The sequence below is a fragment of the Hemicordylus capensis genome, chromosome 3, assembly GCF_027244095.1.
Source record: "Hemicordylus capensis ecotype Gifberg chromosome 3, rHemCap1.1.pri, whole genome shotgun sequence".
Classification (NCBI taxonomy): Eukaryota; Metazoa; Chordata; class Lepidosauria; order Squamata; family Cordylidae; genus Hemicordylus; species Hemicordylus capensis.
In genome coordinates this window covers 355,347,866-355,474,640 of record NC_069659.1, presented here as the reverse complement: position 1 = coordinate 355,474,640, position 126,775 = coordinate 355,347,866, and the positions used below count along the sequence as shown (strand labels likewise).

Sequence of the window (126,775 nt, the reverse complement as noted above, 5' to 3'; positions counted from 1 at the left end):
GGAAAAGTCAAATTCTCCAGTGATTTTTAAAACGTATGTAATGGTGATGCTACAATGCATAGTAGAGAATTAGACAGGCACTTCTGTTTAGTTTTCCAAGTACATCTCCACATAGTATTTGGGTATTTCATGAGCCCCAGCATACTGAAATTTGTAGTTTTCCAGCATTTTTTGGTCTGGCTACGTCCACTGCTAAATAGTTTTTGAAATTTTAAAAGATTAATGAGCTTGACTTATATTTTACAGCTGATATTATGGTAAAGTTATCTGAAAGATGGGTGTCAGATGTTTGGACAGGGGGCGCAATTTCAGCGCTTGCCCTAGGCGCTATTTTCCCTAGATACGCCTCTGTGCAGCAGCTTCTGCTTGCATGGATCTGTGTGCCTCTGAATTCTCTGCACTGTTTCGGATTTTGGCCCATAACTGTGTCTACCCACATCTGAGATAAGAACTTGCTAGCAGCAACATAAAGTGACCAGTAATTTCACTGAAGGCAAACCACATTATAACAAAAGGGTTCCCAGATTGGTGTCCTCAGATATTGCTGACCTGCAACCTCCAAAATCAAATTTGAGAACCCATTTAAGAACAGCAATGCCATACATTAACTCCCATTATAACACAGGTGACCATGAGATTCAAGATGGGCGGGTTCTTCTGATCACAACAAGCCTGGAGGAAGGGAAGTTGGGATCTTCCCATGGCACGGGTACTCCCAATTTCCAGCCGTAAGAACCTGGAAATTTCCATCAACGTTGGGCTGGTACCGCACCAACCTGACATCTTATGGAGATTCTCCACCGTAGATCAAATCTCAGATCACCAGTCTCTGTTAAATGTCAGGTAAGCACAGTGCTAGCCTGATACTGGTGAAAATTTCAGGGTTATTATGACTGGAAATTGGGAGCAATTCTCTCCTGAATCCACACTGTCGGATAATAGGTTACATCAGAAGCTGCTCTATACTGAGTCAGACCACTGGTCCATCAAGCTCAGCACTGTCTACTCTGCCTGGCAACAGCTCTCCAAGGTTTCAGGCAGGAGTCTTCCCCAGAACCAGAGGCGCTCTTACCCCTGGACTTTCGGGCTGAAGTCCAGTGCCTCCACACTCCCTGGGGCCCCCCAAATCCTCCTTGCACACATGAAACTGCCATTGACCCATCCAGCTTAGTACTGTCTACACTGACTGGTGGTATCTCTTCTGGTTTCAAGACGGATTCTGTCCCAGGCCCTACCTGGAGCGTTTCCACACAGGGTTGTTACTGCGAATCTCCTCCAGAAGAGAGTGTGTGCGTTCACACACCAGCCAAACTTACCCCGAAGTCCATTCGAGATCCTTGGACCCACTCCACGCACATATCCTATATTACAGGAGTTGCACTGGCTGCCAATAAGTTTCCGGGGAAAATACAAAGTGCTGGTTATAACCTATAAAGCCCTAAACAGCTTCGGCCCACGGTCCTTAAGAGAGCGTCTTCTTCTGCATGGTCCCCATCGTCCACTGCGTACATCAGGGGAGGCTCGTCTGTGGCAACCTTCATGTCGTCTGGTGGCCATCCAGGGACGGGCCTTCTCTGTTGTAGCCCCGAGACTTTGGAACAAACTTGCTGTGGGAATAAGAGTCTCCCCATCTCCAGCAGCTTTTAACAAGTGTCTAAAGACTTATCTTTTTACCCAGGCCTTTTAGCTTTTTAACTTTGTAACTTTTTAAAATTTTGGATTATTAATTGATTTGTTTTAAATTGTTTTTAGTATTTAATTGATTTTAATTTTAATTTTTGTTTGTTGTGAACCATTCTGAGACCTTGGGTTGGGGCGGTATAAAAATGCACTAAATAAATAATATTGGGCTTTGTCTTCCGAATTCTAGCTTATCTCAATATATTTCCAGGTTTTTAAAATCATTAGAATCCTTAACATGATAAGAGGGAAACACTCTTTAGGAATGCAGATATAGCTCTTTAGAAATGCAAATCAAGCTGGCTTGCCTAGCTGCAGGAAGCAAACTCTTTAAGTGCTAGTTACAGAAGTAAAGCCTCTGTGTTTGCTCAAGCTGACTTTTTTGAACATTATTAGTCTGCTTGCTTAAGCTTTTCACTGGCGAAAACACCACGGAAAAAAGGGAAGAAATCTGTTAGTGTATACAATGCTCCCAGTCTAGGACACGAGGTTTTGAAGGCAACGTTGTGTTCCTTCCCAAGGAGTGTGTGCTCTCCCCCCGCTCCACATTGGCTAGAAGAAAAACATGGAGGCATGCAATGTGAACCTGCACCCAAATGAAACCTGAGAGCAGGCGGAGGGGGGGCTGCTTCTCTCATGCCGTGAGTGTAATTCAAAGTGTTGCTTCACTCAAGATTGACCCTGGAGCTTTACCTGCTGTGCATAAAAGCCCCTGGAGAAGTCAGAATGAATATGAATCTCTCTCCCTCTCTCCGATATTAGCCTTAAAGAAAATGAATGAAATGTGTCCTAGAAGGTTCATGCACGGCACCTGTTTGGGATTGTGTGATTGTAAGGTCATACTCACAACGTGAGATGGGTGGGGAGGGTGGATGGAGCAGGGAGGCAGCAATGCACCTAGCTTCCCCCAGACAACCACCTGTCTTTCCCCCTACACCTACAGGGGGTTTATTTTCATTTGGTCACAAGTTTACTCAACATAAAATTGCCAACTTTGTTCTGCAGTGAGTTGAAAATTGATTTGGAGGAAGGTGGGTCAGAAAAAGAGAGGAGTTTCCTTTGATTGTGCCAGCTAGAGCTAAACTTGTTGCTCACTTATTATTTAACCCCTGCTAACTTGGCAAAGAGGCACCTTTTAACATGGTGATTCTCTTTATTATTGAGCAGGGGGAGAGTAACTGGCCCTATCCTGCCCTGGCACAGTACCTCCAGTGACTGTTGCTGGTATCTTACCTTACGTTTCTTTTTAGATTGTGAGCCCTTTGGGGACAGGGAGCCATCTTATTTATTTGTTATTTCTCTGTGTAAACCTCCCTGAGCCATTTTTGCAAGGGTGGTATAGAAATCAAATCTAAATAAATAAATACAGTGGTCCCTCGACTTACGTATTTAATCCATTCCGAACGCACGTTCGGAGGTCGAAATTTTCGTAAGTCGAAGAGCGCACCACAGAAGTCTGGAAACATTCGTAAGTCGAGGAAACCGCATCTAAAAATGCGTAGGTCGAGTAAGCTGAATCTAAACCGGCAACTACTTCCGGTCTTTTTTGTCGCTCGTAACTCGAAAACATCGGATGTCGAGTAGTTCGTAGGTCGAGGGATTACTGTAAATAAATAAATAAATAAATAAATAACACTGGAGTACTTAGCATTGTGATAATGCACGATGCTCCATATCTGTGTGCATGCTGAGTAACAGTTAAGAGCCATATGTGGCAGAGAGCTGGGCTGGACCGACTGACTTGCGGATCTGTAACTGGCCCTATCCTGCCCTGGCACAGTACCTCCAGTGACTGACAGATAAAGCCCTTCTTTTGGTCCCTGGTCTCGGAGAGGTCCATAGCATTAGGGCCTGCACCGTGGAAGGGCTTTCTCTGTTGCTGCCCCTTCACTTTGGAATTCTCCTCACCCCCGCCAGATTTGGTCTGCCTCCTCCCTTTCAGCCTTTAAAACCTTATTGAAGACATTTCTTTTACGCCAGGCGTTTGCCCTTTAAATTTTGTTTTTTGTTTTGTTTGTTTTTAAATTCTTGGGTGCTGTTCTTGTTGGTACACCACCCTGAGTCTGTGGATTGGGCGGTATATTAAGTCAATCAATCAATCAATCAATAAAGCAAGCAAGCAAGCTCCACTTGTTTTCTGGGACTAGAATTTTGCTACTGGAAAGTCCAGTTGTCTTTGAAATCCTGGTTATTCCCTTTACCACGTAAGAACATGAGTCCTGCTGGATCAGGCCCAAGGAGGCCCATCTAGTCCAGCATCCTGTTTCGCGCAGTGACCCACCAGATGCCGCTGGAAGCCACAGGCAGGAGTTGAGGGCATGCCCTCTCTCTCCTACTGTTACTTCCCTGCAGCTGGTACTCGGAGGCATCCTGTCTGAGCCTGGAGGTAGCCTCTAGCCATCAGGACTAGTAGTCATTGATAGACCTGTCTCCATCCATGTGTCTAAATGCCACATAAAGCCCTCCAAGGTAGTGGCCATCACCACATTTCATGACAACATCAGAGGCGTAACTAGGGAAAATGGCGCCCGGGGCAAGCACTGAAATGGCGCCCCCCCGTGCCCCCCCGCCCCCCCCAACATACTACATTATACTTAGGTTTTTCCTCACAAGCACCCGCCGCCGCCGCCAAGCCAGGCCACTGACTGGCCACCAGGCGCCAGCAAAGCAATGGGGGGGGGGCGCAGGCAGCACGGAAGGGTCCGCTCATGGGGGAGGGGGCACCGACACGCTCCCTTGACTGCTGCAGTGCTGCTGCACTGAGCAGGAAACATTTGTATTAACAAAAAATTAAAAAAAAAATTTAAAAAAAAAATTGTCATGGCGGCGCCCCCCACGTGACCAGAAAAGATGGCGCCTGGGGCACGTGCCCCCCCTGCCCCCCCCTATAGTTACGCCTCTGGACAACATAGATTTATTATGGACTGTGTAAAAAAGTACTTCCTCTTGAATGTCCTAAATTTCCTGCCAATCAGTTTCATGGGAAGACTCCTTATTCTAGTGCTGTGAGAGAAGGAGAAATTAGGGTTTCCTTCAGGTTGCCAGCTCCTCCTCAACACTGGAATGGCAACGAGAGGTGCTTGGAGTGGAACAGATGCTAACTATGTTAGCATAATTAATCAATGTGCAGTCAATGTGGAATCAGTAGGTCTTAAAAGTGACCTCTGGTGACTAATCAACCCTAATGAGTAATAATTATTTCACAAAAATCACCTATAATAATAATTGTTGCCATTTTCCTTTGACACATTTGTGAAAGCTGAAAATAAATGTCAAAGCTTGTGAAAATTTCAGAATTGGACTCCAAGTTGAACATTTTCAAACTGGCCGTAAAGGATATTCTAAGTCAAATAAGAAAGCCCTTCCTTCCTTCCTTCTTATTTTATTGTTAGTCTCCTGCAGCTGGTGATTTTATTTTAACCTTGTTTAAATGGAGTGGCCTTGGATATGGTGGTTTTCTTTTTCTTGTTTTTAAGTGATGGGTTGCTATTCTTTTCTCTTCCTTTTTATCCATGTCATGTGAATGATGTTTATGAATCTGATTGCATTGCATTCCTTCTGGATGTGGCTCTGGGGGCTTCTACTGCAGAGGAGGCAACCCTTCGCTTTTGGAACGCAGTCCCTGGTCGTCTTCGCCAGCCATCCACATTCCCACCCGTCAGCATCCTCCGTCTCTGCACTGCTCCTTGTGCCCAGTTAAGCCCTCTCTGTCCCCAGCTCTCTTATCTAGCCTTGCTTTGAGTAAACGCAGTCTAGAGAACCCAGATGCCATGACAGCTCACCCTGTCTAAAGGTTTCTGCTCAGAATAAACAGGGAACTCGGCTGTGGCCCGTGTGAGTGGAAAAGTACCAGCTCTCCCCAAGCTCCTTGCTCGGCTCTGAGGGAAGCAAGAAGGCGCCCGCTCTTGCTGCTGCCTGCCAGGTGTGCGGAGGGAGGGTGTGCTGCACGAAATCAAAGTCCTGCAGCAGGCCCGTCAGGTTTGTCAGCTTTGCTCCGTTTGCCTGAGAGGACAGGGCCCAGGTGGATTACCAAAACACACGGGTCTAACAAATAGGAAAGACTAAGGAGCAGATATTGCTGCCACCACCCCTTTCCTCCCCCTCTTCCTCCTTCCCCCTCTTAGTCTGCAGACAATCAGATTTCTCTTCCTCTACACTCAGGTCCCCTGTTTTCTGATGGCCGAGGGATTGACGCTCAGACTCCCAGGCAGAGCAACAGGGAATCTGTGTTTTGCTTCCCGGGAATGTGTCAGCGTTGCAGCAAGACCTTGGCTGGTGGCGCTGAAAACAGGGCCTGGCATCCAGCACCAACAGAATGCCGTCTGCAGCTCTCTGCTGCGTAGCGGTAGATTCCTGCCCACCCCATTCTCTCCCCTCATATCCCTTATTAAACTAAATAATGCAGAGGCTGGCATTTCAAAGAATCAAATAAAATTCACGTGGACCAGCTGCTGGGTTCTCCTGGGGGAACTTCTGTGAGCAGCTGCGAAGATCTCTAAACTCCACCCCACCAAATATTAAAATAAAATCGCAATCTAAAAATCAGTCGGTAGGATTCTTCCCTGAAAGAACTCCCTTGACTGTGTTTTTGATTCACATCGAGGGTGTGGGCACAAGGCCACGCTCTTTAGTTCAGATTGCTTAATCTGAAACAACTATTTCCTGCCCTGATTTCAGTTTCCAGTGGCACGAGGATTTCAATCATTCCATCCCATTATTCTAATCTGTGTACATCATTCTGAACACAGAGACGGTGGGGGGGGGGGCGCAGGGGGCGTTCTGGAAAGCTGCTTTGAACATGATAGGGCTGTCAACCTATGGAAGATTTTTGAATCGATAAATTATCTTCTTTGGAACTGATTAATCAATAGTCTGTTAAAATAAGAAAAATGTGCGTTCGCAAACTTCAGCACAGGGGCTCCTTTCAGATAACGAAGGAAGCGTTTGATGGACAAAGCCTGCTCCTTGTGGTTAGAAGAAAAGGCTGACTCATTTTCTTTTTCATTTCCTACTGCAGTAATGCACGAGCTTGCCCGAAATTTCCAGTCATTTTCATATATGGAAATTCTGCTTTCTACAGTTAGGTGGGTAATGACCAGAGAGGGGGTTTTCTCAGCAGTGGTACCTCATCTCTTGAATGGTCTTGAGAGCTGGCCTTATGGCAGCAAGCATGAATTGTCCCCTTTGCTAAGCAGGGCCCACCCTGGTTTGCATTTGAATGGGAGATTACATGTGAGCACCTTAAGATATCCCCCTTAGGGAATAGGGCCACTCTGGGAAGAGCACCTGCATGCTTGCATGCAGAAGGTCCCAAGTTCCCTCCCTGGCATCTCCAGATAGGGGTGAGAGAGACTCCTGCCTGCAACCTCGGAGAAGCCGCTGCCAGTCTGTGTAGACAATACTGAGCTAGATGAACCAATGGTCTGACTCCGTATAAGGCAGCTTCCTATGTTCCTACCTTATTTGCCCAGACCTGCCAGCATGTTAGCTAATTCAGGGATTCTCAAACATGAGTCAGTGGATGTTGTTGATGTGGTGTAGTGGTTAAGATGTTGGTCTAGGTCTGGGGAGATCTGAGTTCAAATCCTCATTCAGCCGAGGCGTAACTTTTGGCCAGTCACTTATCTCTCAGCCTAACTCACTTCACAGAGTTGTTGTGGGGATAAACATAACCATGTACACTGCACTGGGCTCCTTGGAGGAAGAGCGGGATAGAAATGTAAATAATAAATAAATAAAGTAGTAGTGTGACAGCATCCAGGACCCAAGTCTCAGAACCCCTGAGGTAACTGGTTTTTAATCTAATAAAATTCTTCTTAATTGTATAGGCCTTTCTGGGTTTTATTCTATTGCTTCATTAGCCCTGTTTTAAATTGCATAGGGAAACATTTAATTGTATTGCATTTTATCATTTTTGTTTGCCCCCTGGAAAATTTTTAACTGAAGGGCCACTTATAGGCTTTTTAAAATATAAATAAATAAATAAATAAATAAATGATACAACCAAGATAAACTTTTTTAAAAGCCCTTAAAATTAAATTAAATTAAAATAACATTAAAATGAATGGAATGGGATTAAATTAATATTAATATTAATTTAAGGGAACAGTTCAAATCTGAACTCAGTGGGCAGCTAGTCCCATTTGACACTGAAGGACTTACTTCTGAGTAAACATGCTTGGGGTCATGTTGCAAACTAACTGGTATTTGGCATTGACTGAGTTCATTTGGTTGAGTGGATGGCTATTCTTTGATTAACTTCAAATGACCTCTTTAATACAGAAAAGAAAAAGATACTAGGATAACTTACAGGTTTTTTTCCACAAAACAAAACGTTTCGGTGCAATACACAATCCTCTGGGCTCCATTTAGCATGTCAGCTGAAGGCACTTAAATACAGAAGCTGAATAATCCTTGATTATTCAGTTGGTTTTATTTTGTATTGCTGCTGGTATTTATAGTTTTGCTTTTAACTTTGTGAGCCACTTTATAGAGGTATAATATCTCACTATTTGAAAAAGCAACCTAAAAAATGCCTCATATAAAGTCATGACTGAACTCTCAGCCCTACCAATAATCATCGGGCCCTGCCTGCTAATTAACTGAACAGTTAGTTGGCTCGTCAAATAGTTTGCAGGCTTACCTAAACTTTGTCTACCACACTATTTTTATTGCATTGACTCCCCTTTTGCCTTTGGGAAAGAAATTGCTAAATGAAAAAGCAATGCCTCCTTGTAAAAAAAACTGGCTGGTAACCACGGCAAAAATGTTCATAGCAAAAAATATATAAAATGGACATTGCTCCATATGCTGCATATTAACTCCTGATTACTTAAAATAGGGCCAGTAATATCTTTCCTTTCTAGAAGTTTTCATGATATTTAGGATCAATTTCTGAATGTTAAGCATCTCCTTATAATTACTGTTATGCTTCCAGTTCGTGTGTTGTCCATGCTGTAATCAATGTTCTTATGATTGGTTTACTATTTGAAATGAATAAAGTGCAATGGAAAAATAAATGGGGGGGGGGATTCCAGACGTAACCATGCATAAATATATATCAGCATATATTAAAAGCTAAATCTCAGAGTTTAAGGGCAGAACAAGAAAGACATCTGTCTGTCTATCTATCTATCCTAAATATAAATCCTCTATTGAGAAAAATGATATTACAAAACAACATCATTTTAATTAGATTTCAAAACCAGTAAGGTATATTGGCAACCAAGTTAGAGGGGTTTTTAAAAAAATAACTATATTAACAGAGTCATCCTAAGTATATTTACTCAGAAGTAAGCTCCACTGGGTTTGATAGGATTTACTCTGCAGTAAGTGTGTTTTGGACTGAAGCCTTACATTATTAAAACAGGGCTGAAGAAGATTTACTGGCATGGTCCAGATGTCACGATGGTTGCAACTGTGAAGATGAATGTACCGCTTTCCAAGGCAGCTCTTTCTGTTTAAGAAAGTTCCCATTTCAGTTTCAGCATGTTGAAACACTCCTGAATTTTATACGGGAAGCAAAACACCCTCTGGTTGCCTGACTGCTTTGCAGAAACTTAAAAAAAGGAAACTAAAGCAAATCCCAATTTACTTCTGTATTATTATATCATGGTATACAGTACAATGCTAAGCATGTTTACTCAGAGGTAAGTTCTACTGCATCCAGTTTGGTTTACTCACAAGTAAATGTGCAGATGCCCTGTGATGTGTGAATGGCTTGAATCGGGTAAGAAATTCCCATAGGGACTATGTGGAACCAGAGAGGTATCATATCCCACTATCCCACTCACCATGGTCTTATTCCTTTATTTATTTTTATAATTTGATTTATATCCCACATCTTCAGCCCTGGAGCAGCTCACAAAAGTATGTATGTATAAAACCAATGAGTCACATAAAACGATAAACCATAAAACAATAAAACTAATCCAGCAGTACACATGCCTGATGGAAATCTTAAAGCAGCAAAGCCATTAGAATAACAGTCAAGACGTAGGAACCATCCAAGGGAATGGCACTTAAAGAAGGCTGTTTTATTTTACTGCCCAAGTGTTCAGAGTCAGGGGGGACTCCCAGGCCCTCAGGATAGTGAATTCCACCGCCTAGGCCAAGGGTTCCCAGCCTTGGATCCTCAGATACCTTTGGCCATTGTGGCTGAGGATGATGGGAATTGTAGTCCAACAACATATCAGGAGCCATGCTCTAGGCACCACTACAGAGAAGGCCCAATTCTGCACTTCAGTAAGGCAACAAAGCCCACAGCAGGGTCCTGCCTGACCGCCATGGTGTGTAAGCAGATTCATGCAGATGGGACTAATTCTCGGAATGATTTAGGCGCATATACAATAGCAGTTATTATGATGCTGTTTCTAAATCCATTTATACATTCAACTTTAGAGGTGTCGGATATGTATTTTTTAAATTTAAAAAATCATCAGTAAAGCACAAAGTATTTTTTTAAAAAAATCAGTACTGAACATGTGCAACTGCAACAGTCCCTTGAAAAAGATCTTTTACACTGGTTGTCAAAATATACCAAGAAAGCTCCCCAGCTTTGAAGGCAAATTCATATTGTTGTAAACCGCCCCGAGACTTGAGTTTTGAGTGGTATAAAAATAGGTTTGAATGACAGTGAAGAAGGTGCACTTCAAATGGTCAATAATGATAAAATATTAGACACCAATGAAACAAAGCAGAATCGAGCAGAAAAATGGAAAAATAAGCCACTGCATGATCAATATTTGCACAATATAAGTGGAAAATCAGACATTACCAAGACCTGGAAATAGGTAAAGAATGGCAACTTGAAGAAAGAAACAGAGGGTTTAATACTGGCTGCACAAGAACAGGAACTAAGAACAAATGCAATAAGAGCAAAAGTCGAAAAATCCACCACAAACAGCAAGTGCCGCCCTTGTAAGGAAGCAGATGAAACAGTGGACCAGCTAATCAGCTGTTGTAAAAAGATCGCACAGACTGACTACAAACAAAGGCATGACAAGGTAGCAGGGATGATACACTGGAACATCTGCAAAAAATACAAGCTACCTGTAGCCAAAAATTGGTGGGACCATCAAATTGAAAAAGTTGTAGAAAATGAAGATGCAAAAATATTATGGGACTTCCGACTACAAGCAGACAAACATCTGCCACACAATACACCAGATATAACTGTAGTCGAGAAGAAAGAAAAACAAGTCAAAATAATCGACATAGCAATACCAGGGGATAGCAGAATAGAAGAAAAAGAAATAGAAAAAATCACCAAATACAAAGATCTACAAATTGAAATTGAAAGGCTGTGGAAGAAGAAGACCAAAATAATCCCAGTGGTAATTGGCGCCCTAAGTGCAGTTCCAAAAGACCTCGAAGAGCACCTCAACACCAGAGGGGCCACTGGAATCACCATCAGCCAGTTACAAAAAGTAGCTTTACTGGGAACAGCCTATATTCTGCGATGATATCTATAACAGCAACAACATTGACAATAAAATTCAGCCATCCCAGGTCCTTGGGAAGGACTCGATGTCTGGATAAAACAAACCAGTCAATAACACCTGTCTGACTGTGTAAACAACAACAACAACGCTATAATAGGCAGGCCATCTTGGTCCACTTTTGTCTGCTTTGACTGGCAACAATTCTCCAGGGCCCCAGAAATCTTTCTCAGTCCAGCTCCCTGAAATCCTTTTGACTAGAGACGCTGCAGATGAACCAGGAATCTTCTGCACGTGCTCCAGTGCTAGGCAGTTCTGTTCCCAATTATTTTCTGTTGTTATGAGGCAACATTTATAGCTAGCATCTGAGATTGTAATCCTTTGCACATTTATCTAGGAGTAGGCCCCATTGAACACAGTGGGATTTACTTCTGAGGAAACTCATAGGATCCGGCAGCACACTTCTCTTTGGTTAAACATTTGATTGATTGATTGATTGATTGATTGATTAAGTGCTGTCAAGTCGGTGTTGACTCTTAGCGACCACATAGATAGATTCTGTCTTCAACTTTACCTGCTTATTATCTCTGGGAATTGTTAAAAAGAAAAGTTATTATACCACATAGAAGAACTAGTTGGTTTCACAACTGCCACAGTAGAAATGTGTGCTGGATATTAAATATTGGTATGTGAGATTCAAAGATGTATTTCAAATGATCATTGCATAAGTTATCAAACAATTAAGTGATGACTCAGGGTGAGGTCCCCAATGTTTCAGTACTTTGAACAGAGATTACCTAATAATGGAATAGGAAATGCGCCTACATATCTCTTTAACTGAATTTTACAAGGTGGTTAACAACAGGCAAGAATTCAAAGGTGTCTTATCGAATATTTCTATCTCTATATCATCTGGAAATTATTTTAAGCAAAATAGGCTCTTATTTTGAGGAGGACTATTAAACAATCAGAACATCATGGGATCATTACAAAAAGAATTCAATCTGTAATCATTCTATGATAGTTTACAATGGTATCCCACAAACTGAGTAAAATATATGGAAGCACTACTACTAAAAGGTGCTGAAGATGTCTGCAGATTTCTTAAAAAGAGAATGGATTTCTGCTGAAGCACTGAATGTAGAAATTAAAGGAAATAAAGCAAAGAGGATGGCAAGATTTGTTATCAGATCCTTTGGTTGTGTTCTGACATTTGTTAGCTGGAGCAGGAAGGACTGAGCTGCCTTTTACAGAAGTCTCTTGACAGCAAGCAAGATAATTAATAATGGCAAAGAACTGGCATCCTGCAATTCCATCCATCAAAGTGTGGCATGTCACACAAACGTCAAAATGCACTGAAAGGGTCAAACTCAAGAAGGAATAAAAAAAGACGGACTATTTTGCCCATCTACTGGTTGAAATCAGGGAAATCTATCCATAATAGTGATATAAATATTAACAAGTCATTCTCTTAAAAACACAAAACACTTTTGTGAACTGCGTGTGAACAGCATGCACTTCTGTACTGAATGTGTAAGCCCAGTGCACCCAGAAAGGGTGGCTGACCTCGACAACAGAGTGGTTTTATTTAGATGACTTTGCCTCCATGGGCTGCTGAACTGCAGTCCTCAGCACAGGGTTTCATTATTGACTGATTGATTGATTGATCCAGATTTCCCCAAAGCTGAGGTTCATTTGGGAACAGGCCCGAAGGTATCCTCTCCTTCATTTTTACTTCATTAGCTCCCAACTGAAGTTCAGTTTGATAAAGTTTGGATCAAAGGAAGCCCTGCACGGCATCTCATGGAGAAAAACAGTGGTGGATTAACAGAGAGGCAGTGTAGGCATTCGCCTACGGTGGCAAAATTTGAGGAGCAGCAAATTTTGCCCCTCCTCAAATTTTGCTGCCCCTCTCTGTGAGCAGCGGCGGCTGCAGCAGCAAGGGTGGAATGGGCGAGGAGAAAGTCCCCCCTTTTACCTTATTTTTAAAAAGGGCAAACCTTTTTAAAGGGTGGCAAAAGCCTATTTGCCTATGGGCAGCAAAAAGCTTAATCCGCCCCTGGAGAAAAATCCATATGAATAAACCCGGGTGGACCAGGAAAAATGTCCATTGAATCTAGAATCTGGTTTTTAGCAATGTTTTTTCTGGGAAGCTCACAAGGACAGAAAAGGCAAAGCACCCCTCTCTGGTGTTGGTCACCAGCCCTGAGGCAAGAGACGGCCTCTGAACAGGAAGGGTCTTCTCCAACCATGGCTAAGGGCCACGGATACATCTTCTCGGCTGAGCAGCCACAATTCACCTCCATGAACGTGAAATAAAGAAGGATTTTCAAGCCTAGCTTCCAGAAAGACTCCAGCTCTGGAATCTTTCATTTTAGAAATAAGCTCGTGACTCTTAATGTGCATTTACTTAGGAGTAAGCTGTCAACAACAATGACATTTACCCACAGGAAAGGGGTGCAGCTTGGTGAGTGACTAGATAGGTAAACATTGCATGCTTAAGATCCCAAATGCAATGTTCAGTGGCTGACATCTGGACTAAATTACTCAATATTACTACTCAGGAGTTACTGTAAAGGACTCCTACATTTCAATAGGACTGCCTCTAGTAAATTTAGTCAAGATGTCAGTATTGAAGATGCAGGAAAAAGATTTCCCCAAGAGCTTTCAATATGGAGGTTTGGAGACTACTGGGTTTTATGAAGTGAACCATACCAGACCAGAGGAGAGCTGGTCTTGTGATAGCAAGCATGATTTGTCCCCTTAGCTAACCAGGGTCCACCCTGGTTGCATATGAATGAGGGACTTGATGTGTGAGCACTGGAAGAGATTCCCCTCAGGGGATGGAGCCACCGCTCTGGGAAGAGCAGAAGGTTTTCAAGTTCCCTCCCTGGCAGCATCTCCAAGATAGTGCTGAGAGAGACTCCTGCCTGCAACCTTGAAAAAGCCACTGCCAGTCTCTGAAGACAATACTAAGCTAGATAGACTATTGGTCTGACTCAGAATAGGGCAGCTTCCTATGTTCCTATGTTCATACCGTATTTATCTGAATCGAAGGCTAGGAGTCCAAGTTCTTTATGTTATGAACTTGGTGGTGGGGGGGCATCTTAAATTCAGAGTCTTCTTCCTTTGGGGTAAATCTAGGTATAGCCTCTATTTTTAAGGGGGGTCATCTTCAATTTAGAGTTGTCTCCTATTTGGATAAATACAGTATATCCAGGACAGCCCAGTTTACTGGTTTAGAGAACCAAAATTCTTCATTGGTGTGCAGATCCTAGGAAGAGACAAATCATGTTATTTTGTAGAAGGGCTGCTTTAAAACACTGGACGACATTTAGATTAAGTCCAATTGAAATTAATGGGTGTTAAGATAGTCCTGACTAACTTCACATATGAATTTCAGTGGTGCTTAGTCATGACTAACTAGTCTGGATGTTGCTTAATCAAGACAATTCTATCCTCCCTAATATTGTACCAAACTCTTTTTAAAATCAAGCATAGCTCCTGAATGAGTGTCTAACTGCTGCCACAGAACAGGCAAGAAGCTAAAGGCAGGTTTTATTGATGAGTTTATAAAACACACATTTTTTTAAAAAAATCACAGAGCCATGTGATGTTTATGTACACTAAACAAACAGACAGTTAAAAACTGAATGCCAGGTAGATAAGATCTTGGACACCTCCTCCCACAGTCTGCAGCAGATTATATTTGCACTGGAAACAAATAAATGAAAAGAAAGGTGTTACAGGAGATAGATAGTTATATGTGTATATGTGTGTGTGTGTGTGTGTGTGTGTATATATATATATATATATATATATATATATATATATATATATATATATATATATAAAACCAGAGTAGATGTCAGATGTGCTTTCTGGAATACACTTCCTGTATATCAGTGCAATCTTGCCCATTTATATAAAACTAAAAAAGAAAAGAAAAGATGCAACCCATCCACACTGAGGGTCTGCCATGCAGACAGTGGGTGTATTACCAGCACACTCAAGCCACTCAATCCCTCTTATACATCAAGAAATAAAGGGGTTAAAGAAAGCCGGAGGCCTGCGTCCCTTCATTTGCATTCTGTAAGTGAGAAAACAGATGAGATCATTAAAAAAATTATAAGAAAGTGCTTAATATTCTCCATGCATAGGGTGACTGTGGGGCTTTGTTATGAATTTTTATTCTGTTAAGGAATATGCACACACTGGCTGGCATCAGTAGTACTACTCGGGAGTTACCATTTAATTTCAAGAGGACTTCCTCTAGCAAATTTTGTCAGGAGGTCAGCCGGTATCAAACTCATTGCTTAATGCAGGTTAATTAATCAAGAATAATTATCTCTCACACTTGTGCGCACACATTCTAGAGTTAATATTTTTAGGAATTCTCATCATCATCATCATCATCATCATCACTAACATGGATCAGACTCTCCACTCCAGAGATAAACAGTCACGTAAATATCTAAGCATGCACTGAAAGAGAGGAGGGTTAAAAAAAAAAAAATTAAAAATCCACTCTGCTGCTCTGCATTACATATCCCAGTGTAGGGGCCTATAGGAAGCGGGCCCTGGCATGTACTGCTAATCAGCATAAAATGACCCAAGCAACTTGTGAGTTTGGGTACCCAGAATGGGTTAATATTTTCTCCCGTCAAATTGTTGTAATTGAGTTATTAAAATGTGTATTCTTAAAAGCAAGGAACGTAGGAGGAGGTTAGCTTGAAAAGAAAATAAGAAATTTAGGAAAAAACACAAGTTGAATTATGATATGCTTAAATATCATAGTCGTTGGGTTGCATGAGGAGGCTGACTGTTTAACTAGGAGGTCTTGCTGGTAGGTGGGTGGAAGCACCCCCTTGACACTGTGTGTCTAAGAAGATCTTGCACTTCTAAAGCAACTTTCCATTACCCAGAGAGGTGTGAAAACCAGCTGCCTGCTCGTGGGCTATCAGGAACAGCCACAATAGGGCAAATATGATTCTCAGCATGGAAATGCACCTAGCTAAATTCCCCTTGCAGTTGTTTGGTGGGTGGTTTTCTGGTGGAATCTGATTGATTATCATATCTGAGGTCAGGAAGAAAATTTCCCCCAACGCCACACTGGCAGAGATTATTGGGCAAGGTTTTGGTGGGTGGGGGGGGCTCTTCCTGCAATATTTGGCTAATTAGCTTATATTCCCCTTCTTCAAGATTGGCCAAAGTGGTTTGTGAAGGAAAAACCAACCTAAAAATAACAAACAAAATTGTGCATAAAATAAATCTACATCAACACAACAGGAGATCAAAAGTCCAGGAAAACAAAAACCAAAAGGAAGTGCCACATAGGTTGGGGTTTTTTTGAAAGTCACTTTGATAAAACACAGTACTGTATACCATAACTAGAATACTGAATTAAAGGCTATACAGAAGGGTGGAGGGAGGGCATTCCACAGACAAGTATCCGATACAAAGAGGGCAATTTCTCCCTTCACTGCCTGCCTGACCATTGTGGGTGGGGACCCCCTGAGGAGGGTCTCGCCAGATGATTGTAAAGCACAAGCAGTTCCATACCAGTGGCCTGGAGTTTACAGAGTTTACATGAATTTTAATTTCCAAGAATATTCTCTTGAAATTCACCCCCTGCAAATTTTGATGTCAATACTTCATTCGGTTATTCTCTGAACTCTCAAATATCCACCATATCTGCATCTCAACTCTCCCCTTGCAGTATTTTCATTTCGGAAGTTGACATGCAACAATAATGGAGTACCTGCCTGCATTTGCTAAGCGACACGCTACAGCATTCAGTATTCGCGACAGCCAACGGTTTGTGAAATTTCATATTTCATTTCTGCTGAAATGTGCCTGCTGGTCTGCATTTCAGATGTTGAAGGCACAGTTCCTCATTCAGATTTTTAAGGCCCCAAATTCTCATTCAGAGTTTGAATGATGAAACTGGAAATTTCAGAGCACTCTGAATGTTTGCAAATATAACTCCTTTCAGTTCTGGATGGCTGCATGGTTCCTCTTCAGCTATCCGAAGCGTGTTTTCGTCAGTGCTTCTGTTCGCAAGTTTTGATACACTCTGGTATGGATTGCACAGGCTGGTAGTGGTGGGTTTTGCAATTAATCTAACGGAACTTCTGCTCTCTCTTGACACTATAGTGCTATAAAACATCGGGGGGGGGGGGGCCCAAAAAAAACCAACCCCACCCTAGCACTAAAATAGCCATTCTGAAAAGTGTAATTATTCAGTTTGATTAATACATCACAGCTTTAAAACATGGATTTTAATCCATGCTATCTCCTCTGAAAAAGGCTCCCATGATCGTCCAAATTTTTGCAAACTATCAGTGCATTTCTGGCAACTTGGGCCATATATATATATATATATATTATTTTTTCAATGCCTCAGATCCACAGTCAAGTTTAACTAAGGGACAATGGCTTATTTAAACTGATGGAACAGGAACCTGAATCTGCTTCAGACAGCCACCCTGTCAGGCATTTCCAAGGCCCACTGAAATCAATGCGATTACTTTGGAGTAAACATGCTCAAGACCAGCCTGCATCTCGGAGTTCTTGCACTTAATTTACTTGTGAATTAGGCTTCCAGTTCTGGATCCGAGGAAAGCTTTGCTAAAGAGTGACATTTAGAGCCTGTTTTATCAGGATTCTATAATATGCATTTTGACTGCTAATCGAACAGTCGCTGAAAAGCGAGACAATTCTCAATGGCTGAAAAGAATCTTCCTCTGCATTGCACAGAGTCTCGGCAAAGAGCTTTTCCAAGCAGGGAAATCAGCAGGCAAAGTTCTCCAAACTGGAGGCCAGGGAGTGGGCAGGCTGGAACCAGCCACGGTTCAGTGTGCCCGCTTTTTAGGTCCATTAAATCAGAAATAGTAGCTACTGTCCAAATAGGAAGCAGATGCATGCCCTGTGCTATAAAAAGGCTGGTCCAACCTAATAGACAGTGAAGGCAGCTGCTTAGGGTTCTAACATCCTGGGGGCTCCCCCAGGAAAATGGGAAAAATCCTACCTGAGAAATCCTATCTATCTATCCCTGCCCCTTGGGGATAAAAGGGCCCCTGATGGCTGGCCTCTTATCCCTCATCCCATACAAACAAAAGGAGCAAGACTCCCTTCACTTGTCTAGAACAGGGAAAGGGCACCGCAGCCAGGAAAACCTTCCAAGAGGAAACACAACTGCCGCCCCAGCAAAGTACAAGATTGGGGGTGGGGGGCAATTTTAATTTTTGCCTATGGCAGGAAAATAACTTTAACCCTCCACTCTGCCATTCCCCAGAGTGGAGGGTCCTCCTTTCCTTGGCGGAAAACATTGGAAGCCTGTAAGGATGTGAATACAGGTTAAGAAGAGGCAGGTGTGTGGGGGGTGGGGGGAGGGGGTGTTACAGCTTTTTGAAACCGCTTTCTGGAGGAAAATGTATGGGTTGGCCACGTGGAGGCAGCACAGGGGTAGAAAATAAGGGACCTATCTGAGCACGGCTCAGGAGGCCTGGTAGGTTCAGGTGGGGTACAAAGGAAATGCCATCATGGCCTCCCATCCAAGCTGATCTGCACGGTCTCTGTTTCCTATCTCTTTGCTGCCTCTCTCGGGTACATCTGTTTCCCTCCCATGTAGACTATTTAACATTAATAACCTGCCTTCTCACTACTCTGTCAACATACATTTGTTGTATGAGAGCAACAGCTCTCATAGAATCCTAGAATGTCAGAGTCAGACGGCACCCTAGAGGTCTTCTAGTCCACCCCCCGCCACGCTGAGTGCTGGCCTGAGGCAGCATCCATAACAGACAGCCGTTCAGCCTCTGTTTAAAAACCTCTGTAAGATAGGCCAGTGTTGTTACCCCCATATTATAGGAGAGGGGCTGGGCCTGGAGGTGCCTTGCCTCAGGCCACTAGCATCCGTCTGTTCACACGCTTTGCCACTACACTCCAAGGCACTGTGCAAGCATCAGTCAGCTGAGCACTGAGGATGAAAACCCTCCTGGAGTGTGCAGAGGGCATAGAGAGAGCTTCACAGGGCTGTTCTCTTGCAGGGCCGTCTGGGAATAACAGGACTTCAAAAGTGTGCGATGGAAAAGGATAAAACAAGAGGCTCCTGGAAGGGACATTTATTTCCTCCTTTCCTCAGGCCTCTCTCTTAAGGCTTTAAACAAGGAAGTAGGCACAACCAACTGCATGGCTAAATTTTGCATTTGGAAAGGGAGAGGCGGAGGTAGAGGAGAAGGCCTCCCCGGCTCTCTCTGCAGAAGAGTTTTTGAGAAGCCTCTCGGAATGGGACAGGGCTGGCTGCCTTCCTCTTGCTCGGCCGTGCTCCCACTGGCCGCTTTAGGAATTGCACCCCTGGGCTCCGAAGGGGATTGTACTGGAGAATGTGCATACCTTCTCCACAGAACAGCCTCCGAGGAGGAAATGCCAAAGGGCGGGGGGGGGTGGATGGGAAAGACAGGTGCAAAAATAAGGAACTTTGCAACATGTGGAGTGGGGGCTGCAGGAATGGGGGGGGGGGGGTTGAGAGGAGAGAAAGTGAATCAGAGAAAATAAGAGCATCCCAGGATATATGATCCACTGCATATGTTTGTATCTGATTGTCCTTGTTTTTCCTACCTGAGCTGACACACAGAACCTCCTGTAATCCAGAGAGCGGCAGCGTGAATTGCAATACTGTAAAGACCAGGTTTTCCGTGCAACAAATGCAACTCCTCAGTCATGTGCCACGAAACACAAAAGGTAATTTTGCAAACAGAAAGCTCCAGGCCGTGGGCCCTTGTCCTGCAAGCAGCCCAACTCTCAACAACAAACTCCTCCGAGCAAATGTCAGAAAACAGGCCTTTTTATTTCCACAATTTTAGTGACATCTCATATTTGGGTTGGAGTTGGAGAACTGCCCCCCCCCCGCCGCAGACACATACACACACTCCATGGACTGCTCGAGTCCTTCTCGCCAAGAGATCTCCCGAGCACCTCTGAGCACGAGCTAAAGTCACACAGCCTGGCTGGGAGCAGCAGCAGGACTACAGGCCCTGGGAAGTGGCAGCCCAGCCTTGCCAACTAGTAGCCACAGGCCAGCTTCAAGCCGCCCCTCTGCTCTTTGGGCAGCCAGACGGACGACGGAGCTGACATTCCCAAGGGGCCTGGCTGGCTGGCTGGCGACTGTTGGGAACAAGCCCCAGTAGCCCTTTGCGGATCACCGGCGCTCCGCTCCGCTCCGGCTCCAGCCCTCCCCCCTCCCGCAGCCCTCAGGCGGGGAGGGGGAGACCCCACCGACCGAGCTATTTTTAGACCCTCCCATAATCCCACGACGATTAGGGAGTTTAGGAGCGCAGCGCTGCATCAACAAACAAGGAGCGGGAAGGGATCAGCTGGCCGAGGGATGCGCTTCGCTAGGCCCCGCCGCCTGCCCCGCGCGCTCCTCCGCCGGATGCCCCCCTCCCACCACAAAGCCGAAGCGCGGCGGCTTGGGTCCGACTCCTGTGAGGCGGGCGGCGTCTCTGCCTCTTCTCACCCCCCCCCTCCTCCGCCCCCCGGGAGCCACGGGCCTGTTTCGAAGAGCGCCGCTCGGGCCTGGGAAGGAGGCCTCCTTGCCGGAGACTTTGGCCAGGCACCAACGGGCTCGCCAGCCCCATGTAGCCACAGCAGCCGCTCGCCCGGAGCCGCTGCCCACGCTCGGGGGCACGCAGGCAGCCTGCTCGCCTCTCATGATCGGAGCTCGCTCGCTCGCTCGCCAGCCAGCCAGCCAGGGGATCCCCCCCGCGCCCCGCCGAGGGCGCCTGCCCTATTCTGGGCGCCTCCCCCGCAGCGGCAACTCAGCCCCGTCCGCTGCATCCTTCCCGCGCTGCAGCGAGGGGAGGGGGATCAGGGCCGCCACGTCCCCTGCCCTGGCCAGCCCCGGGCTGCCCTATCCAGTGGTGCGGGCTTTAGGAGGCCCCCGCTCCGTGCCCGGTTGCCAGGCCCCCAGCCAGGCTGAGCGGCGCCCCCCGCCCGCCCCTTCAGCAGAGGGCCAGCCAGCTAAGCTGCCTTCTCTGGGGAGACCCGGCTGCAGGCTAGACAGGCTGCTTTGCAGAGTGCGGCGGGGGGGAGGGAGGGGAGGGGAGGGGGGGAAGCTACAGAGAATTGACCCACCACCACGTCCGGATCCTTCAAAAGAAAGCAGAGTCCTCAGTATTTATTTTGATCAAGGATATTCTTCGTTTAAAAATCAAACAACAACAACAACAACAAAAACCCCACGGAGGAGGGAAATAACTTGGGGGTGGGGGGGAAGCACGATCTTGTTTCATCAACAGCAAATCCGTTTATGAAATCACAGCCGCCCAGAAGACGCATTTGGAAAGGGAATAAAAACAAAAACAAAACCAAATCGCAGATGTCGCTTAGGAAAGGAGCGTTCCAGCCCGGCACCGCGCAGGGGGAGAAAAAAGTCGAGAGATTTGCAAAAGAAAAAGAACCTAAGCAAACAAAAACCAGAGCGTCTTTTTAGGAGCCGGATTCTTCTTGCTTTCTCCCAGCCCGAGAATAACAGCTCCTTCCCCTTCTTCTTCTTCCTCCTCCTCCTCCTCCTTTCTTTTTTCTTTTTAAACGGGAACCTGCTCCAGATTTTCTTCCCTTTCCTGCCTCGTAACGAGGAGGCCTCTCCCCCCTCCCCTTCTTGTTTTCCTTCTGATCTTTCGCTTAAAAACCAAAACCAAAATAAAAATCATACCCGCCCCCGCCCGCCCGCGCGCGCGCTACAAAATCTGCCTAGAGCCGCTGGGGATTTGGAGTGTGTGCCTGCGCTGCAAGGGCCCGTGGGGGCTTATGCAGGAGCGCGGGGTGCCCAGGAAAGCGAAATGGAATTCGCACCGGATCCCCGGATTTCTCTTATGTCACCGACTAGCAAATTAGTTCTCAGAATTCCAGAGGGCCAGAACTCTGCAACATTGTATTGAGGCCGAGCCTGACGTCACAGGAGGCGAGGGCCCACGTGACTCCAGGAGAGCGGAACCTACCACTGGCGGCGGGGGTGCGCTCGCCCCGCGCCTCTGGCTTTCCCCTCTCCCTCGGACTTTGGGGGGTCCCCACCCCGGGCCCCCTCTTGGGGACCTCCGGAGAATCAAGCTGCCATGCCAGGCGGGGTTTTGCGGGGGCTGCGGCGCTCTTGGGAGAATCAGCATGCCGGGGATCCTCCCCGGGCTCCCAGCAGTGGTAGAGCCGGCAGCTCAAATTCCGAGAATTGAGCTGTGTTGATTCTTAGAACTGGGGTTCTTAGAAGTGGTGATGCAAGGAGTTTCTAGGAAAGCGCGGAGACCAGGTGATTCGCTCTCGCTCCCTTCTTTGCAATGCGACTCTTGCTGCCGCTCAGGCTGAAGCTCCTGATAGCGCTGCTGCTGCTGCTGCTTCTATGACGATGTTGGTTGTGACGGGGCTTCTTCGGGACTGTGTGGCTTTTGCTATTTTAGAGCGGCGTGTGTGTGCTTTCTCTCTCCCCCCCCCCTTCCGCGCCATTCTTTCCCTTTTATCTTTTTCAAAGAATGTATCTTGCGTGTGTTTCCTTTTGGCTCCGCGGCGTTTGCTGCCCGCCCGTGTTTACCTCGCCTCCCGGGAGGGCAGGTGGAGGAAGGACAACCTCCCCCCCCCCCCCAGCCAGGCTGCCCCAGAGAGATGGTCTTCGCCGGCCAGTTTCGCTTCCCAATCCGAGTAGCGGGGCTTTGGGGGGTTCAGGGTGGTGCTTTCCGTGCCGGTTTTTGGAGCCGGGGCTGGCAGCCTGGCGCGCTCGGTGTCTGTCTCGGGGAAGGGAAGGGAGGCAGGCAGAGGACGAGAGCGGGCGAGAGGAGCCTCTGCGGCGGCGGATCCCTGCGTGGGGCTGGAGATCGGGGCGGGGGAGGGCGAGAAAAGGGGTCCGTGTCTGCCCCTGGTCCGGAGGGCTTCTTCTCTGGTTGGGGTGCGCGGAAGCTGCCTCCACCCGGCGCGCTCTGGGCGCCTCTGCTCGCCTGTCCCGTTGCGAGTGTGAAACGACATCCCCCCTCCAGTTTGGCGGCGGGGAGGCGGTCTTGTCAAGGACGACCCCTCTTACTGTCCTCCGCTTTTCCAAAAACGCGTGGCAATGCAGGGTGTCCTCCCCGCCCTTTGCCTCCTTTTGGAGGCTTCCCCACGACCGGCCTTCTACGGGCGAAATTCACGACTCCTGCGCTCCCCCCCCCCCCCACGCTTCTCTCTGAACTGCGATGAAAGAAGCAGCCCCGGCGCCGCGATGCACGTTGACTCGCGAGAAGGCCTGCTTGAGTCCCGTCGGGCTTCCTCTCCCGTCAACATGCGTGGGGTTGCCCAGGCCCGCCCGGAAAGAGCCCTCCTGTCCTGCTCGAGCCGTGGTGGAGTCTTGGGAATGCGGGGGGGGGGAGCCCGGCGGAGTTCAGGAGGGCTTCCTCGTAGGGAGGCGCGCAGCCGGAGTCGCCCGCTCCCCAGAGGTCCCTCTTGCCCCCCTGGGGGCTTTCTTCTCGCAGCGTGGCCGTAAACGAGGGGCCTTGCCGCGCTGCCCTGAGGCTTTTGCGCGCGGGGGGAGATTGGGCACGCACGGCGCCTCGGATGTCCGCCGCGGCCCGAGGTTGCTCGGCACCTGTCGAGGCGGGGCTGCCTGAATCGGGGCCGCCGGAGAGCGCCTGCCCGATTCTCCCGGGTGCGCGCGTCCTCCTGCTGCTGCGTGACTGGAGGCTGGCTCCGAATGGCTGGGCTGGGCTCCGTCCTCGCTCGCGTGGAGAGGACGCCGGGCTGTCAGCGGGCTGCTGCGGGAGAGACCGACCCGATGCACGCAAAAGCAGCCGCGCTGCGGGGCGGTGGATGCGGGAGAGCGCATCCTTTTCGGCTCGCGGCGCCGGAAGACCTGGGCTCTCTCAGCTCCCGTGTGAACGGGGGACCCCAGCAGCCCGCCCGGCGCCGCTTGCAGACGCGGGCCAAACGCATGACGGTGCAGAAAGGCGCCTGGCCCTCTCAGCCGCCGCGCGGGGAGCCGCAAGCCTTGGCGGGGGCGGCCAGGGTCCCCGGATTGCGTTGGAGAGGACGCGGGTCGTGTGAAGTGCTGCGCGTCAGGATTTGGGCAGTGGAGGGAGAGCTGGGCGGATTTGCAAAGCTAAAGGGGGCAATAACTGGCGAGCGCCCGTTCCGCGGCTATTGCCCAGCCCATCTCCCCAGCCAGCCATCTTCTAAATATGGTTTTTGTTTTTTGTTTTTGCGCGCGCGGGGGGGGTCGTAATAGCGAAATGGGGGTCCGCAACTAATTGCTCCCCTTGGCGAGGGTCCTGAGGGAGGGGGGCTGGGGACTGACTCGTAATGGTTAGGAGAGGCCAGATACTGGATCGCGGGCAGACGGGTGCACCTTGTACCTCCTGTGCCTCTGGGGTTTTGGAGGGGGGCGTGTTGGGAGACGGTTCGGCAAAATCGCGAGGTTTGGAGAACTCATTCGGCTGTTCCCCGTTGTACTTGGCGCCCTAGAGAGCCTTCATTGGCAAAACCAGACAGGGCTCTGCTCCCGAGGAGCCTGCAATGTCACCTTGCGGGTGGGGGGAGGACCGAGGCCTGGGAGAGCTGAATGGGGCTGCTTGGGTTGTGAGAAGGCAATGTTCCCCGAGTCCCCGGAGTTGCGCCCTTGCGAAGCAGAGCCGCCAAGCGGCCCAGAGAAACGGTTGCCGACACGCAGTCCGAAGGCTGGGGTGGGGGGTGGCGAGGTTGGGCTCTACCTGACGAATGGCCGGCCTACAGGCAGCGTGGCTCTCGGGCGGGGCGGCAGAAGGGAGCTGCCGGGAATCGCGGGCTGCTGATTTGGCGTCCCTCCCGGCTCTTTAGGACAAGCCACTACTGCAAAGGACCCCTATATTTTGCGCGCCCCCCACCCAAGCTGACATAGTGTTTTTGGAACCCATAAATAAGGTGGAGCCTTTTAAAGTCCGGTTTCCCAAAACAAGGTGCCTCTAAATGTATGGCTGGTTTTTACCTTGCGCGTGCGTAAAGGGTGCGTGTGTGTGCGCACACGTGTGTTTCTGTCTGGGGGAAACGGACTTTTTAAAAAGACGGGGGTTTAGGACACCAGGTCAGAAGCTGCTGCGGGATCCTTCCCCGCATGCTTCCTGGGCCAGGCGGCGGCGGCGGCGGCGGCCCCTCGAGCCACCGTCAGGGGGGCTTAGCCCTGGAGGGATGGCCAGCGCCCCGCGGGCTGGGGAGTCGCTGCCGCCGCCGCCGCCGCCTCTCCAAGCAGCCGGCGGGCTCGTGAGCGGCGCGTCTACTCCGCCCGCGCTGGGGCTGCTGCAGCCTCACCCCGGGCCGTTGGCTCCCTCGCCCCTCCCTGCAAGGGGGCATCGAGGGGCGGGCTGGCGAGGCAAGGAGGGGTCCGCCGTGCTTGGGAGCCCGGCCGCCCCCCCCCCCGCCCTTCTCTGCCGAGGCCCGCAAGGGCACGGCCCTGCCCGGGGGTTGAGGCGGGCTGGGTGGGGGTCCTCGCCCCAGGAGTGAAAGGGCCCCGCGAGGAGTTGCTTGCTGGGGGGAGGGCGAGGCCGGGGGAAGCCGCCGCGAGGCAACTGCAGGAGGGCGCTCTCCCCGCCTCCCGGCACACACTCCCCTGTTAATTCCTTTCAGAGCTGCTTTCAAGTCAAGCAACAAGACAAACCACCCCCCCGCCCCGCCCGCCCGCCCCGCCCCCCATGGATGGAAACAACTCTTTGGGGACAGAGGCGCCCGGGTGGTAGGGGCAGGTTTTGTCAGACGGGTTGCTTCAGAGACAACCACCCTTGTTTTCCAGAGGCAGTGAATGCGTGTGGATGACAGAGGGAGTTGTTTGGATGCTCGCTCTTGCCCGCACCCCTCCTCCGAACTGGGAGCGGGGGGGGGGGAGGGAAAAGCAAAACAAACTTTTTGAGTGAAAACTTTCTAGTGGCTGAAAGCAGTGTTGTCTGTAGGTCATTAGTGACCTCTGCTGGTTAAATGTGGAATAGGAATAGCAACGGGGAGTCTCTCACTCTGGGGTTTCCCCGTCTTTGGCAACGCCGCCGTGATGTTTGTTTTTTAAAAAATATATTTTGCAATCTTATAAAATAAACTTCACATGCTGGGAAAGGGGTGTGTGCTGTGGAGGACAAGCCAAAACCTTAAGTCCTGTAGTTCTTTTCAGAAAGCAACACAATTCTAGCTTTTGAGAACATAGCAGCTTGTGGGGTTAGTTGTGTTTGCCCTTACGGCAATATTTATTCCCCTACACAGCACATTTTAATATGCAAAGCATGTTTAACTCTGCTGTTCACCAGGTAATGCGACGGCCCATTTTACAGATGAGCAAAACTGAGGCTTGGGACACTGACTTGGTATCCAGGTGCCTTGCATAATCAAGGCATTCTGCAAAACTGCATGCAAATTAGGTTATGGAAGGGAGCCCTGTAGGCTTAAATAATAAATTCAGAATTCTCCAGGGTTTAGTTGGAGGAAGAGCAAACTCTCTTCCATTCAGAATAAGACTTGTGCTTTTCAAAGGATGTTGAAAGAATGCTTTAATTTTTTCATCCAATAAAATGCAGTGTGAATCTCTCTCTTTTTTTAAAAGGCTCTGATTATCATTCAAGCGATTTGTACTGAAGGCTTAAAAAGAGGAGTGCAAGATTCCTTCCAGGATGCCTTAGGGCCTCATTTTCATTTTTCAGCTGAGAAATTACTTCAAAGTAATTGCAGGCAATTTGTTGGGGAAAAGAGAGAAATTGATTGCTGAGGATTTTTCATTTTGAAAGCCCACTACCCTATTCTGTGGGGCTAACGTAATTGCCATCATGGATCAAAAAATACTTAAGATACCTGAAAGTCTTCCAGAAGAGTGGCTGGGTAATTGCTCCTAGTTAGTAGCCCTTTTCTGTTTTTTTCATGAGAGAGAAGTTCAAACTTTGTCCAGAGAAAAGAGTACTTTCTTCTGATACCCGTAGGCTGAGAACACCCAACACAGAAGTGAGGGATATTGCCTCTCACATGCCAGATATTTTATGGGACGTTCCATTCTAGAAGTGAAGATCCTCCAAGCAGTTGACAGATACATTTTTTGCAGTTTAGGAGTATCAGTCGGAGACTCGCAGGTTCAAGGAAAAGCTGTTTTGAGTGGTGGAAAATCTTGTAAACATGTTTTTCTTTTTTAAAAAAAAAAATCAGAATGGCAGAAATGAAAATTGGGAAGGAAAGAATGCTGGCACATGATCCATGGGGAAGTTCTCTTGCACAAATCCCATTGAACGAATCGGAGCTGTGCAGTAGTGCAACCCCCATCTATTTCTTGCGCACTAGAACTGCCCCATGCTCTCTCAGTTGATATAATACAGTTTCTGAGAGAGTTTGTTTGAAGCTCCGAGTCTTGAAAGCTTCAGGAGGGAAGATTAATTGTATATGCTTGTTGCTGGGTTTGTTTGTTTGTTTAAATTGGGATGTAATCCAGAAATTATTCACTGGGACCCGAGAATCTGAGCAACTGATCTAATGGGCTCCATCCAGCAGACATAAAATTAACTGAAGTTGCATTAATTTCAGTAGAAATCTTGGAGTGCCTGCTTCTCTCCTGTTGAGATAAATGGGACTTCCAAGTGCTTAATTATGTTGGGTTATGCATAATGAACTGCAGCAGTGGCTCATCCTAATGAGCTCTGGGGGGGGGCACCAAACAAGGCACAGCTGCCTCTGGTTCCCAGCAGCCCGACTGCACCAATTTCTCCCATTTCCACTCCGTGAAGGAAACCTGTGCGGTCAGCAGGCTGGCTACTTATCAGGTAGAGCACACAGCTCTACCTGATGAATACCCAGTCTGCAGGCAGCACAGCTGTCATTATTGCAGGGGTGGGATGGGAGAAATCGGTGCAGTGGGGCTGGCAGGACCCAGAGGCAGCTGCCCCTCATTTGACATGCCTCCGGCTCTTTAGCAGGAGCTGCTGCTGCTGAACTGGTAGGAAATTCCTGGGAAATGGGTGTAGAAGCTTACCGAGGGCTCTCGTCAGTATTGAGCCAGATCTGCATGGAGCCGAGGGCAGTTGGCTCATGGTTAGAAGAAACGTGAATAGAATGCAGCTACGGTGTTTGCATGGTGGTCAGCATGTAGGCTGGCTTGCATTTCTCTCCCACCAACTTTCACTTTGTTTTTCTGGGCCAGTATCACTTGCTCTGTGGGTGCCAGGAGTCGAAATCGACTTGACGGCACTCTTTACCTTACTTGATCACTTGTGGTTGCCGAGTGTGGGGGAAATGGCCTTGGGGAAGTGGTGACGGCCACGGATTCCTGTTTTTACTTCTGAATTTCTTTTTCAAGTGGCAGGTTTTGTTTTATTTATTTATTTTAAGAAACACTCTCTGAGTATGACTCCAGCGTTCTAAGTTCACTCCTCAGATGCAGCTTATTGCAATCCGCACCCCTTCCGCCGACTGTCTCGTTCAATATGTGGGTTTGTGAACTTGAATCTCTCCAGTATCGTGTGTGTTGTAATCGGCACAGTAAGGGGTCCTTGGATTCTAGGCGAAGCTCCCCACCCCATGAGAGTGCGTCCTTTTAGATTTCGGATTCACCTTCAAGTTGCTTCGTCTTTGCCTGAACGGCAGGCCCAGAGACCAGGGGCACACACAGCCCTGGTTAAAGGTGTCCCCACCCACCTCGAAACTCTCACAACTGCTGCCCTCCTGCAGAGCCCCAGAAGACTCCCAGGGAAGCCTGATCCTGCACTTCTCCTCCTCGGTGTTCCAAATCTCTCCCCACCCCCACCCCACCGGTTTGCCAAGCAGGACATGCGCAGTGGGGCATTCTTTTGACATTGGCTCCCTGATTTGGCAGAGACTCTTCTGCATGTGTATTTTTCCATTTGTGCTCCCCCCCCGCCCCAAACTCCTGCCTTTATTTGTTTGTTTGCCACTTATTTATCAGTGCACAAGAGCACATACCTGCATTGATTTAAACCACAGAGCAAAATGGAATTGTAATGTCATTGGTACGGAGTCTGGTGTGTTTTCGAGCATGCTCGTTATATTCTAATGTGCTTTGGGCTAGGGTGCCTAAGTCACCTGTAAGCGGGGTGTGTGTGTGTGTGTATGTGTGTATGGCAAGTTGCATGGATCCGTTCAAAAATTAATTTTAAAAGTTTGATCAGTGATGCTGGAAGGCCGGCTGTGGGGTGGAACTAACCCGTGAAATGAGAGCGGGATGGAACTGGGAACATCCACTGGGTCTGTCTGGCAGGATCCCCTAAAATGTGGTGGCCCTGCCGCCCGTGTTCTCCCTCCCTCCTCTTCCTTGGAGTGTGGGCCAGGCCTGTTTTGATGGTGGCCTAACTGATCTCTAAGGAATTGCTGGGCCCCATTTCATTCCTCCTTACCACTCCTGCTCCCAGCATTCCCATTTTTCAGACGGGGACTAAGGTGGGATAATGGATTCTTGCCCCAAGGCCAACTGGGAACTCTGTGACTGAGTTGGCATTCGAACCCAGATCCCAAGTTGACCCCGTTCATCCAAATATCCATGCCTTATTTGATTTGATTTATTTTCACATTTATATCCCGCTCTTCCTCCATGGAGTCCGGAGCAGTGTACATGGTTATTTTTATCCACACAACAACCCTGTGAGGTAGGTTAGGCTGAGAATTAAGTGCCTTAGAATTTGTGTGCACACACACACAACATTTGTTTGGGGTTCCGTGCCTAGTTGAGAGCTCATGATGCCAGCGGCTGAAATAAGGATTGCTGGAGATCCTCAAATGATCCTTTAGGACTGTGGTGGCCCGCATGCCGCAGGTAGGCCCCCTCTGCCTTGGAAGGTTGAGTTTGGAACTGCCGGCCGGTCTGCATGCTGATGTGCTTGTGCACTAAGATTTTCCGCAGCGTGGATGCTCCGGAGAGAGCTGCAGTCTGTCCCCGGCGCCTTGGGTGCATTTGCCTGCCTGGTGCATGCTGCATTCCTTGTCACTTTGAAGTAGCCCGCTCTCTTTCTCGCCAGCCCTGCCACCTGGCCGATGGCATTCCCGCGTTCAAGCAGTTGGTGGCCCCATTCTGCTGTGGAGCTTGACTGCTGCAGGCCAGAGTAAACAAAGCTGTGTCCCTTGCTTTTAGCTGTTCGTGGTGGGCCTTCCTCCCCAGTAATGGCTTGCATGGGTGGAAGTTTGCGCCGACTGTCCTGGCTGAGGCATATCTTGGAGCAGGGGCTCTCAGCCTTGGGTCCCCAGCTGTGGTTGGACTACAACTCCCATCACCTCCAGCCGTGATGGTTAAAGCCCAGTGCTTTGGATTTTCATTTTGGAGAAGTTTGTGTTCCAGCCCTCCCTGTCTGCTGACTGCCAGGGCTGCAGCAGATGCTCCGATCCCAGCTGCCGGGTACTGGAGTATAGCTGTAGGTTGCCAATGGGACTCTAGCAGGAGTGTGAGATGGCCAGGGGTCATCAGGTGCAGAGGTGGGCTGACCCTCTCCTGTTCCACAACAGGAATAGAAAACCTGGTGAACACGAGACACACACCTGTCTGCCAGAGGTCTCTAGGCTGTTTTTTCCAGAGCCAGAAAGAGGCAAAACACTCTGTTCCACCGACTGGGTTTTTCATACGGATGACTGCAGTTCACCGGCAGAGCCCTGCTTTGCGGGCAGAAGCTTCCCAGTTCAATACCTGGCAGCATCTCCAGGCAGGGCTGAAGGACTCCCGTTTAAAACTCTGAGAGTCCTGTTAGCAACCGGTGCAGGCCAAGGGTAACAAACCATTACGACATGAGCAGAAGAGATGCTGCCCAGTTCCAGGGGTAGTGCCACTGTTCCTTCTCAATGTCCTTCGGCCCTTGTGGCTGGGGGAGTGGAGGTCCAACAACCTCTGGTGACCCAAGCTGGAGATCCCCTGGCGTAGACCACCCCAGAGTAATGAACCAATGATCTGACCCGGAAGAAGGCAGCCTCCTGCATTCGCTGGCACCTCTGCCCCTTCCTTTTAAAGTTTTAGTCTTGGGTTCCCAACTTGATAGTGCCTATGGGTTTGCCGTTGTGGTGTAATGCTCGTGGGCCACAGGCCTCTGGAGAATGCATGCCACAGCTCTCTTTTTGCCACACTGCGTTGGCATCGGTGGCCGCCTTGCAGATACGATGAGCCAACAGAACTTGGTATCCGATTCTGGAAGATGCTCACTTGATTGGAGGGTGCTTGCAGCATTGCTTGTGCTGTCATTGTTGGTTCCCTTTGTGTGCCGCTCTTTGTCTCAAGGCCTCCAAGCCCCCAACAAGGAACATCCATTCATTATGGGGAAGTGCTGATACCCCCACCCCACACAGAGAGAGTTATGGCTCTTTTGGCTTCCTTTGAACAAGTGAAGGGAAAGAGTCCCCACTACAACTCCTAGTGGCCTTGGATGGTTATGGCTGGGGATGATGGGAGTTGTAGTCCAACACCTGAGGACCTAAATCTGCGAACCCCTCCATTACAGAGAGCAGTTTCACCAGGTTTAAGGTACATGCATACCAGTTCAGCAGCTGCAGGAATGCTTCTTGGGTACCATGCAAAAAAACCAAAAACACCTCCACATAGAAGCATTAAAGATGTGTGTGTCAGTAGTAGTAACAGTAGTAGAAGTGTATTTCTGTGAAGGTGCCATAATCGGTGGCCACTGTCCGTTTGGCCTCAAACTGTCTGCAAGGCCCTGGCAGCAGCTTTTGAGGGTCTTGGCAGAGAGAAATCTTTCTGCTGCTACCTGGAGATGCCAGAGATTGACCTTGAGACCTTCTGCATGCCAGGTGTGAAGGTGATAACGGCTGGGATTTCTCTCCCTCCCCCCCTTGCTCTTATCTATGTGTGAATGAGAGAGGGAGAAAACGTCTTCCTGTTGTAAGCTGGCTTGCAGATCTGCCAGGCAGTAATGCAGGTTATATATGCTTGATTAATAAAATGTGTTTTACCTCCGAAGGTGGGGTGTGACATGTTAGAACGCAGGGGGAAGGGAAATCCCACAAGGTGGCAATCTTCTTTCTGGATTCTCTGCAAGACATTCCTCTCCACCCAACTGGCTCCTTTGAGGTGTTTTCCTTGTCAGTCGCAGAGACTGACTGTAACAAACTCGCCCCTGTCTTCTGTTGTATTTCTGGAAGCATTTGCCAGGAAATCGGATCACGCTGGAACGTGGAACAGAATGTGCACGGTGGACTTTGTGGTAACCTATTAGCCACAAGCTAATGTGTGCAGAGTGGTTGGTGTCCAGTGGGGAGGGGAGGGAGAGAGACAAAGCTGGCAGGATCCAAGTCTCTGACCTGTGCTGACAAAGTAGTTCCTTCCTTTGAGAGCCTTCGCCCACCTTCCTCCTCGCCGTCTTTCCTGACTTTGTAAATAGGATCAGAACCCACGATTTGACCTCGCTGACAGCAGAGAAAACAAAATTGCAGACAAAGTCTTTCTGCGAGGGGGGAAGCTTGGTGCCGATCACAGATACTCTGCCGTTCTTTAGAAGATCTGTGGTGCAGAGGAGTGCCTTCCATGCTCGCGGCTTTCAGAGAACTCTCTCCCCAGCTCTTGGCTGAGCGCTGGGGTCCTGTGGCAGGCAGAGGAATCTGTCACCTATCTGTGGCTCACGCTCTGTTCCCAGGAGGTGCTGACCAGGCCTTTGGGGCTCCACCAAAACTGTGCGTGGCTCGAGAGCATGACCTAGAGTGCACCAGCACTTCTGTGGCTGGAGCGCTTGCAGGAGAAGGTCAGTGGCGGCAAGCAAGGCCCTTTCAGGGAAGCCACTTCTCCATCGTTGGCCTTCTAACAGAGGAATCCATAAGAGGAACAGCCGGGTCTGGAAGCCGGCCAGGAATCTTCAGAGCAGAGTTTGAAAACCAGCGGTAGGGACCATGCTTGGCCTGGAGCCAGGGGCAGAGGGGAAAGCGGGCCGTGTTTGCCCCTCTCGGTGAAGGAGATCATCAAGAAAATGAGGAGGGGTGAGGCTGGGGGCCCCGGGTTCTTAGAACCCATCCGCTCAATTATAGCTACACCCCGGCCTGAAGCATAAGAAGTCAGCATTGGGCGCAGGGGGATGCGAGCTTCAGGCAGTGGAAGAAGAACGTATTTCGTAGAAATGGCCTTGTGACTCCGAGTTCACAAGCTAGCTGTGCAGAACTGCCCACCCTGCCGTGGTTGGAGGCTGCAGGTCCCAAGAGTGATTGTCCAAAGACGACCCAGAAGGGCCGTCCTCAGAACTATTTATAGGGTCGGATTATTTATCAGGGAGAATTGCTCTGGGGCTGTGCTCACTCCCGATACGGATAGTGTGTTAGAGTCAAGTGTGATCGGTGGTGGGGAGCTTGCTTGGCTGTCATGCCCCAGCTAGGTAGGAGGGTTTCTGAAGCTGGGGACAGGATCTGGGCCAGTTGTGGCTGCCCTACGCAGCTGGGACGAGCAGGCTCCCTGCCACTGACTGTGCTTTTATCTGACCCGCAATCAAATATCAGGAGCGTGCAGAGCTAACAGGCTGCTGCTACCCCCAATTCTGATTGTGAGGACAGCCCGATTGTCTTCACTGAACTTCTATCGGCTTTGGGAGTGCATCGGATGATCAGAGAGATTTTTATGGGGGTGCGTTTTGGCAACATGGTGGTACTGTGGCAAGCGTGTTCAGTGGAGATGAATGGAGGTCACGATGTAAAGCTCTGCAGCCCTGGCGTGAGCAACTGCCTCTGGACCTAATCTTTAGAGCAGGGGTTACCCGCCTTGGGTCTCCAGGTGGTGTTGGACTACAACTCCCATCATCCCCTCTGGTCATTGTGGGATGATGGGAGTTGCCGTCTGGGGACCTGAGGTTGGGAACGCCGGCTTTAGAGGGTGAGAATAAATGAGATTGACCCTGAAAAGCAGCTGGTGGCCTGAAGAGTGGTGTTGGGGTTGAAACTGATTTGTGGCCCTGTGAAATAGAGGAAGGGCGCCATTATTCCCATTTTACAGAGCATAGGACCAAGGCGGGAGGCTTTGTTGATCAAAGGATGTTAACCAGGATGATAAAAGGAAATGTCCATGTTCAAATACATGATCCCTCTGAATGCCAGTTACTGAGGGATGAATGGCAGGAGAGAAACCTTGTCAGCCTGCTGGCAGCATCTGGCTGTCCCCTGTTGGAAACAGGATACTGGATCTTTATCTGATCCAGCTCCGTACGGCTGGGGGCCATTTGCCGGGGAGTATAAACCCAGCCCCAACTTTAAAAGTATTCAGATATCCCAAGCCCAAGACTTCTCCACAGGACCTTCCTGTCCTCACTCCTGATGAGAAATTAAATGGACATTTTTTGGCCTCCTGACCCAGCGTATTAGGAGATTCCTAGGATATCTTCCCTGGATCAGCTTCTGTTGGTGTAAGAATATATGGGCTAGTTGGGGTTGTTGGGTAGAACAGAAAGGCAGCCAGTTTGGTGGCCACCTGGTAGCTTTCCACTCGGTCTGAAGTCTCGGACTGGAAAGTGCCGGCTTGCAGTGCTGGTGGGATCATGCAACCAGTCATGATCCCAGGATTGGGGTGGGGGGGTGGGGGCATAGACTCCTGCAATAAAAGAACCAGGGCTGAGACGTGGGCATTCCTGACACAGGAGCGCACTCTAGTGGACAGAACCATAATAGCAAACCCGACATGAAGATGCTTTGGAATCGTTTGGGGGCTCTTGGTATGAAGCTAATGTGATGGCAGCTTTTGCACAGTTGGTTGATTCCAGGAGCGGAGGATAAAGTGTCATTGAGGTGGTGGTGAGCACAAGGCGCCTCTTCAGTAGCTGGTGATATGGGGAAGCCGTCCTGGGCCAAGCCTGACCTCATCCCTGATTCGAGAGAGAGAGAGAGCGAGAGCTGATGGAGAAACCTCTCTCTCCTGGCATGGGGAGCATGGCTAGGAGGAAGGGGTGTCCAGGCGAAGAGACCCCCTCAGAGTAGTTCATGACTAAAGTGGAGCTCGGAGGGGCACAGGGAGAAGGGAGGCCGGAATGTGTCGTCTTCGGCTGTTTTTAATGAAAGATTAAATATTTGAAAGAGAATACAGCTTGTTTGCTTGTTTCATTTTTAAATATTTGTATGATGCTTTTCAACTTCAGAGTCTCCCAAGCACCCACAAAAGAAAACCCTAAAAACAATTTATTAGAATCAGCCGCCAGTCCTAAGCCAAAGGGTTCCCTGGGCAAGAAGCGTCTTTGGCACTCATTCCACTCGTTCAGCTTCCAGATACCTTAATTTTATTTTATTTTATTTTTTTGTGGGGCAGGGGGAATTGCCTTTGTAGTCCTTTGTGCATCCAAGTGATGAAACTCTGTGGGCAGGATCATCCCTGTCACACAGGATGGCAGATCTCCATACCTGGATCTGCACAGATCTTTTTGCATGACATTTGGAGCCGACAAAACCGAATTTGTTCCTCTAATCTGTCATGGCTTTTAAAATTTAGGAGTGACTCAAATGCCTGGTGTCCTGGAAGTCTGGGGCCTCAGAGGGTTTCCTGCCCCTAATTCTGGCCCTGAATATCATCGTAAAAATACAAAAAGAGCACCAAGGCACCCAAAACGGAACCAATAAAATGGCTTAAAACCAGAAATTTATAACCATTTCTTACTGAACCATTGTTCAGTAAGTAGCCAAGATAAGAGCTTGATAGATAGAATAGTGCAGGGGTTCTCAGTCCTGGGTCCTCAGATGTGTTGTAACCATCATCCCCTGCTACAATGGCCGAAGTGAGTAGGGATGATGGGAGTAGAAGTCTACCAACATCAGGGGACCCAAGCTTAAGAGCCCTTGGAAGAATGTTTAACCTGCTTCCTGAAGATACCAGTGTAGGTGCCTCCCTTGCTTGTCTGAGGAGGGAGTTCCATCAAGGCACCAGCACCAAGAAGGCCCCGCATTTTAGTCGCTATTATCCTTGCTTCCTGAAGTCTAGGGCACACAGAGGAGTAGGATCACACAGCTGGGGGCCCACAACCCCTTCAGTCTTTTCATTAGGAACGGGCTCCAGAGTTTTGTGCAGCTGATCTGCAGGAGTGATCCTGTAAAAGAATCTCCCTTTTGACCAGCCTAATGAACAAAAGGCAATGAATGGGGAAAGGGAATGATGTGAAGCCATCCACCACTTCCGAAATAGACGCATGTCATCTTGAGGGTGGGTCGAGAATGGGGTTGACGAAGCTGAGGACAAAATAGGGGTGTGCTGATCTCTCTTGCTCAGACACTAAGCATCCCGAAAGTGATTGCATTGCCTTTCCCACCACCCCCTGCTTGGTAGCACTGGGCAGGCCTTGCTCTCCTGGCCTCTGTTTTCCCACCTGTGAAATGGGAAAGGAATAACCTGCCTCCACAGTTCGGTCATTGAGGAGGCTCAGGACTGTATTTTGTGCAAAATTAGATGTGTGGAAGTTACCACACACTAGGGATGTGCACGGAACCGCGGCGGGGCCGTTCGAAGGCGTCCCAGCTTTAAGGGCAGGGGAGGGTGCACTTACCCCTCCCGCTGCTTTTCCCCTGCTGGCGCTTGTTGCCGTTGAAAGCCTTTGGGGCGGCAGCGTTCCTCCCTGCGATGGGTGTGCATGCACCCATCGCGTACTTCCGGCCACTTCCAGCCAAGGAGGGGGAAGGGGCGGCAGGGAGGTTTGCTGCCACCCTGAGGGCTTTTGATGGCAATGAGCGCCGGCGGGGGGGGGAGTGGCGAGAGGGGTAAGTGCACCCTCCCCCGCCCTTAAAGAGGCACCCTCCCCTGGCTTCAAACTTCAATCCTCCCCCCCCCCCCCGGTGTTCGAACCTGTTCAGAGGCCTGTAAAAGGGTCCCTATGGCACACACAGAGACAGACTGGAGATTATTTAACATCATGGGTGGGGGGCAGTTCCCTTTAGAAACAGGAATGAAAAGAGGCTTGTGCATGTGCTCACATTAGTGTGGCAAGAAAACACTTTGGCTAGCTAGACAGAAGTTGATAATCCTCCACCTACAGAGTGGGAGGTCGTTTCCTCTAAAGGTCTGACCTGGCAAAACTTGGCTCAGTTGAACAGATAATGCTGCCTTACTTGGAGTCCCAGACCTCACCTGTCCAGCTGAGTTCTGTCTCTGTTAGCAAAGGTGTTGAGCACCAGCCCAGCCCAGCCCCCCCCCACCGAGTCCCTTTCGCCCAGAACTGGCCCCAGAAACTTCTGCATGCAAAGCAGGTGCTCTGCCACTGAGCTACTTCACTCTCCCTTTCCCTGTTGCTGAACTGAACAGGTGCACAGCTGTACCTGACAAATGACCAGCCTGCTGGCAGTGCGGCTCTCGTTAACACTGGGCTGGGAGGGGAGAGGCCAGGAAACAGAGGCATCTGCACCTCCTTAGATGCACCCCGTCTCGTTCGGATGAGCCGCTGCTGCCTGGAATTTGGGAGGGGGGGCGGACCTCAGCAGCTCTCAGACTTGCACGCTGTCTTTTATGTCTGGAATGGAATGTCAGTGAAAGGCACGTTGGCTGCTGCATCACTGTTCAGCTCCCCTCTCTTTCTCCTGGGGGTGTGGGACTAGTTTTATGGGCTGAATCCCAAGAGTTTACACAACAGAGAGCACTTTTATGGAGTGATGTTTTATTAGACTTTAAAAGTCTACGCTGGGAAGAGAGGGGATTTGTCCTGAGGAATGTCTTTAAAAAAAACACCTTTGAGCTGGCGTTGGCTTTTTAAAAATAAAAGCAAGCGTGTGCGCACACACACACACACACGCACACACATATGAAGTGATGCCCTTAACTCTTCATCCAGCTCACTCCCGCAACCTTCAACAAAGCTCGAACAAGTTCTCGGGCAAACTGAGCCTATGTGTACCCTGCCTCTGTCTTCCTGTGTGACCTCAGTTGTGTTTCCTGCGCACGGTGTGCTGAAGTCCTGGGCTTATGGAATGTTGCGTATTTTTCAAAACCATTGAATTCTGAGATTGGAATGCCCAGATTTTGTGCTGCATATGGATTTGTCTGAAATTCTGTGGGCTTGGTTCACTTCCGTTGGGGACTGTATCATTTAAAGGCATTTGGAGGTGTGGGTGGGGGCCGGGAAAGAGTACAGAACTAGGGGGGGTTGGATTGCCTTGCCACAAAGCCTCTCCTTGATTCTCTGACTCGAGGGGTTCCCAAGCCTGGTCCCCATATGTGGGCGGATGACATAGTGCCCTGTGGCCGTTGTGGGTGGGGAAGTTGGGAGTTGTCTTCCAAGAACGTCTGGGGGCCCAAGTTTGCGAACTCCTACTCTGATCCAGATGGCTTCGTGACACATTAGGGTGGAGAGTGTGAAATCCAACTCTGAGATTGCATAGATGATACTGGGAAGCAAGCACTGCCTGCCTTGGCTGTGATCCCCGGATGACACGGTGGCTCTGTCTTCCAGTGTCTCCTTCCAGCTTCCAAATCTCCTTCTGGGATGTTGCTCAGCTTCTGTCTTGTGCCGCCTCTCATTTTCTTTCCTTTTTGCCTCTGTAGGTCTGAAAGAAACTTTTGGACTGTGAACTGCAGCACGAGGTACGTCGATGTAATTTCACGCCTGGCTTCTTGGGAAAGTGTGCCAAATGGAGTATTTCATTAGGCACAACTGGAAGCCGTATTCAAGAGGGCTGCTGTTTGACAAAAACCATCACATATTTAGCTCTTGCTGGTGGGAATTGGGTGGGTGGGAGTAACAGATGTTGTCACTGAGGAATTTGGTGTCTGAGGCTTGTTCTCAGGCTGCAGGAGCCTCTTCCTTGGAGGCATCCACTTGGCAGGGTCTTCTCCCTCTCTCCTCTTGATCTCTGTAGTTATATTAATTTATAGGCCACTTTTGGACTCATGTGGTTCTCTGTTCAGCTCGGCTGTTGTGAGGCAGCTCACAACATTATTAATTTTTTTTAAAAAAAACACCTAACAACCCTGCTAAAATGTTTAAAACTCCTACAGTCACAGCAGGCTTTGAGGGCTGGAGATGGGTCCAGAGTTCCACATTCATCAGAGGGATCGCCTGCCTGGCCCTTGAAGCTCCGGGGTCCAGTCATAGCTAGTAATCGGGACACTGCCTTCCTGGCGCAGATCAGAGGTCCGGCTAGCCATTCATTCTAGCACCTTACAAGCAAGGCATTCCCCTCTTGTCACTTTCATTAGCATCTGGTACTTGGAGGCATAGTGCCTCTGATCCTGGAGGCTCTCTTGCGTATTTATTTAAAATATTTATATCTTTCTCCTTCGCTTGAGTATATAAGATTTACCCGGTATACAACAGTACTGTATATAAGTCTGGGAAGCAGCTCTTGAGAAGACAAGGTTCAGTCCAGGGGGAGCAACAAATCTTTGTTCTCCTTTCTCAAGCAAGCAAGCAAATAAATAAACTAGGAAATGGGGTGGCGGGGCAGAGAACAAGGCAAGTTTGTTAGGGCTAGTTTTTTCTGGGGTTTGATTTCCGGCTGGCTAGGGGTTTGTTTTTGTCAGGGCAGTTTCAGATTCAGTTGTGCCTAAGGAGACGGTGGGTAGGAATTAGTTGCAGGTGAGTCACACAGTTTGTGGGAGGGCCCACATTCCTGAGCTGGCTCAGTTTAGAATCCGCTCTTGAAGAGACAAGGCTCAGAATGGGGAGTTTTGCTGCCCGGAGCTTTATGAACAGGAGTTTGCTAACAGATATCAAAGGCGTTTTCTGTGGAGTTTAGTGGGGAAGTATGTGGAGAGGCATACAAGCAACCCCCCTTTGTTACAAAGGAGACACCCAGCATGAGGAGAAGGTGAGTCCTGTCCCACTCGTGTGACTTTTGTGGGCAGAGCTTAAAATCTTCAATTAGCTGACAACTGCACCTGTGACCTAGCTTTCAAGAAAACCAGTATTATTCTTAACAGCCAGTACAACCAGTTATGAAGGTAGAATGCCAGCTGGGGAGGGGGTGCTTCCCAGTTTTTTGCACGGAGTGTTGAGTACGACTGTCTTCCTGAACAAGTCATGGGTGTGGACTCGGGGCAAACAGCTCCTGGTTCTCGGGGAACAAGTCCGTTCCTTTGAAGCCAAGGTGGCTGACATGGAGAAGCTCGGGGAGGCTGTGAGGGAATGACCCCTTCCCACGTGGTTTTATGCTTTGCAGTTTTGTTTTGTACTTGCCTTGTTCTGTGTCCACTCCAAGCTCCGTAAGGGTTAAAAATGTTGCTACCTCCGACAAGTAGCTCTGAGGTAAAAGTTGTCAGCTGCAGAGTTTTGGAGGGAAAATGATAAACTGTTGCTATTGGTTGTCTCTGGGCAGAGAGAGAAGGTTCTAGCTGCCTGAGGTAACAATTTCTCTCATTGGCCAAGGTATCCCTTGAGAACGGAATAAAAGGGGGACTGTGTCTCAGCCCAGGGGAGAGCAGAGCTGTAAAAGAAAAGAGCTCTGCTAGACATTTTGCTGCAGCGTGTTGTGTGAGCCAGAAGGCTACAACACTAGCAGGATAAGATCGGGCTGAAACTGCTAGGGGAGTTAGCAGTGAGGAAGCTGGTCCTACTGAAGCCTGCTAGGCCCTGTGACAGAATGCTAACAAGTTTGCTTGGCTGTGTTGTGTAACTTTTGTATTCTCACCAATGCCAACCTATCTTTCATCTACTATTCCTGTACTGTGGGGTGTTTGGGTTTTTGTTTTTTGTTTCTGCATATTTGAAACCTCTTTCTCACAAGTAAACCTGTTTTTGTTGTTGTTAGTATATCTTGTGGTCTCTCTCTGTCAGTTATTTTAGTTCCGCCTCACACCTACCTGCCCTTTTTACCACACTAATAAGTTTTGGTCTTGTGTTTTTAATGACAGAGGGTTTGGACTAGGGCTGCTTAACTTCGGCCCTCCTGTAGATGTTGGCCTACAACTCCCATAAGCCCTGGCTATTGGCCACTGTGGCTGGGGATTGTGAGAGTTGTAGTGGAAAAAACAGTCGGGAGGGTGCTAAGTTGATCAGGCCTTGTTTAGACGAACCCGTTCGAAGCGGTTCACATTCGAACCGCTCAAACTAGCCTGGTTTGCAGCTGTCCGATTTGTGAGTTAACTGGTTCTGCACGTCCCTATTAGGAAAGGGATTGAAAATAAAAATGCTAATATTACAGTGCTCTTATACAAATATATGGTGCAGCCACATTTTGAGTACTGTGTTCAATTCTGGTCGTATCTTAAGGAGGACATTGTAGAACCGGAGACGGTGCAGAATAAGACGGCAACCACGATGATCAGGGGCCTGGAGCACCTTCCGTATGAGGCAAGGCTACAGCATCTGGGGTTCTTTAGCTTGGAAAAGAGGCGACTAAGGGGAGACATGATTGAGGTGTATAAAATTGTGCATAGAGTAGAGAGAGAGGGCAGAACCAAAAATTTCTTCCTCTCTCACAGCACATTCCATCCCATGAAACTGATGGCCAGGAAATTTAGGACCAACAAAAGGAAGTACTTTTTCCACAAAGCGCATGATCTATGGGATTCTCTGCCACGGGATGTAGTGATGGCCACTAACTGAGATGGCTTCAAAAGGGGTTTAGACAAATTCATGGAGGACAGGTCTATCGATGGCTACTAGTCTGGTGGCTGTGGGCCATCTCCAGCCTCAAAGGCAGGATGCCTCTGAGTACCAGTTGCAGGGGAGCAACAGCAAGAGAGAGGGCATGCCCTCAACTCCTGCCTGTGGGCTTCTCAGAGGCATCTGGTGGGCCACTGTGTGAAACAGGATGCTGGACTAGATAGGCCTTGGGCCTGATCCAGCAAGGCTATTCTTATGATATTTAGCTGGCTTACAACAGAACTATAAACAATTCAAATAAGGCTTCACTTTAAACACAATACAGAAATAGGGAGATGCTTTATACCGAGTCAAGCAATGGGTCCATCTAGCACAGGACTGGCAGCATTCCTCTGGGGTTCCAGGCAGCAGTCTTTCCCTGCCTTATCTGGATATACTGCCAGGGATTGAACCTGGGACTCTCTACATGCAAAATAAAAACAGAGCCTAAAACGAAGGATAATGGGGTCATAGGCCCTACACTCCATACCATGCTGCACAATCATAGAGTTCTTGAGTTGGAAGGGACCTAGGAGGTCTTCTCGTCCAATCCCCTGCTCAGCACCCCTAATGGAAGGCCATCCAGCCTCTGTCGAAAAATCTCCAGTGGAGGATTGCCTGAGCTCACCAGTGCCCAGGGCAGACTGTTCCACTGTCAGACAGCTCTTACACTTAGGAAGTTCCTTCTAGTATCTAGCTGAATCCAGATGGTTTTCTCGCCATCTCAACCTCTTGGTTCCAGTCCTGCCCTTGGGATTCTTCTAAGCTTCCAGTGACTGCAAGGGTATCAGGTGGGATGCTCGGAGCAGATGGAGGCCAGTGCCAACGGCAGGCAATAAAGCCTCTGTACTCCTGCAGACTGAGAGCGATTCATTCTGCAGACCAAACAAATGCCCTCCTGAACAAACTTTCCACAGTTACACTGGCTCATGGTGCCCTCCTCCCCTCTGCTCACCTGCAGGACAAACACAAGATGGCTTCTCCGGCAGACAGTTGCATCCAGTTCACCCGACACGCCAGCGATGTCCTCCTCAATCTCAACCGCCTTAGGAACAGGGATATCCTGACTGACGTCGTCATCATCGTCAACCGGGAACAGTTCAGAGCCCACAAAACAGTCCTGATGGCCTGTAGGTGAGCATTGACAGAGCATCGATGCTGCCCCAGCTAAGTCAATCAAACCCAAGTTTGCTGGCTGATTGGCTAGGGCGTCTTATTGGCCGGTGGCCTCTCAGGGCCAGTGTTGACGTAGGCATGACCTAATGACCAGGGTTGCGAGCCTGAGCCTGAGCACTTGCCTACCTGGTGGACCCACTTGCAGTGGCCCACAGACGTCTACCACTGCTTCCTTTGCTGCCTATTGGCCTGTGGGGAGAGCAGGAAGAGGAGCGAAAGCACAAGACTTTCACAGTAGCTCCTCCTTCCCAGCAGCCAATGGGCTTGCTCTCAAACACCCCTGCAACCATGCAGAGAAAGCAGATTGGCTGATGGGAGGAGAAGGAGTTGCTACCAAGGGACTCCACGATAGCTCCTCCTCTTCCCTGCTAAGTTCTTGGGAAGAGGAGGAGAAGCTGCTGCTGCTGCCCACTAGAGTGGGGGGTTGAATGGGGCCCAGTGCAGACCCAGGACCTAGAGAAGCCTGGCATCAGCTCTGCATGGCCCAGTGACAGATTGACTGGAATGTGTGTGAGAAGAACTGTCCTTTTAGATATTTGAGCATGCTTTCTTGAGGAGGAAAGGAAGGCCCATCTTCTGCACCTTAAGCACATGGGTATTATACAAGTGTCAATAATACCTGAGATGTAGGTAAGCTACTTCAAATAAGTCCACAGAAGATCTTAAATCTGACAGGAGTGGCCAACCTCAGGGGTTCTCAAGTTTTATTGTGGCTCGGGATGATGAGAGTTGTAGTCCAACAATAGCTGGGGACCCTCAGATTGGCCATCCCTGTCTTAAAGGCATCAGTTCATCAGGGATCTCTCTATCTATATGGAAAGTTGTGGGACTTGATTTGCTATATTTTCCGATACTTGTGTTCCTGAAGCAGGGAAGAATAGATTTGGGTTCCCCTGTCATATTGGCCCAGAGAAGGGGGCGGGTAGATTTTGAGCACTTTGGCTGGGAAGGAGCAACTTCATCTTTCTGTTCCACTGGTACAGTAAGTCACATGGCAGGTGAGCCATCTTGGATCCTGCCTCTTCAGTTTCTTTTTCTCTACCTCTCAGTATTTCTGGTCTCCTTCCTTTCCTTCCAGTGGCCTTTTCTACAGTATTTTCACTGATCAGCTGAAGTGCAATTTGAACATCATCAACTTGGATCCTGAGATCAACCCGGAAGGATTTGGCATTCTCCTGGAGTTTATGTACACTTCCCGCCTCAACTTGAGGGAGAGCAACATCATGGCCGTCATGAGCACCGCCCTCTACCTGCAGATGGAACACGTCGTGGACACGTGTCGGAGGCTTCTCAACACCAGGTGAGCCATGCTGTACTAAGTGGCCTTGAGTGTAATGGGTAGCTTGAGCCAAGTGATCTGCCTTCCTAGTCACAATGGCTTTTCCAGTGCAGTGATTCCTCAGGTTGACTGCCCAATGCAACATATTCTCAGCCAAGTACTGCTGCCTGTCCTTTCCCCCCCACTTGGGGTCTTTGAAGGGTGCCATGTTGTCCTTCTGCCTTTTGATATTTGTATGCCAAGTCCCGACAGTAAGGGTATACAGAAAGGTCTTCTTTGGAGGGTACCTGGCTGTTTTGGAATTCCCTGCCTGGGGACATTTGCTAGGTGGCTGCTGCTGCTGTTACTATGAATATTTACCACTCTTCAACCAAAGTTCTCAAAGTGGTTTACATAGAAAAAGAAAAAAACCAAGACACCATGACTGATTCTGAAGCAGCTGGGGAAGTGATGCAGGACCTTCTTTGGAGCTGGTTTCCAGATCAGGGCTGAGCGCCTCCTTCTGTGGAGTTCTCAGTTTGGATGAGAACATGCATGATATACTCTTGTATAGTATGCCCTTATGCTTCGGGTTTAAGATACAGAACCTTAGGGGAAGCATGATATTAAATTGCAGAATGGCTGTATAAAGTGGCAGCCCCTAAATACTCGAAAGTGATGCAAGCCTTGCCTCACCTGTTACCTGTGAGGAGTGTCGTCCTCATCGGAGGTCCAGGAACCTTTAGGAATGACACTCGGGAGGCCGAATAGACTTTACACTTTAGGGTTTGCGTTCAGGTTCCTTGCTTGTCTGGAGCAATAGACAGCCTGCGTCTGGTCCAGTCTTGTGCTGCTTCCGGGCATTCTGAAACACTGGCCTGGAACAACTAATTCAGGAGTTCTCAGCCTTGAGTCCCCAGATGGTGTTGGGCTGCAACTCTCTTCATCCCCAGACACAATGACCGTTGGCCTCTTGTTTTGCTTCTTTTATCCCCAGGCTCAAGATGAGCTGAGTCCGTTTCCGCCATAGCCGATGGCCAGGTCAGCTTGCCTGTTCCCACTGAGTCTTCCCCCAAGCAAGCAGATAAAAGCATAGGTTGTAGTCAACGGCAGGATCATTATCTAAACTTCTATTTTGTCATCTCCCTTTCCCCCCGCTCCAGTGAAACGGAGATGGTATCTGCTGTAAAGGCTCCTCGGGAAGAATTCCTGTCCAGCCGGATGCTGAGCCATCCAGAGATGATGGCTTACCGAACCAGAGAGCTAGCCGAGAACAGCATGCCTCTTCGGAACGGGCCCATGTGTGACGGGCGGGCCTATGCCCCCGGCCTGTACAGCAGCCTCTCTGGGTCACCCATCTCCTACACTGGATACAACCCCATGCCCATCAACGGGTACCTCTTCTCAGACGAAGAGCTGCGAGAGGCTAGGATGCCGCTGTCGGACACTGCAAGAGCCAACCCTTTCCCGAGGGAACGTGGGCTGCCCTGCAGTGGTGCCCGGACAAGCACCACAGAGTACACCAGGACCGTCACAGATGTCTCACCCAGCATGTGCCACCCTACCATCTATTCTCCAAAAGACGCTGCTGCAGAAGAGGTCAAAAGTGATGTGCACTACAGTGCTGCTCCTCTGGCCCGTAACAATGCCTACTTTACCTGCGACAAAGTGAGCAAGGAAGAAGAGAGATCCTTGAAGGAAAATGAGATCGGTCAACGGTTTGAGCCAACCAACACACCAATGAACCGCAAGGTTCTCATTAGCCCCCAGAGCCCCCAGAAATCAGACTGCCAACCCAATTCGCCGACCGAGTCAAGCAGCAGCAAGAATGCCCGCATCGGTCAGAGCTCTGGGTCCCTCTCTGCCAAGAGTCCGACTGACCTGAAGGCTTGCAACTGGAAGAAGTACAAGTTCATTGTCCTCAACTCGCTCAACCAGAGTGCCAAGCAAGACAGTCCTGAGCAGAACGAGACGGGGACCCTCTCTCCGCAGTCCTACATGCCCCCTCTGACTTGCCAACAGCCAATGGAGCCTGAGAATTTAGACATGCAATCTCCCACGAAGATGAGCATCAGTGGGGAAGACTCTACAATCCCCCAGGCAAGCAGGCTGAACAACATTGTTAACAGGTAACAGAGCTGCTCTTGGTTTGGGGGTTTTGAGCTAGCGAAAGGTCCATCAATGTTGACAGGATCTGTTAGGAAATGCGTTTACTGCATGCATCACCAGCGGGAGCCCCTAATGGTCTCCAGTTGCTTGTGTAATGGCTGTCATCTTGGCTATCTGGTAATGTCAAACTTGATGTCTCTCAGGTTTGTCTCAAAGTCAAGCTTTGTAAATGGGCTTCCTCTTCTTTAGCCTGAATTTGTGCAATGCAAATGAATATGCAACAAAGACATCCCATGGATTGTTTTAAAGAACCGTCTCCCATCTGAATTCGGACATTTAGGAGAGCTCCGTCTTTGCAGTCTCACTGATTCCAGAGAGGAGGGGGAACTGGCTGCCAGGGCTACCTCCTTTAATGAAGGACAGCCCCGGCAGCCAATGGCAGCCGGAGCAAGGGAGGAGCTTCCTCCCTCAACTCCAGTAGCAAAGCAACCAGACTGCAGTGCCAGTGTTTGGATGTAACGCGGGCACCATGGAATCGGAGGTCCAGGTGGTGGACCTCACTACAACCAGAAGGTACAAATCACTGTCCAGGGAGGGAATCTGCAGGTCCATTTTCTGTTTAAACTGTGGTTGCCGTATTCGGATGCATGGTTTTTTAAACCGGAGTTCCATTCACCTCCAGTTTTGTGTTATGTGCAAATGCGGCCTTAGTCTCACTGTGCATAAATGTTAAATGTAGCCCAGATTTTGACATTTAATGAGTTCTTTCAAACTTGTTCTCTGCCAAGACCTCACACTTGATTTCTAGATTTGATTCGGTTATTGAAATTTCAATACTGTCTCCCAGTATCCTGTTACCAAGACCTGAAATTAGTTCCTATTTATTTATTTATTAGTGCATTTGTATACCGCCCAATACAAAAGGTCGTGGGGCAGTTCACCATATAAAAACCATTAACATAATTAAAACAATTTAAAATACATTAGAAACTCCAAAAGTGGAAACTTTAAAACTATAAACTACAAGCTTGACTAAACAGGTATGTTTTTAGTTCCTTCTTAAAAACATTCAGAGAAGGGGAAACTCTGATTTCATTAGGAAGCGAGTTCCATAGTCCCGGGGTAACTCTAGAATTGGCCCATTTTCGAGTCACCACCAACTAAGCTGGTGGCAACCTCAACCAGACCTCCCCAGATGCTCTTGAGAGGCGGCGGGGTTGACGAAGAAGAAGGCATCCTCTTAAATAACTCTGCCACAAGCTGTTAAGGGCTTTATAGGTAATGACTGGCATTTTGTATTTTGCCCGGAAACTTCTTATGTTAAAACATATTATTATGTTTTATTATGCATTGTTATGCTAAAACACCCAAGTTTCTCCAAGACTGTAGAACTGAAAATAAATTTCTGACTTTGCAATGTTTGTCTTTCAATGCTGAGTACTTTAAGATTTCTTATTATGCTGTAGCATTTTCTTCCACGGGAGTACTGTTCCCAATTCTGAACTGAATGTTGAGACCAGAACTCAAAACTGGCAGGCCACTAGTGGAGAAGGGGAGTCCCACCTGAAAAGCAGCTGGGTGGATTCTCAGTCTCAGTATAAATTTTGCATCATGTTCTCCATAAAATAGAGAACATAAAATAGTTTTTTAAATGCACTTTGATGGAAGAAAGTATTATGTCCAGAACAGGCTCTCCATTTGAACAAAATCATTCTCTGTACATTGGACAGATTCACAAATAGGGTTTTTCCACAGGATTTGCTCCTGTGAATTTATTTATCATGTTTCTAAACTGCCAGACATGTGCATCCCTGGGGTGGGGTACATAAGTTAAAATACAACAAATCTAAAAACAGGATAAAATGATTAAAACAATTATGATCTAAAGCCAATTAAAAGCCTGAGATAACAAGTGTGTCTTAAAGGTCTTCTTAAAAAGAGTCGGAGATGGAGAAACTCTGATTTTAACAGGGAGTGCATTCCAGAGCCCTGGGGCAGCCACAGAGAAGGCCCGGTCCCGAGTAGCCACCAAACGAGCTGGTGGTAGCCATAAACAGAGAGAATTAAAATGCTATCCTAACAAGCTAGCTGTAGCTGAAGGCTGTAACCTTTAACTAATTACTTGGTTAGATTAAAATCCCTTGTGGCACTGGGGAGACTTATTTATAATACAAGTAGTTATTGGAAACTGATGACAAACTTCATCTTAGGAGAGGCTTCATTCTCACACCAGAGGACATGCCTCTTTTGTGACATAGACATGCCCCACCAAAAAGAAAAGAGGAAATCTTTTCCCTTCAAAACCATTGCTTCAGTCATATGCAAACTGATTCGCCCATTCTAAACTGCCAGTTGATCCACCAACCAAGATTTCTTAAAGAGCGTTACCAGGTCTCTGTCGCCTCCTTTCCAGCCCCTGGAGCAAGTCAGGGGTTACTTACCGGCTCTAATTGCATGCCTTATACAATGTCTTCCCCAGGTCACTGGATGGGTCTCCTCGGAGTAGTGAGGGCCAGTCCCCCGTCTACCTGCATTCCTCCAAGTGCAGTTCGTGCGGCTCCCAATCCCCCCAGCATTCCGAGATGTGCCTTCATACCCCTGGCTCAAACTTCGGAGAGGAGATGGGGGAAACGCAGTCCGAATACTCAGATTCCAGTTGCGGTAAGCTCAGGAACCACTTTTGAGTGGGGTGCCCTTTCTCTTCTTTCCCGCCTCCAAAAATACAAGCACCGACCCCGAACTCCTCTCTGCTCTTGGACATAAGTGTACAAAGATGGAGCCCTTCTCTTGTACTGGGCTGAGTTTAGGTCATGAAGTCCCTGGAACTGCTAACGCTGGACACACACACGCACACCCAGCCTGCACCTTCCTCTGTTGTCCTCCCTTCATTCCAGTATTACTTTCAAGGATTCGAGGTCCAGAATCTTTTGGCCTTCAAAACTCAAAATTCCAGAAATCCCCATGCTGAATGTTTTTAAATGGGATTGAAAAACTATGCATTTGAACTTAGATCATCCAGATTGTCTCTCTTTGCTCTTGATCTGGGAACATCTGGTAAAGCGCTTCTTTGGGGTGTGGGGGGAGGCGGAGCTGTGTCTCATCCAGGGGGATCACAGGGTGCTATACAAACCTCTCTTGCAGGCCAGACATGTTTCTCCGCAGCTCTGCAACAACCACAGAGTTTGCTCCCGGCCTGGGGGGAGGCAGGGGAAGGACCAGCCACAACGGCTGCTGGGCAAGCAGTGTTCTTGGTTCCTCTGGACATGTGCCTTTCGGGGGTTCCCTCGGCATCCCAGCTCAGTGACACTGCTGCCCCCACCCCCGAGCCACTGGGCCATGGACTCCTCCTCTCTGTGCCTGCTCCTCTCACGCGCCGTCCCCTCTTCCTCTCTCGGTCTCTGACAGACAATGGAACCTTTTTCTGCAACGAGTGCCACTGCCGCTTTTCGGAGGAGGCTTCCCTCAAGAGACACTCCCTCCAAATGCACAGCGACAAGCCCTACAAGTGTGACCGCTGCCAGGCCTCCTTCCGCTACAAGGGGAACCTAGCCAGCCACAAAACGGTCCACACAGGTACAGCCGCCTGAAATGCCGTCCGAGCCTACCAACTGCAAAGCCACAGTCTGTCGAGAGGGGTGGGTGGCTGAGAAGCGGAGTGGTCCAGGGCATGGGGGCACCGAGGGGATTTGGGAGCCCTCTCCCTCCATCCCCGGTGCAGGTTAAACATGTCCCCACCACACACACACACACACACACACACACACACTATTTTTAACACATGGGTTCTTGAGGGCACAAACAGCCACTGAACTCACAAGAATGTAAGGAGATTAAAAAGGTGGCAACTATGCAAATATGCATTAGCAGAAACATTTTGACATGCAGCTTAACAGATTCCCATCCCACTTCTTTCTTTCCCCACTCCCCCCTCTGTCTCTGAAGCAGAGGTCGCGCCTGGCCCAGCACAGCCAGTGGCATGGCATGGCAACCACACCACCCGGGACAGACTACAGAGGATTTGGGAGCCCCCAGGGGGTGTGGAGGCCCTGGACCTCTGCTCAAAAGTCCAGGGGTAAGAGCACCTCTGGTCCAAAGTTCTGGACCTGAGCTGGAATTCCTGTTTGGGGGGGGTCTCAGTTTTCCCCATCTGCAAACTGGGAACTGGTGACCCATTTAGCAGGGCCTTAGTAGAGAACAACTGGCAAGAGATGGTACAGCATGGGACAACTAGTCACCCAAGCTGCTTTGCTGGTTCCTCCCAGAAGAAGCTCTCCGATCTCCACCTGATTCAGATTGCGTAATTGCATAAGCTCATCATGCAGCAGGAACTGGTTATTCCAACAGGCAGGAACTCACCGTTCCAACAGGAACTGGTTGTCCGTAGTATTCAGATTTGGTGTGGCTGCTGGTAACTGCTCTAGCCCTTGCTTGGTTTTTGAAATCCAGCAAGTCAGGTTCTCAAGCGTGGGTTCCCAAGGTGATGCTGGGCTATAGCTCCCAAGGGCCTTTGGCCACTGCGACTGGGGATGATGGGAGCTGTAGTCCAGTGAAATCCAGGGGCCCACATTTGAGAACCCCTGAAGGAATTGGAATGCCGGCAACACCGGTTGCAGATGCCCAAGAGCTGACTCCTCAAGACCTGACTCCAATCGGGCATAGCAAGATTGTAGTGGGCCCAGAGACAAGATTTTAAAATGCCACCACCCCACCCCCAATGAAGCTCAGCTCATGAAGTAAAGAAATCTTAAGTGAGGCTGAATAGTGGTAACAAAAAGCATAGTAAAAATAAATACACACACACACACACACGTGCCACAATAGAACATCATCCTAAATTGTTTTTTAAAAGGTTTTGTAAATTGTGGATGATGCAATTGTGGATGATGGCACTAAAGAAAGACCTGCTGTTCTGGCAGCTCCAGGTCTTAACACTCACATCAGTTTCGGAGGATGAATACAACTGAAGGAAGCCCGGGTGGGTGCACAGCTGGGAAAGCCAGTCATGTGACTTGCCTCTAGGGCCCCCCCCCAAGGCAGTGGGTCCTTAGACAACTGTCTCCCCTTGCCCTATTATAGTTCCCCCCCCCCCGACTCCAATGCAACTAAATAAACACTGAGGACTTGGGACCCTCCAGTGGGAGCAAAGATGGCAGGGCCACAAGCCCCAGTTCATGGCCGTTGTGTGAGAGTTCCTGGCCTCTGGTGGTGTTGGAGGCCCGGGCTTAGCCAGGCAACAGACACTGGGGAGGGTGCAGAAGGCTTCTCTGCCTTGCAAAGGGTTTTGTTGTTTGTAAAGCACTCTGTGATCGATGGTTTTGGAAGGACCCACAATGTTCAGTCAAGAAAGCGAGCTGCACCCTGGGAAGTTCCTGGTTCAGATGACCTCACCTTGGCCACGGATTTGGTGGCAGGTCATGGGAGCAAGTGGCTTTATTAGCAAGTGGTGAATAAAGTGGCTAGCAGGAGAGACGCAAGTTTTGGGTGGTATAGAAATATTTTAAATATATAAATAAATACCACTCACCTGCCTAATGGGCGGATTATGGAGAAGCACTCTTGGGTACTTTGGAGGAAAAGAGGGAAGGCTTTCCTTGGCTATTAGACCAATAATTGGCTGCAGAAGGCCTAGAGCACAGCATTAAGACTGACACATAACCTGGGAAAGTGTTCACTCAGATTTAAAATGGGCTCCTTTATCAGTCGGGTGCCCAAAATGGGACACGGATACAGTTGTGTTTGTTGCTGAGGTTGGGAAGAACTGGGAATTGCAGGAGGAGAGGAAAGGCAGGAAACTTTGGACTGCTGAGAGTCCTGCTTGGCATCCTTCTAAGCCTGAACATTGAGGACTAGAACCTTTGTAGGTTTAAAAAATCAATAAGAGTGGACACTCTAGGAATAACCCATGCATCCTCCTTCAAGTGCTGTGAGCCTAAATGCTTCTCTGACAGCCTGTCCAGTTGAACCGGATGTGATGATCTTCTGAGCAAACCCGTGTAAGGCTGGGGACAGCGTTGTGTGCTGCTCCTGGAACGTGACGTTTTCTGTTGCTTGAAAGGCTGTGCCGTGAGCCTCTTGGCGGGCCGCACAGAGCTTTCCGCTTCGTAGCAGACCTTTCCAGGAGGCTGGCTGCTCCTTTCTCCGAGGGCGCTAAGACTCTCTATGTTCTCTTTGCCGAGACAGGCGAGAAACCCTACCGCTGCAGCATTTGTGGTGCCCAGTTCAACCGACCGGCCAACCTGAAAACCCACACGCGGATTCACTCCGGAGAGAAGCCCTACAAGTGTGAAACCTGCGGGGCGAGATTTGTCCAGGTTGGTGTGCAGGAAGTGGTGGGAGGCCAGCTCAGGGGACCACCCACCCTTCCAAAATGGCCTGGCGTGGCAAAGAAGTGGTAGCAGAGCTGGGGAGGCCCTTGGGTGAGGTGAGGCGAGGCAGTCACCTCGGGTGGTAGTTTAGTGGGGCACCTGCTGGGGGGCAAATGCAGGCCCCTCCCCACTACTGTGACCATCAGAGCAGCTCTTTGAGCTCTGTCTGTCTATAGACCAGGGGTTCCCCACCTGTGGTGTTACAGAAACTGCTGAACTACAACTCCCATCATCCCTAGCCACAACAAATTGTCCCTGGGGATGATGGGAGCGGTAGTTCAGCAACATCTGGAGTACCACAGGTTGGGAACCCCTGGCCTGTAGGAGTCCAGAGTGAAGCCTATGGGTATGTTGCTCCTCCCAACAAGCCTGTGAGGTAGGTTAGGCTGAGACAGAAATAACAGTGAGTTTCATGGCTGAGTGGGGATTTGAATTCGGGTCTCCCCGGTCCTAGATCAACACTCTAAGCACTACGCTGACCCTCACAAGTGCCTTTGCTCTGACTCCTTGCAAAGCTTGTAAGAGGCGGCTACTGGCAAGCTTCCCTCCGCCGTGCCAGTTTCCAAGCTTGCAAGGGTCGGATTGGAAAGCGGGCTGGCCCCCCACCTGGCCTGCAGGACCTTGGGCTGCTTCTGGGTGGAGCGCGGGATTTGCAGGCAGAAGGCCCTTGGTTCAAGCTTAGCAGGAGAGACAAGCAGGCCTCGTCCTCTCCCCATGCAGTGGCTTCAGCCATGTGGCGAGCTCATGAGTGGCCCCCCCAGCTGGGGATGATGGGAGTTGTAGTCCAACAAGAAAGAGAGCCTTAGGTCACCCCTGTTCCCAAGTGTGGTGGAAGTGAGTGTGGATGTCCCGTGGTTGCCTCCCAGAGGCCTTGTTTTAGGGCAGCGGGGTGTCTCCAAACAGCTTCATTTTGTCGGTCTTCAGCCACACTTGAACCATCCAGCCCAAGCCTTCTAGAGGAGGCAACTGCTTCTCTGACTCCGCCATGTTCTTTTGCCAGGTAGCGCATCTCCGAGCTCATGTGCTAATCCACACCGGCGAGAAACCTTACCCGTGTGAAATCTGTGGTACGCGGTTCAGGCACCTGCAGACGCTGAAGAGCCACCTCCGAATCCATACTGGAGAGAAGCCCTACCATGTAAGTCAAGACTCTGTGCCCTACTTCTTGTCCTTCAGTTGTAAGATCCTCAGGGCAGAGACCTGTCTCCTTGTTAACTTCTAAAAGTACCATGCTTTGATAAATGACGACTTAAGAAACAAAATACTTCCCTTTCCCCCCACAATTTTATTGAAACATAAGCAAAAGAAAAGAAACAGTGTCATGATATTTCTTTAAGCAAGTACGAGTAAGAAAACATTCTGAGTATTTTAACAGTTCTAAGAAAATTTGGCAACAATGATCAGCATTTGATTATGCCTGATCAACACTTGGTTGCGTAAAGCTGGGTACATAAAGCTTCACAAATCAAATCCAGACAATGGGAACAAATGATGTCCTTGTTGGATATTAAAGTTTATAAAGGGATCCCAAGTTGACATAAATGACTCAGTTGAGACTTCATTCATATAAGCTGAAACTTTAGAAATTGAGGCATAATCCCATAATTTCAAAAACCAGAAACAAAATACTTCCCAAAGGCACTTGCTGGCTACTCTTTGGTCTAATACAACAGGCCAATATTTGCATTGCTTGGCTCAGCAGAGACCTATTTCTCCCATATCCTTTAGGTATATATATATTTTTACCCATGATTTATCTCATGGTAGAATGTCCTTTGGGCCCTCTGCCTTAACTATACAGGCATTCCCATTCCCCATGTTCCTGAACACAGTGGGACTTACTTGTGAGTAAACTTACATCCACTTGTGCTGCATGTGCCACATTTTATTTAATTATGGTTGCTTTGTATATGAGTAAAGGTAATAGTTGTGAAGCAAGAAGTGTACTTTAGATCAGGGCCACCAAGCTGGGTCTTTCCTGCTGTTGCTACCATCCTTAGCTGCAACAAATTTAGTTGATGCATCAGCTTAGAGGCTTTCCCTCTTGTGTGAGAGTGAAGAGCAATGTTCCCTCTAATGTGTGCGCATGTGCACACGCTCACACATTTTTAGATGTCTGCTCAGTTAATTTTTGATCCCGCTCAGGTTGAATCAAGAAGGCCCCATCCTGAATGCGTGTGTGCCCGTACTGCCTTGATTACTGCCACAATCAACCTGTGGAATTCTCTGCCACAAGATGTGGTGACAGCCAACAACCTGGATGGCTTTAAAGAGGGGTTTGGATAACTTCATGGTCTATCATCGGCTACTAGTTGGAGGGCTATGGGCCTCCTCCAGCCTCAAAGGCAGAATGCCTCTGAGTTCCAGTTGCAGGGGAGTTACAGCAGGAGAGAGGGCATGCCCCTTTCAACTCCTGCCTGTGGGCTTCTCAGATCGGGCATCTGGTGCAACACTATGTGAAACAGGATGCTGGACTAGATGGGCTTCATTTGGCCTGATCCAGGAGGGCTGTTCTTATGTTCACCCAGAACAAATCTAATTCCACACACATGAAAAAAATTAGAGGGAACACTGGTGAAGGGGGATGCCTCTTCCAAGATGATCACCGTCAAGTTGGTAAGCCAAGAACCAGAGGCTTCAGGCGAGCATCAGCTTCCAGCAGGCATGAAGATGCCATCCACCAGTTCTCACAGCATGTCACCGAGATGCTCCCAACGTCCTTAACTGATATTTGAGGTTGGGTGGATGACGTTGGAAGAATCTTGGTAATGTGGCTTGGGAACCTGTCATGGTGGCTTCACATGACACACTCACTGGGAAATTCCAATGCCCCAGTTACCAACTTGGCAGTGATCATATGAGGTTGCCCGAAGCTTATACAGATTGATACTAATTGCGTTATTTTTAAAAGAAAAAGATCTGTTGCCAGATTAATTGGGGCACCTTTTTAGTCAGCTTTTAAAAAGTTCTTTCAGCCAATTAACTGGCTAAACATTATAGCATAAATTAATTCCTTCTCTCCTTGATTTTCTCTCTTCGCCTGTCTACACCTCTTCAGTGTGAAAAGTGCAATCTGCATTTTCGCCACAAAAGCCAACTCCGTCTCCACCTTCGCCAAAAGCATGGCGCCATCACGAACACCAAGGTGCAGTATCGTGTTTCAACGGCAGAAGGCCCCCCTGAACTCTCCAAGGCTTGCTGAAGAGGATGGAGACGTGCTTATGGAGGGCAGAAGACAAAGAGGGTCGGAGTGATGTCCAAAGGATACTTCTTTAGAGAGGAACAGAGAGAAAAAAACTTTTTGTCACACAATGGAGTGCCTCTAGAAGCCCAGAGTGCAGACAGGTGGAAAAGAAAAGGAATGGGTTTTTATTTTTTTATCATTTCTTGTTTCCCAATTATGTGAATTTTTTTTTTAATGGTCAGACCTATTATGTGTGTGTTTTGTGTGTAAGAGAGTTTGGGGAAAACACCAACCTTTCTTAAAAAGTCTGAGCAGTGGAGTTGACCCTTCATGGCCAGAAGATGAGGAATGTATATCGTTTTACGGGAACAAATCTTATTTCTTTTTATGCAAAATTGTACATTTTAACAAGAAAGCAAAATAGATTGTATATGCTATAAAAGTGGAGAGGGCTTTAACTTTTTAACCAAAGGTGAAGGAATCTATGGCAGAGTTGTAAATATATGAGTATATATATATATATATATATATATATATATATATATATATATATATAAATTATATATATAAATAAAATATAAACCTTTAAAAAGATATATATTAAATATATATATATATATATATAGATAATGCATTAAAGTCTCAGGTTGGTGTCTGCAGGCAGACAGCTGATCTGAGAACCTTTATTGTGACAGAGCACTTAACAAGATATTTTAAAGTATTGCATCTGTATTAGTGAGAAAATATTTTGTCTAAGAGCATTTGAGTGTGTATTTGTATTTTTTTGCAAGTGAAGGTTTATAATTTACAAAAAAAGTGTGTATTAAACCAACAAAGCTGCAGAAGGAGTTTAAAATAATATTATAACGTGTAATTTTTGTTTTTTTGGTCCCCGTCCCCCTCCCCACACCCAGTCTGTATATATGTACTATCTTTGGGGTTTGTTTTTGGTTTTTGGTGGTTTTTCCCCCTCACAGTGCCTTTCTTTTCAACGTATGGACATAATAAGAACCCAGTTTGAGGTACGATTTGATGTTGCGAAAAGGGGTCATTGTGGACTCTTGATGGAGAATGTCAGTTTTCTCTCATTTTATTTTTTGGTCTCATTTTATACACTTGTGTTACAATCGGTCAATCTCGGGTGACAGGGTTTGGGCGGCAACAAACTGCGTTAATGCGTTCTGTAAAATATAGCTGTACAAATTCAAAAATAAAGCAGCCAAAAGCAACCATGAACCAGACTGGACGTTGGGTGTCTTCCTTTTGCTACAGTAGCTTCCTCTTCTGAAGGCTTCCCCTGATACGTTCTCTGATGTTCCGTTTTCTGATGTTCCCATATTGCACAAATGGGACAAGTTGGACTGAGACATTTCTGGTAGGGGTGTGCATGAATCAATTTTTTTGTACCAGAATCGAAACACCCCCGATCTGCTTTGGGTCCGAATCTGCCCCCACCCCTGAATCACCCCAGATTCTATTTGTACCTGAATTTTCCAAATCTGAATTGATTCAGATCAAAAAAGCGTCCCAGGGTGAAAAGTGGGGTGGATGGTAGTGCCCAATGCGTGGAAGCTACCACCCAAATTTCAAAGGAATCGGGCAAAGGGGTGATTTTTAAATGATTTTTGAAGTTGGCATGTCTTTGGAGCAGAAAGCGGGTTTCGGGGGCAGAAGAGTGGGTCAGGTGGTAGTGCCCTAATGGGTGCCCACTACCATCCAGATTTCAAATAAATTGGTGAAAGGGGTGATTTTTAAAGAATTTCTGAAGTTTGTGCATCTTTAAGCTTTTCCTCCATAGGGAATAATGGGGATTTCAGCAGCCCCATAACTCCACTTGGGGGGCACCAGGGTGGGCCAGAACGAGTGGTAAGAACATAAGAAGAGCCCTGCTGGATCAGGCCCAACGAAGCCCATCTTGTCCATCTTGTCCTGTTTCACACATTGGCCCACTAGATGTTGCTGGAGGTCTATAGGCAGGAGTTGTGGGCATGCCCTCTCTCCTGCTGTGACTCCCCTAGTGGTAGTGTAGTGCACATAGGGTGCCAACCACCCACAAGCCCATGGGGCACTGGGTTTTGTTGTTCCTGAGGTGTTCTGAGAGTAGATTCTCTGGTAGCAAATCACTCTCAAGGGGTTTACCACTGCCTCCTCCCGTGCAGTATGAGATGATGCTTTTCAGCATCTTCCTATATCGCTGCTACCCAATATCGGTCTTTCCCATAGTCTGGGAAACATACCAGCGGGGATTCAAATCGGCAACCTCATGCTTGCTAGGCAAGTCATTTCCCTAGTTAAGGTTAAATTCAATGGTGTCTTTCCCTGCCCCCCTGGAAATGCCTGTAGTTTTCCACCAGCAGTTTTCCCATCAGGGAGTGCTGTTCCTGGAAGCCAAAATATAATCTGTCTTAACCAACCAGAAGCACATTTACTTACGCGGAACAGCGAGTCTCACGGACGCCGCCGTGGTGATTGCCGCCTCCCTGCAAGCCATTCAGCGATCAAAAGCAAGAAGCCAGTCTGGAGTCAGAAGGTCAAAGCAGCCCCTTGGGTCATCTCCGTCTCTTCTAGGGCAAGGGCAGAGCCAGAGCGACCCTCTTCTGCCTTCTCTGTTTCTGAGGCGTCTAATAAGGGGGTGGGGGGCTCTTGTTGTTCAGACTGGGGAGGAAGGGGACAGTGAACCCTTGGCCTGTCTCTGGACTCCAGTGGGAATGGATGGGAAGATGCCCAGAATCCTCTGCAGATGATATCCCCACGTACAGCTTGGGCAGGGCCGTGGGGGAGAGTGAGAAGAAGGCGATCCTCATCCCCTGTGCGGCCGACGCGTCCCCTGGCCAACCCCCGAATCCCCCACATTCAGCACTTGCCCTTGGCGGGTTCTGCAAGCCGGGGCATGCATACCTGCTGCATGAGAAAGAAGTGCACATCCCAGAGACACACCCACACCCTTTGGCGACCTAAGAAGGGAATTTAGGAGGCCAAAAAAAAAGGTGTTTCAATAGAAGCTGAGCTGGCAGGGCAAGCAGCTGGTGGAGAGGAGCTGTCTCTGCTGGGGCTCCTGCCTCCACCCAGCTCCCAGGGCAAAGGAGGAGAGGGCACGATGGTGGGGGGAGAGAAGGCTGGGGCCCAACAGACACATCAGGTCTCTGACCAGCCTCCTCCCAACAGAGGCAACGCAGGAGGAGCCAACAAGATCCTTCTTGAGAGGCTGACGGTCGGGTCCGGGCGGAACCCAGCATGCTGGACCATGCATGGCTTAGTTGGGATGGTTGGATCCTATTCTGCGGGATGTTGCCTGGAGCATCTCGCTGCCCACACCAGCAGACAGAGGGCTGGCTCACGTGGACAGACGAGGGGAGGGGGGAGCTGGCGGGCAGCCAGGATCCGACCTTCCTGCCCCCAGAGGAGCAGAGCTTGTGGATGGCTCTGTGGGCCCACACAAATGGCGTGAGCGACCTCCATAGCTGAGAGCGGGAAACCAAGCTGGGTTCTCCGGCATCCCACAGTGCACCCTAGGAGCAGTGGAGAGGCAGCGCTCAGGACGGCAATCGTGTGTGTCCCTCTCCCTGGCCTCCCCAGTTGGGCTAACACAGCCGCTGGCCACCCAGGAGCAGAGGGGGTGGCCCTGACCAGCTGAGCAAGAGGCAGGACGGGCTCTCTTTCCTTCCTACTTCGCTCTGAGCCTGGCTAGCGGCTCTGGGCTACACAGGCTCAGAGCTGCTGGGTCGGGGGGACTCCCAATGCCCCGGGCGACCAAAGCTTCCTGGGTTTAAGCCTCTCCTCCCCGGGAATCCCTGCTCGTGAAAACAGCCTTCGCGTCTGATTCTATCTTGAAATTGCAGCTGTGATTTTGACGCGGTGGTTTCAAGGGTGGGCCGTGAGGGCGCCCCGCCAGGCCAGGGAAAAGGCCCTGCTTGCTTCTGCGCCTCCTACAGCTGGGAAAGAGATGGAAGAGGAGGGATGGGAGACCAGCCACACCTGACATCAGCACATTCAGCGGCACGTGTGCGGAAAGAGCCACTGAGGCTGTTCACACGAGGCCTGGGCAGCCCGACCTGGGTAGGGCAGCTCGTGTGAAGCGCCAGGATCGAGGCTGATGCCTTCCTGGGAGGAGAGCTGCTCTTGCGGTAGTGTGCATGAGCTGTCCCCTTTGCCAAGCAGGGTCCACCCTGGTTTGCATTTGAATGGGAGGCTACATGTGTGAGCACTATAAGATATCCCCCTTACTGGATGGGGCTGCTCTGGGAATAAAGATCACCTGCCTGCTTGCATGCAGAAGGTTCCAAGTTCCTTCCCTGGCAGCATCTCCAAGAGAGGGCTGTGAGAGACTCCTGCCTGCAACCTTGGAGAAGCCGCTGCCAGTCTGGGTAGACAATACTGAGCTAGATGGACCCAGGGTCTGACTCAGTAGATGGCAGCTTCCTATGTTCCTATGTAAGATTTGCATGTATGAAAGAAACACATGACATAAACTTAGCAACGCCAGGAGGAAGTCAGGCTAGAAGCCTCCATCAGGCTTGTGGTGTGCAGGGAATGTTGTTGGCGATGGAGTTCCAGGGGGCATCAACCTTTTGCACAACGATCCTAATGGCCATTAGGGGCATTGGGAGGAGAGGTAGTGACTGAGTATCTCCTGCTTACCTCTACTCTATGACCCCTGCCTTGAGTCCTCAAGTATTTCCTGAGGGGAGTCAGTCCTTTTCCTTTCCTCCTAGAGAGAAGATGGAAACATCTCCCCCGCCCCCGCCCTGCCATCTAGCCGTCATGTTGCTTTTTGACAGGATTAGATCTTTCCTATCCCTAATGTACTTCACCAATAAACCTATTTCGTTTAGATTGTACGACAGATAACTGCAAGTACTGAACTCTGCACTCTACTCTTTAACCAGAGTGGGTAGTTTCCTTTGTTCGCACTTTGCTAAATAATTACAAACACCAACAAATTTTCTACTTGGTGCCATGTTGTGTCGTCAGAATTCCCACCCGCAGTCTGATGTGGTACAGCACAGACACACCCTGGCCACTTCAGTAAGGACTAGGCTCCTGTTCATTTTGGCTCCCCATGCAGCCCAGCCACAATGCCTGTCATTATTCCCATGCACTCCTGCACTTTCAGAGCCAGCAATGGAAATCTGTGCAGGGAACCAACACTATTTCACACAACATGCCATTTAATCTATGGAACCCCCTGCCACAAGATGTGCTGAGGGCCACTAACTTAGGTGGCTTTAAAAGGGGATTAGACAAACTGGAGGAGGAGGAGGAGGAGGAGGAGGAGGAGGAGGAGGAGGAGTCTACAAGTGGCTCTTAGGCATGATGGCCAGATTGAACCTCCAGCACCAGCTCAAGTTGAGGTGCCACCAGTGGCAACCTGTGAATGCACCTCCAGCGGGGCAGGCGGCGGGAGGCACCTTTAAGAGTACATTAATTCGGTGCTCACCTCCGCCGCCACGGCACCCGAATGCTGTTCAGAGCTGCAACGTACCGCCCAGCAGCCCCTACGATGGGGAAGCACCTCTGCCACTCACCCGGCCGCTGGCAGGGGCTCAGCTCCGTGGAAGCCAGGTGAGTGGCGGAGGATCTTCCCCGCCGTAGGGGCTGCTGGGTGGTACGTTGCAGCTCTGAACAGCATTCAGGTGCCGCCGTGGCGGAGGTGAGCGCCGAATTAATTTACTCTGAAAGGTGCCTCCAGCTGCCCCCCGCCCCCCGAGGTGTGTTCATGGGCCGCCACTGGGTGCTGCTTGAGGCCACACCATGACACTGCAGGCCCTGTCCCCTGATGTGTGAGCAGCCCACTGGTGCAGTGTCAGGGGATGGGTCAGCCCCACCTCCCTTGGTGCACAGCCTCTTGCTATAAATATTTAACTGTGGATCAATTTGAGGCAAGAAAGGACCTTCTAGCCTTGTGTTGTTGGTCCCGTGGGGATATGGGGAAGGGTAGTGAGGGAGGCAAGGCGGGCCCAGCCCCCTGACACAGGGGTGGGCACCCAAAAGTTGGCCTGGAGTGGGGAGGAGGCCAGGAGTTGAGTAGCAGCAGGCATGTGTGGTGATGCCTGCAGGCAAGGAGGGGTGCTCACACTGGCCACTCCCAGGCAATTGTAGGGGAAGAATGGCCGTCCCGTCCCGAAACAGCAAAGCATAACCAGTTTGGTGAGGAAGCAGCAAAGCAAGGGGTCTTGAGACAGTTCTTTAGTACTGAAGAACTACAGGGATTTATTTAAAGAAAAGGTTACAAACAAATGTGGGAAAGCCTGCAGCTTAATTTCAGCTGTAGCTCATGGCTGAAGAGAGAGACCAAAGTGAGAAACCTGGAGCGGATGCTGCCAGGGTCCTAGCTCCAACAGCAATGACCTGCCTGAGTTCACTGCCTCACCTCACCTAATAGATGAGCCACCCTGTTCACCTTCATACGCAGTGTGGCTGGAGAGCAGCAACAGCAAGAGCCACCACCACCTCCGGGAGGTCTATTGCCTTCAAGGCAGCCCTGGCTTCCCGGACACATCTGGCTCTTGTGGGATACTGTGAGAAGCCAACTGCTGGACATGGACTTTCGGGTCTAATCTGGCATGGCTCTTCTAACCTGCTTCGTATGAACAAAATCTTTTCTCGGGAGTGAATAACTGCAGGGGAAAGAGCTGGCTTCAGAACCATCCTGTGCCAGAAACAACAACCACCACCATTTATATACCACTTTTCAACAAAAGTTTCCAAAGCAGGTTTACATACAGAAATAATAAGATGGCTCCCTGTCCACAAAGGACTCACCATCTAAAAAGAAACACAAAACATCAGACGTAAGAAAATGACAGTAAAGCCCATTGATCAACGAAAACTCTTTTGGTGCACAGAAGACTGGGCACAGCATAAAGAGAGCCCTCTCCAACAACTTCTTTCTTTAAAAACCAACCACTTCTATAACCTGTGGGTAGCATTAGCTGTAATTTCTGTCACGACCACAAGGTGGTGGTTCACGCCAAGATTTGAGCATCCGGTGATCAGCCTCCGAGAACGGGAGATACATCTTGTGGAACTTTTATGTGCTTGGCCAAGGGATAGTAAGGGGAGGTTTGCGAGACATCTGATCGGATCCCCATATGATGGGACATATGCAGCGTAGGGTGAAGTGCATGTTGTTGAATCATGTGATTGTGTCCGCTCATACTTTCCTAGAGAGCAGTGGTGGAGTAAGGGAGAAGCTGAGTAGGCATTTGCCTACGGTGGAAAAATTTGAGGAGCGGCACATTTTGCCCCTTCCTCAAATTTTGCCACCCCTCTCTGTGTGCAGTAGTGGCTGCAGCAAGGGTGGAGTGGATGAGGAGGAGGTCCCCCCCCTTACCTTATTTAAACAAAAGGCAAACTTTTTTAAAGGTAAAAGGGCAGCAAAAGGCTCAATCCGCCCCAGCTTGTGAGGCAACATGAGACCCTTGAAGGATCCAAACCTTCACAGTCGGGACGAGTCAAAAGACTCTCCGATTTCAGAAACCTGTCCACATTTTGCAAAAGGAGTCGTTGTGGGGTGGTGGTAGTTGCTGCTGCTGCTATGCCCATGCCTTTATTTTGAAACAGGTCACTGTTTTTATTTTACTTCTGTGTTTTATTTCCAGGATAGTGAGATGGTAGACTCTCTCCGTAAAAAGGTAAACACCAGACATTATTTGGACCCATCTCCTGCACTAATCCAATTTGGAACACTCTCTTGCCCAGATGCTCAACCACTGAGATACTATTAGGGTCCCACTCCCATCCCTAATAGCCACTAGGTCAATAAGTCACTGTGGTGGTTGCAGAGCGTCTTTCCCCCACAGACAAGGTCCCATCATTATAGGGTGCAGATCAGTGTTCTCTCTAATTGTTTTTCATCTGTGTGCAGAATGAGTTTTGTTCTGGGCAGCCATATCAAGGCACTGTGTGCACACATGTATGCAAAGTGGGACCTTCCACATTCAGCCTGACCCAGATTTAAAATTAACTGAGCGGACAAACCTGCCCCCTCCCCCCAACAACTTAGGAACATAGGAAGCTGCCATATACTGAGTCAGACCATTGGTCCATCAGGCTCAGTATTGTCTTCACAGACTGGCAGCAGCTTCTCCAAGGTTGCAGGCAGGAATCTCTCTTAGCTTAGAGTGAAAAGTGGTGCAGATCCCCCTTAGCATTTGAGGAGTCCTCCCCACATTTTACTGAACTCCTTCCAAAACAAATCCCCCCAAGTATCTCCCCACCACCACCATGATGATCTGGCCTTCAAGCTTTCCCTCTGCCTGCACCTTGCCTCAGTAGACAGGGGAAGGGCATCTCCCTCCTCCTAGGATCCTTCTTCTTGGACAGCGACATTTCTCCTCCAAAACAGACTGAAGCTACAGGCACCTGTTTTAGTCCATTAGCAAAATATAAAATAAAATAAAAATGCAAACAGCCACAGCAGCCAAATGCCAACTTCTGCACCAACTAAAACATCATGAAATCATAAACAAATTTGCACATCTTTCACCAGCGTTCTTCAGGTCCTAAATTTTGTGTTTTTTTTTTAAAAAGAGTTGAGTCCCTGTTATACAGCCAACCTTCCAGCTGAGGGCAGTGTATGACCCGATTTCTTAACCACTTGCTGGGGAGCGCCAGCTTTCCTACTGAGTAAGTTGCAGGTGGTTGCAAATGTTAGGAAGCCAGGCCTGGTTTCTGAGCTGCAGAACACCCGCACACCAGAGATGCCTTCAATTCAGAGGGTCCTTTCATGGGGGTGCAAAGCTGGTTTAGCTCCTCTGGCCAGGATATAAGCAAGCAGCAAGTGATGCAGAATGAGAGCTGGTTAGTCTTTAATAGCTGCCACCCAGCACAGGGCTCCTTGCTCCAAAATCCCATTGATTCTAAAGGGATGGAGGCTCGCAGAAGCCATTGGGGATCCCTGCTTGAGTTTTCTTGAGCTAGGGTTAGGGGTTTAAATCATATCTAAGCTGCCAGCAGGGTTTAATGTGAACCAGCATTCAGCTTCAGAAGGTGTCAGTGCCTGGAATATGGGGAGTCATAATCTCAGAGGCTAATTCCTCCATGGTGCCAACCCAAGGGTTGCTAAGTATTGGGTGATTTATTTTTTGATGTCTGATAGGGATTTGCAGTTTTGCTGCCATTCCCCACCCTGCTGCAGTCCACTGGTATGGACTTTGTAGGCACTATTTTTAAAGGGAGAAGATGCCAATTTGAAAGAAAAGGAAAGAAAAGATCAGTCCTGGACCAAAATGGGGGTGCATGAAAGAACAACCAAAAAGATCAAGGAGGCTGGAGCATCTTCCTTACGTGGAATGTTTGGGATTTTTTAGTTTAGACAAAAAGTGACAAAGGGAAGGATATGATGGAGGTGCAGAAAATTGTGCATGGGGTGGAGAAAGGGGCCAGAGCAGCGGTTCTCAAACTTGGCTCCCCAGCCATTGTGGCTGGGGATGATGGGAGTTGTAGTCCAACAACTGGGGAGCCAAGTTTGAGAAGGGCTAGAGATATGTTTGTCTCCCCTTCTCATAATACAAGAACTAAGAGTCACCCAATGGAAATATTTGGCAGTGGATTCAGGACAGACCAAAAAAAAGTCCTTCTTCGGACAACTCACCATTACGCCATCATGAATACAAGATGTGGTGAAGACCACTAGTACAGAAAGGAGATTAGACAAAGAGGCAACATCATGCAGAAGGAGGTCTATCCATGGCGATATGCCATAATGGCTATATGGAGCCTCCTCTTTGGGGGCAGTCTATCTCTGAGTATGAGTTGCTGGCAAGCAACAGCAAGAGGTGGCTGTTTGCCTCCATGTCCCACTTCGGGTCTCTCTGGAAGCATCCAGGAGAGGAGAGCTGGTCTTGTGGTAGCAAGCAGGGGCGTAACTCTAATAGGGCAAGGGGAGACAGTTGTCTGGGGGCCCACTGCCTTGGGGGGCCCCCCAGAGACAAGTCACATGACTGACTCCCCCAGCCGCGCAGCCGCCCGGGCTTCCTTCAGTTGTATTCATCCTCCGAAATTGATGTGAGTGTTAAGACCTGGAGCTACCAGAACAGCATGTCTTTCTCTAGTACCATTCAATGACTTGCATCGTCCACAATTTACAAAACCTTAAAAAAAATAATTTAGGATGATGTTCTATACATAGGTGTTATTTTATATATTTACTATGCTTTTTCTTACCACTATTCAGCCACATTTAAGATTTCTTTACTTCATGAGCTGAGCTTCAGTGAGGGGCAGGGGCATTTTAAAATCTTGTCTCTGGGCCCACTCCAACGTTGCTATGCCCCTGGTAGCCAGCATGAATGGTCCCCTTAGCTAAGCAGGGTCCACCCTGGTTGCATATGAAGGGGAGATTGGAAGTGTGAGCACTGTAAGATATTCCCCTCAGGGGATGGAGCTGCTCTGGGAAGAACAGAAGGTTCCAAGTTCCCTCCCTGGCTTCTCCAAGATAGGGCCGAGAGAGACTCCTGCCTGCAACCTTGGAGAAGTTTCTGCCAGTCTGTGAAGACAATCCTGAGCTAGATAGACCAATGGTCTGACTCAGTATATGGCAGCTTCTTGTGTTCCTATCCGGTAAGCCTTTGAGGGAAGCAGGATGCTGGTCTTGATGGGCCTTTGCTCAGACCCAGCAGAACACTTCTGCTCTAACATGCTATTTGTTTATAAGGTCTAAATACAAAAATAATCCTTGTCCATCATTTTGGAGCGGGCAAAAAGAGCCTTCCTTTGAAATCTATTTTACTTTGAACCAAGAGCTTTTATGTTTCTAGAAACTTGTTTATCACCGACATCTAGTGTAGGTGGCAACTCACTTCTGATTTTCAAGACTGATTTAAACACTAAATCTGAAATTCCCAAATGTAATACACAAATCGATTTTCCCCTTGAATGCTCTGGATGGAAGATGAAAAATCATCTACACCGGTTCCTGCCTGTAAGAAGGCAACTTGTGCATGAAAGTAGGCTTTGGAAGTAGCACAGGTCCCTTTGCTGAATCATGACCAGGGACACTGTCCAAAGGGTATTGCATGGAATAAAAGCTCCATTAAGTACCTGGGTTTGAACATGTGGTGATCAGTGCTGGATCCAGTGTGCATCCTTTAACACATGGGATCTCAAACGTGGGTCCCCAGATGTTGTTGGACTACAATTCCCATAATCTCCAGGCACAATGGCTGGGGAGCACTTTTCTCTGCCCTATCTTGGAGATGCTGCCAGGGAGGGAACTTGGAACCTTCTGCCTGCAAGCAAGCAGGTGCTCTTCCCAGAGCGATGGTCCCATCCCCTATCCTACAGTGCTCACACATAAAGTCTTCCATTCAAATGCAAACCAGGGCCAACAATTCATTTCTGGCAGTGCCAAAGGGGCCAATTCACTTCTGGCTGTGCTGAACACCTCTTTGGACTGAATGCAGATCATTCTAATAGGCAGATTCTGCTGGTTCTTTTATATGGGTAAATCCTTCCTTTTGAATTCCTTGCACTTGAATTCCTGCCAAAATGATCACATCCCACGGTCTTGTTGCTGCCTTTTTGGTTTCATTTGATAGTGTTAGCTGGATCCTCATGACTTTTAATAATTTGGTTGTCAGTCACTTTGAATTGTGTATAGGAAAAGTGGGATACATGTTTTAAAACCACCACCATGCAAACCAGCTAACAGGAGACAATCCATGGGGTCATGCAACCAGTGAAGTGATCCCTGGCCATCAACCGGTCCTGCCACACTAAATCCATCTTTAGGATGCCAAAGGCATCTGGGAGTACTATTTCTTCCTACTGCAGACAAGCACAGCTGCCCTTCTGACTCTCAGGAGGAGGATTTTCGAGGGATTTTTGTCCTGGTTTATTTATGAAGCAGTCTGTGTTATCTTTCTACCCACCCATCCCTAACTCCCACGTAATCCCATTGGTCTCAGCACTGCCTGCTTTGGAGGCGATTTCACACCCACCTGATCAGCAAGGGATGGGGAAGGATGCTGGGATATATGGCTTGGCTCTTTTCACAGATTATTATTTGGTCTCCACCCCCACCCACCCCCACCCCACCTGCCACCATTTCCTTGTGTCTGAAAAATCAAATGCAAAAGCAACATTGGCTTGTATGGACTCTTGCTTTTGAGTTGACTTTCTTTGGCTTTCTATCACATGCCAGCTATGCTTGCAAAGGATCTATTATGCAAGAAATAGTGCTTGTAGTGTTACTTGTGAAAACACACTTTCAGAACCACTGGCAGTCTGACCAGAGGCGTAACTAGGGAAAACGGTGCCCGGGGCAAGCATTGAAATGGCGCCCCCTGCGCCCCCCCCAACATACTACATTATACTTAGGTTTTTCCTCACAAGCGCCCGCCGCCAAGCCAGGCCACTGACTGGCCGCCAGGCGCCAGCAAAGCAATGGGGGGGGTGCGGGCGGCACAGAAGGGACCGCTTGTGGGGGAGGGGGCGCCGACATGCTCCCTTGACTGCTGCAGCACTGCTGCACTGAGCAGGAAACATTTGTATTAACAAAAAAAATTTAAAAATTAAAAAAAAAATTGTCATGGCGGCGCCCCCCACGTGACCAGAAAAGATGGCGCCCGGGGCACGTGCCCCCCCTGCCCCCCCTATAGTTACGCCTCTGAGTCTGACATTTTGTTGCTTGAAACAGAGCACCACATGCTTCTCTCTTTATTGTTTGTTTGTTAAAATCAAACCCTCCCAACATCATTATGGCTATCCCCGATTGACGTTTTAGCACGTAAAGAGATAAATATGCAACCTGAATGGGGTACCTATAGGGATTTGTTATGTTTCCAAGAAAGGGCTGTAAGTTAAAAAACCTAATTGAAGTACAAAATCTGGTTAGTAACTGGTTTCAGTACCATCAGTTAAATGAAATCTATAAGAAGGATCTTAAAGTTGGATTTGAGAATCAAATGTCAAGATTTGAGAAGGAGCTCTGTGAAAATGATGAAAAATTAGTTTCTAAGATGTATAAGCTGCTGCTTCTGGAGGAGACAAGAGATGAAGTGGTTAAAACGACTATGATAAAATGGGCTCAAGATGTGGGTCATAATATAGATATGGCAGCTTGGGAAAAATTATGGAAAATGGATTTAAAGTTTACTGCATGTTATACTTTAAAAGAAAATTATTATAAGATGATGTATTTGACACCCAAAAAATTAGCATTAATGTATAAAAATGTTCCAAACAAATGTTGGAAATGTGGACACTGTGAAGGAACTTTTTTTCATCTGTGGTGGTCTTGTGGAAAGGCTAAGGCCTTTTGGGATATGATATATAATGAGTTGAAGAAAATTTTTTAAATGACATTTCCTAAGAAACCAGAATCCTTCCTGCTGGGAATAACGCAAGGAGAGTTTTCCAGAATAAATTTAACATTTTTTATATATGCAGCCATGGCGGCCAGAATAGTATATGTGCAGAAATGGAAGGACAATGAAATGCCCTCAAAAGAAGATTGGCTGATAAAAATTTTGGAATATGCTGAGATGGCAAAACTTACAGTACTGATAAGGGATGAAAACCTGGAATGTTTTAATGAAGATTGGAAACCATTCTTACTATACTTAACTATTTTTCTAATATTGGTTTTTCAGCAGGGTTTGAAATTTAGTAATAATAGCAGGTCGGGTAGAGTAAAATCGAGTTTGTAATGTGTAGGATATATGTTTGAATTATTATAGCAATGGTTGATTTGTATAGTTAATGAATCGCACAGATTGGTGAGCGGGAAGTCAATATTTACTTAATTAGATGTAACGGGATTGTTAAGATATTGTAAAAACCAATAAAATTTTAAAAAGCAAAAAAAAAAAAATCAAACCCTCCCAATCTCTTCCCATTCCAGAGAAACGGGTCTTCTGTTAAAGTGTGCCGTCAAGTCAATTTCAACTCCTGGAGCTCATAGAGCCCTGTGGTTGTCCTTGGTAGAATACAGGAGGTGTTTACCATTGCTATCTTCTGTGCAGTATGAGATGCTGCCTTTCAGCATCTTCCTGTATTGCTGCTGCCCGAAATAGTACCAGTGAGGATCTGAAGCTGCAACCTTCTGCTTGTTAGTCAAGCATTTTACCTGCTGCGCCACTTCAGGTGACTGGTCTTCTGGTAGTGAATATGAATAGTTCCCTTTTCTAAGCAGGGTCTGCCCTGGTTTGAATTTGGATGGGAGACTACATGTGATGAGCACTGCAGGAGATTTCCCTTGGGGAGGGAGCAGTAGCTCAGTGGCAGAGCACTTGCACAACTGCATGCAGAAGGTCCCCCAGGTTCATTCCCTGGCAGCAACTACAGGTAGGGCTCAGGAAGACTCCTGCCTGGAACTATAGAGAGACACTGACAGTCAGTGTAGACAAAGGTAAAGTCAAGGAAGCCATAAAAGGGAAGAAGACTTCCTTCCGAAATTGGAAGACCTGTCCAAATGAGGAGAACAGAAAGGAACACAAACTCTGGCAAAAGAAATGCAAGGAGATGCATAAGGGAGGCAAAAAGAGAGTTTGAGGAACATTTAGCCAAAAGCATCAAGGGGAATAACAAAAACTTCTTTAAATACAGTGGTCCCTCGACTTACGTAATTAATCCATTCCGAACGCACGTTCAGAGGTCGAAATTTTCGTAAGTCGAAGAGCGCACCACGGAAGTCTGGAAACATTCGTAAGTTGAGGAAACCGCATCTAAACATTCGTAGGTCGAGTAAGCTGAATCTAAACCGGCAACTACTTCCGGTCTTTTTTGTCACTCGTAACTCGAAAACATTGGATGTCGAGTAGTTCGTAGGTCGAGGGATTACTGTACATCAGATGCAGGAAACCTGCCAGGGAGGCAGTTGGACCTTTGGATAATGAGGGAGTGAAAGGGATTATTAAGGAGGATATGGAGGTTGCAGAGAAGCTAAATGAGTTCTTTGTGTCCATCTTCACGGCAGAGGATACTGAGCATATACCTGTTCCTGAACCAGGCTTTTTAGAGATGGAGGCTAGAGAGCTGAGTCAGATAGAAGTGACAAGGGATGATGTTCTAAACTGTCTGGAAAAACTGAAAACTAACAAATCACCAGGGCCGGATGGCATCCATCCAAGAGTCCTCCAAGAACTCCAATGTGAAATTGCTGGCCCCATAGGCGTAACTGGGGGGGGGGGCAGGGGGGGCACGTGCCCCGGGCGCTATTGAGGTGGGGGCGCCATACCAGTCCCTGCCACCCCCACCCCACTGCCCACCTGCCCAGCCCCAGGGGGGCCCCTCAGCCACTTGCCTCCAGCTCCGGCTGATCGGCCAAGAGGCCTGCAAACTGCAGAGCTCCTCCTCTCTCCCTGGCGCCTCTCAGCTGATCGGCGGGTGGGCAGTGGGGCTTCCAGAGAGGCCTGCTCGGAGTAGGCCTCCCTGAAGCCTGAACTCGAGTAGGCCCCAAGCAAGGAAGGAAGGAAGGAGGAAGCAGGCAGCAGCCCCTCTGCCCAGACCAGACCATCCAGAACAGCTATTGCTAGGTAGGCTGTGAATTCCTTTTTGTGGTTGTTACCCCCATAGATAGGGATCTGCTTGCTATAGGGCTTTGATATGGGGGGGTGGGGGGTGGGGCGAGACTGAGAAGTCTCTGAATATTTAATTTAAAACAGACTGAAAAATGTGCTGGCTTTAAAAACAAAAACTATCTAAAAAGGCCTATAGGTGGCTTGTTTCATGTCAGAAAATTACAAACACTTCTGGAACAAATATTTATTTATTTTCATTCATTCATTCATAAATGCACTTATGTTCAAGTTGTTTTGCAATCCAGAAGGTCTGAGTGAGAACTGTGAAGCATGTCTTGTGCTTTTATTTTATTTTATTTTTCTTGTGTGTGAACTGCTCCCCAATAACTTGCAGGGACTTCAGGGTAAATCTGGCCAACATGTGAATGCAGCACCTCCATTCCAGAGGAGATGCGTCTTAAAGGGCTTTAAAAGCCTCCTGTGAAAAACCTCCTGCAATCAAACTTGACTGAATTTGTTCAGAATTCTGAGAAAACAAACATAGGCTCACCCTGCATGGTTGAAAGTCTCCTTTGCTAATCTGCAGCGAGGGGCCCATTTTAATCATTCATCTTTCTAGTGTGTTCTAGGCATTAAAAGTAGCACAAATATATAGTACTCAATGTATATCACTATATACTGTGAAGTGTTTTTGTGTGTATTCAGTGAAATGTATTTCCAGGCAGCAGACTTATTTTGAAATATCAGACTTAAATCCTTGGGGGCCTGGGGTGTGCGGAGGCCCTGGACTTTGAGGGGCTGGGGGCCCATTTTGAAATCCTGTCTCTGGACCCATTCCAACCTTGCTATGCCCCGGGCAGAATAGTTACATATGTATTGATCACTACACATGGGTTTCTGCACAGCACCTGCACAGAAGAAACTTCCATGTAGAAAATGTGTCTCTTGTAAATTGACCCTGAATTTTCCATCCATGACTGGGATATCTGAGAGTTAGAGTCAATAAGAAAAGAACAGCACACTGCTTGTGACAGGAAGGGGCAAATTACAATGATTTCTTAGTCTGGCAGGGGCTGGTTTTGGCCCTGGCAGAACTTGGCTGTCTGCTCCTGTTGCAAATGCCTCTGTCTAGTGTGGCAAACTAATGTATCCTCCTCCCTCTTGGTGTCAAAGTAAGCACTAGTGTGGTGAATGCACATATACCCCATCATGAGCCAACAGTCATCATAAGACAAAGGCTGGCAGGAATCATTCACTGGTTTATAGACACACACACACCCCACCACCTTCTTCTTCCCCTATTTTGCTAGTGGCTATTTGGGCAGGTGATCCTCTAGGACAAAGTCATGTTTTTAAAAAAGAATGAGATGAGACAGAGAAAATGATACTTGGAATCCTCGCATAACTCCCGACTGTTGTTCTAAGTCTTTTACAGAGATGGCTCCTGTTTTCAGGTTTTGATCAACAACCATGTCTAGATAGTACAGTGTTCCTTTTAATGGGGGTTTCCAGATATTGCTGACTACAAGTCCCATCATTCCTGCTTGGACAGTGGCGCAATTTCAGTGCTTGCCCTAAGCGCCATTTTCCCTACTTACGCCTCTGAATACCTGTCTTGTCTTTTCCATTTTGGGACACAAAACCTATTACTATGTTTAAAAGCATTTATTTTCTGGCCATGAGGACTGCAAACTTAGGCTGTTGCTGTGCAAGACATTTCTTTAAAATATATATTTCTAAAGAGCCTTGTAGCCTCATGTTTCCTTTTTCCTGTCCCAGTATACTTGCACGGATGCAACCCACAACCCACATTTGACTATGGCTGTGACACATTTCCATATTTCCGGGGGTGGCGGGGGGCGTGCGGCGGGGGGGGGGGGGCGCAATTTCAGTGCTTGCCCCGGGCGCCGTTTTCCCTAGTTACTCCCTGGCCCCCTTGCTAAAATATATAACTTATCCCTGCAATCAGGCTCTGTACCAGCGGACTGGAAAGTAGCAAATGTAAAATTGATTTTCAAGAAGGGATCCAGGGGCAATCCGGGAAATTACAGGTCTGTTAGCTTAACGTCCATTCCAGGCAAATTGATAGAAAGCATCCTCAAGGATAGAATTGTAAAGCACATAGAAGAACAGGCCCTGCTGGAAGAGAACCAGCATGGCTTCTGCAAAGGTAAATCTTGCCTCACGAATCTTTTGGAGTTCTTTGAGAGTGTCAACAAGTGTGTGGATAAGGGTGATCCAGTTGACATAGTATACCTGGACTTGAAAGTGTTGACTCAATGTGCGGCAGCTGTGAAAAAGGCCAATTCCATGCTAGATATAATCAGGAAAGGGGTTGAAAATAAAACAGCTAATATTATAATGCCCTTATACAAAACTATGGTGCGACCATACTTGAAGTACTGCGTACAATTCTGGTCATCACATCTAAAGAAGGACATTGTAGAACTGGAAAAGGTGCAGAAGAGGGCAACCAAGATGATCAGGGGCCTGGAGCACCTTCCTTATGAGGCAAGGCTACAACACCTGGGGCTATTCACAACCATAGTCTGTGAAGACAATACTGAGCTAGGTAGACCAATGGTCTGACTCAGTATATGGCAGTTTCCTATGTTCCTATTTAGCTAAAGGCGACTGCAGGGAGAGAAGATAGAGGTCTATAAAATCATGGATGGAGTGGAGAAAATGGATAGAGAGAAATTCTTCTCCCTCTCACATAACACTAGAACCAGAGGTCATCCCATGAAATTGATTGCCGGGAAATCTAGGACCAAGAAACGGAAGTACCTTTTCACACAATGCATAATCAACTTGTAGAATTCTCTGCCACAAGATGTGGTGACAACCAACAACCTGGACGGCTTTAAGAGGGGTTTGGATAACTTCATGGAGGAGAGGTCTATCAATGGCTACTAGTTAGAGGGCTGTGGGCCACCTCTAGCCTCAAAGGCAGGATGCCTCCGAGTACCAGTTGCAGGGGAGTAACAGCAGGAGAGAGGGCATGCCCTCCACTCCTGCCTGTGGCTTCCAGCGGCATCTGGTGGGCCACTGTGTGAAACAGGATGCTGGACTAGATGGGCCGTGGGCCCGATCCAGCAGGGCTGTTCTTATTTTCACTCCTGCGCTGGATGGACCACGGCTCTGACTCTGTCTAAGGCAGCTTCCTATATTCCTATGCTCTATTAGGAAAGGAAGCGGAAAAGCAGCCTTCAGCTTCCTTCCTCTGCAAGCCTCCCCGTGTGTGTGTGTAGGGGGGCTTTTGGTTGTTTGAACAGCCTCTAAGTTTTGTGCATGTGGCTTTAACAGTGCATTGTTAGCAAACGAGGGCTGGATTATTAGAAGAAAGCAGGTGTGTGCTGCTATTCGTGCATATTCAGTGCTTACAACCTATTGATAAAGAAGTACAGCCCTACCATGATAGATGCACCTCCAGCAGTTGTGCCAGTTGTAAACCAGTAACATACTGGGAGTAGAGACCACCACACAACTCATGATTTCCCCCCAGATCTTTTCTGGACAAAAGCCAGGGATTTAATACAAATGTCTGGGGGGAAGAGAACTCCCCACCGGCATGAGTTAATGAGATTTTGAGGTGATATTTTTGCAGGGGTTTTGTTATTTATTTATTTATTTATTTATTTATTTATTTATTTATTTATTTTATTTAGACATATTTACATACCTTCCAAAACCTGCATCTCTGGGTGGTGTACGACAAAAACAATACAAATAAAACAAAATTAAAACACTTAAAACCTTAAAATCATTTTAAACCCAACATTAAAAAACGATTAAAATTATAAACCTAATTAAAACTCTGGGTGAACAGACATGTCTTGACTGTGGTCAGAGATGGGGAGGCTCTTATTACAACAGCAGCCAGCGGACGAACTGGTGGCAACAGCAGACAGACCTCTCCAAATGGTTCTAGCATTTATCATGGATGACCCGCTATCATGGCTTGCTCTGAGATTCAGCAATAAGAACTTTCCAGAGCTTGCAGGTTTGCCTGAACTTCAGACAAGAGATCAAAGGACAGGGCAACGTGTTGTCCCAGTATGGGGGATCATTAGTCATCTCAAGTTCCCCAGTCTTGTCAACAGGAAAACAACAACACATTTTTAAAATACTAATGAGCTCTACTAATGTCTTCCTGATGATTAAGAAAAATATTAGGAATGCCATTTTTTTAAAAAAGAGAGAGGAAGAAACCGAGAGTCATTTTCTTTGCTCATTTCTTCTCAAAGGTGAAGGGGCTTAATTACACACAATGCTGAAACCCCAGGACAAACAGACAATCCTTTCCGACTTCTCATGGATATCATGCATCCATCCCATTGAACAACTCCTTTTCTGCCGAGAGTCCCTGGAGCTGAGCAGCTGCAATTGGGCTGATTATCTTGGCTCACCCAACTGGCAACTCACAAATCACCTGAGCTGAGAGAGAGCATTGCTAAAAGTAAGAATCCGGCCTCCGATTGGTTTCTTACTTTCATGCGAGCCAAATCAGTTCCTTTCAGTCCTGATAGTACAAAAGTATTGTCCCTTCTGTCCATCAGATGGGGAGAAACATTTTTATTTATCTTCCTCCTTGGGAGAAACCCAGAAACCCCTCTTCAGATTTCCATTTCTCCTTGGGGGAGCCCTGACAGCCCTCCTGGGATTTCACTTTGTGGAAATTTTTGGTTCCAACGAGACACTGAATGTTGCCGCCACTCACAGTGCTGTTTCCTTCTGGCCTGTCGTAACAGGTCAGGTCAGAAAGTGGTGGTGGTGGTGGGGCTGCATCTCTCTTGGAGCTAGAAAGGATGCTACAGACATCCCGGGGGGACCCTCAGGAGGCGCCTCCAAATGAGGACTTATCCCTGCCATGACTGGGAAAAGGCACGCCAGCCACCATCAAGGGAATCTGAGGACTGAAGCTCGGCTTTGTATTCTGTTGCATGATGGTTTTTCTCTTTTGGCTTTGCCATTTCTTTGGGCACTTCCCTGGGCATTTTGTATGAGTGAGGAAAGCGGGTGGAGAGACAAGGAGATTATGGGCAGTTCCCTTATCTCCTGCTGCTGCTGCTGCTACTTCCTCTGACGAGGGCGTCCCAGAGGTCCTTCAGTCTTAGTCTCCCTTCCTCTGCCTTTTATACATGGCTCTCCAGCCCCATCCATTTCCTGGCCCCATTGAAAGTAGGCCCTTACTTGCGAGGAAATGGCCATGCACGAGGAGGCCATCCCATGCTGGATCAAGGCCATTGTTTTGGGCTATGAAAGCCGGAATGTCTTTTCCCCGTCCTCCTTCTCTGGGCTAGTTGCTGGAGGAAACCAGTCACTAGAGCTGGTCTTGTGGTAGCAAGCATGAATTGCCCCCTTTGCTAAACAGGGTCTGTCCTGGTTTGCATTTGGATGGGAGACTACATGTGTGAGCACTGTAAGATATTTCCCTTAGGGGATGACACTGCTCTGGGAAGAGCATCTGCATGCTTGCATGCAGAAGGTTCCAAGTTCCCTCCCTGGCAGCATCTCCAAATAGGGCTGAGAGAGATTCCTGCGTGCAACCTTGGAGAAGCAAGCCGCTGCCAGTCTGTGTAGACAATAATGAGCTAGATGGATCAATGGTCTGACTCAGTGTAAGGCAGCTTCCAATCACGGGCAGAGCCATCATTACACTAATGGGCTCATAGAACCCATGCTGTGCCCCTCAAGGACCATGCCTCGTGCCCCTGCCCCACATCCTGTGTCTGATTTCAGACGCAGGGAGCGGGGTCTTGCTTGGAAATGGGGTGTGTGCCCCATTTCTGAGCAAATTCCTGACCAGCACCGCGGCCGGGAGCGACTCTCCCTGCTTTAAAAGTCAGGGAGACATGTTCCTGGCCAGTGGGAAGCCGTCGCTGGGCTAAGCAGCTCAAAACGGAAAAGTGCGCTCCTCGTTTCCAAACAAAACCCCACCCCCTGCATCTGACATCAGACACATGGGGCGGGGCAGGAGGTCCATGGTGGCGGGTATGCACAAGCCACCTCTGGCCTGGTTTCAGTGTTCTAGGTTTCTACATTCACTGCCACTTTCATGGCAGAATTTCCTTCCTTCCTTCCTTCCTTCCTTCCTTCCTTTCCACATTCCATTTTTCATTTAAGTGACATCTAGAATCATGCCCTCTTTTCTGTTTGTTGAAATGAATATTGATTCTATCCTTAATTAATATTCATTATGAAGAAGAAATTGCATCCAAACATTTTTAATTATATCCTCCACTGGTAAACAATCAAGCACACTTACAGATATTTTTTTCTCCCACTCAGACAGTCAGCCCTTGAAGGCAGTCAAAGCCCAAATCTGTACCTCAGAAACATTAATTCACCAAAATAAACCAGAGCAAATGTATTTCAACGGAAAAACTGATACCTGGGGGGCAGAAAGGTTTGGAATTGTGGGGTTTCAGAAATAAATCATGTTCAGCATCTCCCAGGCCCATAGTGAATTGGACCCAAATGCCCCCAACTTTGGGGGTGGTGGTGGTTTGGAATGGTCCACTTCCCACCACTGCCACTCCCCTGTTCTTACCTGCCAGTTTAGGTGAGGAATCTTTGTGTTGGGGCCTTCATTAAACTCCATTTGGACCCAGTCCAGACCTGCTAGAATCATGGGAAATGTAACATATACAGTATCTATTTAAGAGAGCGCCTTCTTTGTCATAAACCCTCCCGCCTTTTATGATCTTCTGGAGAGGTCCAGTTACGATTGCCACCAGCTTGTCTGGTGTCGACTCAGGACCGGGCTTTCTCTGTGGCTGCCCCAGGACTTTGGAAAATGCTCCCTACTTAAATAAGAGCATCTCCTTCTCTGTTTGTTTTCAGGAAGACCCTCAAGACTCTCCTGTTCTCGCAAACTTTTAATAATATTCAGGATTCTGGACTAGATGGGCTTCCTTGGGCCCAATCCAGCAGGGCTGTTCTTAATCATTTGTTTTATATTGTTTTTTATCGTGTTTTATGTATTTTAACCTGTGATTTTAATGTTGAGATTTGTACACTGCCTAGAGATTTACATATCAGGTGGTATAAAAATATGATAAATAAATAAATAAAATAAAATAAATAACCCCTGTAGCTATTTTATACTGAGTCAGATAATTGGTCTATCTACCCAGGGAATGTGTACCCCAGGGTTTCTCAAACCTGGATATCCAGATGATGTTGGACTACAACTCCCATTATCCCCAATCACAATGGCCAGAGGATGATGGGAGTTGTAGTCCAACAACATTGGGGTGTGTGTGTGTGTGTGTCCAAGTTTGAGAATGTTTGGTGTGCTCTGACTGGCAGTGCTTCCTAGGGTCTCAGGTAGATGTCTTCAATAACATCTTTATTTATTAAGGGATTCCTTCAACGGCTCTTCAACATAGGTTCCCAGCATTCCTAGCAATGGCCAAAGTCCAACAACATCTGGGGACCCACATTAGAGAACCCCTGCGTTACTTTATTTTAAAATTTTATGCCAGATTTAACTAATCAAAATAAATAACTCAAACTGGCAAACGTCAGCAGTTAAAAACAACGCAGACAACAAAACAAAAATAGCTGCTTGAAAACAAGAAGCAAAGAATAAAGCAGCAGAGCAGAAAAATGTGTCATCAATTATAAACATAAATAATCAAAAGCCACGTAGATTGGGGTGTAACAAACAGAAGTACTTTTTCACACAATGCATAATCCACTTGTGGAATTCTCTGCCACAAGATGTGGTGAGAGCCAACAACGTGGATGGCTTTAAGAGGGGTTTGGATGACTTCATGGAGGAGAGGTCTATCATCGGCTACTAGTCAGAGGGCTATAGGCCACCTCCAACCTCAAAGGCAGGATGCCTCTGAGTACCAGTTGCAGGGGAGTAACAGCAGGAGAGAGGGCATGCCTTCAACTCCTGCCTGTAGGCTTCCACTGTCATCTGGTGGGCCACTGTGCGAAACAGGATGCTGGACTAGATGGGCCTTGGACCTCATCCGGCTGGGATGTTCTGATGGTTCCCAACCTTGGGTCTCCAGAAATTGTTGAACTACAACTCCCATCATCCTCAGTCACAATGGTCTTAGGCAGGGGATGATGAGAGTAGTAGTCCAGCAACATCTGGGGATCCCAGGTTGGGAACCCCTGGCATAGATGTCCAATTTACATGTTGCCTCTGCTGAGAACTCACTAGATGGCCATAGAGACCCAAACGTGTAGTATGAATGCTAAGAAGTATTAAGCAGAAGTGATCTGAATGTTCTCCTAGGTGTACATTAGGCAACATTTAAAGGTGCTGAAGGATTTCAGAACAAAATGAGCCAAAAAGGGCAATGTTGATAAAATTTGAAGGTGCTGAAAGGTTTCAGGATAAAACAGGGTGATTTTGTGGCGGAGGAGAAAAATCCTTGCAAAGTTTCTTGTAAAGTTATGCAGCAAAAGGCTTAAAATTGTTTGGTGGTGGTGGTGATGGTGGTGGCAGGAGCTGGAGCAATGTTTCTGTCCTTTTCTCTTTTTAAACCAGTTTTTGCTGCTTTTCTGCAGGTGGTGGCAGCAGCACAAGCTGGAATAATGTCCTTCTGAAGGGGATTCTGGATACCCCAGGGGGCACGTTTGGTTCCAGAGCGACCAGCTTCTGATCTCTAACCCAGTGGTTTTCAAACATTCTGTCTTCAGGGAAGCCTTTCTATGTTGATGTATCTACCAAGGAACTCCTCTGTGTCTGCCATGTGTACTCTCTCAAAACCAGGAACCCGGGAAATGAGGCAAAATGGGGCAGTCAAGGCTGCAGCACCATGGAGAGCTCTGAATGAGCAACGTGTTCCAACAAGGGCCAGGGTGGAGTGAGGGCTCTGAATACCACCAGGCTCAGACTGCCGCTCCCAGCCTTCACCCCCCTGAGATTTAAAGGGGCAGCCCTCTGGCCTGGAGTCTAACACATCTCCTCTTCTCCATCAAGTTCTTCTTGGCCTGCTGCTTGCACTTGTGTGAAGGCTTGGGAGGGCATGAGATACTTGGTGTATATCATGCAGCTTATTGACCCCTGGAAGGACTCTGTGTGTGCAAAAGGAATTCCTTGTTGAAGAACCTCTGCTAAACTTCTAAGGAACTTTCCAAGGTTACCCAGAAGAGCACAACTGGAAAACCCAATTGGATCAAAAGAGGGGCTAAGTTCATTAGGAGAAATCTTGTGTGTCTGTCATATTTTGGAATAGGCAGAGGAGGGTCAGTTGGGAGGAGCTAACCAGCAACCAGTCACCACCCTGGGGCTTGAAAAGGTCTTGTTGTTTATGGGGAGATGTTGACACATTTTCCTTTATTTATTGAGGTGGGGGGGATATCTTGAAGATCAAGGAGAGACAGGTTGTCACATATCTGAAATAAACAAGGAAGGGACAATTATATTGTCTGCAGCCAAATGAGAATCATTAGCATATTGGCATTTAAATGCTGGTTTTATCTGTGCCCCAATTGTTAATTAAAAGTAATTTTGTTTGGTCTTTCTGATGTCTTTTTATGCATGCTTTGTCAGTTACTTCATTGTTATTTATGGCTCTGCATTTCTCGGTTCGGTCCCCCACCCCACCCCCTATGCTGCTAACCACAGCCTTTAGTTCCTGGAGAAATATCATTCTTTGGAGCAAGAGAGAAGGCCAGAGGAATGGGGAATCAGAGCAGGCACGTAGTGCCCTTGTCTCCCATGAGCACTTGTGGGATTCAAGGCTCCACGTCAAGCTGATAAGAGCCAGCAGATGCACAGCAGAAGAAAGGCAAGATGACAAAAGACAAAAAGACCCAGCGGCCAGCACAATTAAGCACCATCCGGGGCGGCAGGATGCTAATCAGCACCAAGTGCATCACTCAGATAACAATGCCCACTTCTGCACTAGTGACATACAGCAGGGATGGATTTGATTCCGACTCCAAAACAAAACACACCCGCAGAGACCCCAACACACACACACACACAGACACACACACACACACACTCCCAAGGCCAAAGGTAGGATCCTAGACACCAACTCTGGCAGGGACAAAGCCATGCAGAACTTCAAGGCCTGCCAGGGAACAGGTGAATCACAGCTACTGGGGTTGGCCTTTCACAGCAACTGCTTAGAAGATGATTTGTGTAATGGGCAAAAGTTTGGAAGGGCATAGCAAACGGAAGGAGGGCTACCGTCAGGTGTGCCTTTTACTTCAGGTTATTTATCTTGATCATAATTATGTCTCGCTTGTTCTTCAGTAGAAGCCCAAATGGCTGACAACAATAAAATCAATAATTTAAAGCATCAGCCAAATCTCCAAACAATGCAGAAGAAGCAACATAGCAGCAAAATAAGATAAAGCATCACATAAAGGGGCTAAATCAGCCCCTTCAAAATAGCAAAGCAACTGACAAATCAATAAGTCAAAGAGAAATCAAAAGACTCCATGTTGGGGCCAGGCGGGCTTTCCTGAGGAGAGCATTCTGTAGCAGAGGATGGCCAACCTGAGGCTCCCTAGCTTTGGTTGGACTACAACTCCCATCATCCTCAGCCTGGGGGTGATGGGGGTTGTAGTCCAACAATAGCTGGAGAGCCTGCCCCTGTTGGCTGCCCCTGTTCTATAGGGTTGGGGGCACAACTGAAAATGCTCTGTCCCTAGTAGACACATCTAGTAGACGTCAGGTGCTGAATGAAGTATACAGGTATATGTGGGAGAAGGTGGTCTTAAGGTCTTAGGTCCCAGCCATTTATTCATTCAGCACCTGACGTCTACTAGATGTGTCTACTAGGGACAGAGCATTTGTCACCGACAGCTCAGATCCCATCAGCATATACTTGAAGTTGGGGGTTTTCATCCCAGTGTGCATCACTTTACACTTGCTAACATTGAACCACATTTGCCATTTTGTCGCCCACTCCTCCAGTTTGGAGAGATCCTTTTGGAGCTGCTCACAATCTATTTTGGATTTCACTACCCGGAAGAGTTTGGTATCATCTGCAAATTTGGCCACATTGCTGCTTACCTCTGCTTCTAGATCATTTATGAATAAATTAAAATTAAAATTGGAGAAGTGTCTCCAAACAGTGGACCTGTGTCTTTAGAGGAGGTGCAACTTCTAAACATGAAAGGCTTAGTCTTGGAAGATAAGGACAGTGGATAGCCAGTCTCTCTCCCTCTCCCTCTCTCTCTCAACACATATACGCACACACGCAGATGTACACATATGCACAACATGTTTCAAACCACATGTGACAATTCATCAGAGCCCCCTGCATCTCTGATTATTTTGGAGATATAACTAGGAATCACAATAAACACTCTTAAAATGCAACTTTAAAAGCATTATTTTGCTCTAAAGGAAATAAAAGTGGGAATATAATATAATTTAATATTCTGCTGTGGGAAACAAAAAATTACTAAATATTGGGCAATTAACAAGCAATTAAGAACTAATTCCCTAGCCATGCTGTCCAGGGAAGCAATAGAATGAGCCATACCTCCAAACAGGAAACTTTCATTTAATGCTAGAAAAAGCCTTTGCTGAATGCAACTTGCTTGTAAGTAGGCACTGTAAAAGTCTCCAGCCCATGGGTCCAGTGGTTAACTGGTGGTTCACAGCACCCAATATATCTATAGTTTTGATTCAAAGTACTGCTCCAGTACTGGCTTAATTCTTCTTAATTGCCTTCTTGACAGGTAGCAGCTGATATACACTTCCTCCTCAAAAACATTCACAAGGAATCCTCAAAAAGTTTCCTACTATTGAGTGGAAAGACCACGCCCCTTCTCTCTATTGCCTTAATGTTCTCCTAATTACTACTACAAATATTAATAGACTGCTCTTCCACAAAAATCTCAAAGTGGTTTACACAGAAAAAATAATCAATACATAAATAAGATGGTCTCCTGTCCCCAAAGGACTCACAATCTAAAAAGAAACGTAAGGTAGACACCAGCAGCAGCCACTGGAGGGATGCTGTGCTGGGGTTGGATAGGACCAGTTGCTCACCCCCTGCTAAATATAAGAGAATCACCACTTTAGAAGGTGTCTCTTTGCTCAGTTAGCAGGGTTATTAGGGACGATTGCATCTTTTAAGAGTTCTCAAGCAAAAACATTCCTGCATTTCAGATACAATTGCCAGGAGTTAAGTCCTCGAAGGAAGAAAGGATTAGTCTTCGTTAAGTACAATTTGCTCCAGCATTGATTGAAGAGTTTCTTGGATGATTAGTGTAGACACTCTGGAGTCTTCATGAAGGGTCTCTTGAGTTGTGTTCTCCCACACAACTGAAAATTGGGAGCATGCTCAGCTCCCAAACCTGGGTAGCACACTTGTCCTACCCAGTTTTGGGTTGTGTGAACAGCCTCCCTGGTTGCCTGAGGAGTGCGGCGGCTGCAGTCTCCTCCATTTCCTCATGCTTTATTGCGTGCACCTAGAAAGCGGTCCTGTTTGCATTGAGTAGGAATTCAGTAATCACCACTCTCTCAAAAGTGGAACATGCACGCAGAAGTAAGTTTTGAATCCAAGAGAAGGAGCAGCTGAGCGGCCACCTGGTTATCAGCTTCCATCGCCTGAAATCCTTCAGGGAAATCGTTGTGCTTGTGGGGAGGAGGAAGGTTTCTGTGACCACCGGCACAGGATAGAGCCGGAGGTGCTGAATCTGTTTATGACATGAAAGGCCGTGTTGAAGGAACTGCCTCTGGATTTCTGGACTGCGCCTTCTTTTCTGTCTTCTCTCACCCGTCCCCGTCTGCTTCAGAGATATTTGCACAGCCCAGTGCCAGGCAGACTTAGGCAAGGCGAAGTCAGTAGAACTCAAGCATTCAGCTGACCTGGGAGTAAATGGAAACCATTTCTTTAGCAGGAGCCCAGGGTGGCACACAGTCTGCGTCCTGGCAGAAGGCGCCACTTCATGCCTTACTGGGGTCCTACTGTGTGCCTGAGATCCTAATGAATGAAGTGCCTGTGGAAGAACATTGCATCAGCACAAAGCTGTCGTGCTGGCTGCTAGCACTGAGTCTGGAGCTTGCGTTTGTGCGGTGGCGCTTCTGCAAGCGTGCTTGCACTTGCAGAACAAACCCAAGGATGGCATCCCCATCTGTCTTAAAGGGAACGTTTGCACATGAGCATGATTCTGAAAACCCCAGGGTTTTTTTAGTGGAGCTATACGATCTTTATGTGCTAGCCAGGGGCGTAGCAAGGTTGGAGTGGGCCCAGAGACAAGATTTTAAAATGGCCCCCCCCCAAAGTCCAGGGCCTCCGCACACCCCAGGCCCCCAAGGATTTAAGTCTGATATTCCAAAATAAGTATGCTGCCTGGAAATACATTTCACTGAATACACACACACACGTCACAATATATAGTGATATACATTGAGTACTATACATTTGTTTTACTTTTAATGCCTAGAACATATGAGAAAGATGAATGATTAAAACGGCCCCCTCGCTGCAGATTAGCAAAGGAGACTTTCAACCATGCAGGGTGAACCTATGTTTGTTTTCTCAGAATTCTGAACAAATTCAGTCAAGTTTGATTGCAGGAGGTTTTTCACAGGAGGCTTTTAAAGCCCTTTAAGACACATCTCCTCTGGAATGGAGGTGCTGCATTCACATGTTGGCCAGATTTACCCTGAAGTCCCTGCAAGTTATTGGGGAGCAGTTCACACACAAGAAAAATAAAATAAAATAAAAGCACCACACATGCTTCACAGTTCTCACTCAGACCTTCTGGGTTGCAAAACAACTTGAACATAAGTGCATTTATAAATGAATGAATGAATAAATAAAATTAATAAAATACTGTTCCAGAAGTTTTTGCAATTTTCTGCCATGAAACAAGCCACTTATAGGACTTTTTAGATAGTTTTTTTAAGTCAGCAAATTTTCCAAGCTGTTTCAAAATAAATTTTCAGAGACTTCTCGGTCCCTCCCCCCCCCATATCCAAGCCCTATGGCAAGCAGATCCCTATATATGGGGGGGGGGCGGGAAAGGTAACCACAAAAAGGAGTTCACACTCTACCTGGCAAATGCTGGTCTGGGTTGAGCAGGGCAGCAAGGGCTCTTCTGCTGCAGAGAACACTCTGGCTGCCTCCTCCTTCCTGGCTGGCTTGGGCCCTACTCGAGTTCAGGCTTCACTACGGCCTACACGGAGGCCTCCGTGGAAGCCCCGCCCACCCGCCGATCAGCTGAGAGGCGGGAGAAAAGGAGCTCTTGGCAGCTGGGCTGCTGCTTCCATTGCGGGCCAGCAGAACAAGCAGGAGAGACGGCGAAGAGGGCAAGTGGCTGAGAGGCTATGGGGCTGGGCAGGGGGCAATGGGGAGTCACGTGAGGTGCCTCTGGGGGGCCCCTCCAGGCAGTGGGGCCCCCAGACAACTGTCTTCCCTTGCCCTATCATTGTTACGCACCTGGTGCTAGCGCAACTTTGTTCGTTATGCAAGCACTTCAAGCATCAGGATGTCAGCCACAGGTCCTGCTCAGGTTCCACCCACAACCCCTCCCTCTGGCTGTGCCCACAACCGTCTGACTAAATGGCATTTGTGTTTACACAGATGTATTTTTAAACACACACACACACACACACACACACACACTATTGAGAAAACCTGCAATGAAAATAATTTCCTCTGCTGTATTGTTCTTATGATTCCCGCAATTCACTGAACCAACCAGAGAAAAGGTGACCTTGGACTTAATCCTGAGTGGTGCCCAGGACCTGGTGCGAGATGTCAGAGTTGTAGAACAATTGGGGAATAGTGACCATAGTGTGATCCAGCTTATATGAGAGTGGAGCTTTGCCAAGGAAGTCCAACACAGACATGCTGGACTTCAGAAGAGGAAACTTCTCAAAAATGGGACTGGTAAGAAGGAAGTTGAAAGGGAAAGTCAGGCGGGTCAAATCACGTCAGAAAACACAGAACTTATTTAAAACCACAATACTGGAAGCTCAGTTGGAATGTATACCAAGAAGGAGGAAAGATACCACCAAGTCAGGTGGACACCAGTGTGGCTAACAAGGAGAGTCAGGGAAGCTATAAAAGGGAAGAAGACATCCTTCAGAAAATGGAAATCCTGCCCAAATGAAGAGAACAGAAAGGAATATAAATTCTGGCAAAAGAAATGCAAGGCAAAAAATATATAAGGGATTGCACGACAAAACAGCAGCAAAATGGGTGAGACCGTGAAAAAATAATGGTAATAATAGCAATAGGAATTGATAACACTCCCAAAACATACAGCACTATCAAAACTCTTGTTCATAAGAAGGGGTTCACCCGTCCCGGGTTCACCCATCAGCTCTGCTTTAGACAGCTCTGCTTTAGACAGACATTTGTGTACAGATTTGCTGACTAGCTATTGCACTTGCAACTTCTGCAATTGGAACTTTTGCAGTTTTTTTCATGAAGAATAAGACAGCTCTGCTTCAGATAGACAATTGTGTACAGATTTGCTGACTAGCTATTGCACTTGCAACTTCTGCAATTGGAACTTTTGCAGGTTTTTTTCATTAAGAACAAGACTCTCCTGTACCAATTGATTATTTGGATGTTCAGGACCTACGTTTATTATGTACTATTCACACTCATTGTATTCATGCAGTTAAAGTTTAAGTGATTTGTATATCAAAAACCCTTTGAGGTCTTGTTTTTGTATATACTCAAAAAAATAATAATGGATAAAAGAAATGCAAGGACATAGGGGTATGTGCAGAAACATTTTCTGCGGTCCAAATTCTAATTGAATTTGGACCAGACCGTGGTCCATGAACTAATTTGGTTGAACCAACTGGCCAGTCTGGTCCATCCAACTGAACCCGCTCAAACCGATTTGCCTGTTTGAGCAGCTGTAAAGGGGAAACCAGTGAGGATTTCCCTTTGTTTCTGAAGACAATAGAAGTTGTTTAAAGGGAGGCAGGGGAGTAGTGAGAGAGAGAGGCATCTTGAAAGAGAAGTGAAGTGAAAGTGAAGGCGCTTCCTGGCAGTCCTGCAGCACTCCCCACATCCTTGCAGTGGTGGCAACACACTGACTCATCTGGCCTCTGTGCATGTGTAGAGGCCATTTGCGTGGTCAGCGTGTTGCTGACCACACCATAAATGGCCTAGATGCATGCCATTTATTGTGAACTCACAACCTTTATTGCAAAACAGGGCTGGGCTGGCTCACAATCAAACTGTTTGAACTGGCCTGGTTGGTTTGTGGCGGACCAGTTCAGTCACGGACTGCCTCAGCACATCCCTAGCAAGAGACAATAAGGGATGCATAAAGAGATTTTGAGGAGTATATAGTTAGAAGTGTCAAGAGAAATAACATTCAGAAATATATCAGAAGCAAAAAAAAAGCCTGCCAGGGAGGTGGTTGAACCTCGGCCTGTTTGAGGTGACAAGGGAAGATGTTCTAAACTGTCTTGAAAAACAAACAAACAAAAATTGCCAGGGCCAGATGGCATCCACCCAAGAGTACTGAAGGAACTCTAATGTGAAATTGCTGATCTCCTTGCAAAAATATGTAACATCCCTACAATCAGGCTCTGTACCAGAGGACTGGAAAGTAGCCAATGTGACTCCGATTTCCAAAAAAGGATCCAGGGGGATCCAGGAAATTACAGGCCGGTCAGCTTAACTTTGGTGCCAGGTAAATTGATGGAAAGCATACTTAAGGACAAAAAATTGTTAAGCATATAAAAGAACAGGCCTTAAGAACATAAGAACCGCCCTGCTGGATCAGGCCCAAGGCCCATCTAGTCCAGCATCCTGTTTCGTACAGTGGCCCACCAGATGAAGGAGAACCAGTGGCTTTGTTGAAGGATACCTTTTGCCTGTGGGCTTCCCAGAGGCATCTGGTGGGCCACTGTGTGAAACAGGATGCTGGACTAGATGGGCCTGATCCTGATCCAGCAGAGCTGTTCTTATGTTCGTCCATCACCACTCCACAGACCCAGATTTAGGGGCAGGCAGCCCAGACAACTGCTTGAGACAGTGGCCATTTCAGTTAATCTTAAAATTTAAAAGCGTCTATAATATTAGAAGAAGCCCTTTTTATTTTTATATAGGGGGAACACAAATACTGATGTCCAGATACGTGCATGCAAATGGATCATCCTATATGTCACAGATAAATCATGCATACAGATTTTGCAGGAAGGTCAGGAAAGGATCTACCAATGCAATAAAAAATAAGGCATTCAAAAGCTGAAGAAACAAAGGGGTGTGGAAGACAGTCCATGTCTGGGGTGCCATTTGGCTTAGGCTCAACCCTGCAACCAACAGAGCAGGAGTAAACCCAAATTATGGCTGTTTAGTTGCCAGCTAAGACATCTGCTTGGTGGACTCAGGGGCTGGTGTCTGGCATGATGTGCATTACGTTACAGACCCGTCAAGCTGCATCCTTGGGCTGCTGGGGAACCCCAGGGGGGGAACTGCAGTAGCGTTGCTTGCTTTTCTGCAGGTTCGTAACAGCATCAGGGCTGCCACTCTGTAGTGTGGCACATCATATCAGGCTGTGTGGAAATCCCAGACGCTTCCTTGCTGTCATCGGACATTGTGACTTTGGATCTCTGGGGAGAGGTCTGAGCTCAGTGGTAGGGCACACACAGAAGGTCCTTGGTCATCCTTGGCATCTCCCTCCCTCTCTGCATTCCCACCATCCAGCTCTTGAAGGCAACTTACAAACAAACCTGCTACCTTCACTGAGCAGGGGTTTGGACTAGAAGACCTTCCAGATTGCTTCCAACTCTATATTATATGACTCTATGATTCTATGTGTAAGTAAAGTTGCTTATGCCACATTCGCATGAAACGTGGAACCACAGTTCCACTCCCCACCCCCATCCCTCCGTGCTCCTGTCCCAATTTCAATGTACTGTAATGGAGAGCAGGGAGCCTGCAGTCAGTGAGACCCCAGAGAGGAGGGGGACCTGGCTGTGTAGGCTTCCTTCTTGCATGAAGGACAGCCCACCCAGCCAATGATGGCCAAAGAGAGAGAGGGAGGAGCTTCCTACCTCAACTGCGGCAGAAGGGAATGCAGCCCGCGGTTCCGAATTTTGCAATGAGGTTTTAAAAGCTTTGAAAGGTTTTCAGATCACAAAAACTACTATAAAAGGTTTGGTTTCAAGTTGCCACCAACCAAGCTGGTGACAACCTCAACTGGACCTCCCCAGATGATCTTGAGAGGCGCCAGGGTTGATGAAGAAGAAGGCGTCATCTTAACTACTTCTGACTTGAGTTGTTAAGGGCTTTATAGGCAATAACCATCACTTGGTATTTCACCAGGAAACTTATTGGCAGCCAGTGTAGTTCTTTCAAAATGAGTGTAATATGATCTCTTCAGGCAGCCCCAGAGATCAACCTGGCTGCTGCATTCTGTACTAACTGAAGTTTCCAAACTACATACAAAGGCAGCTTAATGCAGAGCACATTGCAGTAGTTAAGTCTGGATGTTACCAGCATATGCACCACTATCTCCAGAAATGGACGTAGCTGGCGAATCAGCCGAAGCTGATAGAAAGCAGTGCTGGCCACTGCTTCAACCTGAGAAATAAGAGAGGGGTTTGGGTCAGAGGGGTTTGGGTCCAGAAGTATTCCCAGACTATGTACCTGATCTTTCTGAGGGAGTGCAATCCCATCCAGAACAGGCAGATCTAAACCACTTCCTAAGCTCTGACCTCCCACAATGAGGTACCTCCATCTTGCTTGGATTCAGCCTCAGTTTGTTCTCCCTCATCCAGTCCATTCCCACCTCCAGCAGGTATTTAGGGAAGTTAGGCCATTTGCTGATGAAGCTGCCATGGAGAAATAGATTGGGGTCTCATCAGCAATATTGATAACACCCTGCACCAAATCCCTTGATTATCTCTCCCAGCGGTTTCATGTAGATGTTAAAAACCATTTGAGACAGTATGGAGCCTTGTGGAACTCTTTACTGGAGTTCTTGTTTTGAAGAGCAACAGTCTCCAATTGATATCATCTGGAACCTACCCAAGAGGTAGGAGTGGAACCTCTGCAAAGCAATGCCTCCCTCTCCCAACTCCTTCAGGCATTCCAGAGCAATACCATGACTGAAAGCCACCGAGAGATCCAAAAGGATCAAGAGAGTCACATTCCCCCTGTTGATTCCTGATTGGAGATCATCCAACAGGCTGGCTAAGGCCATGTCAACCCCATAGCCTGCCCAAAAGCGAGTTTGAAATGGGTCCAGATAATCTACTTCATCCAAGACAGCCTGGAGCTGAGATGCCACCACCCTCTCAATCATTTGAGGTTAGGGATAAAGAAGGGGTTGTATCACACAGAGAGTTGTACGTGCAACAATGCTATCACCTATTTTCCATCTCTAGAATGGTAGATGTGGTCCGAAATCACTATGCTCATCATTCGCCCTCTCCCCCCACCCCCCAAGTTGGTGCAAATGGCCAACATTTGTGGGCCTGGCTCATGGGTCATGCCGTACAGACTTCCTCAGCCTTTGGCTGCCCCAGGCTCAACCGTGGGGCAAAGGGCATGCCCTCCTCAGAGGCACCTGTCCCCAGACCAGATATGGGAGCCAAGCAGACAAGAAGTTAGGGCTGTTCCTGCCACATGGTACTGTGATGTCTTCACAGGCCTGAGGGCAGTCAGTTAAAATAATCAATCGGCAGCCGTGCAGTTCACCCACAAAAATGCTCTGTATTAATCACCCAGTTCATTCAACAGTTTTAATCAATGAATTGGAGAAAACAAAATGCATTCCATGCCAAATGAGCTGTGTCTGCACCCCCCCCCCCAATTAAGACATTTACTGGAAATTCATTTGTATTGATTTAACTGGAAATTACTTCCAACTTGCACAAGCACGTCCTTCTTTTTTCCTTCTGTGTGTCCATTAATCAATATCTCAGTCACAAACAGGGTTTAACGTTTCTCTTTAAGGCATTAACAAAAGGGCACACACTTAACAAGCCACCCACCCTCCTTAGACAGGCAATACACAAACATGTTTTCAAATCATTAATTCCAAAGCAGAATCACCCATTTATATGCCCACCCCCACCCAGGCATGGTGCAGAAATACTGTTTTAATGTATTAATAAAAGAACAAAGCCATTCATTATTCTCTGCCTCCAGTACTGACAACACACATATTAATGAAAGCAAAAAGGGCACATTGGTTATTCTTGAAACGTTCCCATCCGGGGCGGCGGAGGGGGGCGTTGGTTAATATAAAAACTCCTATACAAATAATAGTTTAATTATAGGCAGCATCAAGTGTCCCTGGTTCCCCGCCACCTCCAGGTTCAGCCTGATCATGAGTGGGCAAGGTTGGAGACATGGGAGGCCATCTAAGTCCCCCCTCCATTCATTGCCACAAAGACCCAAGTGTTGAGAGGCTGTGCCCCCCCCCATGCTACCATATGGAATTGAGCAGCTCCACAAAATGCATGCATTTCAAAGCACACCTGCCCTACCACCCCTACTGAACAGTGGTGCTTTGGCCAGACTGCGCATCTGCATTTAAACTACTGTGCATGTGCTAGAGTTTTAACAACCCCTTAACAATTTGGGGCTTCAGTCCCTAGCATCTCCAGGTAGGGCTGGGAGGGGAAAGACCCATCTGAAACTCCGGAGAGCCACGGCCAGTCCGTGTGACAATACTGAGTGAGACGGACCGAGGGCTTGTCTCAGTATAGCAGCCCCACTTGCTCCTTATCATTTGGTGGAGAGAGAATTTGGCTGGCACCTGGAGATAAGCCGTGCTGCTGGAGGAAGCCTCTTCCATAAGTCCTGAGAGATCCCAGGGAAGCTTGCTGTGTATGTAGAGGACATAATGCTCCATCTGATATTCCAACAGCAGTTTGTCCACCTCCCCATTTTTAAGGGAGGTGGAAATGCAAAATACAGTGGCTGACATGACCCGCAGTCCTCCAGCAATGGAACGAGGGCTGCAGGTTCATTAGAAGCCTTCAACATCCCTGTGCTGAAGGCTTTTTGTGCAGTGCAAAGGGCTCTTGCAGCGAGGGTAGTGCCAAAAATCCCCGGCACTACTCCATGCCCCATCATCCACTGCATTAAAAGCCTTCAGTGGAGGGACCCTGAAGGTTTCTTGTGGGCCTGCTGCTCTCTGACCTTCACCAGTCATGGCAACCACTGTGTGCAATTTAAAATCAGGCCTCCATTGTGGTCTGTTAGCTGGAGGCTTCTAGACTGAGCTCAGAATCAGAACTTCAAGGAGGAGGAATTTGGGGCTGTGCATATGTCTTCTCACCTTAAGTGGCACAGCGGGGAAATGTTTTACTGCAAGCAGAAAGCTGCCGGTTTGAATCCCCACTGGTACTACATTGGGCAGCAGCGATATAGGAAGATGCTGAGAGAGGCATCATCTCATACTGTGTGGGAGGAGACAATGGTCAACCTCTCCTGTGTCCTACAAAAGACAACCACAAGGTTAGGGTTGCCATATTCCAGCTTTCCAAATCTGGGTGCCTAATTTGCATATTATGTAAATTGGCTTGAAAATAATTTTTGAGCAGAATAGTGACTGCACATTTTGCTCCTTAGCTCTGCTTCTACAAGGGCTGGAGCTTAGCTTTTTTTTTTTTTTTTTTTAATGAAAGTTAGAATCCAGGTGAATCTGGGTGGGCTAAGCAATTTGGGTGAGATGCTTAAAATCCGGGTGAAACCCGAAATGGCAATTCTAACCTTGGGGCATGGCAATTCTAACCCAGGGGCATGGCAATTCTAACCTTGGTAATTTTGGATCCTGGACCTAAAGGCCTTTGGAGGCCCCCCTCCTCTGCAAATTAAGCATAATTATGCTCCGCTGGGTGACGACACCATCCGGGATAGACTAAAGGGGATTTGGGGGGCCCCAGGGGCTGTGAAGGACCTGGACTTGGCCCTGAAGTCCAGGGATAAGAGCGCCTCATGCTACGTGAGCAGCCTTGGGGCCTTGTGGCACCTCCAATACTTGCCAGTCCTTAGGGCAGGTCGGTGAGGGCAGCGCTGGGGGGAGGCAGCAAGAGGCACCTTTACGGAGGTAATCAGCAAGCTGCGGCACTCCCTGCAATCCTGTGTGGGGCAGTGGTGCTCCGCACAGCATTAGGTGGGACTGTGGCATAGTCCTAGCCTCTGCACATGTGCAGAGCCTAGGGCCACACCGCAGCCCCGCTGGATGCCAGCAGAGCGCCACCCCCACCCCCACGGGATTGCGGGCGAATCGCTGCAGCTTGCAGGGGCTGCTTACACGATGGTAAGCACCTGCTGAATCCCTCCTTAAAGGTGCCTCTTGCTGCCCCCACCCTGAGCGCTGCCCTCACCGGCCGCTCCTGCTCTTCCTCAAGATCCCTGTCATGCTGCCCTGTACCATTGCCCAGGAGCAGATGCCTCAGTGAAAGCCCCCACACCAAAAGGACCGACAAGCAGCCATGTATACCGACCATCACTTCAGGATGGCTTGGGGCACCCAGTTTTTACAATGCTCAAGTGCCCATTGGTCATGTCAAGTGCCCAAAGATGCAAATGAGGGGAAAGAACTGGAAGCTGCAGGGGATGGCGCAGGCTCCGATTCTAGAACTGGGCTATGGAATCCCCTTTGTCAATTCAGAGTTCAAGAAGAGCAGGACACAGGCTGAGGAAACCCATGATGGGACAAGAAAGCAACGGAACAAAGGATTCCATTCCTCTCTGCCTCCAAGCAGATCTTCACAACAATAGCACCTACAAACTGTTTTTTGTTTGTTTGTTTGTTTGTTTGTTTGTTTGTTTTAAATGGAAGCTGCCTTCTACTGAGTCAGACCATGGATCCATCCAGCTCAGTATTGTCTACCCAGACTGGCAGCGGTTTCTCCAAGTTTGATGATAGGTGTCTCTCCCAGCCCTCTCTTGGAGATGCCAGGGAGGGAACTTGGAACCTTAGGTGCTCTTACCGGAGAGGCCCCCTCCCCTGAGGGGAATATCTTATGGTGCTCACATGTGGTCTCCCATTCAAATGCAAACCAGGGTGGGCCCTGCTTAGCAAAGGGGACCATTCATGCTAGCTAGCACAAGACCAGCTCTTCTCCCTGGAAGATTGAAACTGATGTTCTTAGGACACTGAGTTTTCAGCTCAGTACCACTTTCCATGGTTTTATGTGCTCATGTCATTCATATATATATATATATATATATATATATATATATATATATATATATAGGAAAACAGTAGGGAAAAGAGAGGTGCCTGCAATGAACTCTTCCATTCAATTTCAGATCTCTAACCCTTCTCCTGCCATCCCCAACCATAGTTCCGAATTTCAGAATTGGCATTTAACAATGCGAAGTGTGTCTGGAAATTAAAATAATCACAGATGCAACAAACAGCTTATATATGGCAAGGTATCATGATGTTTGGAAAAGAGGCTGCTATCTATTCATGCTGAGCAGTGGGGATGTGTCAGAAAACTGTATCTTCCTTTGACAGAAATTAGTTCAATATTATCTCGACTCCTTCAAAAAGGAAATAGCCTTCAAAGAATGCATTTAGTTTTCCTGGTGTGTAATCTACTTATGAGCTGAAAGGGAGGGGAAAAGAGGAAAAAATAGGACAATTATGCATCTTTAAAAGGCAGACAAGGTGGGCAGGATGTAAATCATGGACAAACAAACACACTTTCGCTGTCTCTCCGGGAACAAGTGTGGATATGTTGACAGCAATTGTTGTTAACAACATGGGAACATCAGACACTGTTGGAGGCTGCTGTGGCCGACGATGCAGAACACAAAGCATCTCTCACAATCTGAAACATGACATTTAAAGGTTATTGTTAGCATTTATTATTAATATGGTGCCTTCCATGTACATGGCACCGTAAAGCGTAAGCAAAAAGTAGATAGACTGTAAGCCCCAAGGAACTTACAGTCTACCTTCAGAGAGTGTGCATGCGTGAAGTGGGGAGGAGGAAGAACAAAGAAAGGAGAAATACATCGGAACATAGGAAGCTGCCATATACTGAGTCAGAACACTGGTCCGCCTAGCTCAGTATTGTCTTCACAGACTGGCAGCAGCTTCTCCAGGGTTGCAGGCAGGAGTCTCTCTCAGCCCTGTCCTGGAGATGCTGCCAGGGAGGGAACTTGGGACCTTCTGCATGCAAGCAGGCAGGTGATCTTTCTTCCCAGAGCAGCCCCATCCCCTAAGGGAAATATCTTACAGCGCTCACACATGTAGTCTCCCAGCCAAATGCAAACCAGGACAGACCCTGCTTAGAAAAGGGGAGAATTCATCATGCTTGGTATCACAGGACCAGCTCTCCTCCCATAACAGAAGCAGAGAGAAAGTAAGAAGCAGAGAATGGAAGTAAGAAGGTGAGCACAGAAGTAAAAGGTAGGGTCTGCCAAGATCTTTCATGGGACCTGTGCTATGTGAGCATAAATTACCCAGAGTTGGAGGTGAGGTAGCCAGAGTTGCAGATATAACCCCAGGTTATTCAGGGTAGTACAAACCAAATCAGACTGTGAATCGGTGCCAAAGGTTCTTTCAAAACTGGGCAAATGGGCCACAGAATGACAAATGTGTCCTAGTGGCCATATGCTGTGCAGGGCTCACACTCTTGGCATTACCATTTGCAACAATGGGAATAAATACGCCGACGCTGGTGGGCGTGCTCTCTCTCCAGACCCCTACAGCCATTCCACAGCTTCCAAGTCTGAAACACTGCACCACAAGATCTAACAGAGACAAGAGGACTGTGCATCATGCCAGCCAGCCTAAGACACCCTGAGGCAAGAGAAAAGCCCCTACCACTTTCCCCTTCCTCATTCATAATCCTAGAAGAATGAAATTAATGGGCAGTAGATTTCAGGGCAGAATAAAGACCGGCTGGCTTCAACAAGACATCATTAATGTATGGAATTCATTGCCATTGGCCTAGATGGCTTTAAAGGGGAATTAGAAAAAATCATGGAAAAACAGAAGCCTATCAGTCTTGACCACTCTATGGAACCTCCATGTTTAGAGGCAGTCTACTACTGCTACTACTACAAATATTTATATATCGCTTTTCAACCAGTCTCAAAGCGGTTTACATAGAAAAATTAATCATACATAAATAAGATGGTCCCCTGACCCCAAAGGGCTCACAGTCTAAAAAGGCAGATACCAGCAACAGCCACTGGAGGGATGCTGTGCTGGGGCTGGATAGGGCCAGTTGCTCTCCCCCTGCTAAATAGAAGAGTATCACTATTTTAAAAGATATCTCTTTGCTCCGTCTACTGAATACCAGTTGCTGGGAAAGGACTATCACTTACATGTCCTGCTTGTGGGCTACTCAGAGGCATTTGGCTGGCCACCAGAGAAAAAAGGATGCTGGACTAGATGCTGGACTTTGGCCTGATCCAACCAGACTTTTCTTATATTCTTGAAACTGGATGGAAGTGAAGACACCCAGCTACACACATTAGACTGTCTTGCAGTGTAGAGGGAAGATGAGGGGTCTCAGGGGGCAGTTTCAGAGATGAGATAAGTGTTCTCAAGGGGGGATTAGCAGGGAGAGAGAGGAGGCATCCTATAGGAAACATTTTTTTAAAAAGCATTTTTTAAATTATGCCTTTTCAGACCACAGCAAATAAATTACACACAGTATTGCAAAGGAAAAATACAACCATAAAATACAAAGAATACAAAACAAATGCTAACCCCTGCTAACTGGGCAAAGAGGCACCTTTTACCATGGTGATTCTCTTTATTTAGCAGGGGGAGAGTAACTGGCCCTCTCCACCCCCAGCACAGTACCTCCAGTGACTGTTGCTGGTGTCTATCTTGTGTTTCTTTTCAGATTGTGAGCCCTTTGGGGACAGGGAGCCATCTTATTTATTTGTTATTTCTCTGTGTAAACCTCCCTGAGCCATTTTTGGAAGGGCGGTATAGAAATCGAATACATACATACATTAATATATATGTTCCTTCATGAATAATACACAAATACATCAATATAGAAATGATTACAAACTTAAAAGAAGTATTCAATACAATGACTTTCAGGTCAAGTGGGGAGGGAGGGAGGCAGGATAGCACCTACCTCCCCACCCCCCACCCCAACAATCTCCATTCTCCAGTCCTCTTCTGGCTACACAGTTCAGGCACCCAGATGAGCAACACTCCCAGGAGCTGCACCGCCATCTGGAGGCTGGGAAAAAGCAGCCCAGCCTCCAGCAATCCCTAAATGCATTGTGCAAGGAGCACAGTGCATTGAGGGATTCTCCCTCAGCTGGGTGCTCTAGGCACCCAGCTCTGTGCCTGCTCAGGCTGTAAGCAGCCAGAGCAGACTCATGCCCGGGGGCCTGGGGGGAAAGAGCACACTCACGCGCTTCTACCCGGATAAAAGCCAGGGTAAAAACCCTGGGCTACCTGGAGAGGCAGCAATGGGATCGGCCATGATCTTGGCACTTCACACAAGCAGCCCTACCCGGGGGTGGGGGGTCTGCCCAATCCTGGGCTATGTCCTAAGTCATAGGAGGCATTGTAGCAGGATGGCATCATGTCAGATCTTTCCTTTCGGGCAGATGCCTGCCTCCCCTCGGAGCCTTCTACCTGCTGTCCATAGCAGATTCAGAGAACAAAATGGCCCTATGGGCATTCATTCCCTCCCAAGGCCATTCTCTTTGGTCTTCACAAAAATGTCCTTGATGGAGGAAGTCTGCATTTAAGGGTCTTTTCTCATGGCTGCCTTCAAGCCACTGACAGAACCTAAGATTGGCCTTTCTGTCTCCGTCTAGCCCAGCCTACCATTTCCAACAGCCAACCACCAGAGGCCTCTGATGAGCTCACAGGCAGGGGATGAAGATGATCACTCTCTCTGGTTATTCGCACCCAGCACCTGTTAGTCAGAGATAGATTGCACTGGAACATGGAGGTTCAGTTCAGCCAACATAGATAACAGTCATCACCTGTCCTCCGAGTCTCAAAGAGCAGTTCCAGCTGTCCTTACCCAGTATTCTCACTGATTACCTTTGACTTCACCACTGGCTTTGACTGCTGTCTTGGCGTTCATTTGGGATTTATGCTTCCTCTCTATAGCTAGACATACTGAAAAGACTGGACAGCCCTGGCCTGTCCAGACTCTCTTCTCTCCCTGTTCTAGTTTTTGCAAGGCCTTCATCCTTCTCCTGCTCCAGGCTGCACCACCTTCTCCTTGATCTCAAGGACCAGGGATGCTTCAGACCCTGGACAGCTCACAGGGCAGCCAGTCAGGACCACAACCAGAGCTGACCAAGAGCTGGAAAGTGCAGCAGGGGAACGTTGCTCCAGCAACCTCCAGTCTGGAAACTGACGGGATGTTATAGCCTGCTACTAAGGCATGGTGACTCACCCCCACCCGTTCCATGGGCAAACCTTCGGGTTTTTTTAATTTACGTATTTATTTTATTTTATTTTATTTTATTTAGAATATTTCTATACTGCCCAAAACTTGTATCTCTGGCCGGTTTACAATTAAAATCATTTAAAACATTAAAAACATTTAAAACCCAATATTAAAAATATTAAAACTATAATATTTAAAATAACCTTGCCCAATTTTGCAGGGGTTTGCTCTGGCAGCACTGGGGAGGTCTCTGCCGTGACCTCAGATGACCTTCATTGGAGGAAATGGGCCTCAGATTTTCAGGGGGCTGATGGTTGGAGACCCCCTGGTTCATGCAGTGTAAGGGGTCCCAGTGGCAAGGGACCACCTTGTGCTTGTGGGGATGGCATGGATGTCTCCCAGCTGATGTCTTCTTTTGAACTCTTCATCCCATCTCCAGTGTGGCAGTGGAAGAGAAGGAGGACATTTTGGGTTCTGGGATCAGGGCAATTTTCCACAGGCCCACTCATTTCCAACAGGAGCTGGAGGAAGGTCTGCCCTAAGAGCCAGCTTTTTGCTTCAGTGGGTCAATCATTCTTGACACTGAGTACCGTTTAGGCTATCCCCTTATGGTCCCACATCTACAGTAAGACTCAACCAGCATCCTCTGCCTGCACCCTTAGGCAGGCAGGTCAGAGTGCAGCTGGGCCTCGTTGCCGTGGCAACCTTTCCAGCAGAGGGACCAGCGAGCACGGCTAGGACCTCTTTCTTCCAGCTGAAGAGGCTATTCTGAAAGCATCCTCTGATCAAGCTTTTCCTGGCACTCCATTAACCATGTTCAAATAAAGCAACACTCTTTAATACACTTCAGCCAGCCAGCAAGCACTGAGGTAACTTGCTGAAGTATCAGCTTGAGACCTCATTTCTGCCTGGTCTAAAAAGGGCTTGTGATCAACCAGAGAGGAGAAAAGTGGACCCAGAGTGGAGATTACAGGAGAAGGAGCCAATCAGACATCCTGTGCTTCTTCAGAAATGAAGTCAGGCCTCTTAATTATCATTGGTGTCATTCTTTCTTCTTGGCCATGAAGTGGAGATGGAGTTTTCAAAATGAAAAAGAGCCACATGGGAGAAACAGATGTCCAGCTCATTCACATTCCACTTAGTCATCTCTCCCTAATGGGAATAGTTGGCTGTGAGATGATCGAGATTGATTTTTCTTTTGGTGCTTCGGGAAAAAGATGATGAAGTTAATTCGTCAGCATGGAAGGTCATCCAAGGGCCATCTAGACGAAAACATCAGCACATGAGCTCTGTCCCAGCACATACAAAGCCACCTTAATGAGTCAGAACATCTCACCCTAGATTGTCTCCTAGGCAGCAGCTCTCTAGGGTCTCATACAGAGGCCGCCTTCAAACGTAATGGGGAACCATGGGTGCAATGGATCCGCGGTTCCACTGTCCCTCCCCCTGCTCTTCCGTCCATATTCAGACAAAACAGAGAGCTGCCTCTCTCTAGTCTCATTGACTGCAAATGGCGGGGGGGGGGGGGAGGACTGGCTGCCAGGATTTCCTCCTTTACTGAAGGACAGCCCTGGCAGCTAATCGAAGCTGGAGCGAGGGATGAGCTCCCTCCCTCAACTCTGGTTGAAGAGCAACCAGAGTGTGCTGCCAACATTCAGATGTAATGCTGGCACTGTGGTCCAGGCATAATGCAGGCACCAGAGGTCCAGGCGGTGGACCTCACTACAAACTGAAGGTATAAATCACTGTCTGGGGAGGGAAACTATGGGTCTATTTTTCTGCAAAACTGTGGTTGCCTGAATTCAGACATACTGAAAATGAAACCAGAGGTCCCTTCACCTCTGGTATCATGTTACATGTGAATGCAGCTGGAGAACCTTTCCCTCTCCTGCTGCAGAAGACTCTTTTTGCTAGGACTGAACCGAGAACCTTTTCCATGGCCACCAAGCTACCAGCCCTCTCTTTAAGGCCTCCTTAAGTTACACCTCATCCCTTTTAAGCATACTGGCATGTCCACAGCTGAAGGATGATGCTTTTTTCCAGGATGGCTTCAGCATCATAAGGGTGGAATTAGAACTTGGAGTCCATAGAACAAACCACCCTCACACCTTCCTTCATCTTGCTTCCATTGCTGTGTGTAGTGCACTGCACTGTATGCAGCCGTGTTCCTCCGAATAGTCAGCTGATGACCATTGTTTCACACAGCCCCCTTCCTTCTGAGCAATCCTATTTCATTGTGGAGCATTGTTCTGGGCGTGGGGGTGGGGTTTCTTGATGCACGATGCTTCCTTACACTGAGTCAGACTCAGCTGCTCTCTAAGGTTTCAGATTGGTCCTTTCCAGTCCTATCTCACCAGAGACTGAACTTGGGACATTCTGCAGGCAAAGCTGATGCTCTGCCACTGAGCTAAAGCCCCATCCCTGATTCGGTAGGGAAATAGTGACTGCTCCTGACAGCCACCAGGAATACGGCTGCCTCTGCTAAACAGAAAGGAGATGGGGTCTTGTGGAAGCAAGCATGAATTGTCCCCTTAGCTAATTAGGGTCTGCCCTGGTTGCATATGAATGGGAGACTAGAAGTGTGGGCACTGAAAGATATTCCCCTCTGGATGGAGCAGAAGGTTCCAAGTCCCCTCCCTGGCAGCAACTCCAAGATAAGGCTGAGAGAGATTCCTGTCTGCAACCTTGGAGAAGCCGCTTCTGCCAGTCTGTGAAGTCAATATTGAGCTAGATAGATCAATGGTCTGACTCAGTATATGGCAGCTTCCTATGTTCCTATGGGGTTGGAAGTAAAGTAAGGTAAGGATGGGGCAGAAGGAGGGTCACTGCCACCAGTGAGTTTTGTGACCCCTGATTTCATGCTCTCCCAGACTGTCAAAGTCCCATCCCACCTCTGAGTGGGGCACAGGAAATGGGGAGCTGTTTCAGTTTAGCCTGGAAAGAATGCACCCTGAGGAAGATCTGGGAAGCTGGATGGGGTCTGCAATCCTATCAGACTGGTGAGGGGGACACCCGTTTCCTGCTTTGTTTTCTTTTTGACCAGAATTGCCCTCTTCCCAGCCCCACTGACACAAAGTTTTCTTATTCCTAGCTGGGAGGCAGAATTACAAGCAGTGAGCACATTTTGCGTTGATGAGAAAATTACAGTCATTGAGCGCTGGGTTGTGTGACAAGTAATTTCTTCACATACTCCCATCTCCACACTCCCCCTCCCCCCGAAAAAGCATCATGTAGATCAACTGTGGGAGGAAAGTGTCAGGCGTAATTTTGTAAGTTAATGAAATAAATCAGTCAGATGGAAGGAAGAGATGGTGAAGAGGCTCTGCAATCTTGACGGGAACACGGCAAGCTGAGCGGAGCCTCTTTCGGGGTGTGCAGAACTCCCAGCATGGGTAGGGGCCCATGGTACAGTACAGGGGCCCATGATGGGAGCTGCCAAATACAGTGGCCAGGCCCAGCAGGATCAGAACTGCCTGGTCCAGGCAGTGGGTTGAAGGAGCTCAGGGCAGGACAGGCATGAGTCTGTCTCCAAGGATGGCCCTCAAAGGGGTCCGAGGTGAGGAGCAGGGCTCAAGGTAGACAGGTCAAATAAATCCTCAAAGTAGCACACGGAAATCCAAAGAACTGGAGACAGGAAACATAATCGGATACAGACAGGTAGTCAAGCATCCAGAAGGCATCAGGCAAGGCAAGGCAGTCTCTGGACCAACCACATTGTTCAGACTGAGAGGCCAAGCTGGAGGTAGTGGTTATATATATAGGCCGAGTTCAGACATCACACAGAACCTGAGGTAAAACCACCTCAGGTTGGCCACACGTGATGTGCAAATGATCAGGCCCATGGTTGCAGGACCCAACCACAGTTCCGATCTGGTTGCAGGACCCTACCACAGTTCTGAGAGGAGAGCTGGTCTTGTGGTAGCAAACATGACTTGTCCCCCTAGCTAAGCAGGGTCCGCCCTGGTTGCATTTGAATGAGAGACTTGATGTGTGAGCACTGTAAGATATTCCAGTCAGGGGATGGAGCCGTTCTGGGAAGAGCATCTAGGTTCCAAGTTCCATCCCTGGCAGCATCTCCAAGAAAGGGCTGAGAGAGATTCCTGCCTGCAGCCTTGGAGAAGCCGCTGCCAGTCTGGACAGTACTGAGCTAGATAGGCCAATGGTCTGACTCAGTATATGGCAGCTTTCTATGTCCCTATGTCACTGTATTCCTCTCCACAACCTCCAAATGAACCCTCGTTTTGGAGGAAGGCACATTTACCAAACTGAGGGCCGGAAGGCTGGGGAGTGTCATCTGGTTTGTGCATGCTGCCCAAACTGGGGTTAAGAGTAGGAAGCAGCTCTCACCCTTAAATTCAGTTGACTGCCACGGCTTTCCTTCCTGAGTCAGAGGAAACCCACGCAGCCAGTTCCACCCCCTTTGCAGTCTCCCAGACTGCAGATTCATTTATATTTATTTTATTTATTGTGATGTATTTATTTTATTCAGATGGTGATCATGTGCACACACGCTGGGGAAACAACTGAACCCACCATTAAGAGGTTCGTTTGAATGGGCCCATGGTTTGCCAGGCCCCCCTTGGCTTCCCAGATCAGCTGACCTGGCTGAGCTGAGAAGCTGCAGTACAACTTTTGTCCACTCTCCTGGTGGCACTGCAGAGCAGCAATGATCAGCCCAATGGCTCCTTCTTCCTGAGAGCTTCTGTTGCCCCAGCAGCACAAGGGCTTCTTGCATCCCTTGCTGATTTCTGGGCCACGTTTTGCATTTGCTGATTTAATAGTTTCATTGTTTTGGATTTTTAATTGGTTTCAGTTACAGTTTTAATTGTATTTCCGATGTTGTAAACCACTCTGAAGACTGATGTGGCGGAAAACGTGCCACTCCTCATTCTCCTCCCCAGCAATCTGCCTTCAGCTCCACCGGGCAGAGGCAAAAAAGCACCCAGTCTTCTACATGGAGGAACCTCAGAACTCACTCCTGACCAGCACTATTACCCACTATCTAATGCATGCATGGTGCTGGGTGTGCTGGATTGGGCTGAGAATTTCACCCATGGTACCCATAAGGATATTAGAAGAGTCCCACTGGATCAGGCCAAGGGTCAATCAACATTCTGCTTCTCACAGTAGATAACCAGATACCTTTAAGGAAACTCACGAGCTGGTCCTGAAGGAAAAAGCCATCTCATGCCTCAATAATTAACTAGTATTCAGGCGTATACTGCCTCTGAACATAGAGGTCCCCTCCCCTGATAGACCCATTCTCATGCATTTCTCTTTTTAAAGCCATCTAAGCCAATGGCAGTCAAGAAATACGCCACAGACTAGTACTTCATAGCGTTGCAATGAAGGCCCTGGAAAGGATATTTAGATGCCGTGACGTGTCTACACCTACAAAGATTAGAATCGTTTGGACAATTGTTTTCCCCGTGACACTCTATGGATGCGAAAGCTGGACTTTGAAGAAGCAAGATAGAAAAAGCATTGATGCTTTTGAAATTTGGTGCTGGAGAAGACTTTTGAGGATACCATGGACAGCCAAGAAAAGAAACAAATGGATCATAGAACAAATCAATCCAGAACTTCCACTCAAGGCACAAATGACCAGGCTCAAACTATCATACTTTGGACACATTATGCGAAGAAGACCCAGCTCCCTTGCGAAGTCTATAATGCTGGGGAAAGTTGAAGGAAAGAGAAGAAGAGGATGACCAGCAACAAGGTGGATGGACTCAATTATGACAGCAATGAATGCACCACTGAGAGACCTTCAAGGCCAATTGAAGACAGATCATCCTGGAGAGAATCTATCTATATGGTCGCTAAGAGTCGAGATCGACTTGATCAATCAATCAGTCAATCAAGCCAATGGCCATTACCGCATCCCATTGCAATGAATTGCATAAAGTAGTTATGTGTTGTGTCAATAAATGCTCTCTCTTGTCTGCCCTGAATCTCCAGTCAGTCAGTTTGATCTCAAGTTGAGCTCAAGAGAGGGTGAAGATACTTCTATTTCTTTACATTATGCATAGATCTATAACCTTCTACCATGTCCCCCTCCCATCTGCCATCTATTTTTCTAAACAGAAGAGTCCCCAATGCATTCCTTGTAGAGAAATTGCTCCAACTTCTGAGTGGGCGAAGTTTCTAATTCAGCAAGGGATACAGTACTTAGGTCAGGATCAAGGTGATTCTGCTAAGCTGTGTGCCACAGAGATCCCATCAGGACACCAGTTTATGGTTGTGAAACGTTTAATCCTTTTTCTTCTGAATCTGAGATTTGTAGATGTGCAGCATATAAAAGTTGGCAAAGACTGCCTTAATCCTTTCCCCCTCTTATCTCAGTGTTAGCAGAGAAGGCAGAACAGGCAAAATTGATTTTAAAAGTAACTTTTCCATGTCATAAATATAATCAAAACATACCTTGTGGCTAAGGATACATTATCCTGGCTGTCTTGTGGGAAAAAAATCTGTATTGCCCCTCAGCAAAGAAAAAAAAAGAACTTTTCCAGTGGGCATTTTGTGTATCAGAAAATTGATTTCATGTGGGTCTGTTCATTAATTTTCATAGCAGCTGCTCTACATTTTCTCCACAAATTGAATTATTAATATCTGAAGGTGTTCAGGTGACGGCTGGGAAAGAAGTGCTCCTGACAGGAGTTTTAAACAGGGGGAGAAGTGACACTGGCCATTGTAAAATAAAAATGCTAATATTATAATGCCCATTTACAAATCTATGGTGCAGCTACATCTGGAGTGCTGCATAATACAGTCTTGCTCACTGTATCTTATTGTAGAACTGGAAAAGGTGCAGAAGAAGGCAACCAAGATGATCAGGGGATTAGAGTACCTTCCTTATGAGGCAAGGCTACAGCATCTGGGGCTCTTTAGCTTGGAAAAGAGGAGACTAAGGGGAGACATGATTGAGGTGTATCAAATTATGCATAGAGTAGAGAGAGTGGTCAAAGAGACATTTTTCTCCCTCTCTCACAACACTAGAACCAGGAGTCATCCCATCCCATGAAACTGATGGCCAGGAAATTCAGGACGGACAGAAGGAAGTACTTTTTCACACAGCACATATTAATCTATGGAATTCTCTGCCACAGGATGCGGTGACAGCCACCCACCTGGATGGCTTTAAGAAGGGTTTAGAAAAATTAATGGAGGACAGGTCTACCAATGGCTACTGGTCTGGTGGCTGTGGGCCACCTCCAGACTCAGAGGCAAGATGCCTCTAAATACCAGTTGTAGGCGAGCAACAGCGAGAGAGAGGGCATGCCTTCACCTCTTGCCTGTGGGCTTCTCTGAGGCATCTGGTGGGCCACTGTGGGAAACAGGATGCTGGACTAGATGGGCCTCCTTTGGGCCTGATCCAGCAGGGCTGTTCTTATGTCTAAAGCCTTGTATAAAATGGGGTGTATGTACACAGAAACAGCAGCAGCAATCATAATCAAACCAATCCAAGAATAGTCTCTTCCTCTCCATTTTTCATTCTTCTCTTGATGGTTCCTTCTCAAGAGACATTCTTTTGAGAACTAACTAGAGGTTCCGGGGGACATCTAGCTATTGCTGGCCCAGGTTTTCCCCAGGTACCCCCTTATAGATTTGTGGTTGCCAGGCTAACATACAAGGCCAGGTTCCAGTTTCTCTGGACTTTTCCTCTCCCTGAGGTAGGAGTGAAAGTTGCCCAACAAGATCAGTATTTTTCTAGAGCTCTTCCCATCAGCTGCCTCATTTGATTGGTTGGTTGGTTGTATTTTTATACCACCCTGTATACAATCTCAAGGTGGTTTACGATTTAAACCAGCCATCCTGACAGCAATCGTGCTTTCCCCATATTGCCCTGGAATGATGCAACGTCTGGAGCTCTGTGTGTGTGTGGGGGGGGGGTGTTATGTGGGGAAAAGGACATGATGGCGGCCACAAGAGACATCCACTGAATTTTCCTTTAACACTCTAAAAACTGTTTAAAGGATAAGAAGAAAAATTGCTGCTGCTCCACCCCACTACAAGGTGATTCCCTCCCCACCATTCATCATGAAAACAAAGTGGGTACAAAACAGGGGGACTGGTAACAAAGCAAGCATTAATCTAATGAATTAATGACGGGGGCTTAAACAGCAAAAATGAATGGCATGGCAAACCTTTTTTTAAAAGGTCTTGAACACCCTTTGTGTTCCTAGAGGGTCCTTCTAGACTGCAAAAAAAAAAAAAAAAAAAAAAAAAAAACCAGTGCCACCTGAAGAACAAGAGGGAAGTGAGAGTTTACTCAGTCTCCAGATGCTTCCACAAGCCTGTGTCTTCCTTCCCAGAACAAGTTTGTGGGCTGGTCACATGGTCAGAAGGGATCTTGTGCAATTTCACAGCACCATCTGCTGGCCATTAGTATGCAATCTGCTATTAAAATTGTATCTTTTGAATCTACTTTTCTTCATTGATTACTCAAAGTGGCCAGCAGATGGCACTGTGAAATTGTGCGAGGTCCCTGCTGGCCAATATGGCCATGCAATCAGTCTGCGGGGTTGCATTGGGAAGAAAGATGTGAGCCTGCAGGAACATCTGGAGACAGAGTAAGCTCCTCAGGCTGCACTTTTTTGGTAGTGGTGAGGAGAACAATCTGGAAGGACCCAGGGTTTATGGCAGGACACCTCACCATCCTAGGTTTGAATATGGATCCTAGCCATTCCAGTGGAGATTGTCATAGAGAATCTATCTGAGATTCTATGGTGCTGCTACCAAGTTTTGAGTGTTATGAAGAGTCCAGGGAGCCTGCCACTCTGTGTATTTCCTGATTAAACTACAAATGTCATCAGAAATGTGGACCATGCCACCACTGAGCCAAGAAAAGAACATGGAGCTGGCTTAGCTCAGCAGAAGACTCGGCCCTAATAGGGGGAGAGAAATTAAGCACCACTTGTGTTAACCTGCTAGCAGTTCTTGATTAAAAAATAATCACCCTCTGCGTTCATGAAGCCTCCTCAAAATGAGCTGTGGGAAGAAAGAACTGTAGGCTTCACACTCTTTTAGTTATTTCTGTGTTACTTTAATTAAGTATCTGGGCAAAAGGCTTTGGGAAATGTATCCTCCTTTTTATAGGAGTGAGTCCTGATGTCGGTTAGACTGGGGAAAGCAAATGAAGTGACTGGCATCTTGACTAAATTATTTGTCAGAAGTCCCACTGAAATTAGTAACATAGGAACACAGGAAGCTGCCTCATACAGGTGAAACTCGGAAAATTAGAATATCGTGCAAAAGTCTATTAATTTCAGTAATGCAAACAAAAAGGTGAAACTGATATATGAGACAGACGCATTACATGCAAAGCGAGATAAGTCAAGCCTTAATTTGTTATAATTGTGATGATCATGGCGTACAGCTCATGAAAACCCCAAATCCACAATCCCAGAAAATTAGAATATTACATGGAACCAAGAAGACAAGGATTGTAGAATAGAACAATATCGGACCTCTGAAAAGTATACAGTGTACTGTGCTTGATTGGCCAGCAAACTCGCCTGACCTGACCCCATAGAGAATCTATGGGGCATTGCCAAGAGAAGGATGAGAGACATGAGACCAAACAATGCAGAAGAGCTGAAGGCCGCTAATGAAGCATCCTGGTCTTCCATAATACCTCATCAGTGCCACAGGCTGATAGCATCCATGCCACACCACATTGAGGCAGTAATTGCTGCAAAAGGGGCCCAAACCAAGTAATGAATACATATGCATGCTTATACTTTTCAGAGGTCCGATATTGTTCTATTCTACAATCCTTGTCTTCTTGGTTCCAAGTTCCATGTAATATTCTAATTTTCTGGGATTGTGGATTTGGGGTTTTCATGAGCTGTATGCCATGATCATCACAATTATAACAAATTAAGGCTTGACTTATCTCGCTTTGCATGTAATGCGTCTGTCTCATATATCAGTTTCACCTTTTAATTTGCATTACTGAAATTAATGGACTTTTGCATGATATTCTAATTTTCCGAGTTTCACCTGTACTGAGTCAGACCTTTAGTCCATCTAGCTCAGTATTATCTATGCAGACTGGCAGCGGCTTCTCCAAGGTTGTAGGCAGAAGTCTCTCTCAGCCCTATCTGGAGATGCCAGGGAGGGAACTTGGAACCTAGATGCTCTTCCCAGAGTGTCCCCGTCCCCTAAGGAGAATATCTTACGGTGCTCACACATGTAGTGTCCCATTTAAATGCAAACCAGGGTTGACCCTGCTTAGCAAAGGGAACAATGCATGCTTGCTGCCACAAGACCAGCTGTTGCGTGGTCTCCTGAGTAACTCCTGAGTAGCACTATTGAGCAACTTAATCTGCATGTTAGCCAGTATTCCAGCAATGCAGTTCATGGAGGTGCTAACAATGGTGGTCAAGTTTTGGAAGTAGCTCCATATTCTCCATGGGCTTTCTAGAGCCACCAGAATGAAAGACTATGCCCAGGTACTTAAAATGAGCCACTTGTTCGATCTTATGTCCCTCAATCCTCCAAGAGTGGATCTTGGGCCTCCTAGCAAAGGCCATGTGATAATTGATTTCCAGACAATTTTCCTTACAGTGCAGCATCAGGGCCCTCAATGCTCTTCTGAGGCCAATGAGAGTCCTTGAGAGGATGGCTGCGTTATCTGCATTTAGTAGGGTGGCTATATGTCTCCCCATGAGCTTTGCAGGGTGGAAATCAATATTGCTGAGCTGGGCCACCATTGAGTTGATATAGAAATGGAATAGGAGCTGGGCCAAGATGCACCCTTGCTTGACGTCCTTCTGTGTTAGAACAGCACTTGTAAGGTGACCTTGTGGACTACATCTCACCTTGAGTGAGGTGTCCTGGTGCAGAGTTCGAATGAGATATAGCAGGTGCTGGCCAATGGTGGAGGCTTCCAGCTCCCATAATTTGGCACCCTTTTATTTATAAAATGTGTAAGTTTTCAATGTGGGTTTAGCCTGGTCTTGTATATGCTGGTCGATGACTGTAATAAAGATCAATTGATTGAGCCTGGTCTTGTAACTTCTTAAATTTTATTATTATTTTTCTTGCTCTATATTGTATCTATCTTATTAATGTTGTGAGCCACCCAGAGCAATAGTGTACTGGAAGGTCAGGGGATAAATATCTTAAAATAAACAAAACAAAGGTGGTTGAGACTTCAAAACGCAACTCCAAATCATGTTGCGGATGTTCGCCAAACCATGGCCTGCTAAATGACAGTTGCAGGGGAGGGGTGCCCCCCATTTCTGCTCGGCCTCCAATGCAGATCCCAGCAAACTACATGGCCAGACTGTGGGCCAAGCATCACCACGTCACTGGGGAGGCTGTGATTGGCCACTATCTTGAAGGGGGCATGTCAAACATGACTGTGCATGGCTGGAGTGCTCCGCCTACCCTCAGCATGGAAAGGGCATTTAAAAGGGCCAGCAATGGCACCACTGCCCCCCAAGTAGCTCCACACCGCGATAGTCTCACACAAACATGGACTGGGGGGCGGGGTTGGGGTCAGGGGGTTGTTATTCCACTTTAATTAAGGGAGGGGAGATGAACACTGAAACTGCCTAGGAGGGAATATGTAGATGTAAGGGAGGAAAAAGAGATTTTTGGAGGAGGCCTAGTGTGATGGATCTGGGGGCAGAAAGTAGGAAGGTGCCAAGGCAGGAGAAGATTGGAAGAGCTGGAGGTGAGAAAGTGTCCCGTCCTAGCTGGTTAGTGGCCGAGTGGGTCAGGTGGGCTCATTCAACAGGTGACCAGAAGGCAGAGTCCAATGACAGCTCACCCAATGGCCAGGGAAGCATCCTACAAGAGGCCAAATCCCCAAGGAAGTTCAGGGACTAGGAACACAAACAAGATCAGATTCAGTGGCAATCTCTGTAGGACCAAGGAGAGCTTCCACATAGCAGACAACTTGCTCCCACTGCCTCTGAGCTCTCAGAACCCTCATCCTATGGTACCCTCAGACTAACCCCTCAGAATAAGGCAAAGAGGCACCTTTTCAAATGGTAACTCTCTTACATTTAGCAGGAGACAGTAAATGCCCCATGCTGCGTCCCCAGCAGCACAGCATCCCCCGCAAAGGCTGTTGCGGGTGTCTCCTTTGCTTACGACTGTCAGCCCTTTTGGGGCAGGGAGCCACCTCAATCTATTTATTTATTTATTTATTTATTTATTTATTTAGTTAGTTAGTTAGTTAGTTAGTTAGTTAGTTAGTGTCTAAACCACTAAATCCCAGAATTCTCAGTGGGAGCCAGATGCTGCAGTAGCATCAGCATCAGCAACAGCAACAGAGATGCAACACATCTCTCCCATGGGGCCTCCCCTGCCTGTGCAAGAAGCGTGGATGGGCAGCTGAGATGGGCGTTTCTCAGTGTCCTTCTTTGGAGCGCAGCTTGCTGTTGCTCTCTGATATTGGTCTCAGCCAATATCAGCCACAGGAGAGTTCTTCAGTATAGTGGTCCAGCTCCTCGGGGGTCCGTGTTACCCTAAGCACTCTGGCACCTCTTCCTCAGAACTTATGTCCTGGTACAGTGCTTGAGGTCAGTCCACGACTTGTGTTTTGGGCAAGAAGAAGGACATGAAAACATAGGAGCTCTGCTGGAGCAGGGCATACCTAGTCCAGCATCCTGTTTTCCCACCATGGCCAACCAGATGTTGGTGGGACACCAACAAGCAGAAGATGAAGGCAAACCCCATCTCTTCCTGCTGCTCCTCTTCAACTGGCATTCAGAAGTATCCTGCCTCTGATCATGGATGTAGCATAGAGCCCTCATGACTATTAGCCATTGATCGATTTGTCCTCCATGAGCAGATGATGTAGTTGTGGATCAGGGCAGCATTATGGAAAAGACTACAAGGGAGGATGGAATGTCCAGAGGCAGAAGGGATTATGCCCCATCTCTATGGTGTCCCCGGAAACAGACTGAGGCTCTCTTCACGATGGGGGGAAACTGGACTGAAGAAGCCCAGCCTAGTTTCCCCCCATCATGAGAACCACCAGGCTCATGGGCGAGCCTGGTGGTTCTCTGGCAGTGAGCCCACCAAAGAAGCCCTTCCCTTAACGCAGGTTAGCAGAGCGGGTTCTCTGGTCATGTGCCACCACGGTGTGGCTCCATGGTGTGGCGACACATGAGGTCCCCAGTGGGAGGCTGAAACAAGCCTCCCAATCCTGGGGGTCTCTCCAGGATGCCCCGCACACTTATGGCCCTACCCCACCTTGCACCATGGACAGGGCAGGACTCCAGAAGCTCCCACAATGGGGACACCTTCTACCCATTATGTGGCTGCACATTTAAGATGTCAGCCACTGGGATCGGAATACCAATACAGAATATCAAATATTTTGCTGATAGATGAATGATTGGTGAATATTTGACTTCAGAGCTCCTGAGGACAATTTTTGAGAGCAGATCTGTTTCAGCTCCCAGCTGCTGCAGGGGTCAAGGTATTTCCCTCACCAGCTAAGATGCTGCTTTGCACTAGCGACAGTGAGTACTTGTTTAGCCAAACACAGATTTTCAGGATTCCACAGATGAGTCACCAGAGCCAGTATTAATTACCACCTCCCCAGAGCATCAGCACTCCAGTCATTACCAAGTCAAAAGGCTACAGGAATTGATGGAATAGTTACAGAAATATGGCAGGCAATGGAAGAAGAATCAGTCAAGGCTCTAACCAAACCATACCAGCAAATTTGGAGAACGACACAATGGCCAACAGATTGGAAGAGGTCAGTCTACATACCCATACCAAAGAAAGGAGACTTAACAGATTGTGCAAACCACTGCACAATATCCTTAATTTCACATGCTAGCAAAATAATGCTCAGGATCATCCAATGCAGATTAAAGCCTTATGTGGAAAGGGAAATGCTGGATGTTCAAGATGGTTTCAGGAAAAGATGAGGAACAAGAGACATAATTGCTGATGCACGGTGGATAACTGAGAAAGCCAAAGAATACCAGAAAGAAGTCAATATGTGCTTTATTGACTACAGAAAAGCCTTTGATTGCCTCAACCATGCCAAGTTGTGAAATATCCTTAGGAAAATGGGCATCCCAGAACATCTCATTGTTCTCATGAGGAACCTATACACAGGACAAGAAGCCATCGTGTCCAGAGAGAACATGGTGAAACAGACTGGTTCCAGATCGGCAAAGGAGTAAGACAAGGCTGTATACTTTCTCCTTCTTTATTCAATTTATATGCTGAACATATACTGAGAGAAGCTGGATTGGAAGAAGATGAGTGTGGTTTTAACGCTGGAGGAAGAAACATCAATAACCTGCGCTACGCTGACACCACTCTGATAGCTGAGAATGTGGATGATCTGCAAGCTCTAGCAATGAAAGTCAAGAAGCACAGTGAGAAAAATGGGACTATGACAATGTAAAGAAGACTGAACTAATGACAACGTGTACAGCAACCAGCCTCTGAACTGATAATGAAGACATTGAAGTGTTGGATAGCTTCTGCCTTTTAGGATCGACCATCAACAGTCAAGGATCCAGCAGTCAAGAAATACGCCACAGACTAGCACTTGCTAGGGTTGCAATGAAGGATATTTAGATGCTGTGACATCTCTATACCTAGACATATTAGATTAGAATCACAGAATAGAATAAGAAAAATTAGAATCATTTGAACAATGGTTTTTCCCTTGACACTCTATGGATGCAAAAGCTGGACTCTGAAGAAACAAGATAGTAAAAGTATTGACACTTTTGAACTCTGGTGCTGGAGAAGACTTTTGAGGATACCATGGACAGCCAGGAAAACAAACAAATGGATCAAAGAACAAATTAATCCAGAACTTTCACTTGAGGCACAAATGACCAGGCTCAAACTATCCTACTTTGGACACATTCGGAGCAAAGACCCAGCTCCCTTGAGAAGTCCATAATGCTGAGAAATGTTGAAGGCAAGAGAAGAAGAGGACGACCAGCAGCAAGGTGAATGGACTCGATTACGACAGCAATGAATGCACCACTGAGAGACCTTAAAAGCCAAGGTGAAGACAGTTCATGCTGGAGAGAATCTATCTATGTGGTTGCTAAGAGATGACATCAACTTGAGGGCACTTAATCAATCAATCCCCAACATATTCCTGACAATTGAGATTTAGGCCACTGATAAAAGTTGATTGCACTTCTGGAATACCCATAATGTTTCCCTGGTCCCTAGCAACTTTTCCATATGATGTGCCATGTGATGTGCTACTGATATTCTTATCCCCCAAAAGGATGGCACCATCTAAGCCTTTTCTCATGACATGGGCTACCTGGGTTACCCCAGGCAGCTTTTATCATATGGAGAGCTGGGAGCCCTCCGCTCATGGCTGCACCAGACATGGGCAGCCCAGTTTTGATTCCCAGGGTTTTACTGAGGTAAAGTGAACCTATCATTCATTTTACCTCAGTAGGCAATCGTGTGCACAATTGCCCTGGGTTATTGGGTTCCCTGCTGGCCTGCCGCCATTTTCCTCAGTGACTCCTCAGAGTGGCGTGGCTGTAATACTAAAAGCAGATGTTCCACTGCGCGCGCCCTGCATGCTAAATCCATGGCTCACCCAGCGTGAGCTTTTCTCCTCCAGTCAGCACTTTGCCGTTCCTTGTCCTGGTGCGCATGTGGGTGCACGCCCAGCAAAGCTTTCTTTCTGAGTGGATCGGATGCAGGCAGGGAGGGAGGAGTCTGCCCCACCCCACCATCCCTGCTCACCTTCCCTACTACCCAGGAAAGCGGTCGTGTGTACAATCTTTCTACCTCACATCTTGAGCTCTGTCTTCGTCTGTGCTCTTCTTCTTCTTCTTTTTTAGGCAAAATCCTGCACTGAATTAAAGAGGTGTAAAATGTTGTGCAATTGGTCTGCACAGAAGTCTCCCTCATAGTTTAAAACAACAACAACAATAAAGACACATCTTTTAAAACAGGCTTTTAAATATTTTATCTGCTGGTTATACCAGGTAGGTTTTTAAAACGTTTCTTAGTTATAAGTTTTCAGCTTTTTATTAATAAATTTTAATTTGTACTTGTAAAAGAAATGTTATTTAAAATGTGGTTTTAGCTTGGTCTTTTTAATTTTATTTATATTTTACTTCATATTGTATCTATTATATTAAAGCTGTGAGCTGCTGTGTGCTGGAGGGATGGGGTCAAAATACTTTAAATAAATAAATTTAAATATGCATGACTACTGCAATGCACTCTATGCCCGGCTGCCTTTGTACGTAGTTCAGAAACTTCATTTAGTTCAAAATGCGGCAGTCAGATTGGTCTCTAGGGTATCCCGGAGAGACCACATTATGCCTGTTCTTAAACAGTTGCACTGGCTGCCAATATGTTTCCGGGCGAAATACAAAGTGCTGGTGATTACCTTTAAAGCCCTGAATGGCTTTAAGGTCCGGGTTACCTGAGAGAGTGCCTTCCTCTACAAGATCTCCACTGCTCACTGAGATCATCAGGCAGGGTCTGTGTCTTTTGGTGCCACTGGTTCATCTAGGGCGGTGAACGAACGAACGAACGAATGAATGAATGAATACACTGTCCGGCTTGACCATTGCTTTTTGTTTTAAGATCACTGGAGCCTTAATGGTGCATGTGCTCGTTTATTAAGACCTTGTGGGTTTTCTGCTAATTTCTTTTAAGAGAAGCTTAAAACCCGGAGACATCAGAAGCATACTCAGGATACTTCACAGTATTATCCCAAGGCTCCTACTCTTTTTCTTTTCTACCCAGCTGCTTGGGAGAGAGCTGTATTGATACATTTGCTAAACCCAGTGTTTATGAAGGGGGAAACCGGAAAAGCCCATACTTCCAGTGTGGGGAGGAGGAAGCTCATGCAGAGTAGACATTTAGATTTGTTCTAGGACAGCAAGTGATTGAACTGAACTATGGCAGGAATGAGAGTCTGGATGTGCCCTAACGGACTATCTAGGTGGCCCTGTCCATATGTTACGTTCAGTGCATGTACAATCTATGGACAGTGTCTAGACATACAGATCCGTAGGTGCTCAGTTCTTTGGTGTTATGCTGAACACATGTGCAGCAGTACCCTTCCTATCTGCACCTCAATTTGAGAGGGTCTGCACTCAAGTTCACTTTTAAAATGAACTCGTGTACAGCCATTCACACAACATGTACATGAATACAGACATCTGGAAGCATTACAGCATAATGTCTGAACAGAGCTGATGTTGCATGCAAATATGAGCAAAAAGATTCCAATGCCAGGAGGAGGAGGAGGACGAGGAGGAGGAGGAGGAGGAGGAGGTCATCATCATCCCTGTGGGAGGGAGGGATTTTAAACAGAGAAGGGATAGAGGAGAGGACATCCTTAGCCCTTTCCCGCTCCACTGGTTCTCCACTCAAAACCACCCCTAGCTTCTTGCACTACAATTGCAGAGGAAAGCAAACTGAGGGAGGGAGTGACAACAGAAAAGCAGTAGGCTTCCCAAGCCTGCTTTTATTTTAAGAAGCAGACTGAAGTATTTGGGTGTGACATGTAACCAGTGCCTCTGCCCAGTGATGGATGCAGGACAAAGTGTCCAGCTGCATCACCATAATCTTAGGATGGGATGCCATACCTGTGCATTCTAGCTGGCCTGAACCATTCCTAACTTAAGCCCCATTTTGCCCAGTGGCAGGAGGAAGATGTTGAGAAAGCCGTGGTCTGAAGGCTCAGGATGTACTGTACCACATAACACATTTGTGGGGCTCATTCAGCTGGGTGGAGATGCCTTGAGCCCTCCCTATCCCAGTCCCATCTCTGGGCAAATATTGCCATGTGCAAGGCAGAGCTATTAACTCATAGGGTTTGTGATTCCAGCTAATTGTCTGTGCTGCTTATTGATCTGCAAGCCTATTTAAGACAAGGTCTGAATGATTTTTCACACTGCTGTCCTCTTCCTTTGTGAGCTGTGCTTGAAATTTGTGTGAGTGGAGGGGATGTACTCCTCCCTTTTATCATTATTCACATGATCTGCAATCTAAAAAGCAGTGCTGGTTCCAGGATTGGGGGGGGGGGGCTTGGTCAGAGACCCCGCCATGCCCCCCTTTACCTGAAAGTAATGGTGTTATTGAAACTCATTTTCTAGCTCAGAAACATGAACATTGGTGGCTTAGAATGCTCCCTCAAGCGTGAAGCAAGTGTTACGACCCCAGAATTCTTCTCTCGCTCTGATTTTAATCTGTGAGGCAGAAGAAGAAGGTCATTATCTCTTTGGGCACCATTTGGCTCCCTACAAATGTGTGAGAATACCAGAACCAAGAACTGGCTGGAGTGAGAATCAGCCGTTCTGAGATGGTGATAGCAAATCAGAGGAGACACAACTCATCTCCTCTCCTTTTGTCACATCTTAAATGGTTGACAGACAGGATTGAAACCTTGCAATCCTGTGCATCCAAAATATTCCCTCACAGAGTTCAAAAACCAGTTGTCCTTTCTTCTCTATGTTTCCCACCCACTTGTTTAAGACTTTCCAGGTCAAAAGGGCTAATGAAAAATGAGACATGCAGAGATGTGTGTGGGGTACACTGCCTTTAAATATATATACACATCTCCTGGACTTAGGAACATGCTTAGGACCATAAGAAGCTGCCATATAGTGAGTCAGACCATTGGTCTATCTAGCTCAGTATTGTCTACCCAGACCGGCAGTGGCTTCTCCAAGGTTGCAGGCAGGAGTCTCTCTCAGCCCTATCTTGGAGATGCTGCCAGGGAGGGAACTTGAAACCTTCTGCTCTTCCCAGAGCAGCCCCATCCCCTGAGGGGAAGATCTTCCAGTGCTCATACGTGTAGTCTCCCTTTCATATGCAAACAGGGTGGACCCTGCTTAACTAAGGGGAGAAGTCATGCTTGCTACCACAAGACCAGCTCTCCTCTCTTTTAAATTATCTTAAATTATCAGTTTCAAGATGCCCCTTGTTTTGGTGTCAAAGTATTGATTGCTCGAAGCTGAGCAAATCATTTCTTCTAATGGAGAGCTTCAGCTGCCTTCTACACAAATATGGGAAGTTAAGCCTATTTCTTCCTGTGGAGGCATCCAGGCCTGAGCCATCAGGGTATCCTGACCTTAGACTTTGGGGGTATTAGGCAGAGAGCCTGTGTCATGGCTCAGCCTATCATCACCCCCATTTTCAGTAGCAACTCTTTCAGACGCTAAGGAAGCCTTGGGCCTGGGGCATAGAACCTGAGAGAACTCAGGGCTGGGGTCTCCCAAGGAAGTTCCCTCTGGACCTGGGCTCCCTGGGGAAGAATCCTCAGGAGCCAAGCCCACTACAGAGACAGCCTCACCTGCACCAATATCTGCACACCACCAGCAAGCTTTGCAGGAACAGATAGAGTGGAGGGAAATGCCAGACTCCAGAATGTTGCCTCTTTAAGGCTTTCCCTCTCCAGGAAAGGAGGCAGAGCCCAGGAGGGGAGGCCTGAGCTCAGGAGACTTAAGGGATTCATCTGAGTGGTGTTCGGTCAACATGTTCCCTTTGAGCTCTCCAAGGTCCTGCAGAAAGACTTGCCTCTGCGGCATCCAGTATGGGATAGCCAGCCTGTGCGCCTCCAGAGAATCCCAGCATCAAGCCTCGGTAAGGGCCTGACAAGGAAATGCCAAACAGCAGGGCTGCAGGACCTGACTGTCACCTCTAATGGGCAGAAGCATGGCCCAAGGCACGCAGGGACTGGATTAAGCAAACAAGGATCAGCGGGAGGAAAAGCTGGTGCATAGTAAGTATTTTCAGATGCATTTTTATAGTCCTTCCATTAGCGGATATGCATATCAAGGATGTGGGTTCTTTTCTGGGGGTTTTAATCTTTCTGCAAGGAGTTGCACTGGCAAGCACACAGACTCAGCACACCTTAAAATGGCGTTGATTCTTCCCTTTATGGGGGTATCTTCTGATAAATGACACGGGTGTGAAGAAGTCTTCTTTGTCTTCCTTGGCCTCTTTCAACTCAGAGAGGCCCTGGCTGAGAACCAGCGTCCATGCAGTGCTGTGCCTTGCAGCTGCCTAGCATGGATCCCATACTGAACAGGGCTAACTGAAGTCAAATGAGTCATCACTAGAAAGGAGGTGAATTTGGGGCCACTCAGATTGTGTGGTTCTAGAATCAGGATGGACAAACGAAAGCACTTCTTCATATCACACAGGATAAGCTTATGGAATCTTGTGCCCCAAGATGTCACTGGCTTTAAAAGAGGATTAGACGTGTTCATGGAAGGTAGGTGGGCTATTAGCCATGATGGCTAAGTGGAACCTCCATGTTCAAAGGCAGTAGGACTCCAAATGCCAGTTTCTGGAGGGCAAAGGATGGCTGTTGTCATTTTGCTCTCCCAGAGACATCAGATTGGCTTCCGTGATGCTGAATGGACTTCTGGTCTGATCCAGTAAGGTTGTTCATGGCATGTTTTTAGCCCTGGCTTGACCTGTTCCATATTGCTCATGGTGTCTTTTTGACAGAGCTTCCAAGTTTCAGGCTTCGCTTCTGCTTTTTGAGTTCAAAACAAGTTAGATCGTCTGACATGGTAATTAGTTTTCATGCTGAGGGCTGAATAGTCTGGTTCTCAATGTACGCTTGTGAAAGCCTCTTAATCATAACAAAACAGAATACATGGCAAACATTAATTCATTTATTCTGACAGGGACTGTTAAAATATTTTTTTTAAGAGAGTAAGACAAAAAATAGCAGAATGTGAAGGAGGCCGCCCCAATGAGTTCTGCTCCAAAAACTTCAGGCTGCAAAATGGAGCCACCAAAGCAGCAAACCTGAAAGTTATCATTTTGCAAACAGAAAGTACACGTAGAAGCTATTCTCATGACCAGCAAAAACAGGGCTTGAGGTTTGATAACAGGGCTTGAGGTCAGCACTACCGTGTGCAACCTCGGCAAACTCCCAAACAGGGCTCTGTCAAAAGAGGGCCACCCAGTGCCCAGCCCCTCCTCTAAAACCAGGTTCAGCAAGCAGGGGAGGTTGCCGACCCCCTCCCAGTGCCCGTGTGGAGCCACAGAACGCTGTGGAAGGCTGCTTGAGGCTCCCTCCCCGGGATACCATAGAGCCTGGATAACAGAGTGGGCTGCAAAGCACAGCAGAAGTTTGTTTGGGGAAAGCTTGTCCAGCAAACAGCACTGAGCTTCCTTAAAGTGGCAGGCACCTTGCAAATGAACCCAAGGGAAAATATGAACATAGGAAGCTGCCTTCCACTGAGTCAGACCATTAGTCCATCCAGCTTAGTACTGTCTGGCAGTGGCTTCCCGAGGCTCTCAGGTGGGATTCCCGCTCATCCCAACCTGGAGATGCCAGGCAGGGAGCTCAAATCCTTCTTCCAATAGCAGCCCGATCCCCTAAGGGGAATAGTTGACTGTGTAAATAAATAAATAAATAGATAAATAGATAAATAAATAAATAAGCAAGCCACTGAAACACGTTGCCCATGTTTTAACCTGGGGCCCTCTCTAATGGCTACAGAGAGTGAGCCCTATAACTTGGCTTTCGTGTCTTTTAATATTGCAAGGGAACAAGCAGCATGAACAATCATGTGTTTGGGCACACACGTAGGTTTTCAGAAAGTGTCTTGGTGGTGCGTTAGTCCCTGATTGACAGCTCCCTGGAGGACGGACGTGATTATCCACAGACTAAGTGCAGCGTTGGCGGCATCAGGGAAATCTTCCCTCCATGATGTCCTGATAAGACTTCATCGACTGGAAGGGGATAAGCTTCCATGGTCAATTTACATCTTGTTTTCTCTGCTGGGGCCATCAAACAGTCCAACCATATTGAACTGAAGAATTGATTTGCAGGGTTAAACTAATGATCCATCAGTGGGGCAGTTCTTTCTCCTTCCTGCTGTCAGGAACACGGGTCAAAAGGCTGGCAAGTATCTGAGGCAAACTAGGAGGCAGGAAGTTTGCAACGGTCAAGGGGTTGCTCAGTCAGGAGGTCTGGCAATGAAGAGGGGCAGCCTGGTGGACATCCTCAGTGACTAGTTGGCCAGACTGAGGGAAGGCAGAGTCGAGGAACTTGATAGCAGAGCAGGGCATGGAACTGGATCTCTGAGATCAGCTGATTTCCAGGCCCATGGGAATTCTCTTCTGACCAGTGGAGAGAAACTGGCTCCTGACCCCACAAGGCTCCTGTTTTGATCCCAGTGTGCCTTGAGATTCATTGATATCCTTAGGGAGGAGAGCTGGTCTTGTGGTAGCAAGCAGGAATTGTCCCCTTTGCAAAGCAGGGTCAACCCCTGGTTGGCATTTGAATGGGAGACTACATGTGTGAGCACAGTAAGATCTCCCCCTTAGGGGAGGAGGCTGCTCTGGGAAGAGCACCTGCATGCTTTCATGCAGAAGGTTCTCAGTTCCCTCCCTTGCAGGCAGGAGTCTCCCAGGAGAGAAAGTTCTGCCTGCAACCTTGGAGAAGCCACTGCCTGTCTGGGTAGTAGACAATACTGAGTTAGATGGACCAAGGGTCTGATTCAGTAGAAGGGTTCCTATGTCCCTATGACTTTTGAACAATTCAAAAGTAAATTTTATAATTGCTTCCCTGGTAAACACAGAGACATATTATGCAGCTTTAAAGGTGAAGGTAAAGTTTCACCGTCAAGTCAGTGTTGACTCTTGGAGACCACCGAGCCCTGTGGTTTACTTTGGTAGAATACAGGAGGGGTTTACCATTGCCATTTCCCACGCAGTAGGAGATGATGCTTTTCAGCATCTTTTGCTGCCCAATATAAGGTGTTTCCCATAGTCTGGGAAACATACCAGTGGGGATTCAAACTGGCAACCTCTTGCTTGCTAGGCAAGTTATTTCCCCACTACACCAGGTTTAACTAAGGCTTTATTCAGAAGCAGCTCCATTTCCCCCCCTTCTCTTTTCCCTCCCTTTTCTTTCTCATTCCCCACCCCACCCCACCCCACACTATAGGATCCCCACTGGGACAGGTGTCCAAACAACAAAACGCAAAAGATTACTAAGTGGCATACAACACATTCCTCCCCTTTTATAACAACCAAAATTGAATTGATATAAAATTCAGTTACAAAGTCTTTTAGGTGGTCTCCTGTCATGCACACGTCTCCTAATTCTTGGGTTCTCTGGCCCAGGAGCTGTTAGTTTTATTTTACAACTAACTTTTAGTATGAACTAAAAGTAGGTTCATACACACAAAGAAGGCACAAAGTTTTTAAGGATAAACTGGAGGAGACTTCCATGGGAGAAGCTAGTGGTGATCTTCAGCCACTCAGTACCATCTGCACCAAGTCTTCGTAGTTAATGGTTTTTCCTCTGCTGGTACAAAGGATTTTCAATTTCATCAGCCACCTCCATGAAGTCAAAACTGAGGGCTAGATCAAATTCCTTTCCAGTTCCACTCTTGAGATCAGACTCCCTTCCCTCTTGTCTCATAGTATGCAGGCTGGAAAGTCTCGAATTGTTCCATTTCATTCCATCATCCAATATGGCAGAATCTCCTTGGATTTCAATGTTTTTGAATTGGTCTAGAATATCAAGAACATCCCTTTCTCACTGTAGAAGGCAGCCATACTTGAACAAAGCCCCCCTCCCCATTGAAATGTTTGCTGTTTTGCACCCTATTTCTGATCCACATACAATTTGTATTTGTGTTGCTTCTCCCTTACCTGATCACAAATCTCTGCATCCTCAGGGTGAGATGGCATGGAAAGCCCTATCCATTGTTGCCATTGGGTAAGTTTGGTGGTAGCTTTGTGTCTTCTCAGCAGTTCAACATGTGATTTTCTTGTAGTGGAATGAGGAGTAGTTCGATAAGCAAATAGAGTTTCACAGATTGCCTCTTTCCAGGGTTGTTGCTGCATAGTAGCCAGTTGTAAAATTTACTTCGCTAACCTGTTTATTCTTTCCACTAAGCCATTCCCTTGAGGATGATATAAGGAAAGAGTCTTGTGTTTTATCCCATGGTATGCAAGTATTGCTCCATTTCAAAGGAGGAAAGCTGTGTCCCCTAAGTTTACTCAAGAGCCTTTGGTGAGGAACTTTGTCAAAGGTTTTTTGGAAGTCCAAGTATACTATGTCACCTTGATCCACATGCCTGTTGACATTCTCAAAGAACTCCAAAAGGTTAGTGAGATAAGACTTAGATTTGCCCTTGCAGAAGCCACGCTGGTTCTCCCTCAGCAAGGCCTTTTCTTCTATATGCCTTGCCTTTTCTTCTATATGCCTATTTTGTCCTTAAGTATGCTTTCCATCAATTTACCTAGCAAAGAAGTTAAGCTAGCTGGCCAGTAATTTCTTGGATCCCCCTTGGATCCCTTTTTGAAAATCGGAGTTACATTGGCTACTTTCCAGTCCTCTGGTACAGAGCCTGATTGTAGGGGAAAGTTACATATTCTTGCTAGGAGATCGGCAATTTCACATTTAAGTTCCTTCAGAACTCTTGGGTGGATGACATCTGGTCCTGGTGATTTGTTAATTTTTAGTTTTTCAGGACAGTATAGAACATCTTCCCTTATCACCTTAAATTGGCTCAGTTCTTCAGCTGCTAAACTTGAAAAGCTCAATAACAAAGAGGTTATATGGTCAGTATCCACCATGAAGAAAGATGCAAAGAATTCATTCAGTTTCTCTGCAATCTCCTTATCCTCCTTAATAATCCCTTTCACAATCCTCAACATCTAAAGGTCCAACCGCCTCCCTGGCAGGTTTTCTATATATGTAAATATATTTAAATATAGATAGATAGATAGATAGATAGATAGATTTAAAGAAGTTTTTGTTATTCCCTTTGACACTTCTAGCTATATGCTCCTCAAACTCTCTCAAACTCTCTCTTTGCATCCCTTATTGACTCCTTGCATTTCTTTTGCCAGTGTTTATGTTCCTTCCTGTTCTCTTCATTTGGGCAGGACTTCCATTTTCTGAAGGAAGTCTTCTTCCTCTCTAAAGCTTCCTTGACTTTATTTGTTAGCCATGCTGGCGTCCTCCTGAACTTGGTGGTACCTTTCCTCCTTCTTGGTATGCATTCCAACTGTGCTTCTAGTACTGTGGTTTTAAATAGGTTTCATGCTTTCTGGAGTGACTTGACCCTCCTGACGTTCCATTTGAACTTCCTTCTTACCAGTCCCCTCATTTTTGAGAAGTTTCCTCTTCTGAAGTCCAACACATCTGTGTTGGACCTCCTTGACAATTCTCCACTTACATATATGCTGAATTGGATCACACTATGGTCACTGCTACTCAATGATTCTGCAAATCTGACATCTCACACCAGGTTCTGGGCGCTACTCAGGATTAAGTCCAAGGTCACTATCTCTCTGGTTGTCTCCACAACTAACTGTTCTAAGGCACAGTCTTTAGCATGTCTAGAAATTTGGCCTCTCTTTAATTACCTAAATGTGAATTAACCCAGTCGATGTGTGGGTAGTTGAAGTCGCCCATTATTATGGCCCTGTCTCTCTTTGGTGCCTCTTTTATTTGCTGCTCCTACTCAAGGTCACTCTCAGCAATGTGATCCAGAGGGCGATAGCATGTCCCTAGTAATATGTTTCCTTTCAGTCCTCGTAATGTTACCCATAATGATTCTTTGGAGGACTCCAGTCCACCTAGATTTTATAGCTTGTTGAAATCTAGCCCTTCTTTAATATCCAGTGCTACTCCTCCCCTAATCCTTCCCTCCCTGTCCCTTTTTATATCCGGGAATAACCATAACATAACAACACTAGAACCAGGGGTCATACCATGAAATTGATTGCCAGTACTTCACACAACGCATAATCAACTTGTGGAATTCTCTGCCACAAGATGTGGTGACAGCCAACAGGGGTTTGGATAACTTCATGGACTAGAGGTCTATCAACGGCTACTAGTCGGAGGGCTATAGGCCACCTCCAGCTTCAAAGGCAGGATGCCTCTGAGTACCAGTCGCAGGGGAATAACAAGAGAAGAGAGGGCATGCCCTCAGTTCCTGCCTGTAAGCTTCCAGTGGCATCTGGTAGGCCACTATGTGAAAGAGGATGGTGGACTAGATGGGCCTTGGGCCTGATCCAGCAGAGCAATTCTTATGTTCTGATGTTCACCGTTCCACCAGGTTTTCGTTACACCCACTATATCTATATCTAGTTGGGATCTAGAATAGAACTTGTAATGTTTAGCAACCCCATTCAAAGTAAGGTTGAAATGATCATCTAAGGCTTGTAGAGCAGCTTCATAAGGGTAGTCATCCCCCTCCAAGTAGGTAGGAAATGGCAAATGAGTATATGTTCTTGATGTGCCAGGGCACAGTTCTTTGCTTGGGTCCAAGACAGAGAGAGAGACACACACACACACACACACACACACACACAAGCGGAAGGTGAATAGATGCCATTTTAACCAGAGAAAGATAAAAGGGTAAAAGGCTTACATTCCTTGAAACACACACTACTGGGGATCCCATTTAAGTAGGTGATGTAGCTCTTTGTGGTGGTCTGAGGCACTTGCACGCTAGTCCATCGGTGATGTGGGGAAGCAGGATACTACAAGAGGGACTGCCCCAAGGCTAAGGCCCAACTGAACCAAGTTGTCAGTGATAATTCCTCTCACGTGAGCTGGCTGGGGTCAGTTCCTTTCAGGTGAGATCATGCAAACGTGGTAAATCCATGCTGCGTTCCTCCTAGATGTCACCAGCTGAGGACTTTTGTACCATAACAACCTGTGTTATCACTAGACCACCTTGTGCAGATTTTAGCTGTTTTGCCCAGAGAGGTCTGAACAAATGACTCTGCGCAGCAAAAAAGCATCTCCATACATCTTCCATCCCATGAAAAGGTCACTTAGCAGCAAATAATGCTGCATTAATTTTATTTTTGCATTGCTTTCTCTGCACATAAAGACTCACAGTGGAACAATGAGAATCAGCGTGATACACTTATCCCTGGATATGAAGCCTCTGGACAGCACAAGGAAGTGGGTACTGGGGGTGGCATTGCTCTAAATGTCAAAGTGGAGATGGAGTCCACTGAACTAGGAAACTTCAGAGGAAGAAACTCTTCCCTAGATACACCGTGGATGAAAATAACAGGTCAAACATAGTATCAGCAACCCCCTCATCCTGCTGCTGATACAGAAGAATCCTGTTTATACAAGCCACTTTTATACTTTTCTGTTGCTCTTTGATGCTAGGCCTGATATCTGTTGTCTTGTTTTTTATGCTTGTTTGATATGTTTTTAGCTTGGTGTTTTTATTGCTTGGTGTTTTTATTGCTTTTATTGTATGTTTTATTTTTTGTAAACCGCCTTGGGGTTTTCTTTTAACGAAAGGTGGTATAGAAATGTAAAAATAAATAAATAAATAAATAAAATATCATCTACAATGTGGCCAGGTTCTGTGTGGCTGCGATGATGATGATGATGAAGAAGAAGAAGAAGAAGATGATTATTTTGATTTCCACTAAAAAGACTAAAGACTAAAATTCAATGGAAAATGACAGGCTGCATGTTGCTTGGCAAACCATTATGAAGGTTCTGCATGGCAGCCCTGCCGTTTTAGGCTCCACGATCTTCCTACTTTATGTGTTTTTACAGTTTTATAATCTTCAGTTCTTTAGCCTAGAATTTTATAGCTTCATAACTCATAGTAACTGTTTCCTAGTTGCTTTAATTTTTAACTTAAAACCTCTTTGTTCTTTTTAATATAAAATCTTTTAGTTAGTTTTTAAAATTTAACAGTCCCATAACAATCAGGTAAATTTAGCTCCATTGCGGTGTTATTATGCTTTTATGCGTTTTATGAAATCTACCGTTTTACTCGTCTGTCACCCTGTACTTGATGCTGGTCTTTGACTGTTATAAAGATGGATTGATTGATTGATAGTATCAGTAATGGGGCACACATACTATTGCCCACATGACCAAAATTACAAGGGAGATCTTTACATGGAGAAAGAAATTAGGGGTACAACCAATGGAGAAAAGATTCTAGGAATGTGCAACTCCCACCCAGGGGTGTAGCTATAATTGAGTGGATGAGTTCAAAGAACATAGCCCCCCCCCCATATCCTGAGGGTTCTCACCCCAGCTCCATCCCCCTCATTCTGAGGGGCTGCCAGGAGAGGGGTGAACACGGGCCCCTCTCTCCTAGCTACGCCCCTGCTCTCACCCTGTTACTCAGCATTCTCCCTGCCTTGGTTGGCCAAGCTGGTTGTAGGTGTGGCACTGGATTCTCCCAGACCTTCCTGCTGAGTAACTTCAGTGTCCATGCTGATACTCCCACCTTGAAGTAACCCAGGATTTTATGGGCACCTTGACAACCATAGACCTGCCACCATGTATTTTGGCACCCAGTTTATACACCAGTGTATACAGCACTTTTGATCTGATGTTTATGGCTAGGCAGGAAGACAGTGAT

The 126,775-nt window shown here is 47.4% G+C and overlaps 1 protein-coding gene and 1 long non-coding RNA gene across 9 annotated transcripts; both read left to right on the top strand.

The window, feature by feature from the left end:
- The first annotated feature begins 22,005 nt into the window (after positions 1-22,005).
- On the top strand, positions 22,006-56,923 carry BCL6 (BCL6 transcription repressor). 8 transcript variants are annotated; one of them, XM_053306852.1, is made up of 10 exons: positions 22,007-22,425; positions 38,551-38,589; positions 42,552-42,724; positions 43,845-44,066; positions 45,188-46,153; positions 48,613-48,794; positions 49,539-49,706; positions 52,314-52,444; positions 53,499-53,636; positions 55,557-56,923. In XM_053306852.1, exons 3-10 carry the CDS (start codon positions 42,564-42,566, stop codon positions 55,698-55,700), a joined length of 2,112 nt encoding a protein of 703 aa, XP_053162827.1. In that variant the 5' UTR covers positions 22,007-22,425; positions 38,551-38,589; positions 42,552-42,563; the 3' UTR covers positions 55,701-56,923. The 8 variants fall into 8 exon arrangements, with proteins under 8 accessions (XP_053162828.1, XP_053162827.1, XP_053162826.1 ...); XM_053306853.1 differs by lacking the exon at positions 38,551-38,589 and having other exon boundaries at positions 22,006-22,425; XM_053306851.1 differs by lacking the exon at positions 22,007-22,425 and having other exon boundaries at positions 36,861-38,589.
- A 13,945-nt stretch (positions 56,924-70,868) lies between these two features.
- LOC128349277 (uncharacterized) lies at positions 70,869-80,637 on the top strand. The gene is made up of 2 exons (XR_008318697.1): positions 70,869-71,161; positions 79,682-80,637. It is a non-coding gene; the product is annotated as an uncharacterized LOC128349277 (long non-coding RNA).
- The last annotated feature ends 46,138 nt before the right edge of the window (positions 80,638-126,775 follow it).

What these genes read in the sequence shown, in the direction of transcription:
- BCL6 (XM_053306846.1), top strand. Translation starts at nt 41,165, where the DNA reads ATGGTGCAGCCACATTTTGAGTACTGTGTTCAATTCTGGTCGTATCTT. An exon ending in ATACTCAGATTCCAGTTGCG is followed by an intron (nt 48,795 to 49,538) that starts GTAAGCTCAGGA and finishes GGTCTCTGACAG; the next exon opens with ACAATGGAACCTTTTTCTGC. An exon ending in GCGGGGCGAGATTTGTCCAG is followed by an intron (nt 52,445 to 53,498) that starts GTTGGTGTGCAG and finishes TTCTTTTGCCAG; the next exon opens with GTAGCGCATCTCCGAGCTCA.